Below are 144,179 nucleotides of genomic sequence, written 5' to 3' on the forward strand. Positions count from 1 at the left end.
ATTTGCTAAAAAGTTATTTAAAATGCTATTTATTCAATGATTTTATTTAATATGCCTATCTTTACATAACAATTTCAATATTGTTTATTATCTGGCTTACATACTATGTAAATATGTCCTGCTTTATGTATTTTTTAATGAAAATGCAAAGAGTAAGATGAAAAAAAAATAGTAGTTTTACAAAGGACATTTACCAACCCCTGTTTGTTAACTATTGAGCAGTTGGGGCTATATTCACACTCAACACCTTTGCCAAAAAAAATTACAAATGCTGTCATAATTTACAGGTGTATCCAACATTCCTGAATATAAGAAGCCACCTCAAGTTTTTACAGTGAAGACACATGTGTGCGTACACAAATCAAATAGGAACAAGCTTCTTCTCTGGACACACTTGTCTCTAAGCCTGTTTGGTCTCTATGCAAAACTAGACACAATTATTGGTAAATTCTGTTTATGCCATATTGATTGTATCATTTTTTTCAAAGAATATGAACAATATTATTCATAAGACATGCAAGAAAATACTTCTTGTAACTTGGACTGAGGACTTACTTTTTCATACCAATTTTTAACCTTTAGTATGTTCTTGCCCACTCATCACTGCCTTCAAAATGACTTGTAATAGAATGAAATAATGCTCTGAAAATTTCTTAAGTTATCTAAATTATTCCTTTGCTGGGGAAAATGTGTGGCACACCCCACATTCAAGTTTCTGGCTTGGAGTCATAGCTCTGTTTCTGGTTCCGAGGTTCTGTTAAGGCATACTCCGCATATGACAATAATGGCTTAAGCAACTCGGTCCCTGATACTTATGTGGCACATTTAGATGGTATAATGAATTCCCAGTTTTGGTGCAGCCTTTGCTGTTGTGGCATTTGAGAGATGAACTGGTGAGTAGAAGTTCACTTCGCCATCATAAAATTTCCTTTAGGAGTAGTGATGAGTTTTCTATATACTGAGTGAATAGACAGTTTTGGGGGTTCATGATGTATATAATGCTTTCATCCTCGATAGTATTTCTATTATGCATTTTGTCAATTTAGTAATTTCATCAATAAAATCTACCTCATACTACACAAGCTCTCTGGTGTAGAAGAGCATAGAGCTGACTAAAATATACTTTTAACAACCACGGTAACATGATAATCAAGTTGACAATTCCTGAAGTGCATATGACTGGATTAACAGGTCCTATGGCACAGTTTTCACACTGCAGTATATTGTACAAAATTTTAAAGTTAATTTAATATATTCATAATCATACATATGTGCATAGAAAGAGGAAGAGATAGATATAGATAAAAGATATCTCATTGGATATAGAGGTAATCTTAGGTATCACACATATATTGCCACTTGGGTAAACCATGCTCAGTATCAGAGTACCTGAGTTGAGATCTGGATATTCCATTTCCTGTCTAGATTCCTGATAATGTCCTCTCTGGGAGGCAGCACTTGATGGCTCAAACATTTGTGCCCTGGTCAACTATATAGGAGACCTGGACTGAGTTCTGTGCTTCTGATTTCGGACTGGCCCACCATTAGCTCTTATGGACATTTGAAAATAAATTTGTGAATAGAAGATCTCTGCCTACCTTTCAAAAAACTGTAGCCAAATAAATAAAAGTAAAAACCTACATAATCCTGTATCTGAAAGGCTAATAAAAATCACACATGTATTATTATTTCAGGTACCTTCATACATACAAATATAAAATGCTACTAAAAACTCACAAAATGTTTGCATTATTTGATTACAAATGGTTTTACATATTTTTCATCGTATTACTATTATTTTGCAAAAATTCCTTAATAACAAAATAACAGAATAAACAGAGAAATAAGAAACGATGCTACTAAGAGCCATATTCTAGGCAACTTGAATCTCCAATCTGATCCTTTGAATCTAGCAATTGCCAGCATCATTGCCTAGATTATCATTTAATTTGTAAATACAGGGCTGCCATTGTGGCATGGCAGGCTAAAGAATTAGTTATACCACAAACATCCCATGTGGGCACTGTTTGAGTCCCAGCAATTCCACTTCTGAACAAACTTCCTTCTAATCATCTGAAAAAAGCATCTTAAGATGGCCCAAATGTGACAGCAAGATGGGGTCAGGTCCCTGATGGGAAAAAGAGGAAAGAGGTCTCTAGAAAAACAAAATACCAATCCTGCTCCTGAGTTTCTAGCTCTATCCTGAGACCTTTGATTCCACCCTTAGGAGTTTTAAGCTTATCATGAGAATTGAAAGAAAAATGTGACACACCATTTTTATTGATTTTTCTTGTATAATAAGTAGACTAATAGAATTACAATTCTGGCCATCTTAGAGGTTTTGTTCTGTTCTGTTCTGTTCTGCTCACCCAAAATTCAGCTTCAAAACCACCACTTTGACTACATTGCCCATCTTCCTTCCCTGGAGCTCCTGCTGACTACTGCATCAGCAGGTTTCTCCCTTAAATAAATCTTGCTTTGTTCATTAATTTGTCCAAATGAAATTTTTTTTTTCATGTAAGATAAGAATTAAGCTCCCTTTCTCCCATTATGTCGTTTTCCGTAACACAACTACTTGGACCCCTGCACACACCTGAGAGACCTGAAAGAGAATTCTGGCTAATGGGTTCATTCTGTCCCCGCCATGGCTATTGCAGCCATTTCAACTGTGAACCAGCAAATGATAGAAATCTGTCTCTCCTTCTCTGTCACTGTGTCTTTCAAACTGTAGATCTTTTTTATTTTTTCAATTTAGACAAATAACTCTCAAAATTTCCTGTAAAATTTATTTTTGATTTTTTAGGTCTTCCTTGTTTTAATTTGTTTTCTAAAGGGATATGGGGATAAGAGGGAAAGATACAAACCAAGGGACCCACATGATGGCTCAATGGCTAAATCCTCATTTTGCACACATTGGCATTCCTTATTGACACTGGTTCATATCCTGGCTGCTCCACCTCTCTTTAAGCTCCCTACTTATGCTCTGTGAAAGCAGGAGAATATGACCCAAAGCTTTGGGACCCTGCACCCACATGGGAGACCTGGAAGAGGCTCCTGATTTCTGGCTGTGGATCAACTCAGCTCTCGTCGTTGTGGCCAGCTGGATTCAAAACCAGCAGGTAGAAGATCTTTCTGTCTTTCCAATAACAATAATGTAAATAAATAATATATAAATAAACAATAATATAAATAACAATAAATAAATCTTTTTTAAAAAAATACAAATTAAAATTAAGAGGCTAAATTCTCTTTGCTGAAAATCATGGAAACTTGTAATTTTGTATTACAAATCATGGAAACTTTGTAATTTTAAACTATGTTGTTTAAAATTCTTTCTCTCTGTAGAAAGAACATTGAAGATCTTTTAAAGGTTAAGTGCCATTTGCTAGGTTATGGCCTTGGGACACTTACTTTGAGGATCTGGGAATCACATCTTTAGAATGTTAAAATCCAAAGAAACTGTGACTTACAGATTCTTCATAAAGCCAGGATCCTATTTTCAGCTGGGTTGCTTCTCCAAGTTGCAGAACTATCCTTCTTCCAAAAAAAAAAAATGAGTTTCTTTTTCCCTTGTATAAATCCAATTAGGTAACACAGATGTTCACTTTAATTACAAGGTGAATTTAGGTTGAACTCTGCGTGACACATTATAGTGTCAAGTTCACTTATCTGAGAACTCCTTACTGTTTATCTTGAGAAAATATATTGAAGGCAATTTATCCATGAGGCCCCTTACACAGGTGAAGTTTCCTTGTGTGTTGGCAATTTTTAGTACATGGCTTGGAATGCATATGACAGACATTAAATTTGAATATTTTTTCAACAAGTTGTGTTCTCTTTTACTATTGATCTATTCTATGTTGGAAGAAAATTTTGTTGTAGTAATATTTCATCAATAAAGTATTTCTCCAATATATTTTTTTAAATTTTCTAAGAAATTACTTGTAAATAGCCATTATTTCTTCAGAAAATTCACCAGACTTATTTGCTTCCAAATATGTATTTTTCTCAGTTTTGAGTTTATTTTAATTTGCATTTATTCATAAACTTAAAATTCTGTTACTTTAAAAATGTATAACAGAAAGAAGGATATAGAAGGAGCTGACCTCTGTTGTCTCCTACCTTCACAGTCTGCACCTCCACTTCTTGAACCTGAGCAAGACAACCAATTTGCAATGCCTTTACTGCTTCTTCCCCATGCTCCTATTACTTCAAGTGAAATTCTACAAGCTTTATAGTGCAGTAAGAATATGTGGCCCAATTTTTAAGGCTTGCCCTATCATAGATAAGGGGATTTTGATAACTTTTTAAAAATGTACCACACTGGATTAAACCAGAAAGAAGAAGCATTCATAAAACTATCCCAATGGAGTTTAAAACTATTGCAATAGTAGAGTGATGGGAATCAATTGTGCTGAAAAAAGCATGGAAAAGTTTTATCACCAGGTTGTTAATGAAATAGTCTTGGAACTCATAAAAGCAGAGGTTGGTCAATGTGATCAGACTTTCTTTTCCTACTATTAGCATCTATCAAAACCCAGTTTTTATATTGTAACAGAGGCTGGTTTATGAATGCTATCTTTTCTGATGGATATATTTTAAGGAATTATTCCCAAATTCTTGGGAAATACATTTTTGGGCTGTCCAACAGGTAAGATATTGGGTGAAGATTTACATTTCAAAAGGGCAGATAAAAAATTTATAGTTCCAAGCTTTCTAAAATAAATGTGCTTTTAAAGATCTAGTTATGCTTATTGAAAAGACAGCCTTTCAGAGAGAAGGAGAGACAGAGAGGAAGATTTTTCCATCTGCTGCTTCACTCCCAAATTGCTACAATGGCTGGAACCGAGTCTATCTGAAGCCAGGACCTCCTCAGTATCTCCCATAAATGGCACAGGGTCCAGAGGTTTTGGGCTATCCTCTGTTGCTTTCCCAGAGCACAGACAGGAATCCTGATAGGAAATGGTGAAGTGGACATGACCCAAGGTTCATATGGCATCCCAACTCTTGTAAAGGGAGGATTAGCCAATTGAGCCATTGAGACAGGCCCCTAAAATAACTATTTTGAGAAAGGAAGTGAAGACAACAAACAGATGAAATCTACATACTGTTCAGTTGTTTTAAGAGGGTGACTCAGGCCATTTTGGTCAATAATTATTAATCTACTTGAATTGTAAAAGATTTGCAAGAAAAATGTAAAGTTCTAACAGGTATCAGGCACAAGTGGCTAATAGAGCTATATACTTATCCTAGCTTCTTTCAAACCATTTGTAATATTGTGCAAGTGATATTGGATAGGTAGTATAGATAGATGATGACTACTGAGTTACAGTTATAAGCCAACACCCTGCCTTCATACACCCTTTTACTTGTCAATCATATGCCCCATTTCCTCGGTGTTTCTCTTGCCATATTGGATGTGGCAGGGAGATCCCAGGTAAATAACCCACAAACTCTGACCTCATAAAAAGGCTGACAATTTGGAACAATCTCTTTTGCTGGACACCATAGCTGCAAGAGGTACCGAGGTATTCCCTCTCACCCTTTCCCACCCCTTTCTTCTTCTGGACTTACTGCCCATTCAGCATGAGTAACTCACCGTGTGGGCCAATCAATGCTCACCCATGAGTGTGTTTTCATTTTCTCACCTTCTGAACTTACTTAATGTACATGAGCACACAGTATTCCTTTTTTTATGTATGTCAAACATAATGACATTAAAATATTAAACCATACTCACCAAAAACGCAAGCAAATATAACTTTTTTTTTTTCTGAATGCTGGGCTCATCACAAACTAGTTGCACAGAAGAAGCCAAGGTGATTGTGTAGATAAACAAAATTTTGCCACAATAAATCACTAATTACTGTTGCAGAAAATGACCAACCAAGGCTGGGTATCATGGGTAGTGAACCAATTCACCAGAGAAGCCAGCTAGAGCCATCAGAGTTAGATTTAAACAATACATGGCAAGGGAGGAAAAGGTGAAACTCAACACCCTTATTGTAAAATCATGGTTCACCACATGTCTGTCTCTCTCAGCCCTGGCATCCTCCTTTGTGTTTTAAAGAAAGGAATTCAGTAAACTGAGGGAGAAGCATAACTGATCCTGCAAGGCACTAAAAGCAGGACTTAAGGAGTCACTAACTTTCCCAGTAGAGAAAAAAATGGTATTGTCTGCAAGGGTTCATCTGTGTGAACTTTGGGTATAATGTAATAGCCACATTCACGTAACCCTCAAACCAACAGGAGACGCCCTGTCCATCATGAACTCCATGAAGGGCACCATATCACTAACCAAAGAAAGGTCATGAGCACCACTGACCAACTTGGAACTTGGAACTTGTACATGAGTTCATCACACACATCTCAGATGCAATTTCAATCCATAAGCAACTTTACCCCTAATTTCTCCAGGAGTTTTGTATATAGCCCCACTTTCAACCTAGTTTTGGAATTATGCTTGAACTTCAATCTGTAAGAATATTTATCCCTAATTTTTTGGAGCATTTTGGAAATGATCAATATTAGCCAAGTTCCTTGCTCTGTGTTTTATAATACCTACTCTCTTCCTATCATTGTCAAAGATTGGCTTTTCTGCACATTGGTTTGAGCAGGCCTGGCTTAGGGGTCCTAGGGCAACACTTCCAATCAATTTAGGATGTTGTATAGCAATAAAGACAGGATGGGCAGTTGCTAAATGTTGCAACTCAGGCAAGGGCTTCAGTCAGAGGTATACTTCACACAGCAGCTTCTTTCCACTTGGCAGTGATTTTTCTTGTATTCTAATATATTTTTTTTTCCAGTGTGATAATCTGTCTTTCTGGGGACAGCTGGAGAGTTTGCAATGCCTTTAGCTCGGGACTTTCCCAGTCTAGCAAATGTCTCAGAAGCTACTATCAACAAATACCTAATAGCTTCTACTTCTTACTTCTTTTAGACAGTTTTTCACTGTATTTTATGTATTTCAGCATCTTTAAATTTTGTTAACTACTTCTCTTCTTAAATATTGAAAATAAAATACCTCAACCACGGAAAGTTTCATAAACCAACAGAATGCTTAGAAAAAATTAATTGCACATTATTTTTATTCAGTTTCCTCACTACCACCACCACCACCCCTGCCAATTTTAAAAGCAGAGAAAAATTTATTTTCTGGTTTGCTCCCCACAAGTTCCCCCTAGCCAGAGCTTACCAGACCAAACCTAGGAACCTAGAGTTCGGTATGTTTCTCCTGCAGATAATAGACACCCAATTACTCTATCCATCACCTCCTACTACTCAGGGTAACTGGATCAGATGCAGTTATGTGGCCATGAACCATATGCTCTGATATGGGGTGTGGATTTCCCAAGCAGATACATAGCTGCTGCACCAAATGTCTGCCTCTTAGCATTTTTACTTGAAAATAATAATATTAATAATCTATCTTATCCCATTAATATTGCCAATTTATGATCAACAAATTACATATTTTATAAGGTTTCATTATGTCATCATCTACTGTGTTGTGCTTTGTGGCAATGAGGACAATATCGTCTAACTTCTTTGTTTTGCTGTGTTTGTACAATATACAGCTCAGCTTGTGTTCTGTAGCCAACAATTAACACCACTTAGCAGCTGTTAAAATGGGCAATCACCTGTGGTTATCTTCATGTGGCTTAATTCAAATGCTAATTGCTCTCTGGGTTTTGATCATAAACCTACCACATCCAGTACAGTCCAGAAACACTGGAGGGAAATGAATAATATCTTGTGAGTTTTGTATTGGTTTTGTTTTGTTATTTTTTGCTGGTGGAGATGGTGTTTTGGGAGAGAGGAATAGTGCATAGACTTAAAGTCTCAGCCATGACGAAATACAACAGGGCAAATTTTAGTGATTTAGAATTGATAAGGTGCTATAGCTTTTAGAACTGTTTTGTCTACTATGATAGCCACTTCTCATGTAAGGATAGTGAGTTCTAAATAAAAATTGTCCAGATTTAGATGTTCTGCAATGTAAACACTAATCACTCATTACTAAGGAAGTAAAATAATCTCATCCACTTTTTTATGTTTAATACATGTGAAATTGATAACATTTAGATAACATTTTAGATATGCAAGGATAAATATAAAGTTAGTTAATTTCATGTGTTTTATATTTCTTAATGTGTTAGTTACTAGAACGTAAGGAATTATATATGACTCAGTTGTGTTTCTATTACATAAGACAGCATGAAAATATGTATTAATTCCTAACATTCCAAGAAAGAATAGAGGCAGCCATCTTGACGTTCCAGTTACAAGATTTCTTTCTATTGAAAAATATACAAGAATGAAGCTATGTATCCCAAATAACTGATTTTAGAAATTGATGCAGTCTCTTTTAGAAGGGAAATCACATTTTCTCAAGTCTTTTACAAATTCATGTAAAGTACAATTCACAATGCCAACCAAACTTCAAAAATATAAAAGAAAAATAAACTGCTAAATGTCAGTGAGAGAAGTAAAGCAGGCTGTAATTAATCAATTATTGAGTAAATGGGAGCAAACAACATGCATTTTTAAAGTTACTTTTAATAAAATACAGTTGAGTCATTGCACTTTGGAACCTCTCCAGGCAGTGGGAAGCAACCATCCCATCTGTGTGCAATTTTATATAAATGCAAATTCTCCCCCCACCTTCTTTGGCTCCATGGCTAATGAGAAAATGGAATGTGTTTTGGTCTAAATAGCTTTGTTTGAATATAACACTATTGATTTCCTTGTGACTCACTCTTCATTTTAGTGTCTTATGAGACAGGAAATCTTATTGGATGAGACTTATATTTGACATCCTGACCATTTACAGTCATTAGACATCCCAGGACACATTTTATTGGAGAGCAGGATGGGTACCTGATACCCTGGCCCAGTTCCAATCTAAGTAAGCATAATGTAGTCACCCAAAGTCCACATGCTGGCTCTTAAGACAGTTTCTTCTCCAACCATCATGGCACAAAGTGGAAGCTTTTTCATTTTAAACTACTGTTAAAATCAGCTTATTAAATTTCAATCTTGAGTAAATTAAAATTGTATTGGAAAAAACCTAAAATTTTAACTCATGAGCATCGATGCGATGTTGTGTACTGAAAAGATAAATTTATTACAATACAATCCTAACAGTATATGTATGTGTGTGCGCACATGTATATATGATAAAGACATTCTTTAGACATGTAGAAGTGTGTTTATGCAAATGGTGGCTTATATAACTTATTAAATCTTTTCAATAGCAGTTTTTTTTGCAATATATATGTGTACATGTGTGTATATATACATATATCTTAAGTGTCTACTATTTAAATGTGTTACACTAGACAGTAGAGATACAAAGCAATGTGTTTCCTATGTTTAAGAATTTCAATAGGAGATGGGACAAAACAACAGATATTTATAGTATCAAATTTTAAACTTACACATGAGAAAACCAAAGAGAATATTCCCCCTAAATCACAATTAATGGCTCTATAAGAGGCTGAAAATGTGTATTGTGCTGAGAGTTCACTATTAAATAAGCTCATAGAGCAAGATCAGAGTTTTTGTTTTGTTTTGTTTTTTATAGCCAAGGATTGGAGGTCAGCAGTGTGGAATAATGGGTAACACCACCACCAGCCATGCCAGCTTCTGATATGGGTGCTAGTTCTAGTCCAGCTACTCCATTTCTACACCAGCTCCACGCTACTGTACCTGAGAAAGCAGAAGATGACCTAAGGGCATGGAGACCTGCACCCACTTGGGAGACCAGGAAGAAGCTCCTGGCTCCTGACTGCATCAGCCCAGGTCCAGCTTTGGGCCATTTGGGTGAGTGAATCAGCAGATAGAAGATTTATTTCTCTAATTCTGCTTTTCAATTATATTTATATATTATTATTGTTATTATTATTATTAGGTGACCTTACTGATCTTGTTCTTTCTAAAAAAAAAAAAAAATTAGGATTTCTTTTGTTAAAAGCCGGAAGTATGTATGTTTTATCTCTGTATTAATCTGTATCTGCATATGTAACAATTGACAGTTAAAAACTATTATTTTTGGCTGAGCACATATTGTAACAGAAATGTGGTCTCTTAATGTTTCTTATTGAATGTTATGAGTAATTAAAAGGCAAGCTTATGAATACAGCGTGCATTACAGTTATGGCTACAAATACTGTTGAAGAGAGGAAAAGGATGGAGACATATTTGGGGAAACACTGGAAGTGTGGCTGCCTGCTTGGGACAGCACTTATATAACACATAAATCTGTTCTATTCATATTCATAAAAAATGCAAAACTAAAAACATGCTCCCCAAAGGCCCTATTTTTTCTATAAAAATTGTTACACAAATGTCAACCATATTAAATAATTTAAAATTTGGAAACTTGGAGCCTGGACTTTAATTTAATTTAACTTAATTTAACTTAATTTAAGTGGAAATGGCACGAACTGAGCAGATTCCTTATAAACACAGATGAAATCAGGACTAAAAGTCAACATTCTCTAATATGATGAACTGACTTTTTTTTAAAAAGCCAGTGAATGATGTAAAATGATCACATCATACTGCAAAAGCAACGCTTTCTCAATGGCTTGGAAATGAGCATTTCTTCTAAATCGTAACATGGTGCTCTCTTTCGTGTCCTGTCAGTGTTTATGTGACCATACGTTGTAATTCAGGCCTTTCTCCTCAGTGTTTAGATAACTGTTTGTATACTCACATAGCATTCTTTTTTCCTATTACCTATTTTTCAAATTCTTCCTTTTAAAATCTTTTATAAGGACATCCATCATATTTGATTAGAGTTCATTCTCATTGTATAATTTCATCTTGAATATTTTGGTACACACCTTATGAACAAATAAGGTCCATCTTGAAGGACAGGCAACTAGCATTTTTTCTTTAATAATTTTATTGGAAACTTCCTCATCTAAATTAAAAAGTTCACAACTTAAATATTCTGGTTTACAAATCTAGCCCCAAATTTCTACTAAGTTTCAGCCACTATATTATAAGGATCTTCAAGGTCTCACCAGAAGGACTTTTAACATTCATATTTCTGCCAATACTCAGGATTTATGTGTTCTCTAAGACAACACAGGATTTCTCTAACAGGTTCTTCATTTATTTATATTGTCCTTACTGGCACAAGAGCATACTTCTATCAACTGTCTGCTCAAGGCAATTTAGACATTTTCCATCAATCTTCTCATTCTTCCAGACTCTGTTCATGCTTTACATCTGCATTTTTGGTCATTTGTCAGCCCACACCGCTTCCTGGCACTAACATATTTATTGTAACTAATTGGCTTATATAATTTTGGGGAAATGACTAGGCAAATTCAGATTGTCTAGAATGAGCCACAAGAAAAGGCAGGCTGGAAGTTACATACATGAGCTGAAGCAGCAACTCATTAGCAGAATTTACTGTTTTCAGGGAAGACATTTATCTTTCCCCTTCTGCTTTATTTTTAATTTTATGGTGCAATTCCATAGACTCTGGAATTTCTCTTACCTCCTCCCATAATTCTCTCCCCCAACTCTCCCTCTGCCCCATAGTATTACAACAGTACAGTCCTTCATAACCAGGGATAAGTCCATCATACTGCTATTCAAGTGTGTCCTGATATCCCCAGTACAGACAATGACAGTCCAGTATCCTATTGCCAAATGCATCCAACAGTCTCTTTGGGAGACCATCTTTGATTTGGAAGCAGAGATGCATACGGTACCATATCTATACATCTGGATATGAAAGTCTCTATTATGCTGTTACTCTGCATTCCATTAAATGAAAAGCCATAAAACAAAATCAACGTGAATAGTTAAAAATAATTACAACATCATGGAGTTAAATAGCATGCTACTGAATAGCCAATGTGCCAATGAAGAAACAAAACAGAAAACAAAACAAAACAAACAAACCGAAAAAATTTTCTTGGAGAATATTGTGCTACTGTATATTCTATAAGTCAGTGAAGTTCTTTTACTTTTGGAGTAAGAACTTCAGAATTATGCAAAATCTGATACTTCTATTAAAAAAAAAAGACGGCACTAGAACAAATGTAACAGTCTCCAACCTTACTGGGTATTATAATGATAGGTTTCAGATGCTGCAATGAGTTTTAATGGCTTTCATGTTTGTAGATCTTCCCAACAAAAATTTTAGGAGCTCAAATATTTCATTCATAGGATCTTTAGAAATAAGTAAAAATAAAAGTGTCAAGATTTTTGTGGGCCCATTACTTCCTTGTTTTGGCAAGTCTTGGGACATAAGATACAGCCTTCATTTTAATTTTAAACACAGGGAGCATCAGTAGGAGTTGTTGGATAGCCTGATGGATGTGTCTCTACTGGTATGAGTAACTCTGGATTGTAGTAACACATTCAATTCCAAAATCTTGAGTGAGAGAGAGAGAGAGACTGACTAGTTGTTTTGCTGGTTGAGCAAAGTGGAAATTCTATTTTGTTGATGTTTTTAACAGGACACTTTTTTTTTCAAGTCAGAGGACATATGAACATATATTATAAATACAAAAGCCAATATTCATTCTTTTTCTTGTACAACATACCTTTCAAGAGGGTATAGGGACAGTTTTAGGAAGCTAGTTGTAAATAGCAAATTTCTAGAAAAAAAAATCTATTCAGAAAAGACATTGTCAAGAAAAGAGTCCTCTGCTAGGAAAACATTACATTATCATTGGACATGTCCAAAGAAGAACTGTCAGTTGCAGAATACAAACTGCTTATTACAAATTCAGTTTATTACATACACTCAACACATTTTAAAGAGATTATATATCAAAATCAGATTGTATTTTTATCACAAGTGTAGATTTTTCAACATGCCAAGTAATATTTTCAAACACCTACTAATCTAAAACAATATTAATTTGAAATTATTTTAAAATTCTCTCATCATTTTTTCAATTCTCAAATACCTTCTAGAGATTAATTCCCCAACAGAGTAGCTTAACAGAAGATTTTTTTTCAGTTAAATGAAACTGTCATTTTTTTTTTTTTGCTCAAGTTTTTATTTGAAGGACAAAATCTTCTGTAGATAAAAGAAGAACGAAAAGAGAGGGGATTTAGTCTTGGGATTGTGACCAAAAGCAACAACGAAAAGATAAATTGCATTGTTGTTTCAGTTGAGTATAGCTAAAGCCAGACTGAACATGGTAAGGAGAAAATTTCAGGAAGCAAGTGAAAAAACAGGTGCATGATGCCAGCTTGACGAAACAGGAATACACCTCAAAATGTTTATATGCTAAGTATCCCCCACCCAAGTTTCAACTGAAATATTCCAAAGTAGGCTTTTTCCAGCAATATTTCTCAAATAATGTATAAAGCTTATAGAGAATAGTTATAGCCTCTGCAAAATATCAAAATGTAATTCATCAATTTTTCATATTTCATGTATTCTATTATAATTCCTATCTCCTATCTTTTCTCATAAAAGGAATATGCTCTATTTGTCAGGTTCCTCATCTCTATAAAAATTCTAGCAAATTTTAATTTTTATACTTGCAAAAAATTATTTTGAAATACTATGACAATATTATTAGAGATTCTTATTAAAAATAAGTCTCATTTTATCACCTGACAATCTTTTCTACTCACATGATTTTTTTCACACAAATTAAATCTTAATGCTTCTATAGTTCACTTTTTGTCTTTTGTAATTGATTCTACATTTTAGGAATTTTAAAAAATTATAAGCTAAATCTTTGTGATTAAATATTCAATAAATCAATAACGTTCCATCTATGGGCACAACAGGTAGTTTTAGTGCTTGTGATGCCAACAACCACACCAGATCACCAAGCGCCAGTCTCAGCTCTTTCAATTCTCACCCAGTTTCCTGATAATGTATCTCGGAAGGCATAAGTACTTGGGCAACTGCCACCAGAATGAGAGATTAGGATGGAATTTCTGGTACCTCTTTTTGGACTGGTCCATACTTGGTTGTTGCTGCCTTTGCAGGAATGAACCAGCACATGCAGGGTATCTCTTTCTGTCTCTTGTTTTTCTTCAATTGCCCTGCTTTTCAAATATTTAATTTTTCCCTTTAGAAATGACCAGCTTAAAATTCAAATATTGCCATAAAGCAAACTGCTAACTTGAGAACTATTTATGTTAATAAGATTCTGAAACTAACCATGATAATTTGTAGTAAATACATTTCTTCCCTAAATATCTATTGACCTTACAAACAGGAAAAACCAGATATACCTGCAATTATCTTAATCATTTTTATCAAAAGGAATTTCTATACCATGGACTAACAAAACAAAGAATCTCAGGAAAGATGCTTGTTTAATAAAGAAATTTCATTGAAATGCAGCCATGCACATTCATTTAAACATTGTTCATGGACACTTTTGCACAAAAACACTAAGGTTGAATAATTACAACAGAGAAACCAGCTAAACCGTATCCTGGCCAAACCTCTCATACCAACAATCAGTATTGGAGCCATAAAGCCCTTCTATTCCATGCAATCATGTTATCTACACGGATTGTAACTTTTCTAGTGCACAACTATAATAATTAATTACTCATAGTTTCAAAATGTTAACCTTTTAGCAAGTTTTCAGACAAACTGTGACTGGATATTCTGATATTATGAAGTTTCTTCAACCACAGACAAAAAGAGTATATGACTATTGATACTCATGTATTATCATTTGATGTTATATTCATGGCTTTCTATGTATGTAGTTCTCAGTCTGAGAAATCCAGACTGAGATCAGAACATAAGCATGACTATATGCCTGTACTGTCATGCTGAACTTCCCATAAGGAAAAACAAAAATGGAGGCCAAATTTTCTCTCTAGAATTAAAAACCACAAAAACCACACAAAAATCCTTCTGCAACCTTTTTTTTTTTAAAGCTGTGGAATGGAAAATTGCAGACCTGTGTTTTGATATTTTTTTCTTGTTCAATCTGAGCATTTTTGCTTTCTCTAGTAAAGACTACACAGATAGTATGAGATACTATAAAATTTATCAAATATTGAGATATAAACCTTAGCAACAAAAGGGAAATAATAGTTTCCAAGCATTTTTTTACTAACTTTGAAATGACTGTACACTTATATGACAGTTGTGCGTGTGTATATGGGGTGTCTGTGTGTGTGTGATGAGGAATTTTTGACTTTTTGTGAAAATGGCAAATTTAAATATCTATGCACTCAATTGCTTGCTTTTAGGAAGCCTTTACTGCTAGTTCCTTAGCTACTTCAAAGAACTTCGATTCAGTTACTATGCAAGCAGATATAAAATCCCGAACCACTGTAAAGCTAAAGTACAGGAACATGAAAGTCAAGGAGATCAAGAATTCCACAAACTAGGTGAATTGTGCAACCATGTCCTAAGCTACTCCTTAGATAATCTATATCTTGCTTTAATTTTATAAGAAAGTTCCAAATGCATTAATATAGAAGCACTGCTGTTTCTGTTTTTTTTTTTGTTTGTTTGTTTGCTTCTTTGTTTTGTTTTGCTAGGATTGTGATAATAGGAAATGCTTTTTGACATAAGGATGACACAAGCATCATGATAAGAATAAAGCTAACCAAATACAGTTTATATCAGACTACTGTTTTCTTAGAAAAGTTTCCCTATCATAGTTACACAACATTTTTTAAAAGATTTATCTGTTTATTTGAAAGACAGAGTTATAGCGACAGAGAAGGAGAGGGGGAGAGAGAGATCTTCCATCTGCTGGTTCAATCCTAATTGTAATGACCAGAGTTAAGATAAGTCAAAGCTCAAAGCCCAGGGCTTTATTTCATTTGATTGCCACACAGGTGTAGGGACCCAAGAACACGGGCAATCTCACATTGCTTTCCATTGTGCATTAGCAAGAAGCTAGAACTTGAGCCAGCACCCCTATAAGATGTTAGCAGTCCAGGGAGCAGCTTAATTCACTGTGGTACAATGCCGGTCCCTGGCTTTCTAATAAATGCAGAGATTTCTTGTATTGATCCTATGGAGACTTTTTAAATTGAAAACACAGCATAAGATATCACTGTGAGTATAAAATCAAATCTATGCACAACAGGGCTGTTCCAGGCACAGATCACAGAGAGTTAATATAAATTACAAGCAACAAGAAGAATTACCAGGTAGGGGATTAGTATGTTGCAGGGGACAAAGGTAGACATTGAAGAGGGTTCAACCAATAGATAATGACACTATACAGTCAGCATCAATATAAAGAAACAAGCAAACATGAATCCTTGATATGAACTCCTTGCTAAGGAAATAGCCAAATTTCAGGAGCTGCCTTGTGATAGTAAATCATGTTGGAACAATTGTAACCAAGGTAGTTTCTGAAGACATTAGGGTGATGTCAAAGGTTAGGGAAGCTCCTAAATTTAAGTTACTCTGTTTCATACACAGCAAGTAGCATAATCCATGATGACTTGTAAAGTGCTACAGCTTTCCACCTGCTTTTTGTAGCTGGATGAAAATTATAGTGACCAATGTCTCAGAGACAATACTCCTATAAATTACGATGGCAAACTTTAAGTGGAAATCTTCATATAAAAATTCTGATGGCTTGTGCTCAAAATGAATGCACCTTGATCGGATTTCAATACACAGTGTCAAGTGCAAAATGCTGGATACTTGGGCAGAGATTTGGAAACATCTAAAATGTATAATAGGGATATAGCGCCCTTACAGTGAATCATATATATGTAGTTTTGTCGTATAATCAATGTGACCAATATGAAAGGGGCTTTCTTTAGTGAATATCAGGAAACTTTGAACACATAATCCTTTTAAGTGGCCTGTAAAGTTTTATACTATGTAACTATGATGTCCCTTTCTATTTTATTCTAAATGTTTAACTCCCTCTGAAAATACATATTTTGAAAATATACTTGTGATATTACATAGACTTTATTTTTCTTCCTAGGTCATTGATTAATACTCTAGAATCATAAAATTTCAATTAAACACCCTAAAATTGTGTGTAATATGTTTTATTTATATATTTTTTAATTGCACTCAAACATTTTTGGGAACTCCATATATTTTTCCATGTTTCCTTATTTAGGTTATTACACTGTTCTAGTTCTTAATTACCTAAAATTATATTATGGGATATTTACTGTGTTAAGATGCATTATTCATAAGGTACAGGATTACAAAACTTAGTTTAATTCAAATAGGAAAACTATTGCTTTATTTAACCAAAATTGCCAGTACTCAATAATGGCTAGCTTCATTGATTTAAAGGAAAAATACTGCCACTACTCTCGGTTCTGATTTTTGTCTCCCTACGTTTTACTCTCTATATGAGTAATGCAACATCCTACCTCTGCTCAATACCAGAAACAAGAAAGGTAATGTTTTGTCTTTTATACCTTTCTAAAAAGTTCAGTAAAATAATCCTGAAAGACGATATTGCTCCACATTCTTTCTACATCTACTTCTTTGGAAGCACAGGAATATCTGTGGGATTCACAGTCCCAGATACAGAGGAGACAAAAAATGAAACAAAAGATGCAGGGCTAGAAAAAAACACACACACACACATTTCAAGAAATAACATGGAGGACAAACTTACATTACATTCAAACTCTGACTGTGATCCAACTTCTCCAAATTCAAAACAATTGCTTGGCTCAGTAGCATCTAAACAGCTTTTCATTCCATTCAAATATATTGTAAGGTTATATTATTCTTTTACCTTTCCCTTAAATTTCATGAATAGAAATCCTTGCTATTTATCTAGTTATGTTTAGACTAACCATAATAGCTTTAGAAATATCATCATTGAAATAATCAATTAAGCTCATACAAATGCAAAGTAGTTCAGGAGGTCACCTGGATGGGTTACAGGCTTTTAAATGATGAAATAATCATAGAACTTATTTTTAAATAGATTTTGCTAGATGGGGAGATTCAAAACATGGTGTTGAGAAGGCAGGGAAAGCTCTTGTTTGAAAACTTTCACAAAGATGATGGAAGTTGGGTTGTTATAACATTTTGTCACAGTTTTTTATACTATGAATATCATGCTTTCAGAGACAGCAAGTACCAAGCATTTGATCCACTACTCCTATATTTCAAGTTAATGACAAACATGTCTGTAGCCTTGTGCAGGCTATCGCCCCAGGCCCTACCCTACTGCCTGAAGGGCGTGGCTTAAGTCTAACCTTCCCCATGGCCTGAGCATAGCCTTCAGGCCTACATGTGTGGAGTGTGACCTCCAACATGGCTACAAGGTCAAGAGGAGTATACCTGAACATGACCCCTGACATCACCAGAAGATCAAGGGAGATAGACTTGTCATACAGCCAATTACAGCACCTTTGGTGGGCGTGGGGTCTGCTAGAAGGCTCCCTCCTGCCCTCCCCTCCTTCCTTCTGCATAATAAAGTGGACATTCCTCACCAGCTTGTGCAAAGGCATCTGCCTCACCCTTGGTGACCTCAGAGCGTGCTGGCAGAGCTAAACCTTGACAGCCTTGGATGTGTTACTTTTACTGTTACAATCCAGATAGACAACAATGAGGTAGTGGAACTTACAGATAGAGGTATATACTCATTGCTGTCCTATTTACAGACAGAAGCACAAATGCCTGATTACAAAGCATTGCCTCTACTATCATCATTTCATAGATTAACCCTAAAAGTACACCTTAATGAAGCAGAACTATACTCCATCCAAAGCAAAATGCCCATTAGCAAAACTGACTTTTGGAGTTTTGATTATTATTTACAGCTTTGTCTGTACTCCAGAGGAACAGTGGTTCTTCTATGTATTACTTTATTCACTGGACATACTGAAGGAATGTCACTATAAAAGCTAAAAGAAAAATAAGGACAGCAGGAAGGAAGGAAGGAAGAGAATGATTGGAAGTGCAGGTGGGAAGGAGGATGGGGTGGGAAGTATTACGCTTTTAAATCTTCATATATCAAATACACAAAATTTGTTCAACTATATAAATAAAATTTTAAGGAAAAAGATAAATGCAAAAAAATTCCTACTGTTGCACAGAAAGTATAAGTCACGTGCAAAGAAAAAGCCACTTTGACTATAAACGCAACATGTATTCAAATGCTGACAAAGCCACTTAGCTTCCATTAGCCACCTCTCAGTAGTTATGGTGTCAACTGAAACCATTATCCTTTCCATGAAGTATTCTATGAGCATTTATGACAAAGAAACTTGCACCATGCAGAAGGCATGTCCTTCATGCTGCTCTCTACCACCATGATAATGTACACATGCTGCCCTCTACCACCATGATAATGAGGAGGAACTACCTCATTGCTTGGTTGATTGCTTAAAACTAACAAACCAAACCTAAATCTTTCAAAGTTGGCCTACACATCTTGTTTCCAAGCTTCGACAGAGACAGAGACTACAAGAGTTATTCAGCATCACTGTTAACTATTTGAGATGAAACAAACAAGAAAGAAAATGTTAACCTGGATTTCTTGGTGGAAGCTTAGCAGTACTGTGAATAGCACAGCAGAAGCAGAAACCAAAGTGGAAAGTGAGAGTTAGCCAAAGGGGTACAGGAAAAACATTTAGTCATAGAGGGGGAGGTCTGCCAGGTGTCAGATAATGACTAGTCACTGACTGCCTGTTACTAGTGGGTAGAAGAACATTGTTGAAAATGTGCATACAGCAAACATTGTAAACAAAAAGCAAAATAATTTTAAACAGCTTAAACTTTTTATACATCTAAATCCTCTATGATATATGCATGCACAAATACTGTCTTAGCTAATTATTAGGTAATACTTAGACAACAGAAATTGTTTTACTCACAACTCTGCAAACCTGATGTCCAAAATCAAAATGTTGCAGGTATTTTTTCCCACTAAATGTTGATGGTTGTTGGCAGTTCTTGACACCCTAGATGTGGATCCCTCATCCCAAACTTCATCCATCTTCATGTCACCTTCTACTCTTATTATCTGTCTTCTAAGAATACTATCATTTGATTTAGAGCCCGTCCCGAGTCAAGATGACCTCATCTAGATTTTTATATTAATTACACCTGCAAAAAACTCTTTCCAAGTAATTTCATGTTCTCATGTTCCAAGTCAGAATGCACTTGGAAAGAAAACTATTCAGCCATCACATACAACTTCTTTTGAAATCTAGAAACAGATTATATAGTATTTTTTCCTGAAATGTTCATATTTAATTATCTAGTAAATGAGAGTTACAAGGCCCAGTAGAGAGGGAAGGATGGCCTGCAGCAACCAGGTCTTAAATTAGACATCACAAGAGCCAAGTGAAAGATATGAAACATCATTCTTAATCAAGTCACATTATTTTCACATGTAGCACAGCTTTGAACAACGAATTAAATCTTTACACTCGATCTTAGCCAAAAGGCCGAGAAGCGATTAATTAGATCTTTAAGGTTTGTTTTCATTTTTAATAAACAAATGCTTACTGAGTTCTGTGTGGGTGTGGGGCTTTAAAAAGCACTTACCTTTCCTCTGGGCCAGAAGGTTGTCAGGTAGGTTGCAGACTCGGCATTTGCTGTGTGGACCAGCAGCCATGCAGAACGAGGCCCCCGGGTGATCGTGATGTTCAGTAAAGACTGAGTCGAAGAACCTGCAATAATAAGTGGCCTCGTTGGCTTGACCCTCTTATTTATGGAGACAAACCAATCATTTGTGTACTAATATCTGCTTCCTTACAGATCTGATATAGAAGGTCTCAGAGGCAAATCACTGAAATGATGGCAGATTTGGACTTACACTTTTTTTTCATGCCACTTCATGCAGTATTACTCAATTTCATGGACTGAAAGTGCACCTTCTGAGCAACAGAAAATAGTGAAACACATTCCATAACTTTCCATACCTCGGACTTTTTTCTGTTTCCTTTCTGAGATTGGATGTAGCAGCAAGGCGCAGTCTAAAACACCCACGGTCAGCTGCCGAGGCATTCGGCTGCCTCCATCTTGTACCCTGTTGCTGTGAACGCCAGTGAGTTCAGGCACCTGTGCTGACTGCCACAGGTGTTGCTCACTTTCTCACAAAGGAATTCTTAGTAGGAAATGGTGGAATAGTTTATATTTGGATGTTTAAATTTATAGATCCTCACTGGGTTTCTTTCTCTTTGTAAAAAGAAAAAGCGATTGCTTTGCATTCACTGGTTAGCTATACATGATATAAAGTTATTCTTATCCTAAGTGTAACAAACAAACATCAAAATAACTGTCAACCTTCCAGATATTGCTCATTGCTAATCAGCAGGAACTGTGAATTACAACTCACAGAATAAACAGAAACCTAATTACTTCATTTCATGTTGCCTGCCAAGTTTTGTCTCTCTCATCTGGAAAAAAGCGAAAGGGAATTACAAGTTGAAAATAAAATAACTAATATATGGGTCATATTATATTGCCTCGAAAAAATATGTAACTATTTAAAAAAATATTCAGAATGCTTACATGCTCATTCTTAACACAATGTATGACCTTTTAGCTAATTGGGTAGCTTTATATTTGTTAAAGATGGTGTTAAAATACTATGACTGTTGTCATATATGTAAATTAAATTTACATATATACATATTTTAATGCTGTTCTTCCAAAAATATGCAATCAATGTGTCTTCATTTTGAGAAAAATTCGAAGATTGTGTTATATAAACATGTGACTAAGAGATCAAGAACTGTTATCAACAAGAGCAGTTATCAACACATCCATTCGTGTGCTAAATACAGACTTGGAAGAGTTCATGGAAATGGCATTAAGTGGTAAGGGTATTTTGGTGAAAAAGAAAAGAAACTAATTCCATACATAAAACATTATGTTCAAAATCCTTTCTCATAGGAAGGATTCTGTCATTGTAGGTTTCTAAAGTTATTATTTAACTGCCGTTTTTAGATTTGTTTATTTTTAGATTTATTTATTTTGGAAAGGCAGATACGCAGAGAGAAGGAGATACAGAGAAAAAGATCTTCGGTCCCCTGGTTCACTCCCTGGACTGCTTTTCCAGGCCAAAAGAAGGGAGCTGTATGGGAAGCGCATCAGCTGGGATTACAACCAGTGCCCATATGGGATTCAGGTGTGTGCAAGGCAAAGCCTTTTAGCCACTATGCGTACTGGGCCTTTTAACAACCATTTTAGGAAAGGAAATAGGAAGGGAACTAAAAAGGCTTTAAATAGCTTGATCCCTAAGATTAATTTCTCAGGTCTAATAAGTTATGTAAAGCATTTAGAATATGGACAGTGAAATCCCTTAGAGATCTGCAACAATGGCTTTCCAATAACTGCATTTCACAGTGGGGGTTCTGCCTTGGCAGGTTAAGCAACTACTTATGAAGCCCACATTCCACAGCAGAATGTCTGATGTGTAGTCCTGCCTCACGAATGCTCTCTACTCTCCAACTCCTATGTCTGGAAGGTTCCAGAACATGATTCCAGTGCTGTGGGCACTGCTACACATGTGGGAACTTCAGATAAAGTTCTTGTCTTGTGATTTGGCCAACCCAGCCCTGAATGCTTAGCCATGTGGGGAACGAATCAGCAATGAAGGATCTTTCTACCACTTTAACTTTCAAACAAAGAAATAGAACCTTAAAAAAAAATAAATTAGCATTTCTTATCAGAAATATTACATAAAAATGTAAGCATAATCTGAATATTTTTCTTCCTGATTGGTCAACATTCTTGAGAATGGAAAGCGTTCTAATGTCACAATGAAAAAAATAATGCCAGAAAAGCAGATGTCTTGGTAAAACAGTTTCCTCAGGTTAATGCTGAATGTTACAGTTTTAAATACTTGCATTGTCCTTGATTAAATTAAGATTTTTCCCATTATGAAGTGAATTGTAACATATTAAGTTTTTGGCTCATTTTGTTTTGTTCTGTTCTGTTTTGTAACAAAAATATTTTTTACCTAAGTTTTTTCCCCTCAAAGAATATTATAAATGAAAATCTGAAATTGACATTTTGGGGGGATTTTTTCAGAATGTCTCAGCTATGAAAAAATCAGTCACATGAGACTAATAAATATTTTAATTAAATAAATAAAATTAAAATTAATTAAAAATTCCTCTTTTTGTCACAGTAACATTTTAAATCCTTAATAGCCACCTGTGACTGGAACACAATATTCTGCATAGCACATAGAATATTACCATTATTAAAGAAAGTCCTAAATGACAGTGATTGTATAGTTTCTTGAAATTTGGAAACAAGTTTTGCTTTTAGGCGTGTCAGATTTCTGTTCTAGATAATTTGCTAGGAAGTCAACATAAGTTATTGGAGAGTCAATGTGGAAAATCAGTTAACGGACAGAGGAAACTGAAGGAAATATCCCTGAGCAATTCCTCTAACGGAATTCCTGACTCATGTTCTAGAATAGTTCCTTGACTTCACACACACCACACAAACAGAATTATAAGTTTCAACAGGGTCTCACTGGTGACATGAATGTAAGGTTTGTTGCTACTACTGTAAGCTTTTTTTCTGTTTGTTTTGATTTGGTATTTGGGGTTTTTGTGGAGAACTCCTCTGGAGAGACATTATAGAGAAAGAGATTACCAAGCAGCCCCAGTTGCCTCAGTCCCCAGTTGTCTAAGGGGACCTAGCTCAGACACTGGGCATGTAACTGAGGGATCGTTTAGAAAGGCCTGTCAAAGTGGATCTGGGTGGAACCAATGATTGCTAGCAATAAATCCATATGAGAAGACATGAAAATGGAAATGGCAATGACATTACATTCTAGTTGTACTTTGGTAAAAGAATTTTTGGAATTCCAGATATATGAGGGTATCTTCAAAAATTTTGTAGGGGAGAAACATCAGGCACTGATCTTCCTATTTAGGATGCCCTGTATCCCACACTGAGTGCAGGTCCCACTTCCACTGCTGATGGAAGCTTTGTGCTAATGTACTGCACAGGTGGCAGCAGGTGGTGCTGAGTACCTGCATCAGTGCCATTGTCACATAAGAGTCCCAGGTTGAGTTCCAGGCTCCTAGTTTTGCCACAACGTGACCCCAGCTGCTGCAGGCTTTGAGGAGCAAACTAGCAGTTGGGGCATTTATTCTCTGTCTCTTAGTCTCTCTCTTTGTTTCTCTAAGTTTCAAATAAATTTTGAAAAGTGTAAACAGTGAAATTATAAATTTCATATAAAATTCATATCATGAAAAAAATTTCAAAATTTTTTGAGTGAAGTTTTAATTATTAAAATGTATTTATTTGAGAAAGAGTGAGAGGTGCATAAAGGGAGGGGTGAAATGAGGACGAGTTCTTACATGGTAGTTTGCTCTCCAAATTTTTTTTTTAAGATTTATTTCTTTTTATTGGAAAGGCGGACTTGCCGAGAGGAGAAGATACAGAGAGGAAGATCTTTCATCCAATGATTCACTCCCCAAGTGACCACAATGGCTGGAGCTGAGCCAATCCGAAGCCAGGAGCCAGGAGCTCTTCCGGGTCCCCCATGTGGGTGAAGGGTCCCAAGGTTTTGGGCCATCCTTGACTGCTTTCCCAGGGCACAAACAGGGAGCTGGATGGGAAGTGGAGCTGCTGGGATTAGAACCAGCACCCCATATGGGATCCCAGGCGTGCAAGGAGAGGATTTTTAACCACTATGCTATTGCACCAGGCCCTCCAAATGTTCTTGATGGGATCATTTTTATTTTATTTTATTTTTTTTACTTGAATTTGGAAGACAAAGTTTCAGAGACATGAGGAGAAAGAGAGAGAGAGAGAAAGAGAGAGAGAGAGAGAGCCTTACATCCCTGATTCTGTCCTCAAATGACTGCAATGGACAGGACTTAGCCAGTCTGAATCCAGAAGCCAAAATATTCTTCTGGGTCTCCCATATAGATTCAGGGGCCCAAGCACTCAATACTTGGGCCATGTTCTGCTGGTTTTCCAAGCAATTAGTAGAGCACTTGATCAGAATTGTGTAGCTGGGACTCCAGCAGGACCCCTTATGGGATGCCAGTGTTGACGGTGGAAGCTTAGCCTGTTGTGCTACAACACCAGCCCCTCAAATTTTTGTTTTAATCTGGTTTTCAATTAACTTTCTAAAATAATGACATAAAGTAATCTATGGTTTGAAGTGGTTTGATAATTTGCTCCAGTTTGAAATTAGGAGTTGGTTTCTGTCCCATTGCTACAACAAATGTCTCGTATTCAGCTACGTATAATATATAGACCTCACTTGAGTGTGTAATTGTGGAAATGCAGTGAATTTAGCTTTGGATGTCACCAGATCCTCTTGGTAACAAAGGTGGGGAACAGACCTTGAGATGATTCCTCTGAGTTGAGGTTCTTTGAGGATGTGCAGGGTCACCTTGTAGTAGTAAAATTTGTTATCTTTGTTCTTGTTAGTCTGCCATAAACAGTTTCTTCTCATTCTTACGTATCTATTTTTTAACATACAGAATAGTCTAACTTTTGTGATATGAGCATAGAAACAACATATATTTTATCATTAAGAAGTGTATTGTACAAGAAATGAATATAAAATGGATCTGGGAATTAAAAGCATTTTAACCACTAGGTTCAAGAAATCTCAACAATAAAAGTCAATTTGCTTTTGGAATTTATGAATGATTACTATAGTGTGTATAGATAGATAGATAGATAGATAGATAGATAGATAGATAGATAGATATTTAAATGACTGATAATTGCTAAGGCAATTTTTATAGGAAGAATAAAATCGCAGAATTTACCTGGCCCAAATATCTATTTCCAAATCACAGCAATCAGGAGTATGGTCATGACAAAAAGATAAATACATACTACTGCAGTAGAATAAAAATCCCTGGTGTAAATCAAGTCCTGTCGATTATTTTCCAGAAAATTTCCAAAGCAATTTGATGGGCAAATGGATGTTTTATGGATACAAACAGACATCCATCCAGAAGGCTGGATTTCAAGATGAGGAATGCTATGAAGATAAGATCATCTCTCACACCATAGACAAAATATATCTCAAGACACAATTAAAAACACAGGGACACAACAAATATGAAGGTATCTGTGCTATTGTATAGCCAGTAAAGACCCTGCCTGTGGTGTCACCATTCCATATGGGCATGGGTTAGAGCCCTGGTTGCTCAATTCCAAAAATCATCATCCCCTCCCCCCACAAAAGTAGGAAAATGGGCAGTAAAAAAAAATATCAACTATACCAGGCATTGAAATGTCTAAAGAATAGCTTATTTTGTATAATGCAGGTGGCACTATGAAACAGCACAATTGTTTTGAAAAACAAGCAAACGGTTTCTTCAGAAACTTAACATAAATCTAACATATAATAAAGATATTTTTATCCTGGGTATTTAGCAAAATAAATATGTGTGTTAAAAATGCAAGCCTTTGATGGTGGTTTTAATTCAAAACAACCAAAGTAGAAAATGAAATTACTCAATCGTCTAACAATGACACAAGTGAGCTGCAGTGTACTCAGACAACCAATTCCTATGCAGCAATAAACCTACACACTACTGATACCAAGATCATACAGGTACATCTCAAAATTGCTATGCTGAGTAAAAAGAACTAGCCATAAAACTGCATATCAGTGTTCACATTTACATAAGATTCTAGAAAAATGTAAATTAATGTACAAGCAAAAAGCAAATAGTTATCTTGGGGTTTCAGCAGAGAGGAAAGGAGTGCAAATGGGCAAAAGATGTGTTTTGCTTCTTAATTATAGGGTGTGTGATTACAGATTCATGGGTGAACACAACTCCAAAAATGTGTTAGATTTTGCTTCCTAACTAGATGATTTTTTTCTCCCATCATTATTTCTTAAATTAATGTACAGAGAAAGCAGCATTTTCTCTCTGCCTAAAATAGTGCTTTTATGTCTTGCAAATATGAATATGTCTGTGTTTCTTCACAGAAGAGGGGAGCTATAGTGCAGCACAAATCAGTTTGTCTCTGAGCAGTATTCATTTCTTCACTAGATTTGCACAAAATTCCACTTGTAGTCCTTAACTGCAATCAAAATTAGGGATTTCTTCAACACTAGAACATCCTACAGCAATTAGTATGGGAAGAAGGTGAAAAAAGAATTGAGCAGTATATTTAACTACAAATGATAAAGCAAGCAAGAAAATTGCATAACTGCTATAGTAATCATGTCTGTACCAACACGCAATTGTAGTTCATATATACATACATTTCCCAGCCCCCCTTTTTTTTCTCTATCACTATCCAATCCAGTGTTCTCTTCGCTGCCAGCTAAATATTTTGCTGGCTGCAGTGCTCTTCTTGGAAGAGTAATCCTCCCTTTTGCTCTGACAAGGACTGAGGCCCTGAGCCACTAGTAGTCTCAGTTTAGATCATTATAGTATTAAGAAAATTAAATGAGACATCGTCAGTTTGATACAGCTCCAATACTTTGATGTCTTCTGTAAGCAAATCAAAAACCAATTCAGTGAGAAGGAGCATAACCTAGGAAAATGAAACATAAGCTTTACTAATTAGAAACTATTAAGACTAATTAAATATTCTGCTTTTCTTCTGTGAACACCTTTTAAAATCTTCCTCATGATCAAGCCCTGGAGTATTTGCAACCCAGTACTTTCCAGTATGTAAACTGTTTAATGTTAAAATAAAATTGCTAAGGTGTTAATGTGTATAGATTTTCTTTTAACAATAGATGATTTTTACAAAATATCCTGACAAAACAGTTTTATTAAAGAATGGTTTGTTAGTTTGAAAGGCAATGTGACAGAAATCAAGAGAGAGAATGGCAGAAAGATCTTTCATTTGGTGGTTCACTGGCCAAATGAGCAGGAGTGAGCCAGAGTGAAGCCAGGAGCCAGGACTCCATTTGTGTCTTTCACATGGATGATAGGTACCAAGTGCTTAAACCATCTTCTGCTACCTTTGCAGGTGCATAAGCAGAGAGCAGTAGGGAGAGCAGAGCATCCAGGTACTCTGATATGGGATGCTGTCTTTGCAAATGACAGCTGGAGCTGCTGAAACGCAATAGCAGACTCAATATCAGATTTTTAAGGAGACACTAGGATTCTTTTCCTACACTGAATATTCTCTGTGCAAAAGTTAAGTGTTTCCCTTTATATTCAAAATCAATCATGAAGTAATCATTTCCTTAGCATGTTGATCAAAGTGTAAAATAAACTCAAGATGTTAGATCGCAGCTTTAGCTTACAGCCTAGGATATTATTTGACTACTAACGTCTATAGTCTAGACATTCCACATAGTGTTATAAATCAAAATATAAAGGTGATTAATGAAGGAAGTATAAGAATGATTTAAATGTGAGCCAAATAATATAAAGGTGATATAAATGAATAATTTAGCATAGAATGTAGAAAACAGGATATATTTCAAACAAGAAATAAGGGTCAAGTGCATTGGATGCACTTCAGAGATCTATTCAAGGAATGAGACTTGAAAATTGTATTAGACAATAAAAAAGACTCTGGTGACTTTGATGTGTGCGAAGTGGGGGAGTGGTGTGAATACAAGTCTGTCTGAAAGCAGACTGAAAGCACAAAGTGGGGATGTGCAGGAAGGAAGTGCTGGGTTATAAACAAAATCATGTTGTGGAACAGATCAAGGGATTAAGGGACGACTTGGAAAGAGTGTGTGAAAAGAAGGGATTTCATAGGAGCAGGTTTTATGCACTGAATTATGAAACACTAGAGAGTAACAGATAATAATCCCCCTAAAATAAAACTCTCATCCATGTGACTCTGACTTCACAAGCCTCTGCAACGTGCTCAGAACAGGCTTTAATTTCATTCAACATCTGAGATTACCCTGTCCTCCCTTCTACTCTGGCGACCAGTGAGGATCACACGGCACCTCCGAGAGGTTGTTGTTACCCCTCAACTTGTCCCAAGGACAGTGCTTTTATTGCTTCTCAATGTGGAAGAAATAAACACAACACATTTGGAGAAATGCAAAACAAGTCAAAGAACTCTCTCACATTTTATAATATGTTCTAGCGTGGATGTGGTTTGACTTTATAGAACATATATATGTTACACATATATACAGCATACATATAAAAAGTTTACATACATATATATATGTGTGTGTGTAATATATATTTCTTAGAAACTGGGTATTATGACAAATCTAAACATAAATTCCAGGGTGGTTTTGTTAAAAATAAATTTATCTTTTAACTTCAGTTTCTTCCACTGTTTCAAGACTTATGTGATTTAAGGAAGCCATCGATCAGCTGCCAAGACCATGACAGGTGGACTTGAGGCTGCACTTCCCCATCCTCCCTCTAATTGCCCTCTGCCTTCTGCAGATGCTGCCTGTCCTTCACTAGAGAACCTATGATTTCTTTGACTCCAAATCATCTTTACAGAAGTAATCACACTAACATGAAGAAGTGTGCAGACTAGAGAAAATACACTTTGAGCAGTTTGATGACTTTTATCAAGGTGTGTAAGATACAAATCTCTAAAAGTTAGATGGTATTCGCTCATAAATGGTAAAATAAAGTGAAGAGAAAAAAATCACAATTTGGATAAATTGAAGCCTAAATGAAAGTATTTCATCATTTACTGATTTAAGTAACCCACAGGAAGACCCTATGCCAAAAGATAGGTAAACGAATTATGGCAAATACTGCTGGTGCCCTCTCTACATCTTCAAGTTCTTCATCATCTCAGGGTCCTCCAACTAACATCTAACTTCCAGGTTTTGCATTGCTTTGCCTGCAGATTTCCTCTGAATGCTGGAACTCAGTCTAGGTGTCCAAAGGCAGTGACTGGGATTTGGTTAGTGAGTCATTATCTGCTGTTTTCCAGGTAAACCTGAGAAGGAAGAGGGAATCAGTAACAGATCCCTGACTCTAGTGGTTATAAGCTCTCGTATACAACACCCACATATGCAGTTGTCTACATCTGCCTGCTACCCAGCAAAGTCCTAAGATCAAAAAGTATAGATGCTGGCCCACTATTTTAATCCCAACCACCTTTTACCAATGACTAAAGTAATTTGTTACAAGCTTTTCTCCACTTCCTCATGCTACAGGTGAAATAAACATTTTTTTTAATTCATATTAAGAGGACAGATTTATATGTGTTCCATAGACAGTGTCAAGAAGACAATCATACTTTCCGCACTCCTCTGCATCCCCCCATCAATATGTTACTCCCTTCCCACTCATAAACAGAATTTGCACATATGTAATCTTTATACACTCCATATTCACAGGCTTAATTTAACACTAATTATAATATTCTCCAACACTCCTCCCATAGTGGCAGCCGACTTGGTTCCACACTCATAGGCCTGCCCTTGCTTCCTTGCTTTAATTCCTGTGACCCTAATGGAGACTCTTCTATCTATATTCAGAGTAAACCACTTCCACTTGCTATTTTACTTCTAAAGGTAGGCAAAGAAAAAAAATTAATTAATATAACTTAACATTTATTTTTAGTTCCTGCACTAATACTACAAAAGGGCAAGTTTAGATATCATCACTCCATTCTACCATGACAAAAGTAAGGATTAAAAATGCATATATGCTTTTATTCTCAGCTCAAATACATCATTATAATAATCAAGCTCAAAGCGGTGCTATGTTTTATTAAAATAGTGTGGTTTAATATATTTTAATTCCTCAACTGAGTAGTTTTTTATGCTATATGTACAAGCTGTAAGGGACTCAGACTTTGAACCTGGCTCTGTCCTTCATTTTATTTATCTATGAACTCCTATGACTGGTGTTGTGAAGGGGCCCAGTGTGTGATCGCTCTCTTAGTATGCCTTTTTTTAGCATTAGTATCATTTGACTTGAAGGAACTTGAGAAACAGCAGATGATTGTCCGGCATTCTGTCTCTTGCTTTGTTTCTTCATTAATTTAAAAAATTTATTTCATTCATTGAAAAAACAGTGACAAATAGCCTGCCATTTTCTGGTTGACTCTCCAAAAGCCAGCAATAACACTCCCTTCTTTTTCAGTCACTCACTTTTTCTTGATGGTAGTCCAAGCTCATTCTTAGCATATACCCACAATTTATCAATTTTTTTTTTTTTGTGAAAGTAGGCATTGGTTGGATTTCCTTTTTCTTCTCTAAGTCTCCCATATACATTTAAGAAAATATATACAACTCTGCAGGCTTTTCTTTTGTTAATCTAATTGAAGTTTAACTCAGGTCAGTTGCTGAATATAAAAAAGAAAGGAGTTTGTTTTTGTTTTAGTTTTTAATCTATTTCCTGCACTGGGCACTATGCTTCAAGTCTTCAATTATTTCTGTATGCAACCTTCTAAGGAAATTGAATCTCTACACTAATGTCATTATTTTATTCTAAATTGTGTAGTCTCTGCCTTGACAGTTTATGCAGGTTCATCTGAGTCTATTAATCACAATCCAGAAACTACAGAACTACTCCTCATTGATACATGCATACAAACACATATATTTTCCACAAAACAAATTATAATGTGAGTTTTTACAGAGACCAAACTAATGATTTTCCTTTCCATTCACAAAAATGATGGCAATGCATTTTTACTTGTGGAGATACCTTACAAGGTCATTCTGGACTGGATTTTATACCATGTACAATTGTAGAGATTAAGGAATGCTATTTAAGAACTCAAGCTAAAGATGGACAAAATCAGAGTTCTCATTTCTGCCTAGTATTAACTCTGTATTTAAGGTAAGCTATTTAACATAGTTTTTCACAGGTTCCTTCATCAGTAAAAGAAGAGGTATTAATTTGATTCTGCAAGAATTGAGCTGGAGGTGGGTATGGGCACAGCCATTACCTTAGCACATCAGATGCTTGCATTCCAATTTAGAGTGCCTGTTTGTTTGTTTGTTTGTTTTTGCTACTGATTCAACTTCCTGCTAATGCATCCCCCAGAAAGAAGCTGATTATATCTCAAATAATTAGACTTTTTTCCTCATGTGGAAAACTCAGATTGAGTTCTAGGCTTAATTTAAGTCCATCATGTAAACCAGGACTCACTTGGATGAAATTGAGGTTACACTTATTCATTGTCCTAACAAAAATAATAATGTATATCATTGTGGCTAGAGTTGTGGTCCAACAGATACAGTTGTTACTTACTACATAATGGCTTTCATTTAAGTGTCAGTACAAGTTATTACTGCTCCACTTCTGATACCTTTCCCTGCTAATGAATCTGTAAAAGCAGAGAAAGCTGGCCCAAGTGCCTCATACACCCACGTGGGAGTCCAGGAAGAGACTCCTGGCTCCTGGCTTGCACCTGGCCCAGTCCCAGCTTTTACAGCTATCTGGGGCATGAACACACAGGTTCCTTTACCTCTGTCTATCCCTCTCCACATCTGTAAATCTTACATTCAAAACATAAGATAAATCTTTAAAGTACATAATATTTAGCATAACAAAAAGTTCTTTGCTCATCCAGAAAGTAAAATGTCATGTAATTGCATTATTTTCTGCATGTTAACTTATTTAAATACTTTTTCATTTATATAAAATACTATATCTGAAGATATAATTGGCTGTTGTCCTACCTTCTTTATATTATTGTCCACAAGGTTTGTTGTTGTTTGCTTGTTTTTGTTGGTTTGTTTTTACCCTTGGTTCCTTTGAATCCTGGGCAACATTAAACATTGGCATTTTTTTTCTCGTAAATATCATACCCTAGGCTTTGTGATATGATTTTCTTAATAGTTTCATTAAGAAACTATTTTTTTTTATCTTCTATTATCCCATGAAATCAATGAACTGGAACCTTTATGACATATTGGTTTGCTGGTGATGCCCATTTAAAAAAAAATAAAACAAAAAAGCCCAGTGTATTCTCAAGCCCAGTAACAAATTCAAAGAATGGACCAGGAATTGGAATGTTTACATAGTAACTTGGATGATTACAGTGCTTATGGTCCTTGGTTAATATTGCTTAAATTCTCAGTGTTTTGAAGCACTCCAAATGGAGGCTGTTATTCTCTGCTGCCACACACTACTTCTAAATTTTAGACTGCAATTGCTCACTAATAATCCATATTGCTGCATAAATATCCTAAAGTAACCTAGTTACACTTGCCTCAAAGTGAACCCATCTTTCTTTTGTTTCCTTATCTACTTGCTGCCTTTTACTGAAAAAGGAGTTTGTGTATTTATTTGAAAGGCAGTTACAGAAAGAGGAGGAGGGAGACATTTTCCATGAGCTAATTCATTTCCCAAATGTAGTAATAGAAACCTCAGGGCTGCAACAAGCTGAAATCAGGAGCTGGGTACTCCGTCCACATGTACAAGGTAGGTGGCAGGGTTCCAAACATTCAGGCTATCTTCTGCTCCTTTCCTTGCTCCATTAGCAGAGTACTGGATCTACCATTCGACTGGCATACTGATGGGGTAAACAGTGGTCACCACCATTGGTCATTCTATTTATTTTCTGTCTGGACTTAACATTCATTGGCTGGAACAACATCCACATGATTATTTACAACAGATCTCTACAGGACAGTTATATCCTATTTGATGCAATACAAATTCCTATACTCCACTCACCATCAACTCTGAGAAAGAAGAAAAAAATCAATACAGAATTTGAGAATAGCATGAATTATTTCAAGCCTGGATCAAAATTTTACATTTCTTTTTATTTGCAAGATTAGTCTGTTGAGCAGTTTTGTTTCATTAATTAAAGCATCAATGTGTTGCACTCTCCACCTTTAAATTAAGTCAATATTTTTTGTAGAATAGGATACATTTTAAAATTTGCAGTATATTCTTCCAGTATTCGTTATTTTTATGAAATAATGTTTTTCAGATGTTTAAATGCATCTTTGGGAGAATACCAACACAAAAACATCTTTGGTATCAGATTATTTCATTTCATAAAGGTTTTAAAGTAACTGGTTTTTATTTGTTTTAAATATTTGTCAAAAATTTATATATATGTATGGAGCTACATTTTAGAAAAATATTCTTCAATTACATTTTGTGCTAATATCTTGAACTTGCTAGTAAAATTTCCACTAAGGAAATATAAAATATTTCTCTACCCCAAGATTATTTATTATCTTATTAGATGCATAAAAATTTGCAATAAATAATCACTGAACAAATAATCTTTTTCCATCATTAAACATCTGAATCAAGAAGGAACAGAAAAGTTCAGTATGAAAATGTTTTCCTACCTAGACCCAGCACAGTAACCTAGTGGCTAAAATCCTCACATTGCTTCTGCCAGAATCCCATGTGCATGCTGGTTCTAATCCCAGCAGCCCCACTTCCAATTCAGTTCTCAGCTTGTTGCCTAGAAAAGCAATCAAGAACAGGTCAAACCCTTGGAGTCCTGCACCTGTGTGAGTTCCAGAGGCGGCTCCTGGTTCCTGGCTTTGGATTGGCTCAGCTCTGGTTGTTGTGGCTGCTTAGGGAGTGAATCAATGGACAGAGGATCTTCCTCTCTGTCTCTGCTCTCTGTAATTCTGACTGTCTAATCATCATCATCATCATCTTTTAACAAGAGTGCACCTAATAGTAAATAAAATCTATTTAATATTCTTAGCAATTTCTCCATTATTAGTAACATAAAATGTGTTCTACTCCTTCTATTAAATATAAAGCATTAGTAAATGCCTGAGGCCATGCAATGGCTCAACTGGTTGATCCTAAACCTCCAAGTTCCAGCATTCCATATGGATACCAATTTGTGTCCTGACTGCTCCACTTCCCACTAAGCTCCTTGCTTGTAGCCCAGGAAGATCGTGGATGATAATCAAAGTCTTCAGGACCCTTCACCCACGTGGGAGACCTGGAAGAGTCTCAGGGCTCCTGGCTTCAGATCAGCTCAGCTCCAGCCATTGTAGCCACTCAAGGGAGTGAACCATTGAATGGAAAATCTTTCTCTGTCTCTCCTTTTCTCTGTAAATGTGCCTTTCCAAAGAAAATAAATAAATCTGAAAAAAATATATATAAAGTATTATTAAATGTATGAAATAGGTATTTGGAAACAATAATTAAGAAGCCATTTTTGTAGACTACATAATGCTACCCAGTCCTAGCTTCCTGCTAATAAACCCAGGAAGGCAGCAGATGATAGCTCAATCAGAGAAGGTATGTCCCCACTGTGCATATTGTGTTCCCTGTTTGGCCTGTCCCTACCCTAGCTGTTAAGGGCATTTTAAAAAACACCCAGCTGAGGCAAGATTTATGTCATGTTGTCTCATGTCTGCTTGTCCTCCTGTTTCTGTCACTTTGTCTCTCTACTTCTCAAAAAAATTGAAAATAAATTAAAAAGTAATTTCATGACACTAAACAAATGTTTATTTCGAAGGTTTTCAGAATTAGGCAATCTTTAAACATTTCCTCTATGCAGAACATTATTTTTAATTTAAAATGGTAAATTATGGTCAAATGCATGCATGCATTTTCTAGCCAACTGTATATTTCATGTTTCTATCAAGTGTGTGTAATTTATTGAACTGTTTTCCAGTGCTTATCAAAATTACCTTGAACATTATCCTAGTGCCAAGAAAAATAAGATGATAATGGGATCACTTCAGTGTAAATGGAGTGGCTGCCATACCATCTGCTGCACATGCCTGAAATTAATATAAGACTGGCTGGCTGCCACTCTCTTGGGTCCCAAGACTATGTCTGTTTACCTGCTAGAAGGAAAGAATTGATTTATGATAAATTCCTAAAATAATTTCAGCCAATATCAGTACATACCCTAATACCCATTACTAATTTATTATCTAAACTCTATCATCTTGATTTATTTTTGAGATTGAAAAAATGAAAAAAAAATCTATATTTTAAAGCCACATTTGAGGCATTAAATAAAACTTGCATTTTTCCTGGTTAAAAATATTACAGGCCAGTTACTGCTAAGCAAAAGCACTAACTTAATCACTCAATGAACATTTTCCTCTTTTTTTTTCCCCATTTTTGTCACCACCTTCACCTTTTAATGACAAATTTTCCCCTGATCTCTGGTATTGATATGCTGTAACCTAACATTATTCTAAAACAGTATCTTTGCCTAATGAATTGAGTCTGAATTTTTCTCCATAATTACTGGGATGTACAATGTGACTTTTTCACTTTTTTTTTTCTCTATATACCTCAAACTAAGATCTACATGTACACCCTTTTTTAAAGATTTATTTATTTTTATTTCAAAAACAGAGTTATAGATAGGCAAGTTGTCCATCACATGAAAGATAAGAAACATAGCATGGATATAAATAATGAGCTATGCATATAAAAATGAAATTTAGTCATTTGTAACAAAATGGAAGAAACCAGAGTACATAATCCTAAGTGAAATAATCCAGACACAGAAAGATAAAGGTTACATGTTCTCCATTGTAAATGTAAGGTAAATTTAATTAACTTGAACACAAGTAGAGATTATTAGGGGGTGAGAGATATGGGAGGATTAAATGGAGTTTGAGGGAATAATAGAGAGTATGGATACTCTGAGCTAAAGGAAAATAAGTTCTGATTGTTACACAACATAGTCTGGTGGCTATAGTTCACAATAACTTAGTTTGCACTTCATGAAAAAATAACGAATGAAGTCCCAATCTTCAAGTATCAAGTAATATCAATTACGGACAGATACTGATTACAGTAATTGACTGAATATATGTATACATTTATTGAAATTATACCCCCGGCCTATAAATATGTGAATTAGTGTTGCCAAACTATATACTGTATATACACACACACACATATATATATATATACACACACATATATATACACACACATACATGTATCTATAAAGGAAGACAGCGTGAGACCCTTAAAAACCACACAGTTAGGAACATTATACACTTATACACTCAGAAAAATGAGCTAGGCAGATTTGAAAGGAGCTGTCACATGAATACCTTGGAGACAGAATATTTTTTATCAAACACTAAAAATACTTTAAAAAGTTAAATTTAGCTTAAAACATTTCGATAGACATGAAACAAGATGCCACTGATCACTAGCAAACCTACATTATTAGATGTGCTAAGGAAAGCACTTTGAGATAAATGATTTGGGAATTGGCATCTATAAGAATAAAGAAAGAACAATGGAAATCACAAATAAAGGTGAAATTAAGGAAGAGTATTTTGCATCCTTCCTAAACATATTTAAAAACCAAATAAAAAATGAAATAAAAGTATGCTTTGGTTGTGTACTATATGTCGATTCAAAATACGTGGTCATACTTATAAAATGAATAGAGAAATAATTTATCCTATAAGGTTCCTACATGTCATGGTGTGATATTATTTAAGAGTAAACTGTGTTAAAGACATATGTGTAGATCCTGCAGATAACTAGCAAATTAAAGTGGCAAATAACTTGTCCATGATAGATATAAAATGGAAAACAAGCAAAAATATAAAAACACAAACAATCCAAATTAAGCTTTTTTAAATGGAGGAAAAGTAATAAAAATGTAAGAATGCATATAATAAATGGTCATTTCTTATTTTTAAACTTAGTCACATCAACAACTTCGTCCTTTTCTTCTTTATTTGCTTAATCATTCTGCCATTGCTAGTTTTCTCTTCAAATCCTCACAAGTATTTATATAAAATGTTTTATTATTTTATTTTTGTCCTTTTTTAATTGTTATTTTGTTAAAGTACACTTGAAAGCATTACTTAAGATATTCCCTGACTTAGCAATCTTTATCTGGAATTCTAGCCAACACATGTTCACTGATTCTTTGTACTTGATTGTCATGCTAATTGTTGTAAATAAGACAGTTAGTATGACAGGTTCTTCTGTCTTTTACATAGCAGGAGACAGAGAATAAGTTGTAATACAGTTTGCCAACTCCTCAAATTTTAGTAGACACAAATCAATATTGCTACAGAAGTCTACAAATTTTAACTGAGAGAATTTTCCTTTTCAGAGAGCCAGTTTTTTAAACAGCTGGCCAACACACCACTGAGTAGATTTCACTAAAACTGCACTGAGCACTTAAGTCAAAGATTCAGAAGAGCTTTTAGGCTGCAGGCTTCTTTGAAAAAATCAAATGGTCAAACATATAATGTTTGATTGCAGTCTCTGGGAATTCAAGCTATTCTATAAGTGGCCGATAGTTGTCTTTCAGCCTCACATATTTTGAAAAAGAAATTATATGGTGCAGGTGATAAGCCCAAGAAAATTCCAGCATAAAATACTTAGCAATAATCTATTGCTACCAATTTCCAAGCTCATGAAAATGAGTGGCAGTGTTTTATTATAACTATAATTAACAGTTGAGCTAAAATGTTTATGCAGTAGGGATCAGAATTTTTGGCTTACATTATTATAAGAATATGAACCAAATGTACAACTGTATTGCAAATATCAACTGTCTTTTCTCTTAAAATTGATATTTTTAAATATAAAAAATTGTATCATCAGCTGCAATATAATTTAGAAAGATGAATGATTTTGATTTATGTATCTCCTTCTATGGAGGATCTTGATTGCTCATGAATGAAGTAAACATTAATTTATGCTGGCATTTGATTTACAAAATAAATCACATTCACCATTTTACATCCAAGACTCGGTGATAATAGTACCTGGCTAAAAGTTATATTTTTTTATACACATCTTACTTCTTCCATTACTTACTTGAAAATAAATCAAAAGAACAATTTCAATAGAACAAATGTATATATTGTTCAATATGACTATTTTTCAATATATTGTTCAAATGTCTATATTGTTCAATAGAACAAATACGTAATATTCAGTCTAAGAAACGTATTAAACTTCAATTTTCACAATAGAATTTGACTAGATCCTGCTAAATTTCATAGAGAATTCATTTCCAAGCCTATAAAAAATAAAATGGCTTTTTACAAAGCATTTTGAAAATAACACACCAGGTTCATACCCTAGTTTAAAATTAATATTAAAAAGTATATTGATTGATTAAAATATAAATTTTATATTCATTGACTACATAATACATCTTTTTTTTTCCTTTTGCAAGACTCTGGGCAGAAATAGGAAAGTATTTTTCTAAAAGAGCAATACAGTATATATTTTAGGCACTATAGGCAAATAGAATCTCTGCCATAGCTATTCAACAGTTATGCAAAAATGAATAAAGCATTTCCCAACAAAACTATCAGGTGGCCCGCAGACCTTGACCCATGAAGTATTATTGAAGAGAAATTAGATGCACTAGATTATGCTTAAGTGATAAAATACATAAAGTTATATTGGCACAAACACAGAAATGGAAGTAATTCTTTTGAAAGAAGCACACAGCGATGAAAACATGAAGCCAAGGAGTCTATTTTTGACTTAACAAATTTGTAAGTGCTTATAAAGGGAATTTTACGACATAAGATAGATTGTAAAAGGTAGATACTTAAAATTGTAAAAATTATATTCTGTTTTATATTTTAAAGTACTTTTATCCATATTATGTAATTTGAATACAGATGTATTGGCAGAGCGTATACCTGAAGTTAAAACGTCAATTTAAACATACACTACCCTTAGAAGGAAAGGAAAATATAAGGAATCTTAATTTCTTCTCAATATCATTTTCAACTCACTTTACTAGTAATTTAGATAAGGAAAATATTGAAATATATACAGGTACACTAGGGACCTGTATATTCTACTAGGGACAAAACAAATGCACATTTATTGGCTACAAATGCAAATTATGTCATTTTGATTTTGCATATTAGATTAATATGCATATTTCATATAAAATGGGTTTGTATAACAGAGCACAATGATAAAAAGCATCTTAATGATTAAAATGTATTTTTTTTACTTGAAATATGTTAAATATACATTAAAAATGCCTTAGCAGGTAAAAGGAAAGCTGGAGAAAGACAAAATGGCCTGAAGCATTTGTACATTTAGTGCCATTTTTTCTGCCTTTAAAATAACGGAAACTGCTTTTAATGTTTGCAGTGATTCATGAAAGGTGTGAATATAATCTTGAAGTATAAATTAATCATAAAATAGATGTATACATTATTTTATCTGATGGGGTCAGTAAGCTCTCACGCCTAAACTGAGTTGGCATGGACAAGCCTGGAAAATGAAGTGGCATTAACAGTGTGATGACAGGTAATGAAAACAGCATGGATCCAAATACAAGTGACTAAAATACCATGGTAGATGAACAACTAAGGCTAACACATGGACTGTCACCCAGAAGATCACATGTTCCTCATTGTTTATGCCTGCATGAAACTATATATTCTAGAAATTGATTTATTTGTATTTCTATTGTTTTCTTGATATTTTTAAATTTTAATATTGTTCACGTAATTGAGAGGGATGCACACCCATGTGGATCTCCAATAAGGGCAGGGAGTATTAAGGTATGGAGAATAGTGGCTAGGACAAACATTTCAATTTTATTTTTCAGCGTTAGCCAAGGGAGAAAATCATGGCAGCCACTCTATGCTGTCAAATTGCATCATCAATGGCGGGTGGGGGGTGGTCATTTGATGATGCCTTAGTGACCCAGGTGTGGGGAAGAATGTTCTGAGCATATTACTTGAGTGGTTTTCAGAGTTTTGAGACATGGTCAGCTTCATTGCACCATGGCTGAAAAAATCTTTCCAAGGTCTATCAGCTGATAAAGTCTACTTTATTGCATTCACAGGCCCTGGAGCATGTTGCAAAGCTTTGCCAGGAGAGTAGTCCAATCTGTTGTGCTGTCCATCTTCTGATGAGGCACTCAAAACCTCTGTTGGCCTAGATGAGCTGTCATGTATCCTGTGTGCATACGGACATGCTGTCCACTTCTCAGGCATCAGCAACTGAGAACGCCCAGACCTGATATATATACTCCAAGGTCACGCTACATATATGATGATTTCCCCTGTGGCTGGAATTTGAGTCCAACCGTTTAGTTGGGTAGTAGCCCAAGAAACCTTGCATGAAGTGACCTCAAACTTGACTTTTGTGTGCCCCAGTCCATGTGGGGTCAGGTTCACTGTGTCACCTACAACAGCCAATAAACATAGTGGTAGAAATAGTTGCATAATCAGCTCTGTCTCCTGCCCCAACTCTCATGCATACTGATGGAGTTTGCCAACGGTCCAATCTTCATACACACCATTGGGTGCTATGGCCTATTTGGAGTGAGATTTATTTATTTTACAGAAAGAAAGGGAAATACATCTAAGATTATCTTCCCCCCACTAGTTCACTCCCCAAATGATCACAATAGCCAAGGCTGGGTCAAGTGAAAGGAGCTTTTTCTGGGTTTCCCACATGGGTTGCATGAACACAAATACCTAGGCCATCTTCTACTACCCTCCCAGGTACATTAGCAGGGAGCTGGACTGGAAGTGGAATAGCTGGGGCTTGGAATCAGTGCTCATGTGAAATGTTGGCATTGCAATCAGCAGCTTAATTCACTGCATTACAAAATTGGACCCTCATTAAAATGGTTCCAAGTCCATAAGGAATCAACTTTGATGTGACATCTTATCAAATGTAACATTTCTTCCACTATTATATGACAAGTTGTCAAGAAATTCACTGAAAACACATCTTTCTCCAAAACAAGCTTATCTTTTAATTCCATCTTCCACCAATTTTTGTGAAGTGTGCTTGTAACTCATCCATCTATGAAAGGAATGATTCATTGAATATTAAACACTTTCAACCATGGATCAACTTAACTCTGTTGAACAGAACACAGATGCTCAAAGTTGCTCTTATAATCCCTTTGCTCTTTCTTTTGGACCTTTCCTGATTGTAAGAAACATGTTTCTCTCTCCTGGGTAGGTAAGATTGTCAGAATAACTCTGTCCCTACCAGTAAGAGGTCACAAACCTGGGTCCCTATATTCACAATAGCAAGAATGTGAGGCTGGTTCAATACTGCTCCGTCTGCAGTCCAGCATTAATAATAAGCAGACTATATTTTCATCCCCACACAAGTGTTTTGTTTATTTTTGCTTGTCTTAAACTCAAGAGAAGAAAAATGATACTAATTATTCCATGTGGGAAAATGGTTTTCCATAAATCTTTAAACACAGATGTCAGAAGCTAAGGGTTATAAAAACGGGACACAGTTGCTAAGAAATTGTACACAAGTGTCACATGTGAACTTATTTTTTAAGATTGGTTCAATGACTTCTTTCCCATTTCTGAGTTTATTCACTATTGTTGAGAGTTGGTACAGAGGCATTTAACTTGTATATAATTCAGAATATATTTACAGAAAAACTTTTACAAGAAGCCATGTTTTGGGTCAATATAAATCTTTAGACCCTTACTTTCATCTATATTATCTGTAACAAATCATTCATTTCACAAACAATAAAACTACATTATTTCTATCTTTGAAGGTTTAAAGAAGAGTAAAAATTCAATATACAATCGGGAATATTGATACCATATTAGGTCACAGATATTTTAAGCTAAAGATAAATTTTCAAAAGGTACTCTGTAAAAGGCCTGACAAATAGATACTTTTTAAATCAAATCTAACTTTTACAAAAGCCAGTTTTATCCACATTTATGTCAGTTTTGGCAAGAACAAATTCTCTAAATACCGAAGCATAAATTTGATGAGAATTATAAGCCATTAATGTAATGAGTAGAAAGTAATACGAATTGTTGATTTGTTATATTTATATCATGATTTTGTGAATACCTTAAAAAGAGTCTTGAATTGGTATCTTACACTTAGCTGAAGAGCATGCCAAAGTTTTTTTTTTCTTTTAGTTGTAGAGGATAAGTAGATGTTTACATTAAAATTAATTAATTAAAAAAAACAAACAAAAAGCAACTTCGATTTGTTCTACTGAGTGTTTATTGCTTGACCATTTTATATGCCTTACATACCACGGTAGTTAAGCCTGTGTCTGTGTGAATGAAAATTTTTTTACTGTGTGCTTGTTCCAAGTATTTGTTATTAAAATTGCTTTGAGTAGCATAAGGATTCTTCCACATATATGAAAGATATTATGCATATAAATAGGGCTAATCTGGCTTTACAAGACAACCTAACATACAAGTACAAGTGTATTTTTTTTTTCTGTTGTTAACACTTATCATCACACAAATTAACCTGGTCAGTACAACCTTAGAGCCCTAGTACCCAGTACTGCAAAACCTTATACACCATTTCACAATTTGTGGAAATAGAAGCAAAAATCTAACCAAGTCTTTGCAGTCAAAATTCTATTCTCAAATATATAGTTGTCAGTTCTTCTTCATAGCCCAGTCACAAAATTCACACTTTGTTATACATATTACTATAAGTAGCCTCATGGATTAGCTTTCTTTACCACACTGTATATGCCATATACTAACCAAGAAAATATATAGGGAGAGAGAGAGAGAGAGAGAGAGAGAGAGAGAGAGAGAGAGAGAGTGAGTATTGGGGATGCTGTGATGGCACAGCAACCTAATCTTCCACTCTTTGCTACTGGCATCTTAATGGGGGGGGCAGTTCATGCTCTGGTTTATCCATTTCTGATTCATCTCTCTGTGGCCTGGGAAAGAAGAGGATGACCCAACTCCATGAGACCCTGCACACACATGGGAGATCCAGAAAAATTTGCTGCTTCCCAGCATTAGATCAGCTCAGCACTGGCTATTGTGAACATTTGAGGACTGAAGCACTGGATGGAAAATCTTCTTTGTCTATCCTCTCTTTGAAAAACCTGCTTTTCAAATAAAATAAACCAAGTAAATTGTTAAATAAAATATTTTTCCAATATTCATAGCAGAATCTATTAGTAGATCATGAAAAATGTTGATATATTTTTCACAGATTGTTACTTAATATATTTTTACAATTCATGCAAAATTTGCCTGAATGCACTTTAAAAAGTTCTTTCAGATACTAACTCACTTTTTTTTTTTAATTGGAAATGCCAATATATAGAAAGAAAGCAAAGGAGAGGAATATCCGTTGATTCACTCCCTGAATGGCCACAATGGCCTGAACTGAGCCGATCTGAAGCCAGGAGACAGGAGCTTCTTCTGGGTTTCCCACATGGGTGCAGGGTCACAAGGCTTTGGGGCATCCTTGACTGCTTTCCCAGGCCACAAGCAGGGAGTTGGATGGGAAGCAGGGCTACCAGGTGTCCATATGGAATCCTGGAGTGTGCAAAGTGAGGAAATTAGCCACTAGTATTGCACCAGGCCCTGTTTACATGCCCATTTATAAGATTGCTACATTATGTGGAGACATAGAAGCTGTTAGTGCTATTTTTTTCTTATATTGGCTTTATGATTCCAACATAAAACTATTATAAAATTAAGTTGATTCTATAACTATAAAGGAATGTCAAAATAATATCATAAGGCAAGCATTTTACCTATGCTTGAATATAGTATGAAAAATACTAGTGTAAACCAAGAAAATATGAACATTGGTAGAAAGTAAAATTTTACTTTGAAGTTAAAAATTATATCATATCATCAGATATATTTTTACATGGATAATTTATTTACTGATATATTAATTATACTGCCAAGTCTGTTGTCTTTTAATAGATAAATCAGCATTTGGTGAGATATTTGTTTCACATTTAACACACAGGACTAATTGGCAATATATTTTGGGGGCATGCAGAAATTATACAATATATGCTAATCAATAAATTTGACACATTCTATTAATAACCTGAATGAAAACTTTACTGTGTAAATAGATGCAGAGAAAGCATCTAATAAAATGCAGCATCCTGGGCTCAGTGTGATAGTGTAGTGGTTCAAGTCCTCGCCTTGCACATGCAGGGATCCCATGTGGTAGCCAGTTCTAATGCCGGCAGTCCCGCTTCCCATCCAGCTTCCTGCCTGTGGCCTGGGAAAGCAGTCTAGGTTGGGCCAAAGCCTTGGAACCTTGCACTCCTGTGGGAGATCTGGAAGAGCTCCTGTCTCCTGGCTTCGGACTGGAGCAGCACCAGCCATTGCGCTCACATGGGGAGTGAATCAATGGATAGAAGATCTTCCTCTCTGTCTCTCCTCCTCTCTATATATCTGTCTTTCCAATAAAAATAAATAAATCTTTTAAAAATGCAGCATACTCTCATGATAAAAATAAGCAAATTGAGCACAGAACTAACAACCTAACCACAATCAAGGCAATATATGAAAAACTCACAACCAGCATTACCTGGAGTGTGGGAATATCTGCAAGCACTTCTACTAAGCTTCAGACTCAGACAAGGATGTCCACTCTCACCATTCCTATTCAATGTATTTCTGTTTAGCCAGAGCCTCATGTTTATAGCAGCTGAAATCAATACTGCTGATAAGGAATCAACAGGATGTCCACCAACTGCAGATTGGATAAAGAGAGTTTGATGTGTATGCACAATGAAATACTACCCAGCTGCAGCAAAGGTTGAAATTCTATGTTTTGCAACAAAATGGGCGTACCTGGAAACCATTTTGTTTAGTGACATTCAATAGCAATACCGATATGTTATCTCTAAACTATGGCAGCGAATATTGAATACAAAAATATGCATCAGTGAGATTGACATTTTAAATTTTGATTATTGCTGACATTCCTTGTCTGTACACCTGAGGAACAGATTTTTTTTTTCTCTGCTTACTATTTATTGATTTTTTTTACTTAGCAGAAGATTAAGCTTGTGATTACAAAGTAAATTGAGAATATGTCACTGCAAACAGTGAAGCAAAAATAAGTCAGGAAGGAGATGAGAGGGTGATAACAATGGAGAGAAGGAGATAAGGAGAGATGAAGAGTGGCGTGTTCTAAACGCAAAAAAAATTGTTGGGGCAATATAACATACCCAGCAAAGCTTTCCTTTGTTTTTGCAAATGAAATAAAATTCTTCCACAATAAAGAAAAGTCAGAAGAATATGCCTCTTTCAAACCTTCCGTACAAAGGATACTTTAAACAATCAATATTTTTCAAAATAGTAAATATATAAAATATAGTAAATTACTTTCATTTACATAACAAGTTCAAAATAAAATTTATAAATGAGATGTTGTCATCAAATATTTGTAAGATATAATTTAGGCAAGGTATTTACAAAATTTACTCTAGAGCATACTAGAGTGCAATAAGGTCCACAGTGAAGTTGTGAGTTCTACCAGACTAATTTGTTCTGTCTGTAAGTTCAGGAAATGTTTTATAGAGAAGAAAATCCTTGATGGAGGTATAGGATTCACACAATGGAGTATTTTTTCAGATGTAGTTATACTTATTGGAAAGGCAGATTTAGTGAGAGGAGACATAGACAGAAGGATTTTCCACTACCTGATTCATTCTTCAAGTGGCCACAACAGCCAGAGCTGAGATGATCTGAAATCAGGAGCCTGGATGTTCCTCCAGATCTCTCGTGCAAGTACAGGGTTTTAAGGTTTTGGGTCATTTGCTACTGCTCTCCCAGTCCACAAGCTGGGAGCTGAATGCAAAGTGAAACAGCCGGGACATGAACCAGTGCCCATATGCAGGTCCCACAAATGTAAGGTGATTATTTAGCTAGTGAGCCATTGTGCTGGTTCCACACTGGACTACGTTAAAACAATACCAAAGAAGAAAAAAAAAATTAATCTATGACTTAGGACCTAATGGGAGGGTGATTCTTGGAATGATACAAAAAATGAATTTAGGAAGATTTTTTTTTTTATTTAAGTTCCACAATCTGGAGAAGAGTAATTATCATTTATTATGAGTTTTATATAAATAGCATATTATTTTAATGAGGATTAGGTGGGATAATTAGCAAGTCCCATTTAAGTTAGATTATACAGGTTTAATTAATGGTAGCATACAAATGTATGCACAAAAGCAGTAACACCCTCCCTCCTTAAAAGGAGAGAATCTGCTGTTTTTGCTTCTCCTTGCTTTTGAATAGCCTCTACCTTCTCCCCTTCCCATGAATCTCTATACAATATTCAATTTAGATCAACACAACTTGCATGCTATTCTGAAAGTTGTTGCTCTACATCACTCTCCAAGTTTTACTTTTCTTAAATATATCACACAGAAAACTATGTATTATATGGGGTTACTTTATGGATTAAATGAGAAAATGTATCTAAATTTTCTGACATAAGGTCTAGTAACACAAGATTCTTCGCTTAGTGTTACAAGCAGTTTGTGAAAAGAAACAAATAAATAAAACAGTGTAATTTGATAAAGATCAATGCAGTGTCAAACTTTGTGGGTAATGGTCAATGAGCAGGCAAAAGTCTAAGACCAAACTCAAGGACCAAGGCCTCTGGATGAGGGTACGCAGTTGGGCAATAGTCCAAGTCCACAAAACAGTGTACTTTAAGATATTGTTAGGACAGTCATGTTCTGATTTATGTACTTGGGTCACACTAATGCTTTTGATCATCAAGCATTGCTGGTTAACATCAATGGAGGGTATGGTTTACCAAAGTTTGTGCCACATTAACTCCTGTAATTTGACTTCCTGAGCAGTTCAATAAAACAGATTGAGGCAGTGAGTCTTCGAGGTTGACCTCATTCCTTAGAATAGAGGGCTTCTTTCAGATCAACCCACTTTTATAGTCTATCTTTCATCTGTCTCATTTCTTAACTTCTCAATTGCACACTGCCTCCCTATCCAAAGCTATTCATTCCAGGTTGTTTTCAACAGTATCTATATAATAAGAAAGCTGAACTAAAAAATCCATACATATGAATAGTTTTATAAATATACATGTAGCAATTTATAGTAGTGAATAATAAATGAAAAGAAAATTTGTCAGTCATATTATTGATGCACAGTTCTTTATTAGAGGTATAGTTTGAAATATGACACTGGTGTGGTATGGCTATAAAATTATTGCCAAATTGTCCTCCAGGAACTGTATATTTTATATTTTTAACTGAAATATGTAACTTTTCTGCACCATGTTAAATGGAAAATTGGGAATCTCACTGGGGTCCATACTGCCTGCACATTAGGTAAATATGTTCCCAGATCATACAGATTTGCATTAAACTGAAAGGTTGGTTAAATGTTTTCAGACTTTTCCTGCCCATCTTTGTAAAGAAAATTAAATGCATATCAAGAACTGAGTGTGTGTGTGTGATTGTTTAATGTAGAAAATGTTTTATAAGTGGCCTTATATTTTTTCTAATTAGTGAAAATTAAAAAGAAAACTGCATATTGTTGGCTTTAGATGAGCTCCATAATTCATGTTACATTCATTTTCTCAAGTCTTAATGCAGTTCTATTGCAAGACAGATGTTAGCTGATAGAACAGCATATGCTTGCTTGCCAAGGTAGTCTGTCCAGGCAGATATTTATGTAGATATGAATGCCAGCATAATTACATTATAGATCTTTCGGGATAATGTTGTCATTATTCTAGAGAGACATGTATGTGTAAATTAACTTGGAAACTACAGGTAAAAAGATAAAAATGTTTGGTGTTTAATAATAAGTTCAACCAATATCATCATCCTGAGTCAGATAATCCTGAGTTTTAGAATTTCAATCACACCTGCGAGTGTGGGTAAGTTATTTAGTTCTCACTATTAATTTTCGTCATCTAAAAAAGAAGGATAATAATTACACAAGCCTCACAGAGTTGTCTTATATTTTTAAAGGCTAATTATATGCAAACAGCAACTGACACACAATGTTATAGATGTTTCAGGCATATTTATGATTAATCCGGCTTCCAACATATTGAATTAGAATAAGACTCTGGCCATTTCCACGCATTGCTAGAAATCATTTCCCATCTATAATAAATACAAATTTCTAGCACAGTTTTTTAAAGTTAGATGTGTTTCAACATGTTATCAGGTTGATAAACAATAGATGATTAAAAGTACAACCTTTATGGAAATCAGTATGGAGAACACTTAAGCAACTCAAAATCTGCATACCATATGATCCAGCAATAGCACTCCTAGGAATATATCCAAAGCACTGGTTTCACGACAAACCAACATGCACCCCTATGCTCATAGCAGCACAATCAGTAATTGCAAAAACATGGAAGCAACCGAAATGCCCATCAGCAGAAGATTGGATAAGAAAGCTTTGGTTCATCTACTCCATGGACTACTACTCAGCTATTAAAAAAAAAAATGCAGTTCTTTGTGGCTAAATGGGCCCAACTGGAAACTATAACGCTAAGGGAAATGAGTGAATCCCAAAAGGTTAGTTACCACATGTTTGCTTTAATCTAACCTGTATAGTTTTTCTTTTATTTTTTTTGTTTGTTTGTCTGTTTTTGAACCTGTCATTGATGCTGTCTCAACCCATGTGTTTTGAAAAAATGAACTTGCATTATTTCTAACATATTGTCTACTCAATACTATGTCAATTAATCCCATGACACTGTATATTGTTGCTGATGTTTTGTTGGGGCTTTTAACTGACCGGGACTTTACTCTGTTAGCTCTGCCCTCAGACCAGGAGGGTCGCCCCAAGAGGCCACTGGGCTTGTCTGGACAATAGGATGCTGAACTCTATGCTGGGTATATGCTTGCAACGAAGGAATCTCAACTGAACTTGCACTGTGGTTATGCTGCAAGGTAGAGGAATCCACCATGGATAGAGGGTTGTGGGTGGGGTGGGGGGAATCGCAGCACCTATAAAACTGTTTCACATAATACAATGTTATTAACAATAAAAAAAAAAGAGTAATAAAATGGGTTCAGAGGCTACAACGTTCTTCCTATGATATTCTGCTGTGAATTCTTCTTGTAAAATTTAAAATATACCTCAGGCACTTCAAGAATATATTTGGTCTTACTTGATTTAAACAGATGCTAATAATTAAAAATCACCCTTATCTTTCATAATTATATTGTTCAGCTGGAAAGAATTAAGCCTTTTAAAAATCAATTCAATCTCATTTGCCAAATTCAAATTCAGTTTCTAAGTTGTCAAATACTGAAACCCATCCTTAGGGAATGTCACAAGCAATTTATATCTGCATCCTATTACAGGTTTTTTTTTTCTGTACATTGTGATCCTGAATGGTCTGTTCTGATATTTAGTTGACATGTCGCTTCACTAATCTGCACACGTTTTTCTATAGGTTGTTTACATCTGCAAATCTTCTACTACCTTGACAAATTTGTTTCTATCATTGTGATAATAAGGCTTCAAAAGCAATGAAACTACCCTTCCCCTTTTTTACACAAGCTTTAGTGATGAATAACCTAAAAAGAAACTCATAAACTATTCAGAGAATAGTGAGATACAAACTTAAAATATTTGATCACTTTCAATTAAAATTATACATTAAGATTTCAGTGTATAGCATTTAAGATAACAATGTATGTGGAAATTTCAATAAAACATTTTGCACAGAACTGTATATTTAGAGTACTAATGAAGAATAATTAAAAACTGAGATATCTTTGTTAGGTATACATAAAAGAAATACTTTAGTTATGTTCATAACAATTATATATAAATATAATGATAACTTACTAGACATAATGAGTGAAGCTTAACTGAAATTGGTTACTATCAGTTCTAGTTAAGTAATCATAGAAAGATATGTGTATTTTTAAAGTCCTTTTCCACTTGCGTGTTTTCAATTTGAAAAATTTTTGTTTTAGAAACTCCAAAAACTGTGGCAGAAAGTTGGAACAAAATAAGTTCAGCCTGGATTCTTTTCCATATATTTTCGGAGAATTGCATGATACATAACTCAGGCATCTTTCTTAATTCAAGCTCATGTCCAGTGTTTATGAAAGTATCTGGGCTAAGGGAAGAAATAAAATAGAAAAATAGCAAGGAACCTCAGTATATAAAGGAAACTGCGATCAAATAATGTATTTTGCTTTAGTTTGTTGAATAATCAGAATGGTGGCACATTCCATAAAGGTTCTATTTGTATCTTTGTCACTCCCAAGTATGAGGTTAAAAAAAGTGCTAGTAGAAGTCCTAAACAGGCTTAAGGTATTATACTAGTAAGTGGTAAGATCTAGCATGCCACTTCCCTGTACAGTTATTACTGCCTGAAGTACGGCCTTAATACTTTACAGATTTAAAAGCATTTCAAATATTACTACTTTTGCAGATTATAAGCATAAACCAAAGAAAGGGGGAGAAGTAGGAATGATAGAAATCAATTAGTAAGATGAGTGTACTTGGGCCCCAGGCAGGCAGGAACAGGTTGGACAACTCTTCTGACTGAGTTTTGCAGCTACTGTCTGGGTAAGCAGTTACACTATGGTAGACTGTCAGCTTATGGACCTTGGGAGGATTTTTTCAACCTTGAAGCGGTGAAAGCAACAGTCTCAGAACTATCAAAACCACTTATCCACATTGCGGTTTTTAAGATGATATCAAGTTGACAACCCAGTCGCCAGGTATTGCGGTGGTTTGGCAGCTGGGAACAAGCCCATCCATCTTCCTCACCCCTCTCATCCTGCCCACACAGGAGAAAAGGGAAGAAATGGAAATTTGGAAGCATTTGTCCCATCCACCTTTCCCCATACCTCTACTCTCCCCATCCTACCCAGTGGTCCTTATGGGCTTGCATTCTTATCAACTATGTAAGCAACATCAAGACTAAAATTTTAAAATTATAAATAACAAGTAAAAAATGAAGCATTTTATTGACTGAGAAAGCTATAAATTAAAGGAATTAACTAGAGATCATGAAGATTAAATTTCCCATGATCCCAGTGGGCATTCAAGATCAACCTAGATTCAGACAATAAGTCAAATTAAGCATTTTTTGGTACCTGATTTCATGCTTAGCAGAATTGGTTATTAAAAATAAAGCCATAGGGGAATGACTTGGTAATTCTGGCAATTTCAACAGTAGCATCCACTTTTGTTCTTTTAAAAAATCTTCCTTGTACTATTGTAGGGGTCATTTTCATAACATAAATCTCAACAGAAATGAAGATTGGAGAGAGACACAAGAAGCAGTTTTGAAGACAGAAAGCAAGTGAACAAAAGATAAAGATAAAATAGTCAAGAAAAACAATTCCCACAGGAGCAATAGGAATAGAGAATGCCAAGCTAACTTACTTTTGGTAGTTCTCTGAAACCACTAACATCCATGGCATTATGCATTGCTAAAGAATATGTGTATTGGCTAATGAGCTCGTTCATGTAAAGATAAATGGTTACGAATCTGTTTAAGCAGCAGCAAAACAGGTAGACACTGTGGCCCAACAGCTTAATGCTATTCATTGCAATGTGGACATCCAATAATGGAATTTGGTTTCAAGTTTTTTGGCTAGCTACAGATGCAACATTTGTCCTATCATGCTTTGGAAGGCATCAGAAAATGATCCTTGGATTTCTGTCCTTTTCCCCATTAGCCAATATTAACAGGTTATTTTAACCCAGGATATTTGTTGTATCACAATAAAGCATGAGGCAGATGAACAAACTGAGAGGGCAGTACTTAGCAAAGACTTGTCTAAAAGAGTAATAAAAGAGCAGAGAGCAAACTCCTGGGGAAAGCAGCCAGTAGAGGCTTCTTTAAAGAAATACAGTCATTGAAAGGAAGTGAATTGGTGGTTTTATGCCCCTTAAGAAGACATGGCATTTGTGTGCGTGCATACGTGTGTGTGTGTGTGTGTGTGTGTGTGTGTGCGGTGAGCTCCTCCTGTTCTTTCTTCCCCAATTCCTTAATTTAGTTGTGCATTTTTACAGGAAAAAAAAAAAAGTTTAGTCTTGAGGTATCTCATGGTGGTATGGGGTGGGAGTGGGTGGGGCATATGTCATTAACTTAGTCTTGGAACTGATCACAGGGAACTCCTGTCACCCTTTCATCTTGCCTTCTGAGTAAACTTGGCATCAATTTCTACTTTTATTATCACACTTGCTTTCTAGTTCAGACCAGTTGGCCAGCTAAGCTAAGTCACATCACAGGAGGGAACCCCTTGTTCTCCCTGTCATTTACTATTTCCGTTCTGACTGACACCCTTCATTATCTGGATGGAGTTCCCAGCTCTGGATTCAGCCTGGGCCAATCTTGGGTGTTGTGGCATTTTGGAGTGAACCAAGGAATAGGAACTCACTCACTGTCTCTATCTCCTCCACTCTGCTACGAAAGTTCATCTTCAAATAAATTTTTAAAAAGCAGCAAAACATTTCCATCATCTGTGTGGCCAGGTGAATTCTTCAGTACCCCACTAACCGATACTTTAAATTTGGGGAGAAAAGTGTAAATCTGAGATATGACACACCATGAAAAATGGAAAGTAGACCATAAGCACAATATACATTAAAACCTCCCTTTCCACTCTGATAACCTTTAGTTTCCTGAATACAAGCAGCTACAACTCATCCTTCAAACATGGAATTGGGCTTTTCAGAGTACTTGAGCAGGTCCGAAGAAAGCTTCGAAAGAATTACATGGAAATTTTATGAAATTAAGTGGAATGAAAAATCATCACACTGTCAGGAAGCCTATTAGCCCATTGTTCAAACTGAAGTATACATAACTCCCAATGTATACTTTAGTTGTTAATGCTTTGACACAAGGGATCAATCAAAGATGATCAGATACCTGGAAGAATCCCTTCATACCGAAAGAACCATCAAGCAAATTGGGGCAGGGGGTGATATGGAAGGCTAGCAAAATATTTTAACACTTTACATTAGTGCAATAATGCAACAATCAAGTAAGAATTTATAATCAGAAATGAGGGTCACACACTGAGGAATAATGGAATACACCATTGATTATGGCATCCTTATTCCAATTTGAAGTGCTGGGTAAAGTCCCTGTTACTACACTTCCAACCTAGCTTCCTAATGAGGCACCAGGGAGACAGTCAATGTTGGTTTAAGTAATGGAGTTCCTGCCTAGTGTGGGAAAAGCAAATGGAGATTCTGGCACCTGTTCTCAGTCTAGTCTTAGTAGACTAGACTGCTGGGAGCATTGCGAGAATGAAGCAGCTGGTACAACATCAATTTTTCCTCAGGCTATCCCTCTGCCTCTCCATTCTCTGTCATTCTGCCTTTCAATTAAATCAACAAATATTTATGCATTAGTGTAATATTTATCTGTCAAATATTTAATTATTTAAAAGGCACAGTAACAACTATGGCAGATGGTGGCATGATAGCAATCACACGTTTGTGGTTTGGAAGAACTGAATTCTGATTTTGGATCATCATCTGAAAAGCTTAGGTTTACCATAGAGATATGATCATGATAGCAGAACCATCCCTAATTGCACAATCCTAGACTGTGTCTTCTGCTACATTCTTATAAACCTTCTCAGATGTGTAACATCTGGAAAATGAGTAGGTATTCTTGGAAGAAAAATAAGGAAGTCTGTGGGTTAGAATAAAAACAGGGTTAAATGAGTTTCAGAAAGTGGGAAGATCTTTCAGTAGGACTGATTCTGGTAAATTCTCTTGATTCTTGCCATATCTTTTATATTTGCTTTATGCACTGAACACCAGTTTATCTAAGGTTTCTTTGTCTGCAGTGACTCAAAATTGTCCATAAACTCAACCAATTCTTACTTCCTCTCGATCCCTTCATACAGAATGCAGATCTTGTTTGTTTGTTTGTTTTGTTTTGTTTTTTTGTACTCATTACTAAAAGCAGCATGTTATGACTCTTCATTCATTTACAAATGTATATATTTTTTCTCTTTGCATTTATTATCATCTGATATACAACACACTTTTTTCTCCAGCCTCCTCTTAAAGGAATGAAAACACAGAGAATGGATGCTTTCCTATGAATAAATTTGTGTGTTTACAATGCTTAGAGCTGGATCCAAATTTTGAAGTTATAAGGATAAGGATATTCATTTTGGAAGACTTAATAATCTAAATGATAAAAATTTCACACTAATATCACATTGAGTGATAGTAACATAAAGTTCTTTCTCACATAATTATGGGATATTTATTTCTGATGAGATTTTTGGAAGCACATACTCTGCAGGAGGCATATAAGAAAATAAGTTGTGCCATACTTGCACATTTAACCTCCATATACCTGAGGCTCACCACAATTATTAGGTCAATACTATGCCTACCTAAAGGAAGCATCAACATGTCAATCAGACAAACTGACTGTGTTATCTGAAAAAAAGACTAAAAACATTAATGTCGGAATTCAAATAATGACACTTAAGATAAATAACATGCTTTGGGCACAATCTCTGTTTGGAACTGGATTATGAGAAAATGTATTTTTTCCCTCTGTGTCATTAGAAATGTTTCATACATACAAGGTATAGAAATTGTATATAACAGAAAGATTTTTTATTTTAAATTTATGAATAAATTTCAATTCAAAAATCATTATAATCAAAACACCAATTCTATTAAGTTAAATCTTAACTAAAGAATCCAGAGAATATAAATCAAAATGACCTCTGTAAAATCGCATTTTAATAGAGGCATCTCTATCATTATGCTCTAATGATGGATTAGGTATGCAACTATTGTTAAAGACATCTCAGTTTAATCAGTACACATTCAGTGAAAAAGCAATAGATATTAATATATTTTCCTTCTTTGAAAATAATTTTAAAATTTGAACAAATAAGAACTGTTATCTAGGGTACCCTCTTTAGTCACAATCCTCAACACAATAAAATAAAGTATAAAATATTATGTTTGTTGTAAAAGAGAAGGAAAAGGAAGGAGGGATGGAAAATGGGTGATATTTGCTGTGCTGAAGGCATGCCACATCTACTGTGACATCATTTTAAATGTAATTGTTTATCCGTAAGACACTGCAATAATAAAGTTAGATAATATTTTCCAGCATCTTCAAAGAAGAACAATTAACAGTATTAAATGCTCATGCCTAAATTTTACAATTCCTTCATAGATTATTTTTATATTCACTCAAAGAAATATTAGAAAAAGGAAAGTGTTAAACAATGAATTCTTAAAATTTATAGTATTGGCTTTCTATTGTTTCACAGAAATATGAATGAAATATGTACTTGACCAAGGTGAGGCTGGGTAATGCTATTCCATTTTAATGTCTTGTATCTATGCCTCAATTTTAAGTTGTTTAAAGATGTATTTACATTTATTGGAAAGGCAGATTTATATAGAAAAGGAAACAGAAAGAGCTTCCATCTGCTAGTTCACCCTCCAACTTGCTACGATGGCTGGAACTAAGCCGATCTGAAGCCAGAAGCAAGGAACCTTTTCCAAGACTGCTACGTGGTCAGGTTTACAAGGCTTTAGGCCATCCTCTACTGCTTTCCCAGGCAATAAGCAGGGAGCTGGATGGGAAGTGGAATAGCCTGGACAAAAACCAGCATCCGGGCCCAGCGCGGTGGCACAGTGGTTAAGGTCCTCACCTTGCATGCCCGGGATCCCATGTGGGCGCCGGTTCTATCCCAACTGCCCCGCTTCCCTTCCAGCTCCCTGCTTGTGACCCGGGAAAGCAGTCGAGGATGGCCCAAAGCTTTGGGACCCTGCACCCGAGTGGGAGACCCGGAAGAGGCTCCTGGCTTCAGATTGGCATAGCACTGGCCGTTGCGCTCACTTAGACAGTGAATCATGGACGGAAGATCTTCCTCTCTGTCTCTCCTCTCTGTATATCTGCCTTTCCAGTGAAAAAAATAATAATAATAAAAAATAAATCTTAAAAAAAAAAAGAAACAGCATCCATGTAAGATGCTGGCACTTGGAGGTGAAAGATCGCCCAGTCAAATGAAAGCACTGACCTTTGATTATAATTTGCCCTAGAGTTTTTGTGCATAAATCAAGCATTAATTGGTAGATAATCAGATTTCCTATTATAACCATAATTCTTTTCCAATTCATTAAAAGTTCCATTCTCCATATTTTGAACATGATTTCAGTCTCTCATTTGTTCTTCTCTTCCTTATTATCCTCAAATACATTGGTGAATGCCAAATAATTAAAACAATGTTGTGCCTAAATTTCTTTAAATGCCACTCTGTACTTTAGAGAAATAAGCATAATTTCAATTGCAGGCATTACTTTGTTACTTTTATCTACCCAAAAAAGGATGTTAGAAAAGAAGAAAAAAGTTAATGGAATCCGTGTGCCAATTAAATCCAACTAGTTAAAAGATGCCATCATTGAACTGTAAATATTGGCTGGTGTAAATACAGACTTTGTAATGTACAGAAACTGTGACTCTTCAAGCAGTACATTTGGTGAGCCATTTTTCCACTTGATTCTCAATGGTTTTGTGACCTTGGACACACACCAGACATTTTGCATTTCTGTATTTTAGCTTGGAAAATAACGTTAAAATATATCTCTAACCAATTCAAAGACCTGATGCAAAAATGTGACATGATAAAATGTTTGAGCAGGGGTAGTCTAGTGGCTACCAAACCAGGCCAAAAATATGTGTTATTTTTATACTAATTAGTTTCTGAGTGTCCAACAATGCTAATTACAATGTCATTTTAAGCTTTCTCCTTTGTATCTTGTATAGGAAAAAAAGAAACTTAACAATAGCTTTTGTAAATTTTGAAAAAATATTGGGATAGTTATGCCCTCAGGCAAGTCATCTGTACAAGTAAATTAGGAGGTTTGCTAGACCTTGTCTTGTTATAAGAAACACTAAAGAGGAACTCTAAGCCTCAATGGTTCCCCAAAGACAAGTCACATGGGTCAATTACTGTAGAGTGAAGAGGATACACCTGGGAAATGCAGTGTTCACAATTCTAACAGAAGTAAGAATAACAGCTACTTGGGTCTTCTTAAAGATTTCAGAAGAAAATGTAGCACAACCTCTCAAAGCACCCAACTGCTTGGAGACAGCAAAGGCAGTTAGGACTGTTCTGCTCTCCCATTATCGGAAGAAACGCTGGCCCTTTGTGGTTTTCCCGACTTTCTCCTAATTCTTAACCCTGACAACATCCCACTGTACAAGCATTTCCCTCTGCTACAGAAAATAGGAACTCATTGTTTTGTCCCACAAATTCCCATGTCACTTTTATTCACCAAACGACTTCCTAAAATGAAGTTTTACATTTGCTCATGATTTCAAAGGATAAACAACAACATTCCATATTTCTAACTTCACGCCTTTTACATGGACTGCAATATCAGTCTCCTCCTAGCTTCTGCTACTTCAGAAATTAGGAGCACTCCTTTCTCCTCTTGCCTTATAATTCTGGTAAGGTGAGCAAATCCAGTTAGAAAGCAAGTTCTAACCTAAACACAATTACTTGAGAATTTCCTAACTGATGTAAAACAGGTTTTTTTTTCCTAGCAAGATTTCCTTACTACTGATAAAACATTGCCATTGTACTACTTTATTTATGTTACTCCAAACAAGTACTGTTTAACTTCCAAACAATTCAGAGGGACTAATATTCCCTTACTGTAATCACGAGTAGGAATTCTAAAGGATTCATTTAATTCTAATAATTCTATAAATGCTATTTAATGAAAAATTAGATTTGGTTACTTAAAAAATAAACACTAATTATATTAGCAAGAGACTGGTCGGGATGATATCATCACAGACAGTGAAAGAAACCTGCAGCAGCAATGCACAACTGATGCTGTTATGGGAGAATCTTATAGACTTGTGCCTGGATATTCTTAGTTGGCAGTGGACAGAGTGCTCATTTAAAGCCATAAAAGGAGGCAACATTGCTTTCTGCCTCTCCACTCACCAAAAGACACCTTTCTGGTGGCGAAGAGTTGCCATATGGCCACAATAAAGTGATAATGGCTGCTAGAACCTATGCACCACTGGTGGGTTTTGTTTGAGGGATAACTCTGGTTACCAGTGACTTCTGGTCTGGCCTACAGAGCTGTCACAGAGCAGGTGGTTCATTATACACCATAAAGGGAGGGCATGTTCTATTTCCTTTCCTCTTCCATCAAAACACTAGACTCAGCATGCTGAGGTACAGCACTAATTAACCTCTATTGGACAGTTGGGTGGCTGTGAATACAAAGCAAATGAAAAGGATTTCAGGGTAGAGAGTGGTTATCCTATACCCTGTGCTGCAGGATCTTGCACTATGTGACTGTGGGATATGTGATTGTGTGATAGGCTAGGAAAACAGAGAAGGGCATGCACTGTGGCTAGATCTTTGGGCAACACTGGGTCTAATTCCTGAAGTACATATATACTGTATGCTAGGAGGATAATCAGGGAGGGTTTCTACTCATAACATGGAGTAAACGGATCTTTTGATTCCTATGCCTGAGTGGGTAGGGTGAACAGTCACTGTGAACTTTCCTTAAGAAGTTGGGTCGCCTTGGCAAAGAAGAAGATGGAGACTGAAAATCCCAGACCCTGCCACTATCCTATTGCCCTTACCAAAATAATAATAATAATAATAATAATAATAATAATAATAATAATAATAATAAAAAGGAACATACCACTTCCATTTCTTGTGCTGCACACAACAACCAGAACCCCCTGGCCCTATGCAGTACATACTTTTTAAAACCACTGAAGCCACAGGCATTCCAGTAAGCCATAAAGGCATAAAGCCTTTTGAGGATATACCAAGTGTTTACCCTGAAGTGTTAAAAAACAAATGTAGAAATACAAGAAACCTGAAGAACAGAGACAGTATAACTCCCTAGACTGAGCACAATGGAGCACAAAGAGATTTAAGTACTAGACAGAAAAATGATAAAATGCTTGAAAAGGAAGCAAAAGAATGAATGCAAAACTATTGAAAGCATAGGGAAGCCATAGTATGAGTTAAGGGAATTATTTGTTCCATAACATGCATAAAAAGTCCTGCAAGGAGGTAGAAATTTCAAAGAAATACAAAACAGAGTTATAACAAATACAGTGAAAATTTTAATAGAATCAATGAGTCAAGCTATAACCTAAGGTAATGTATCTGTAAGATAAAGAAGAAGAAAAAAAACGGGAAAGGAGATAGGAGGAAGCAACAGAGGAGAAAAAAGGAGAAAAATTTTTAAAATGAATAAATTTTTGAGAGTTAGGGAGTGGCGTCAAATGAACAAACATACACGTATTCGGACTTTCTCTTATGGAATGGAAAAACAAAACACATATTCAGTCAAATAGCAGAGAAAATCCTTCTAGTTTGAAGAAAGATATCAGCATCCTAATACATGAAGGTCATAGAACCAAAACATGTTTAATCAAGAATAATCTTCACTATGACACATTACAGTGGAGTTTTCAATAGTAAAATATAAATAAATAGAGAAAAGATATTACAATCTGCATGACAAAAATGTTAGATTACTTTTAAAGGAACTCTAATTAGACTGACTAAAGATGTCTTATCACAAACAGGCTACATGAGATATTAGCTGGGCAATTAAAAAAAAAAGACAACCAGGAAACCAAACCCATAAAGACCTGATTTGTAAATGAAGGTGAAATAAATACTTTCCAAAACAAACAAAAGCTGAAATAATTTATCTCCACACAACCGGACTTGAAAACAATACACAGATTAAAAATGAAAGGATGGAGAAATTTATTCCATGAAGACAGAAACAAGAAGAATCATGGCCAGCCATCCTAATGACAGACAAAATTAGGGTTAATGTAAAATGCTTTAAAAATGACAAATAAGGGCATTATATAGTGATAATGGAATCAATCCAACAGGAAGATGAGGCTATAGTGAATGTACATGCTACTGAGTCTAGATTGTCAAACTCTTTCAAATAAATGTTAATGAAACTAAAAGGTAACATATGACACAATACAATGAGTATTTTAACACAGAATTTTTATCAACAGACAGATAATCAATGCAAAAAATCAGCAAAGAAAAAATGGGACAAAGTTATAATATTGACCAAATGAACTCAAATGATAGCTACAGAACATTTCATCTCACAACTGCAAAATACACATTTTTTTCCCATCAGTGTTTGGAATCTTCTCCATGATAAATCATATACTAAGCTATAACATAACTCTCAATGATTTGAATAACTTAATCACACTGTATCTTTTCTGATTGGATAGAATGAAGCTAGAGATTGCTAAAATAAAGAACTAAAAAATCTGAAAACACAGAGCCTGAATAATATATTCTTCAACAAACAATGGGACAAAGAAATAAAAAGAAAACTCAAAATATCATGGTAGCAAATGAAGATGACACAACTTATCAAAATGGGGTGTAGAAAAAAAACAGGGTTAAAGAAAAGTTTATAGCAAATAGTTCCCATGTCAAGAAATTAGTAAAAACATCCAGTGATCAAGTAATAACTTTTAGGGACATAGAAAATGAACAAACAAAAAACAACAAAATTTAAAAAAAAATCTTCAAAATTACTAAGATATTTAGTAGCCAAAAGTGGGAGAAATGCTGTACAGGTAACGATGAGGCCACAGAAGGAATCACAGGAGGTAGAGAATGGTGAGCAAGGAGCTGAGACTATGGAGGGAGTCTGTGCTGGAAGCATAGCACAAAAGTCCAGGCCTGAAATTTATTAGAGTATGTGATAAAAATGACTGAAAATGAAGAACTGATTATCAAACTCAATCAATAAAACTGACTGGTAGACACATGGGTAACACAGCTTATAAAGCAACCCTAAGGAGAAGAATTTGATAACCAGAAGCACAATGACTAAGAGAAAATGAAGAGGCAGAGGCACAACAAATATTACTGAAGGCGCCACTCAAAATATCAAAAACCTTTGCTAATCTCAGTTAACTGAGGAAGACATCAAGGAAATGGGGGACACAGAATTAAAAACACTTGTTATAAATCTTGTCAACAACAAGAAGCACATGCAGGAATTTAAGGAATATGTCACGCAGTACATAGCAACAAATCAAGCTGAATTATTGGAAATTAAAGAGACAAAAGAGTAAATTAAAAATTTGCTTCAAAGTTTCAATAACAGAATAAATGAGACAGAAGAAAGGATCTCAGAATGGGAAGATATATCTTCAAAAATCAATGGAAAAACAATCAAAAACTTGGAAGCAGGGCTGGATTAAGCTTAAAAAAAAGTATTCAAGAATTAAGAGACACTATTAAAAGGCCAAGTACAAGAGTTATGGGAATTCCAAAAGTCAGAGAAAGAGAAGCCAGATTTAAAGCTGTATTCAATGAAATAATGAATGAAAATTTCTTTAACATGGAGAAAGAATTGGGAAAAAATATCCAGGAGAGGGACAGAACTCCCAACAAAGTTGACTAAAAGTGATCTTCACCATGACACATAATTAGGTTCTTTCAGTTGAACATAAGGAAAAAGATCATTAAATATGCACATTTAAAAAAAAAGATCCATAGAAGAACCCCCAGTCAGATAATAGCTAACTTCTCACAGGAAATTGTAAAGGCCAGAAAAGAATGGAGTGACATATTTCAGTGTCAAAAAGGGGGAAAAAAAAATGTGTCAGCCCACAATAACATATTTAGCAAAGTTTCCCTTTGTCTTTGAAAATGAAATACAATTCTTCCACAATAAAGAAAAGCTCAAAGAATTTATCTCTTTGGCCCAGGCACACTACCTTAGTGGGTAAATCCTTGCTTTACACATGCCAGATCCCATATGGCAGTGCTGGTTTGTACACTGGCTATTTCATTCTCCATCCAGCTTACTGCTTGTGACCTGGAAAAGCAGACAAGGAAAACCCAAAGCCTTGGGACCCAGCACCCACACAGGCGATCATGAGGAAGATCCTGGTTCCTGCCTTTGGACTGGCTCATCTCCAGGCCTTGTTGTTATTTGGGGGTTGAGACAGCAGATGGAAGATCTTTCTCTCTGCGTCTCTTCTCTGCAAACCTGCCTTTCCCATAAAAAATAAATGAATTTTAGAAAAAGAAAGGAATTTACTTCTTCCAGACCTGCCCTACAAATGATACTTATAGATGTTCTCTTGACAGAGAAAAGGAATGGCACCTACCAAAACCAAAGGCAAATGTGGAGAGATCCTGAAAAGCTAAAGAAATCTCACACAATAGAAAGAGTGCAAGAGGTATCATAACTCACTATTTTAGTATACATTATTGGACTGTCATAATCAAAATAACCTGGAGCTAGCACAGAAACAGATATGTGCAAAAATGGAACAGATTAGATACACAGAAATTAATAAATGCATCTAAAACCAACTAATGTGTGACGAACACACTTTAAACAAATCTCTGGAAAACCTAGTCTCTGGACAAATGACAGTTTGTTAAACAAAAGATGAGGGGAAAATCAGCTCTTTAACACAGAAGTATGAAAGTAGATTCCTACCATTTAATTCAAACAAAATCAATTCACAGGCCCTGCACGGTAGCCTAGTGGCTAAATTACTTGCCTTGCATGCACCAGAATCCCTATGGTTGCAGGTTCTAATCCTGGAGGCCTTGCCTCCCATCCAGCTCCCTGTCTGTGACCTGGGAAAGCAGTTGAGGATGGCCTAAAGCCTTGGGACGCTGTACCTGCATGGGAGACCTGGAAGAGGCTCTGGGCTCCTGGCTTCATATCAGTGCAGCTCTGGCTGTGGCAGACATTTGTAGACAGAATCATACGATGGGGGAATCTTCCTCTCTGTCTCTCCTCCTATCTATATATCTGATTTTCCACTAAAAATAACCTAAATCTTTTTAAAAATCAACTCATAATGGCTTAAACATCTAAATCTAAGACTAGAAAACTTCAGCTTAATGGAGCACACTTAGAGGAAATACTGCAAGATATTGGCATAGAAAAAGATTTCTTAACAAATAGACCTATCTTGAGTTCCGAAGCTTCTGCACAACATTCATCAATGTGTGTAGAAAAACATTCAGAATCTTTGCTATTGTGGGAGACTTAGCCAGTTGAATCTCCCCTGAAGATGCTAGGTGCAATTGATATGGAGATGAATGAGCAGGAAACATCCTGGTTCACAGGTTCAGATAAGGAACCTGCTAGAGGAACAAGCTGTTTTGGGGGAACTGTACCTTGCTGTTGCGAGGTAAATGGCTTAAGCCCTTCCTCCCTGGATGCCTATCCGACTACCTTCTTTTCTGCTGTTAATAAACTTTGGTTATTGACCACCAGTCAATAGTCCACGTGGGTTATTAACATCTCCATGCACCACCTCCATCGCTGCAGGACAGCGACAAAGGTAAAGAGGCAGCCAAATGAATGGTAGAAAATGGTTATGCACTATCCACTTGTAAAAGAATTAATATGCAAAATATACAAGCATTTCAAGAAACCCAAAGACAATAAAAGAAACAATTCAGATGAAAATTGGACACAAATGGGTATTTTTCAAAGGACAAAACCCAATGGCAAACCCAACACATGAATGAGAGATATCCCACTCCCAGGAATTTATCTCCCCCAAATTAAACCAGCACATATGTTTACTGCAGCTGAATTCACGACTGCCAACAAATGGAATCCACCCAGATGCTCATCTATGGGTGACTGGATAAAGTAAATGTGGTACACATAAACCATGAAATACTACTCAGATTAAATGAGAAAAAGAATGATATCCTGCCTTTTGCATCAAAATGAATGCTACTGGGAGGTATTTGCTTAATGAAATAAAAAAGACTTAAAATTGTAGTAAATACATAATATACAAAAATTTGCCAGGATCTGTTGTGGTATAATGCATTAAGCTACCACTTGTGATATTTTCAATGCATATGAAAGCGAGTTTGAGGCTCAGCTGCTCCACTTCTGGTACAGCTCCCTACAAATTTGCCCAGGAAGTCACTGGAAGATGGTTCAAATCCTTGGATCATTGCACTCAATTAGTGGTCCTAGCCTAACCTCCTAAACCATGATTGTAGTTTAGCCCACCCTCGTTGGTTTCAGCCATTGGGGGGATGAACCAGCAAATGCAAGGTGTCTAAATTTTTTTAATTTATTTTTTCTGTATTATTTCTTTTTTAAACCTTATTTACTTATTTCTTAAGATCGCTTTCAATCTGTCTCTATTTCTGTCTCTCCCTAACTCTGCCTTCGAAGTAATATAAATCTGTTTTATAAAAATGTAATACATATGTATAAAACTGACATCTTGGAAATATGGGTATTGTTGAGAGCCATTGTGCATATTGAAGAATAGTGGTCTTTTTGTTTACTTCTTGTTGAATTCTTTATAAAATGAAGGATTAGTTCTTGGAGTATGAAGTAAATTGAAAGCATGTCATTATAAGAATTCAAAGAAAAGCACAAAAGCAAAGTGAGGAGGAAGGAAGAGAGGAGAAGAAAGAGGTTGGAAGGTAGCATTTATTAATTATGCATGTATTTGGATATGCGAGCTACATGTACTCTATGTCATTCCACATTTTACTTTTTATTTAATGTTTAATTTTTATTTTTCATGTTACAGGTTCCAAAGGCTCAGGGGTTTTATATTTTTAAAACTCTCTATATATAAAATCTGTTCCTTTTACATTAAAAAATCTTAATTTAACAGCACACATTGGTGATATTTGCAAATTCAAAACTTCATAGCCTTTCAGGTCTTTGGAATTTTCACAGCCAATTATGTATTTTTTTAATTCCATTTTAGTCACCTTTCATATTGACTTTTCCAGTCTCAATTTGCACAGCAATTCTGCTATTCCTCATTAAGTTCTCTCAATAAATCTTTTTTTTTTATATTCTTTACAAGTATAGCCACTGTGCATATCCTTATTCCCCATCAGGAATTTCAATAGTTCTTTTGGTCTTTTGCTGGAAATTTTAATTAAAATAGGATACTTCCATATTTTTGTGGGACATTATGTAATATTTCAACCAATGAATACATCAGTTAAATTAAGTAGTTAGGATTTCTGTTTCATTGTTCTTTTTAATATTTGGAAGCTACCAACTCCTCTCTTCCCATTCTCTCTACAGTATAAAAAATACCTTTTATGAAATATAAATGTACCTCTCACCTGTGCAATACTAGAATCTATTTTTAAGAAATAAATTTATTATTTAATTGCTTGCAAATAAGAATTACAGAGACAGTGAGAGACAGCAACAGAGATCTTATATCCAGTGGTTCTCTGTCCAGATGATCACGATGTGGTCAAAACCAGGAGCCAGGATCTTCGTCTAGATCCTACAAATGGGAACGAGGGACCCAAGCACATGGAACATCTTATGTTTTCCCAGGGCATTAACATGAAATTGGATCGGAAGTGGAGCAGAGTAGTTGAACTGGTGCCCACAAGGATGCCAATGCTGCAGGTGGTGATGGTTATACTCTTTATGCCACAATGCTGGCACCAGAACCTATTACTTCTATCCAACTATATTTTAATAGCTTTATCTGACATCCTTTGATTTTCCTCCTTTCCAGTTTAGATTTTATATTTCTCCCAGCAGGACCATTTCTGTCCATAAATCACTAACTTTCTTGTTCTTTACTTCTGACAACATCAACTTGCCTGAAAAATGCCATTTATACCTTCTCTTCATCATTACACCAGTGGCTGAAATTGGCTGGTGAAAACCACAAATCCCTTCTGACTTCATTTCATTTGAAATGTTACCATTAACCTTAAATAAGAACTCTCATCCAACTAACAAAAATTCTACACTTACTTGAGGAATTCACTCTTGAATTTCCCAAAAGAACTAGCTCTCATTTATCTTCTATGGATAAGGTTATATTATGTCTTTATTTTGACTTGAGGATTCTCGTCTTCTATTTATTCACTGAGAAAATGAAGCAGCCATCTTATTTGTAACTATGCACTTATGCTTTTATCTGACTGCACATTGTTAGAAGTGATGCATTTGTATATTGTAAATATTCTGCAAGAAGATTTTTATTCCACATTGTGTTTTCAAAGTGTACTCATCTAGCCTTTTATAGATTTGGTTTATTGATTTTTAGAAAAAAAGACATTCTTCTGCTGAGTAAACATCTATATTTATTGTTCTTTATCCCTAATGATAGATGGTTGCATTGTTTGCACATTTTATCACAATTTAATGTATTGCCACGAGCATTCCAATTCTATTCTCCGTATCCACTAAATGGCAAATATTTTCTGAGAGTTCATTTCTAAACATGGAAGTGTTAGCTTCCAAAGCATGCACAGTCTCAAAATTTCAGTTTGCTCTAAAAATGATTTTATCAATTTACACCATTAAATCCAATGTAAAAAGTTATTTTTGACATGTCAGATACAACACTAGTAAAAGAAGTATGTTATCAGAGTTCCAATTTTGTAGACCTGACAGGAGTGAATTTCTGATTTTTTGGTCACATGGAGTATCCTTTCACTAAATATTCTGATTTCCTCTTTCATGTTCTTTTATGTGAAGTTAACATTCTATCTGTAGAGTTTTAAGAATGTCATTTATAAAATTTGCACTAGTAAGCTTTATTTTAGTAATATTTACATATTTATTTTTTTGTATATTTTCTGGGATGAACACTCAGGTATAACATTGAATGGAAGAGTTGGTTAGGTCATTTATTTTTTAATTTTTAATTTTCCTTTTACCAACAAAAGTGAATTATTCAGTAGTTATTCTGTCATGCAATTTATCAGATCAAAGAAGTCTTTTAATCCAAGTTTGCTAAGAATCCCTATAATGATTACATGTTGACTTCTATAAAAGACTGTTTCTATGTCTAAAAGATGAACATATTCCATTCTGAAATACGTTTAGATGCACTCCCATGGATGCTTATGGATTCTGTTCAAGATTTGAATAGATCAAATGATATTCATTTTTTTTCTAAAAAAGAAAGTATTTTTTAAAAATATGTCATTTCACTGTTTATAGCCTCCATTTTTCCTGATGATAAGCCATCTTCCAGAAAAATTGTTATTTTTTCTTTGAAGTTGATCATTGTTTATGCTCAGACACTCAATCTGCTTTTAGATTTTTCTGATTTTTATTGTTTCTCCTAACACTTCAATTCATTATATCTAGGAGTAACTTTCTTCATATCTACTTTGACTAGTGTTAATTGTTGTTTGATGTGAGAAAATCCTCATTTTAGAAATGCCTTATTATTATATCATTATATATGGCTTTTATCCATTTTATTTTTAACCTGGAAGTCATTTCTTCTATACCTTAAACTCTCTCCCACACCACTCTACATATTTTTGCTTTCAGTTTCATTATATGTTCTTGCTAATTTCCCCTTACCTAAAACTGTAACTTTAGGAGTGGAGAGTTCAACTTAACGCAATGTATTTTAGCGATGAGTATCATGCTTTGCTTGTCTGAATCTGCTAAAACGATAGGCCACAAAAAAGCATTTTCTCATGTGATAGCATCCTTAAATTTCTATGATAAGAACTTTCTCTCTCTCTATATATATATATATATCTGCTACTTATATGTCTGGCATATATAAGTAGATAGCAATATCTTGTTCATGTGATTGTCTGTGACGTCCTTGAGAGTGCAAGCAAGACAAATCTAAGGATTAATAGTACCTTCAGCATCCCATAGGGGCAAAGGTGAAAAAAGCTTGGCACAGGGACAATTCTAGATGAGGCATGAACTATTTCTAAGCATCATGAGTAGATGATACACTAAAAGCAAGATAGAATTACATATTTTCTTTTGCATATTTATAAGAATTGCTTTTCTTAAATGTTTAGTAAAATGCACTTGAAGCATCTCTGTGTTGAAGGAATTTTCCCCTGCTTTTACCAAAAAATTAATTTTTAAATACTAATCAGTTTTTAAAGTTTGGTCATATGCATACTTTTAATTTATTTTAATTATTATGCTGATAGGCTAATAAGCCAATCCGGATTATTTAGGTTCCACTTTTTATAAAATACACTATATATTCTTGCTTAGTTTTGAACATACATGTCTATACCATCATGGACACTCTAACTCAAGGCCCTATAGAATAAGGCACATATATAACAGTTGATATAAAATCAGCTTTTGGTTATTCCAATGTTTCTCATCTTTCCATTTGTTTCTGACATATTGAAATTATCGTCTTGTAAGCTCAGCTATATTGTAATTATATTGCAGCTGTTACATTGCTATTGTCCATGCTTCTATGTGAGAAAAGGGTAAAGATCCATATGTGACATTATCTGATGCTAGCACTCCCTTTAGCCTAATCCAAGTAGCTCTGTGTGCAAGTCAATCCACTAAATTTTTTTTACTAGTATGAAAAGCTAAATTTCATCATGTCAATTACATTTAATTGATAATAAATAACATGTTTCATGTTATTCAAAGACAAAATTCTAAGAACCCAAGGATATTTCCATCACTTACACTTCTTATTTTTGTTGCAGCTTTTGACACAGGAGCACTCCATTTTCATTACTTTAAAACCTTATCTCCAGGGAAAGGATTCACTTCCAGTGATTCTCCTACCTATTGACCACTTCTTCCTCAGCCCCCTTATTGACTAACTGGCTCATGCTTTTCCCTCACTAGATAACAAGCTGAATTATACAATTCAGTCTCATGCCACAGATAATTTTCCTTGATTCCAATTATCTCTTGGCCTACTCCAACTTCAGGCTTCAAACTTAGCGTCCACATTTTTACTTGCTGTTCAGCCTTTTTTGTTTGTTTGTTTTGCTTAAGAGCCATGTCACACCAGTTTGCCTTAAAGAAAATACATATTTTTGATTTGTTCCAGTGTAATATCATCCTATGGTCTCATCATTCATCTTGTTGCTCAGGACAAAAATCCTGGAGGCATAATTCAGCATGTTCCCTTTGTATCATATCCTGGAGAAACTAACCTTGGAAAATATTTTGCAGCTATTCCTACCTCTCCTTACCTCTCCTATCGCAACCCATTGACTCTTGGAGTGAACCCATTTCACTCTTTGAAGATGTGCAGCAAGACACTTGTGATCTTCTGATCAGCTCCTAGTATGTCCTAAAGCCTTCATAAATCTGGTATATTTGATTATTTCCTTCTGTGTTCCTTATCTGACTTGTATTTTTTATATATACCTGGGTGATCCTCCTTGTCCTTTATTCCTTCATAATAATTAGTAAAATCATCACTATGATGTTATGCTTTATTACCTTTACTCTTTACCTTATTAATTACCTTTTACCTTTAGCGTAGACAACAGTAAGGATCTGTCTACCACGCATTTCTTAATACCTATCACTATTCCTGGCATGTAAGAAAACTCTATATTTTTTAATCAATGAGTTGAAACTGTATAATAAGCAAACAAACTAATTTTTCACAGAGTGAGAAGAGACAGGAAATAGAAATATTGCATGCACTGGTTTACTCCCCAGATGACTGAGACTAGGCTAATTTACAAACAGGAGCACAGAAATCAATCCAGTTAAGAGGGGTGGTAGGGATTCAAGAGCTTGAGTCATTGTCTCTTTACAAAGAGTACTTTAGGAACCTCACTCAGAATTGCAGGAGCCAGAATTAGAACCAGACATACTTACAAGAAATACAGGTATCTCATTTAACAGTTGTACTGCTTCTCCAAATGCCCATTCAAGTATTAAATCAATCCAAAGTGGAATATGAACCAGGTGCCTGTCATGACACACCAGGTACCATTTCATGTCCTGGTTGCTCCAATACCCTTCCAGATTCCTGCTTATGGTCTGGGAAAGCAGTAGAAAATGTCAAAGCCTTGGGACCCTGAACTCTCAGGGAAACTCAGAAAAGCCCCTGGCTCCTGGCTTAGGACAGGCTCAGCTCCGGCCATTGCAGCCTCTTGGGGAGTGAACCAGTGGATGGAAGATCTTTTCTCTATCTCACCTTCTTTCTATAAATCTGCCTTTCCAATAAAATAAAAAGACATTTTTATTAAAAGAAATTAACATTAAATGTGTAAACGTATAACTCTGCAAAGTGTTTTCTTTCTAAAATTTTGCTCCACTATTATAAAAAAAATGTATATAGGAAGAATTCATAAAAGACGACTGTGTGAATTCCAGTTATTCATGCAGTCTTACAGTTATTAAAATTTATTAGTTGCATTCTTATTCTTCTTGACCTTATTTCTCTCAGTTTTATTGAAGTATGATTGACAAGTTTTTATAACTCCAAGATTAAAAGCTGATATTTATACATTATGAAATTGCTAAAACACCAAAACTAATCAACATATCTCTTACTTCACACAATTACTTTCATGTGTAAGTATTTAGTACAAACACAAAAAAATCTATCCTTTCTGTGAATTTTGAGAAGATCTATAGAAGATGTCATTTAAACAATGCCTTCTGAAATGTAATCTAAGAACAATCTTCAGAATTACTGAGGGGCATATGAACATGCTAGTTTCTTGGATCCCATCCATAAACTTCTCAAGTTATCATGATTTATGTATATCCAAATTACTGAAAAATAAATGCTCATATATACATGTATATATATGTATATAATTCTCAGTCTAAACAATAGCACTTTTGAACTCATAAGCCTGAAATATAGAATATAAATATAATTTATTAGGTAAATGCTTAAAAAACAATAAAATGCTAAATGCTTAATTCATTCCTGAAAGGAAATATTGCAATGCATTCACATTTCATTATACTTCTTAGGGAAGTATATTTTTCTTTTGGTGAATTTGGCTTGGATCTCTCATTTACACTCAGGAGTTCTGGCCTTTCAAACGTCTTTAAATTGATTTGCTCATAAAAATTAAAAGCTATTAAGTAATACTGGATTTCTAATAAAATTTCTCCAGGTTACTTTGCTCTCCTACTTGAATGGGATAAAAGAAAGGCACTTACACTTAAAGGGATTATTTCACATCTATTTTTAAAATGATGACAGGCTTAGATCCCAGCTAGAACTCAACAACCAAAGTGTATTCTGTGACTTCTTCCCTTTGCAACTTCTATATGGAAATACGTTAAAATGAAATCTTTCACAGCACCTCTCAGATTCCCTATTGAGGTGTCCCTTATTTGCCCCCATTTTTTCATGAATTTCTGAGCAAAATAAATTCAACTATCACATTTATATTATTTAGGCAGGTAACTGCCAACTGTGACTTTCCACCAATGTGGCTTTCTACAGAGGGTGTCTTTTACTTATATCAATAGAATAATGCAGTGACTGTATCTGTACAAACCTGTTTTATTATTCTGTGCTTGTATCTCCACAGGTTGGGTGGACAAAGAGAAGGTCGTAGACCTTTCTCGCTTTGTTCTCAGAGAAGATACAAGCACTCCTGGGCCCTATGGTTACACTTCATGTAGGTTTATATCTCAAAAAGTTCATATTGGGCATAAATTTATTCAGTGAGTTTCAATTGAGTTTTATCATTTTAAAAACAGCCTCCTCCCTTAGGACAGAAATTATTGAATCCCTTATACTTCACTGTCCCAGTACCTTATTAATGCTTCATAGAAGGAAATTTTCAGGAACTTAATGCTCTCATCTTAAACATCTATATGTCTAAATGTCCTATTTTTCACATTAAATTCACATCTATTATTTCAAAGACTCTTGACCATTTTGTAAAGCTGAGTAAACATCAATTTTTGTATGTATGTTAACAATTACATATCATTTAGCATTTTTCACCAGAAAATTTATTTTAATAGCTTAATATCCCAGAGAAAAGCTAGAGGTCTCTGCTGTTTAATTTGTATTATTAGATTTCAAACAAAATTAATAATTTTATTCCCTCTGAGATTGAATTTTCAGGTATTTCATAAAATTATAATTATATTTAATCAGCTGCCCATATTCCTGTTCTATGACATTCTACTCAAAAACAGTTTAGGACAAAAACAATTTTATGTAAAACTGAGCATACTTATTTATTTTATAGCTAAATATTATAAAATCCATAAAAGCTTTTACTCCCTTATTTTTTTAAGAGTTCATCTAAGATTCTTTTAATGTTTTCTTTAAAGTGAAAAGTCCAGAACACAATGTCACTGTCATCATCTAAAAATATTAAACCAAACATTTCATTTCTTCTTTCTGGAATAATGCATGCTTCTCTTCAAATTTAAAGACCAACAGGGTTTCAGCACCAGTAATCACAAATGAACACATTCATTTTCTTTTAATATAATAGTTTGTCCAGGTGTCAATTCAGTTGGCAATTTTACAATTAAAGCCAATTTAAGCTGTTTTCCCTGGTGAAAAATATAAATACAAGGGGAGGACTGTGAAAAATAAGATAAACTAAACTTTACATAGTCTCACACCCTTGTAGCTTCACTAAAGATGTTTAATTCCCACTGATCTGAAAAAGAGGCCAATTCATTGAAATGCACTGTGGCCAGGCAGTAGTTTTATGAGTACAGTCTGTGAAATATCCCAATATAAGAAAGTAGATGTGATATCTAGGGGAACCACACAAGCAGATTATTTTTGAACATTGGCTGTAGTAAAAAAAAAAAAAAAATTGAAGCAGAAGCCAACCAGCTATGAAAACTTCCAAAACAAAGACACACACAAAAGATGAGTATAAGTAAACGGTTATTTCTGATCCCCCCATTCATGTCCAAGCAGAGTTATTTTTTTGGACAAGAAAGCTTTCTAAAGAATGCTTTGCTTATAGTTTTATGTAAAATGGATATAAAAATGACACATGTCATTTGTAGTCAGTTGTAGAAAGAACCAGCCGATGGAGGATCTTTCTCTTTCTTTCCTCCTATATGTTAAAACACACATCTACATTATGGTTATTCCAACTTTTTTTCATCTATGCTATCTTACATCCACAGTAATAGGGATTGCGTATTTTATCTCCCATTTCCAAGGAGGATTAGAGATATCACTTTCTCAAACTTCAATTAGCTCTGATGTGCAGAATGAAATTAAAATAACTACTTCAATAGAATATAAAGAAGTACTATTTTAGGCTTTATTTATTTATTTATCTTCATCTAATTGTGTTGCAGAGTTAGAATAATGTGAGAGTAATCAAAAGAGATCTATCTACCAGTTAATACTGAGACACTCAAAATTGCCCTGGCTGGGCTGGCTGAAGACAGTAGCCCCAAACGCCACCCTGCTTTCCCATTAGAGTGACGGAGGCTCAAGCAATTAAACCAATCTGCCTTTCCAGATGAGTTAGCGAAAATGTTGGATCAGAAGTAAAGAGGCTGGATCCAGAAGGAGCACCTGTTATGGAATGTAGTCATCTCAACTGGCAATTTCACCAGCTTAGCCACAGCACCTGCCTCTTAACCCCTGACATTGTAGGAAAGCTCAATCTAGAAAGATGAATCTAAAAGGGGGAGCCAGGATACCTGAAATCTATCAGTGATCAGATAGCAAAATTAGAGCCAGACTCTACCTGTTGTAGCTATTTTATCTGTCAAACTAATGAACTGGTTGTCAAATCCAGATTTCTTTTACACTTGCTCCTCTGCTAAATAGTGATCTTTTTTGGTTAGCCTTTTACAGCCAGAGGAGAGGATGTCTTGAAGCAGAAATTGTGGTAACTTAGGGTAGACTTGTTATAGTAAACATGGAATCATACAAGAAAGATTTAAAAAAGGAAAACTTAAAATTCTCTTAAAAGGCCACTGACACCGGGGTGAGAATAAATAGCTACTAGTTTGATAAATGCCTTTGTTCTATAAATAATATTATTAATTATGTTTATTATTATTTTAAGGCATCCATAAACAACTCATTATATTAAGAACTTAAATATTATATACAGAGAGAAGCCATACATATAACATACTTCGTAATCTTTACTCAAGTCTATAGAACCAGGAGACTGGATTTCCAATATTAGCTTCATGGCTCATCAGAAAAGAGACCCTTCATGTTCCCAAAATTTAGTAGAAACAAGCATGCATATTGAAAAAAAAAAGGTAAATAATCTAGCCATAATAAAAGGCTACTATGAGATCAATGGCTTTATTATTTTCAAAAATGTTAACTATATCCCGAGCTCTATAAAAACGATATATTTAAAATGTTAAGTGTGGTCATAAAATTATTTAAATTCTATCATTTTAATTTTGACCTTTTGAGTTATCTACAATGGAAAAGAGTGAAATTGACACTATGCTAAACAAAGGGGGAATTTATATACTCACAAAATTGTATAATGGAAGATAATAAAATAATTATTCAAAAAGAAATTATGCTAAACAGTATATCAAGAAGGAAAATTCATGTCTTCTTAATAAATTATCAAGTTATTTTATAACTATCACATAATTTAATGATTATTATGTTGCTCCTTCAATATTTACTAACTCAACAGCTTTTTCTCAAGATGTATTTTACCTCACAATTATACTGAAAATAGCAAAAAGAAAAAGCAAGGGCCTGAATTACCAATAATTTTATCTATTAGTGAGTGTACCTCTGTATATATATGTGTATTTACAAATCAGTAAACTTGTTAATAGTCAAACTTAGCCTCATAGCTACAAAGTATCTTGTATGAGGAATGTAATTTAGAAGTACTTGGATGAAAATGCAGACTAGACCAGGAAAATCTTATAAAAGCCATATTGGAAAGAGGCAAACAGCTAGAAAGGAAAACAAATCAATACATGGCTTCCATGGTTCTATTTTTCCATTTGCTGTCTCAGGCCTTCACCACTGGTATCATTAATTAGCAACCAAAACTTAAAATAGCTACTAAAGGCACAATTTTGGTATTTTTGTCTTAGTAATACCATAGCTAAAATACAAATATCCATAATATTAGAAAATCTGATGTATTATTCTACAATAATTAGTAGATTTCTTCTTAGCAAACTTGGCGTATTCTCTCTCCATCCTGTATTATGAATGCCTCTCTCTTATAAGTTTTCCATCACCATCTGTGTTATATTTTCCCATTTTATGACCATAAAGGTATACTCCTCATCCATCTTTTCTCTCTAGTGACCACTGTAAATCTTTGCTGTCTTTAAATGATAGAGTAGAAAAAAAAAATCATCTATTTCCATTACTCTCCCCCAAACTCATCAAATTATCAATGCATTTAATGACTCTGTCTTAGGTGATCGATGGATTTTATATCTTTATAACAAAAGAGAATTTAATAGTCTATACAGTATTTAACCACTTATTTAACACCTTAATCCATTATAATTAAGTTATAATTATAATTTCCTTGTCTTTCCTAGCCAGGATTTTTCAAGGTACTTCAGGAAGCATTGCTAACTTCTGCTTTTTAAGTGTGTATTCCATTGGTGCTAGGTTTCTTTTGCCTTTTACTTGTCAGATTCATTTGGTGGATCAACAAGAATCAATTTATATGCTCAAAATTTAGCATAGTGGTTCCATCCAGAATTTATCTCTGGGCTACTAAACTTATATCCAACTTGTGATTTATCACCCAAATTCCATGTTATCTGAACCAAATCCAAGACATTTTTTTTCCCAAATAGTTCCCTCTTTCATAGCAACTCATAAAACACAGAGGAACATACGATACTGTTTCTTTTTCATGGCCTGCATCCAATCTAACTAAAAGTTCTTTTACTTTCCCCAAATATTTCATTCATACACTCATGTCTTTGCACCAACACTAACTCTGAAGAAAAATATATTACCAAATAGTGACTAAAGTTGATCAACTTGATGACCACTCTGCAGTTGATCCTAAAATCCCATTCCTTATTCTGCATTTCAAACCAAACCATAACTTGTTTCATTGTACAAAATGACTTAGTACAGGTTTTACAATGAGATTACATAGTAACTACAAAAAACTCAATAAAAGCACTAAAAAGCTTAGCAATAAATTTGATCCATTATTAGTTTCAAAATAAGGTCATCCTAATTTTATTATCCTAATTACAAAAAAAATGAAAATTACATTTATTTCTAGTTGTTGATCGTCATTGATCAGAAATCTCATTGCCTGGAAAGGAAAAGAGCACTCCTTAGTAGCTAAGCTATCTTCCATTGCAGTGTTTAATTTTAACATACAAAATCTAATGTGCTTTTCTTACTGAAGATTTAAAATACAGAAAAGAGTGCTATGGCATGGTACATTAAGCCACCTATTACAATGCTACTGACATCTGATATGGGTGCCAGTTTCAATCCTGGTAGTTCCACTTCTGATCCGGCCCCCTCTTCATGATCTGAAAAGGCAGTAGAAGATGGTCAAAGTGTGTAGGCCTCTTCAACCACTTGGGAAACAATGAAGAGGCTCCTCTTGCCTTGCATAGGACTGCATAGCTCCAACCATTTCATCCATGTTGAAAGTAAACCAGTGAATGTCTCTGTTTTTCTCTCTCTGCCTCTCCCTATCTCCATGTCTCTACCTTTTAAATAAATAAACATATCTTCTTAAAAATATTCAAATAACCCATAAGATTCAATAGATATCTATAACCTATATTTAGCAAATTCACGCAAAAAAAAACAACTCAGTTCTTAAAATCTTCCTCTAATGACAATTACTGTTATAACAACAACATTTAGTCTTCTAAAACAATGTAACAGAAATTTCAAGCTTTCCTCATGAAGAGTAATGGGAAGAAAAAATCAGACCAGCTTATTCCCATGAGTTGCGCTAATGATAGTTGCCTAGTTAACACAACTTGAGAACTTAAAATTGAAAGAACTGCCCTCCATAATAAGTTGCATGTCTTCATATTACCACTGCTTATTTTCTCACATTATTATATTTGATAATTCTTCTATATTGATTCATTTGAAAGGCAAAATGATAAAGAGATAGAGACACAGCAAAATAGAAATGTGCCAATTTACTCTTCAAATACCTGAATAGTTGGTAGTGAGGTAGGACATAGTTGGGAACTGGACACTCAATCTGTTTCATACATGGTGGCCATGATCCAACTGGTTCAGAAATTACCTGCTTCACCCTCACCCCAGGGTATGCATTAGCGGGAGCTGGATTTGAAGCACAGGCAGAAGCAAAGCCAACACACTGATGCCATAATGCCATACACACACACACACACACACACACACACACACACACACACACACACACCAGTGTCTGTGTGGCTTTTAAATGCCTGCTCTTAAATAAACAATTTAAAATTCTGTAGCACAACAGCTGCTACCCTAGAATTTTTTTTTCTCTCTTTGAAATTAGTTAAATCAGTGAGGCATGCTTATAGAGTAAAACTCACCTGCTTTCAAAGCACCATTTCATCTACAAAACTGAAGTAACACTTTGTGTTCTACAGTGTACATATCTTATTTCAATTTCAGATCGGTTGTTCCATAAATGTTCCTGAAGCCATATTCTTTTATCATGTTTTTAATTTCCAGATTAGTACTAAATTTCAATCATCCTTTCACATGAGGAGTGAAATAAAATCACAGCGTCAATTCGCTATTTTTTTTTAAGTTTCAAAATTTAAGGACAGACTGCCAGAGAAACAGAGGCAGTAAGAGAGAGACATGAGAGAGAGACAGAGAATCATCCATGTACCTATTCACTCCAAAATGCTTGCAACTGATGCAGTTGGGCCAGGCTGAAACCACAAGCCAGGAATCTATCAGGGTTTCCTGCAGAGTAGGACTCAGCAATGGTTTGTTATGGAAATATTTTTCCCTAGCATGAGAGCAGAATTCAAAGCAGAGACATGAATTAGGTGCAAACATGAAAGAATTCAAAATGAGTGAGAATAAATCACAAGTGGATATTGGCAAGCCCAGGAGGAATAATGCTTTCCCTGAGCGCAGCAGATGCTAAAGGAAAGAGCAAGTAGGAAGGCAACAGAGGAAAACCCTATAGAAATAAAAGGCCAGAATAAGCCATCTCTTGTGCAGCACTTCATTTTTAAGAGAGAGATGTTTTCATTAGCTATAACATGGAGTTTGTGTAAAGTTTAGGGTATATGAGATTTTCTGCCTATACATGCACCTTAGCTTTTTTTTTTAAAAAAAAGATTTTATTTATTTTTATTGAAAACTCAGATATACAGAGAGGAGGAATGACTCAGGAAGAACTTCCATCCATTGGTTATTCACTCCCCAAGTGGCGACAATGGCTGGAGTTGAGTTGATCTGAAGCCAGGACCTGGAGTTTCTTCCAGGTCTCCCATGCAGGTGCAGGGTCCCAAGGTTTTGGGCCGTGGAGTTGAGTTGATCCGAAGCCAGGACCTGGAGTTTCTTCCAGGTCTCCCATGCAGGTGCAGGGTCCTGAGGTTTTGGGCCGTGCTTGACTGCTTTCCCAGGCCGCAAGCAGGGAGCTGGATGGGAAGTGGCGCTGCCGTGATATGAACTGGCGCCCATATGGGATCCAGGCGTGTGGAAGACTTTAGCCAGGCGTGTGGAGGACTTTAACCAGTAGACTACCACGCCAGGCCTGCATTTAACTTCTATATCCTGATGGGATCTCTTCCTCCCTAGTCATGGATGAGGTATAAACACATTTTATAGGCAAGTGGGCATGCTGGACTGACATTTAAGAGTAAATAAGCAGAGCTGAGGAGACAGAAGTTTTGAGAATATCTCTCAACTCATTTATTCCAGTGAACTTCTGACTCCTCCATATTAGGTGCAACATACTAGACATTTTAAATTAAACTGCCATGCACAACATGCTCAGTTGTGGGTTAGAACTGAGTACTTTTTGGTACCCTTTTAATGTTTATTTTCTTTCTGCCTGAATAATTTACCTGCTCAACATAAGCGGTAGATTTTATCTTACTGGTTTTGTCCTACTGAGAACTAGTGTATGAATAGATTGTACATGAGTCTACAACACCCTCCCCCCACACACAAATTGCACTTTTATTTGGACAATTTAAACTGGATTACACTTTTTATTAAGTGAAGACTGAATCTCAGTATGTCCCCTACACAATTATCTTTTCAGGGTTTCTTTTCACTTTATTTCATCTTTGTCTCACCTTTAGTTAGAACCACAAACCCGTAACTTTTGCCATATATCTCCAAAAGCATATTCCTACAACATAATAGCTACTCCACCTTCAAATATACCCAGACATTTTCCAGAGGAATTTATATTAATCATCTTAGTGCTTGTTATCCTGAATCTATTCAGTGTCATTAACATCTTGGAATGGTTGTTTTAATCTTACTGGAGTATAGGAATGGACTCTGTCTACAGCTTTAAAAGGTCATATTACAAAAGTTTCCAGAACACTGATTTCCACCATGCTTCTTCGAGTCTTCTTTCTATGACTTTTGCCTGCTCTGTCATATTCTGTTAATTGTTCCTGTGACCTAGAAACTGAAGTGTCTCCCTTTTCCAAGGTCTATTTTTAAGAACAAGTAGACTTGGTATATTTCTTAAACTTTTTCACCTATGTTATGTGGATTTCAAAATTGTACTTTACACCCATATATATTTACTCTCTGCTATAAGACCTCAACTGTCTCCCTCAGGAAATCTCTTTCTTAGGTGAAGTTAACCATGCTATCACCATTTATTTTGTTTTCACTTGCCAATACTTTTCATTTGCTAGTAAGACTAAAGCATATTTTCAGACCATGTCACTTCTTTCTTTAAAAAAGCTTTAAAAAGCTTATTTCCCATAGCTAATGGTAATCCAATCTCAAGTATGCTAGTGCCCCCCTTCCTTGATATTTAATAATTAATTGAACTCTTTTTTGTTTATTTTTAAATGTGCTTCCATTTTAGCAATTATTTTTATAAAAGAGGTATAAATGTTCTCATTAAAATACTAACAGATATAAATCATTTACCAGTGTATATGTTGATCTTTGAAATCTTAGGTCATTCGTAAATGTTATGTATTATCAAGTCACTGTTGAAATCTTTTTTACAAACATGATTCAGGAACTTACAAGGTTTATCCGGCACAAATACTATGTGTAGAAATAAGGATGTGTATTTCCTATCGAGATTGTTTAGCAACAACTTGTTTTTCACGAGTTATAAGTAATTGGTGACAAGCAGCTGCAGTGGTTGGGAGAAACCCTTGAGGCAGTTACATGACCAGCAAAGTAAAAAAAGAAAAGGACTTTCAAACTAGTAATAGTCCTTGTGTACCTACCAGAATTCCCAAGTGAAAAAATGACTAAGGGCCTTTGCTGTGATCTCTGTGATATGTAGCCTATTCTGTCCTCTTTATGGTGATAAGCAGACTTGACAACGATGCAGCTTATTGCACTGTGTAAGTCTGACTATCAGAATATAAACACCACCCACAGCTGCTGGTTCAGCAGAGTGTAAATCACATTTCAAAGAAGGGTCTGTAGATGCTGCTCTTGTACTTGCATGCTTCATACTTAGCTTTTGCAATTTAAAACTAGGCATTTCCTAAGACCTCTGGAGTCCTGGTTTTAGTCTGCATGACTGACTGAAAGACAGAACAAAAAATAAAAAAAAATGAAAACATTATTACCGAACTACTTCCTACAAGGTGATCCTTTTTGTGGATACATCTATTCATTGTCAACTCTGCATATATTATAGCCTAAGGATCAAACATGCAATGAAGTTCTATGAAGGCTTCTGTGAAGGGCTGCAAACACCTCTACTGCTTTTGAGAACCAGTGACTGCTGTTACACAAACTTCACTTTCTTTTTATTGTTTCCACCAGCTTCACTTCTGCCACTAATAGTTGATGAAAAAAATTTGTGCATATTACCTATTGTGATCATTTACATTGTATTTCTCCTTCCTATTTAAAGCCAACTGTGAGTTAATTCTGAGAGGTAAGAGACAGAAAACACTAGTGGCTTATGTTCAGGAAGAAATAAATAGGAAGAAAATAAAAAATTTCTGCAGTTAAGGAAAAAGTAGATGATATGAGTTTAGAATTAATTTGTCAGCACATGAATAACAATCAAGAAATGCTGTATGAGTATTATTTGCTGAATAAAAGATTTATGTACTACTAAAATGATTTTATTAAAATTTTATATCAAATATAATAGAATTTTATTTATCTAAGATTTTTAGATAAATATATTTATGATCTCTAATGTTATCTTTGGCTGTTGCTGGGAAAAATATCCTTTTCACCTCTAAAAATTAGGATTTTATTTAGCTTGGCATCCCATTCATTCTGGCACTAAATTTCTGTGATGCTTTCTCCTGAATATCTTATTTCCTCTATGTTTTGTAACTTGAAATGCAACAGGTAACAAATGCGTGTTAGCTTTCAATGACAAGCTAAAAGGTACCACCATTCATACTGTTGTTTATTTATTTGAAAGTCAGAGTTTCATAGAGCAGGAACAGATAGAAAACAGAAAGAAGTCCCCTCCACTAGTTTGCTCAAAAAACAGCCAGAAACCACATATATGGGTGAAGATATCAAGCACTTAGGCCATCTTCAAATTGCTTTCTAAGTCACAGTATCAGGAGATGAAACAGAAGTGGAGCAGCTGGATCTTGAACCAAAGCCTACATGGGATGCAGGTGTTGCAAGCTATGGCTTAGCCTGATACACCACAATGCCAACTACACCATTGATTCTCATTTATGAGTATGGCACATAGATGGTTAAAAACAGTATTTGGGATAGTGACAGGTTAAATCTTAGTACTAATATAAGATTAGTAATTGGTCCAAATTTTCTGTTTCCTAGAAAGCTAAGAATGAAACCAAGCTTGTAAAGTGATTTTCTTAGCTGGAAAATAAAAGTATGCAACCATATCTAGGTGAAGCATGCAATCAAAAACTTAGTTCAAATTTACCATAAAGAAATGCATTTTAGAGTTAAAATTTTATCCAAAAACCTAGTTACAGGAAAAATAAATTGGGGATGAATATACATCCTGTTTAAAAAGGAAAAATTAATAACTATCTACTGAATTGCTGAAGGCTAAGTGTGGGCCTTTTTGAGGAGTATAATACCTCAGAGAACTGCTAACTAAAGATGGTTCTTGCTTAGAAACTTTCTCTGGAGGTGTTTTTGTGAGAGATTAAGGACAGGTTGAGAGACAGTAACACACTGAAATAGCTAAGGCATGGAAAAAAGGATACAAACACTGCTCCAGGCAAAATAGTGAATCCTACTGAAACACCTCACTGGCTAGTAAGAACAGGAGGTGGAGAGTGGTGAGCCAGCAGCTGGGGCTTCGGAGACCATGTTGGAAATCTAATATAAGAACCTAGACCTGAACCTTGCTGGAGGGTGTGGCACAAGTAACTGAAAACAAAAAGCCATGGACCAACTGCAATAGGTAAAATTGAACTGTAGACCTGTGGGTGACATAGCTTAGAAACCTGTCCCAAGGAGAAGAAGCTGATAACCAGAAGTACAATGACCAAGAACAAAAGAAGAGACAAAGGCAACAGGAGTATTACTCCATACTCCCATGCAATGCAGCAAAACCCTTTGACAACCTCAGAGTTAACTGAGAAAGACATCGAAAAATGGGAGCTACAGAATTCAAAACACTGTTATAAAGGTTCTTATCAACAACAAGAAGCATGTAAAAAGGTGTTCAAGGAAGTTAAGGAATATGCACACTGGAAATTAATCAAATAAAAGCTGATATGTCAGAAATAAAGAATACAGTGGAGCAAATTAAAAGTACAGTGGAGAGTCTCCAAAATAGAATGAAGGAGGCAAAAGAAAGAATCTCAGAATTGAAAGATATTTCCTCTCACCAAGGGGAAACAGAAAGCTGGAAGCAGAGCTGAGCCAAGGTTAAAAAAAAATTCAAGAATTGAAAGACACTATTAAAAATGCCAAATATATGAATTATGGGAGTCTCAGAAGGTGCAGAAAGAGAAACCAAGATTAAAGGTATATTCAATGAAATAATAAGGGAAAAATTCCCTAATCTAGAGAAAGAATTGGGAAACAACTTCCAGGAGGATCACAGAACTCCCAACAGTGTTGACCAAAAGCGATCTTCACCAAGACATATGAAAATCAAGCTCTCTTCCATCGAACATAAGCAAAAGATTCTTAAATGTGCAAGTGAAAAAAAAATCAACTGACTTAAAAAGGAATTCCAATTAAACTCACAGAAAACCTCTCACAGGAGACTCTACAGGCCAGAAGAGAATGGAGCAACATTTTCCAGATTCTAAAAGGAAAAAATTGTCGGCCCAGGATAACAAATCCAGCAAAGCTTTCTTTTGTCTTTTAAAATTAAATAAAATTCTTCCATAGTAAAGAAAAATTAAAATAATTTTCCTCTTTCAAACCTGCCCTACAAATGATACTTAAAGATATTCTCTTCACATAGAAGAGGAATAGCACTCACCAAAACCAAAGGCAAACATCACAGTAAAATGACAACAGAAGACTAAATCAATAAACAACCAATTGCTAAAATGACAGGACCAAATTATCACCCACACATATTAACCCTGAATGTAAATGGCTAAAGCTCAATCAAATGTCATAGATTAATAGGCTGGAATAAAAAACAAAACCCATCTGTTTCCTACAGGAGACACATTTCACCAACAAAAATCAGCGGAAACTATATCTCATGGATTTTGATTTTGTTGTTGTTAGTTTCATTTCTTCAAAACACTTCATTCTGATTAAATTCTTCAGTGACTCATACATCATACGGTAGCATCTTTTTCTTCAGAAAGTTTCTTGATTTTCTTTTTTATTTCTTCAGCAAAATGTTCTCTTGACGAAGAAAATGAATAGTACCCACCAAAACCAAAGACAAAGTGAAGAACATCCAGGTACAATAACAACAAAAGGCTAAATCAATGAACAATCCATAGCTAAAATGACAGGACCAAGTTATCACCTATTCATATTAACTCTGAATATAAAAGGATTAAACTCAAAATCAAATGTCATAGATTAGTAGACTGGATTTTTAAAAAATCTATTTGTTGTTTACAGCAGACACTTCTTAACAAAGATAAGTGGAAACTATATCTCATGGAGTTTGATATTTTTGTTTTTAGTTTCACTTCTTCAAAACAGGTTTTTTCTCATATTAAATGCTTCACTGATTCATAGGTCATACTGTAACATCATTTTCTTCAAGAAGGTTCTTGATTTTCATTTCTTCAGTGACACATTAGTCATTCAGTAGCATGTTAATTAACTTCATGGTGTTATAAATTTTTTTTGTTTCTTCCTGTTGTTGGTTTTGTTTTGAGGCTTTTCATTTTAGGGAATGTATAATAACTGTAATTGACACTACCATATCCTGATGTGAGGATACTACTTCCAGATCAAATCTGGACTCCCAACAACACCTTTGGAATTATCTTGACAATAAGATGCTGGACTGCTATTGTCCATACAATGATGGATTTACAACTGTTTATGAAGGAGTATACTATTATAACAATAATATAGGGAAAAACAGGGTGAAGAATGGATTTGAGAAGGTGTAAGGGAAATCCCAGAGCATATGTAACTGTATCTTAAAATAATAAAAATAAAGAAATGAAAAAATTCAGAAAGGGAATGCTCTGGGTATGACATCTTTCATTTACATTGATTTATTGTCATTCCATAGCTATTTCATTCTTCAGATTATTTAATTATAATTTAAAATTACATTAAAAAAACTAAAACACTTGAAGTTCAAAAAGCACATTCCCTTTTTTCATGCTAATTCTGCAATTCCATTTTAAATAGATATTAATTTTGTCAGACATTATTTGTTTATAATAAACTTCTCTTGTTCATTGAAAAAATGAAATATTACAAATAAGATCAATGTCATGGCATTTAGTACAATATGTATTTGGAAGAATTAGGTTTAGTTGAAAATGTGTAAAATCTCAATTGCATTCAAATGTAAAATATTTAGCTGCAAAAAATAACAGTGCAATAAATACTTGATTTTCAAGCAATATGTTGCCATGTCATTGTAAGTTGAAGGTATCTATTAATGAAATGAAAAACACACAAATTAATTCTCTGATGTTATTAATTTTCTATATAGGGTTAAGGTATCAAAATAATATATGTAGATGATTTATAGATTTTAACAAAATAAATGGCTTATTAACTTGCTCAAAGTTATTTGCTGAAAAACTAAAATGTTTAAGTTACTACTTCTTATTTTAAAGTATTCCAGTCCAGAAGGAATCAATTTTTTGCAGTTCTCTTATGATGTAGTTCGCAGTTTGAACTGAAAGGTGGGACATGGCACTTTAAACTGATGGGATTTATGAAAGTTTCATGCACAAAGTAGTTTTTTAGTTTTATTTTATAGGCTGAGTAACAGTTCAGCTAAAAGTGATACAAAAAAGGACTTAGATAACATATTAAAATAGGGAAGATCAGCTTATTTTGCCATACAAATTTTTAAAAATTCATCCTTTTAATCTTGAAAAGAATATTGCATTACCTGACTTGAGATTTGACTACATTGAAATTATGAGTAATATTGAATGGCATGTTAAGCTACAGCCTCAAATTTTGGATAATTTGAAAAATAGCTATTACTTAGGTGGACAATATCTTTACTATCAACTGCCTATTTTAGAGTGCATGAAAATATCATGTATTTTATTTTTAAATGCATATTTTTATGTTTCATAGTCAATGGACTGAATCTGCTTTGTGACATGAGATTCACGGGTTATAATGTAAACTAATAGTTTTCTCATATCCCATCTCATTATGTACATATGTTTATATCTAACTATCTAATGTATTCAAAACACATTTACCTCTATAGACACCCTTAAGGATTACTGGTGAGAATTGGGACTAGAAGTAGACAAGGCTAGGTTGAATTGCAGCACACAATAGCAAAGGCGAAGACATGGGGCGTAGGACATTTCAGGCTGGGTCAAAGCAACCAGCAGATCTTTGGCTTCCAGTGGGCCTGAAAGGGGAGGTAGTGGGATTCCAGTACTGGACTGTGGCTCCTAGTGGTGAGTATAGGAACCAGGACTGAGAACACAATGGGCTGAACAGGACTTTCGTATCCCTCAGCATTTTTGGGTTCTGGGTGTAGGGATATGTGAGACTGCGCTAGGCTCTGGTGCTTGTGAGTGCATTAACATATTTTCATTGTGAATTAAATCAAAATATATTTGAGAGTTAAACAATTTTGTTAATTTCATTGTGAGTAACCATGAAATCAACAACTCAAACCCAGTTGACAGTATATAAGCTGAAATGCAGAGCTCAGTAGCAAGGACAAAAATCTTTCATCCACTTGTTAACTCTTCAAAAAGCCACAATAACGCTCACATTGACTTCTTCCTTTCTCTACTACAAATGTGAACTACTTGACAACAGATTTATCACATTCAGTGTTGTTTATATAATTTTACTATGAAAACCAAACATAATTTTTAATGCCTTTTGAATTAACAGAAATTTGAAAGCATTATCTGTGTGAGCAATCCCAGTCTGTATGTCAGCGTGTTTGAATGGTGGTAGGGACAGGGAGGTGAGAATGAAGTGGCTGGTTGTGTGTTTGTGGACTTCAAAATATTTATGTAATTTCTGGAACTCCATCACTTCCTGCTCTTCCACTTGAAGTTGTTAATTTTTGTGTAGTAAGTTGTTTAGTAAAATAAAAATTTTGAGATAAAACAATGCAAGTGCTGAAATGAGGATTTAATATATCAAGAAAATTTTTGTAAAACTTAAAAGTATTCAAATACCAAAAATTACAAAATAAAGATTCAATTACATCTATTGGCATTTTTATTTTTCTTCAATATGACTTTATTTTCCCTCATGATATGTTCTTGTAGCATCTTTGTAAAAAGTAATTCTCTTTTTCTATTTCACTATTCTTTATATATTTTATTCCCCTTGTTTATCATATTCTTTCTTTTTAATATATATAAAGAATAATGAAATAGAAAAAGAGAATATGAGCTTTAATTATTTTGACTCATGAGTGCCTTGAGACATAAAGCATTATTAATGGTGGTAAATTTGTGTGTGTTCTGATCTTCTGTTAGAGAAAGAAGTTATTATTTTTGAAGTGAGAACATGTCTAATCCCTTCAAAATATCACTCCAGCATTATTAGTGTAGGTCCACACATGCACAAAACCCTACGCTTGAGCACATGGAGCCTGAAGCTCATTTTCAAATAAGCCAGCCACATTTGGGATACACAGATAAGAGTATGAAGTTATCCAGAATCATTTTGAACATTCTCATCATTTCAAAAAAAATTTATATATTTACTATGAAAGCCAAGTGTGCCAAAATATTGTAGCAGACACATTATCCAATGTTGGCCATTCTTGATTTTCCAAAAGCAAGTAAGTTGCTTTTGAAGAATAATGCCATCAGGGAGTTAAGTTAAAAAGTACTCTACTAGAAGTAAAAATGCCCAAGTTCCTGTATAGCATTTTTCTAATTTCCTAATTGTCTATTCTGTTCTATACTATGCTTTTTTTTTTCAAGCATACTGTCTACATTTGAAGGATTCTTACAATCTCTAATGCTCTTAATTATTTAGCAAAGTCCACATGGAGAAATTATGGATGAAATGATAGAAAGATTAACAGTGTCAGCGGTGCTTAAATACTTTGAATCTGCTTTGTAATATACTCTTCATCACAACCTAATAATGCAGGTTACATTAATTCTTACTTATTATATGAATGGTTGAGTAAATACAAGGGAAATAAAAATATCAAGGAAGCGAAGTTAAATAAAATCAAACTCTTCAGAGATAGAGGAGGGATGAAGAAATTCTGCCTCTAGGATTCCAGAGAGCTCCATGATTTTTGTCTGATTTTTAGACAAAATGAAGTAATGCTGGCAGCTGCAAAGGAAGGCATCCTGCACTGATAGACTGCCATTTATTACAATACCCAAAGTGGGAACTCACTGTTCTACTTGCTATGTTATCACTGTTGATTGTGCTGCCAGTACCTTTATGTTAGTATCGTTGATTCTTTTCTGTAAAGCCATCTACTGTTTACAATTGCTTCATTAATTTTCTTGCATTTTATTTCTCTTTAAATAAAACTACGGAAGTGAAATGCAAAGTTAGACATTAAAAAAGACTAACAGGATCATTTTGTAAAGTTTTACAACAATGCTTATGGCTAAGAGATATGTGTCTGAATTCTTCATGCCCCAAATGTATCACTTTTTCTGAAACCTTTATCAGTTGCTTTTTGGAAAATCACACCGTTGCAAAAGAATCTGAGTCCTAAAATTCTTAGTTTGGTTCATCATTAACAGCTACATACTCCCAAACTGCACACTGCTTGCTTTTATTAGGACTCAATGCAGAATAAAAACTGAAGTAGAAAACATGTCCTTGTCTCTCACACTATTTCAGTGCAGCAAATTTGGTTTCAAAGAACACACCACATTAACTACATACAGAGAATTCAAAATCCAGATTATTTGGGGTAATATGTTTAAATTCTGACATTGTTTCTGGAAATATTTGCATGATGATTTTTTTCTCTTTAGAGTGTGGATCAAATAGGTCCTCATGGTAGCAGAATAGATTAGTCTTCCACCTATGGTGCTCATATGCCATATGGGTACATGCTCATATCCTGGTTCTAGCTTGCTGCCCATGACCTAGGATAGTAGTGGGAGATGTCTCAGTTTCTTAGGCCCTGTACCAACATGGGAGACCTGAAAAGATGTTCCTTGTTTCTGGCTTTGGACAGGTTCAGCTCCAGTTATTGTGATCAATTGGGAAATTAACCAGTGGATAGAAACTCTCACCTTCTGTCTCAGCAAATCTGTCTGTAAATCTATATTTCAAATAAAAATAAATATTTTTACAGTGTGGAACAAAGATACTAAAATTGATTGTACTCATTGGCCCATGAATTTTATATCACTATTTCATGCTAATATGTAAAAAGAGTTTTCACAATTACATAAAATACATTATGATATTAAAAAATGAATAAATTTGTTCCAGGATATTGGAAAATCATTTCATGGAAAGGTTTTAAATGGTTATTGAAAAGGGTAAAACACTTGCTATATTTTGGAAAATCAGAGATGGTCGTCAATAAGCACCCTGACTTTGTGCATGAGAGCCAGATGTGATGTGGGCTTGGCTTGGCCGGGCTTGACTGGGCTAGTCTGTAGCAGAGGCTATCATGCACATAAACTGTGACTAGGGTCAGGCCCAGTAGGGGTTACTGGGGGTAACCCCGGCTAGTCCACAGTTCCAGCTGTTGGGTATGGAAACTGGGTCTATGGCAGTCTGGCTGGCCTGGGCTACTGCATCCTTTGGTTCACCTGATATTTGGAGCTGGGGTCGGAAATAAACAGGCAGCAGTATCCATCAGTATGTGGTTGGCTGGTGCAAGTGACAGACCACATCTGACTCTGCACTGCCTGACTTCAAGTCTGACGTCAGCCAAGGCAAGGTTTCTTGTGGGACTCCCAACTAGACTGCTGGACTCAGACCCTAGCCACAGGGAATATCACAGGATACATGTATCAAGACTGAGTCTGCTCAGTTATTGATGATTGTGCAATAGGCAGCAAGTCCAGATGTGATGAAAAAAATGACCAGCTCATTTAAACTGACAGGAGACATTAACTGCCTTATCAGAAGATGGAAGGCAGAACAGGTTGGACAGCTCTCCTGGCCAGGCTTTCCAGCATGATCCCAGGTTTGTGGATGCTCTAAGGTGGCCTTGGTCAACTAATAGACCTTGGAAAGATTTTTTTTTTAACCCTGGAGCACCAAAATTAGCAACATCTCAGAGTTATCAAAAGCATTCAAGTATCACCCTCAGAACACTCTTCCGCCGGTCAGGATCTCTAGGGCGATATCAAATGATCTTCCTCTATCCTTAGGTGTCAATATAGTTTGACAGCAAGGAGTGACTCTCCTCTCCTCTTCAGACAGAGGAAAAAGAAAAAAGACTGAAACATGTGTCTCATTCACCTTCCTCCATAGTTGGCCCTCCAACCCTATTCAGAGGCCCCCATGGGTGGGCAACTCTCTCAACTATTTAAACAATACTAAAAAAAAATTTAGGGGCCCGATGCGGTGGCGCAGTGGTTAAGGTCCTCGCCTTGCAGGCCCGGGATCCCATATGGGCGCCGGTTCTATCCTGGCAGCCCCACTTCCCTTCCAGCTCCCTGCCTGTGGCCCGGGAAAGCAAACGAGGACGGCCCAAAGCTTTGGGACCCTGCACCCGCGTGGGAGACCCGGAAGAGGCTCCTGGCTTCGGATTGGCCCAGCTCCAGCCGTTGCGCTCACATGGGGAGTGAATCATCGGATGGAAGATCTTCCTCTCTGTCTCTCCTCCTCTCTGTATATCCGCCTTTCCAATAAAAAAATAATAAAAATAAATCTTAAAAAATAATAATTTTAAAGGAGTTATTATTTTTATTAGAAAGACAGATGTATAGAAAGAAGGAGAAACAGAGAGAAATCTTTTGATCCCTGGTTCACTCTCCAAATAGATGCAATAGCAAGAGCTGAACCAATCCAAAGCTGACAGCCAGAAACCTCCTCTGGTTCTCCTACATGCATGCAGGGTACCAAGCCTTTGGGCTATCTTCTGCCTCCTTCCGAAGCCACAAGCAGGGATCTGGGTGGGCTGTGAGCAGTCTGGAGCAGAATCAGTGCCCATATGGGACTCTGGCAGATGCAAGGCGAGATTTTAGAGGACTGACCTACTAGGCTATTGTGCCAGGCCAAAACCAAATAATAATAATAATTAATAAATAAATAAAATAAATTTTTAAAGAGTATTGCCTTCTTGGCATGCCTGATTATGATAAATAACCTTGTTAAGGTTGGAACTCTTCAGGATTTCTTGAATTCTTGTTAATCTTACTCTGTTACCAAATGCCTAACACTATTCATATTCACATTTATACTATCAGATGTGAGAGATTTGCCATCATATTTCTTATCCTCATCTTGATTCATTTTTAGTAACTTTACATTCATACAGTGATATCTTTTGTTGATTTAATTTTTATTAAAATTTCAATACAATGTAGGAAATGAATCAAAATTATTTTTTCACTTCTCATAGAAAACTGTAATTTATGTGATATATGAGAGGAGGTTTTTTCTTACATGTATAGAAAAGCTTATGCGCATCTAAACACACAGATGTGTGTCCAAGTCTGAGAATTCCACTTACATTGTTCTTCTCATTTCACAAAATGCTCTGCCCAGTAGTAGGACGTTGTGCTCCCTGCACAGGTATCAGTGAAGAAGAAGGTACCAGGCTGTCTATACTTCTTTGTATTGTATATTCACTTACTTTACACATCCAGCACCAGAAGTACCAACAAATTTCACTGACTGAGGAAATTCCAAATAATGTCAATAACAGTTAAGTACTGGACTCTTTTGGTAGAGGTGGTATTCACTTTGAACAGGGAAGGTCTGACACAACCGTCTTTCTGCTGCTTTAGCCTTGCTACTGTCATAGTGCAGGGCTACGTCACTCATCCCCATCTCTCTGCTTATCTCCCCTTTTTTCTATTTCCCGGTATCTTTTTATGTCTCATTCAAAGTTCTCTACCAGTCACTGTCATTATTTCTTTGTCATCTCTATCTGATTTTTTCTTATTATTTTCGGTTCTATCATTATTTTCACTTGCTTTAGTTGGCATTCATAGCCCCATTCTTTTTTTCAACTCATGTCTACCTTACAAAAAGTAACCAATTATGGCATTTTCTCTTAATTTAGGCAAGTCCTGCTTATGAGAATGTATTGTAAAATAATAATTCCTTCAATACTATGCACAGGCTATCATTTTGTGTATAACAAAGAAAATCTACACCAGCATTTGTATTTTTATGGACATGAAAATCTTATTTAGTATTATTCATTTTTTAACACAGATAAATGTTATGATAAAATGCACAAGCTGAATTCCTTTATATTTTTTAAGATATTAAATAACTTTGAAAATGTATTATTGTTACAGGGAAGTAGTAGTGACAGTGATATTCCTAACCTGTCTTCTCCCTAAAGGAACTCACCATTCTTCATATTCACATCCATATTCATTCCACTATCTACTTTAATCAAGTCAACAATGTGACATTATACTTCCAAATCATACTTTATACAAATCCTTACAGAGAGTTTATATCAAACTATTCAACATGAAACCGTATATTTATAGAATTTTGGTGCTAATAATGCTTTCATTATCGACTTGAATCCAAATTCATCATAATATTTCAAAAGCATAGAAAACAACACACACATACACATAATTAATTTAATAAAACAGACATATAGAGTGCTTCAATTCAATTTACAATATTCTAGATTATTTCAACTGGTTGATAAAAGATATTAGCATACAAGGTTTATGTAATGTTTCCTTGTTTGTTTTTTATAATGGCTATTTTTTTCCCCACAAAATTAAGTTTCGCTGCACTAAATATTTTATGCTAGTTGTTTTCATAAATTTACAAGTAATTGCTTCTTAAATGGTTGTTTTAATTTTGATGTAAGACCATATTGTCTGATATTATGTAAATTCAGCCTTTTTTAATGTACCAATTCTAAATGTACAATTCAGAGAGTAAGTATGTAATTTTACAAATATGCAACTCTAGGATATTTTATTACCCACCTTTCCCACCAGAAACAGTTTTATATCAGTTAGCTCTTAGTAACAATATGCTACTTCTCCCATACCCCACCTCCTATCTTTGAATTATTTGACCAATAGATTTGCATCTTCTGGACATTTTATTTAATGTATTCATTTAGTCAGTGTCCTACTGTGTCTGGATGTTTTCAATGAACATGACAGCTTGAAGTGTATCTGTTTTGTAGCATAAAATAGTATCCTGTGAACAACAGTTAATTGTGTGGCTTTATCACACTCATCCATTCAGCAGCTGAAGCACATTTAGGTTAAGTTATTTCTACTGCTGTCTATCATGAGCAATGCTATTGAAAATATTTTATACAGTGGCCTCACCAATTCACAGTTTAATTAATAGTATATGAAGTTTCCAATTGCTTCATAATCTAACCAATACTTAATACATTACATTGTTAGTAGGTTGGAGAGCATCACATTTGGTTTTGATTTATATCTTCTTTATAACTAGTGTCATAGAGCACCTTTTAAGGTATTTACTGGCCATTTACATATGTGGAGAAATGTCTACTTTGGTACTTTGCATATTTTAAAGTTAGAATGTTTATCTTTCATTATTGCTTTATAAGAGTTTCTTACATATCACAAATGCTATGCCTGTATAAAATTCATAATTTGCAATTCTTTCCCTTTAGGAGAGTTATATTTTTACTTAATCCATAGAGACTTCCATCTCACAAAGGACTTAATCTTCATGGTCACACTTATAATCTTTCTTTTACTGGCTCAGTTCTGCTATCAAAATTTGCATTGCCTAATCCAAAATCTCTTAGATTTTAACCTTTTTTTTTAATAATAACTCTTCCTATTAGAAAAAGTACTTGATCTGTCCATGTATATATAGTATTATACAAGTCTTTGATTCATCTTCAATTAATTTTTATATGCGGTATGAGGTAGGACTTCAAAAACACTTTTACATGTGAATATCCAGTTACACCAATACCAATTGTTGAAGACTTGTTCTAGTTATAATATGATTTGGCCTCAATCCACACTGATGTTGAAAACTGAAAATCTTAAGAGTTCTAAAAGAGTTGAAATTCACTTGGTTATGTTTTTCAAGAGATGTTCCTGGTCTTCCAATCATTAGGGGTATATTCTAGGAAGGTGGTTTTGACCAGAGTCTGCCTAATAAAATTCACAGCTGGGACCACTTAACTCTTTCTGCCTCCTGGATCACAACATGATGTGCACATGGACTGCCAAAGCTGTCCGCTCTGTTCAAGACAGGCTAACCCAATGGCACCCATCAATGTTAAACCTGAACCTCTGAAATTTTCAGCCATGTAACCTTAATCATTGGCTAATTCGTTTATAGCATTTGAGTTATTTCTCTATGATGATGAAATCCTGATACAATGAAGCCTCCATTGGATGACTTACACTTTCTTCTTTTAAAAATCTGCAACACTGCATATTGCAGATATGTGAGGTATTTCTAACATAGATCTATGTATCATTCCTTTGTGACTCATTGCATTAATACGAAAGTAAGATGTAAAATAAGGAAATATGAGTAATTTAATTTCATTTCCAGATATTTGGCCTCTGGACCAAATACAAGATCAACTATAGATTCAGTTGTCCATTTTTATTTACAAAAAGAAAAGCAGGTGGAATTGCAATAATGGTTATATTGAATCTGTAGATAAACTTGGGAAGTATTATCTTCCCAATATTAAGTCTGCCACACAAGAGATCTTACTCCATTTATTTAGGTTTTCTATTTTTCTGAATTCTTTATAGTTTTCAATGTTCAAGTCTTACATATATAGATAAATTTCTTTTTATGCTTATGTCAGTGTAAATGGCATTTTTAAAATTTCATTTTCCAAAACTCTTATTGCTACATAAGGAAATTCAACTCTCTTTTACATATTGACCTAATATCTTCTTCTAACATCTGCTGCCAATTTTTCAGTGCTTTCTATGTATAAAACCATATCAACCTCAAATAGATATATTTTGACTTTTTATAACCCAGTCTTTACGAGTTTTAAACCTCCCCCCCCCTTTCTTTCATTCTCTCATTCTTTGTTAATTGCCCTAGAACCTTACAGGACAAGCTGTAATAATAATAAAAAAAGTTTAATGGTATAATTGCTTATCATGTTTCTAATCTGTGGAAAGCTTTCATTTTTTTACAATTAAATATAATGTGAATTGTGATTTTTATATATTCCTTTATTAGTGTATCAGTATTTTTGTTTCTAGTTTGCTGTGGTTTGATTCCCTGCATCTTAGATCCTATCTAGTCATTTAATTAATTGAGTGAATGCCATATGAATTATTTTATATGAAACCATATAAGAATGTTTTGAATCACAATTTTTCATTCTTACTATGTTCTGCTAAATTAACCACTTACAGAAAAATTTTAAAAAATACAATTTTCCTTAGTGTGGTTGAATTTCAGATATTGCTAGTTACGTACATTTGTGCTGATATATCTAACATGTTATATTAACTCCTTGCAAATTTAGAAATTCCATTATGTTCTGGTAAATTTAACAGTTATTTAATAATTTGCCTATCTAATCTTTTGGGATTCACTCATTTCCCTTAGCATTATAGTTTCCAGTTGTGCCCATTTAGCCACAAAGAACTGCATTTTGTTTTTTTTAACAGCTGAGTAGTATTCCATGGAGTAGATGAACCAAAGCTTTCTTATCCAATCTTCTATTGATGGGCATTTCGGTTGCTTCCATGTTTTTGCAATTACTGATTGTGCTGCAATGAACATGGGGATGCATGTTGGTTTGTCGTAAAACAGGTGTTTTGGATATATTCCTAGGAGTGCTATTGCTGAGTCATATGGCATGCAGATTCCGAGTTGTTTGAGTGTTCTCCAGACTGATTTCCATAAAGGCTGTACCAATTTGCAGCTCCACCAGCAGTGGAGTAGGGTTCCCTTTTCCCCGCATCCTCGCCAGCAAGCGTCGTTGGTGTTCTTGTTTATGTGGGCCAATCTTACTGGTGTTAGGTGGTACCTCATCGATGTTTTAATTTGGATTTCCCTTATTGCTAGGGAGCTGGAACATTTTTTCATATGTTTGTTTGCCATTTGGACTTGCTCCTTTGTGAAGTGTTTGCCCATTTCCCTTGCCCATTTCTTGAGTGGCTTGTTTGTTTTGGTTTTTTGGTTGTTTTGAAGTTCTTTGTATATCCTGGAAATTAGCCCCCTATCGCCTATATTGTGTGCAAAGATCTTCTCCCACTCTGTGGGTTGCTTTTTTACTTTGTTGATTGTTTCCCTTGCTGTACAGAAGCTTCTTAGTTTGATGAGGTCCCATTTGTTTATTCTGTTCTCAACTGCTATTGCTTTTGGTGTCCTTCTTAGAAAGTCGGAACCTACTCCTAGGTCTTGCAGTGTAATTCCTACATTTTCTTGCAAGAGTTTGAAGGTTTCTGGATGTAGGTTTAGGTCTTTTATCCATGTAGATTGGATCTTAGTGTATGGTGATAGATGTGGGTCTATCCTTTTGTTTCTACAGGCTATCAGCCAGTTGTCCCAACAACATTTACTAAAGAGGCCTTCCCACTTGCTTGAGCTATCATTGGTCTTTTTGTCAAAGATTAATTGGCTGTATTTGTGTGGGTTCCCTTTTGGTGCTTCTATTCTATTCCATTGATCTTCTTTTCTGTCTTTGTGCCAGTACCAGGCTGTTTTGATAACCACTGCTCTATAGTATGTCCAGAGGTCCGGGATTGTGATTCCCCCTGCTAATCTCTTATTTTTCAGGATGGCTCTAGCTATTCGTGGTTTTTTGTGTTTCCAGATGAACTTTTGAATCATTGTATCCAGTTCCGTGAAGAATGTTTTGGGCAATTTGACTGGAATTGCGTTGAAAATGTATATTGCTTGTGGTAGTATAGACATTTTAATGATATTGATTTTGCCTATCCAGGAGCACGGGATGTTATTCCATCTTTTGAGGTCTTGTTCAATTTCCTTTTTAAATAGTTTGTAGTTTTCTTCGAATAGGTCTCCTACGCTTTTGGTTAGATTTATTCCCAAATACTTCATACTTCTCTCTGCTATTTTGAATGGTATCCTGTTGGTTAGATCTTCTTCCATCTTGGTGTTATTTGCGTACACTATGGCTGTTGATTTTCGTTCGTTAATTTTGTACCCTGCCACTCTGCCAAACTCTCGTATAAGTTCTAGCAGTTTCTGTATTGAGTCTCTTGGTTTTTCTATGTATAGGATTATGTCATCTGCATATAGTGAAAGCTTGACTTCTTCGTTTCCTATATGTATGCCTTTGATTTCTTTTTCTTGTCTTATGGCCTCTGCAAGTACCTCTAGGACTATGTTGAATAGCAGTGGTGATAGCGGGCACCCTTGTCTTGTTCCAGATCTCAGTGGGAAGGGTTCTAGCTTTTCTCCATTCAGTATGATACTGGCGTTGGGTTTTTCATAAATTGCTTTAATTATGTTGTGGATTTTCCCATCTATGCCTACTTTGGCCAGAGTTTTTAGCATGAAGAGGTGTTGGATTTTGTCGAAAGCTTTTTCTGCATCTATTGAAACTATTATGTGGTTCTTGTTTTGCAGTTTTTGGATATGGTTTATAACATTTATGGATTTCCGAATGTTGAACCATCCCTGCATTCCAGGGATGAATCCTACTTGATCCGGATGAATGATCTGTCTGATGATTTTTTGAATTCTATTGGCTAGGATTTTGTTGAGAATTTTAGCATCAATGTTCATCAGAGAGATAGGTCTGTAGTTTTCCTTCTCTGATGGTTCTCTGTCCGGTTTTGGGATTAAGGTGATGTTGGCTTCATAGAATGAGTTTGGGAGGGTTGCTTCCTCCTCTATTGTTTTGAAGAGCTTGTAGAGGATTGGGGTTAGTTCTGTTCGGAATGTTTTGTAGAATTCTGTAGTGAAGCCGTCTGGGCCTGGGCTTTTTTTCGTTGGGAGATCCTTGATGACTGTTTCAATCTCTACCTCGGTTATGGGTTTATTTAATTCTGCAGTTGCCTCCGGACTGAGTTTTGGTAAGTGGTGGGAGTCCAAGAACTTTTCTATTTCTTGGTGGTCCTCAAATTTGTGGGAGTACAGTTCTTTGTAGTAATTTCTAATTATTTTCTTAATGATTGCAGTGTCTGTTGTTATGTTGCCTTTTTCATCTTTAATGCTATTGATTCTCACTTTCTCTTGTTTTTTTTTGGTCAATCGGGCCAGTGGAGTGTCTATTTTGTTTATTTTCTCAAAAAACCAACTTTTTGATTTGTTGATTTTATGTATAGTTTTTTTGATTTCTATTTGGTTTATCTCCTCCCTTGTTTTGATGATTTCTTGTTTCCTATTGTGCGTGGGACTCTTCTGCTGCTGTTTTTCCAGATCCTGGAGGTGTGTGGTTAGTTCCTGTATTTGGCGTCTTTCTTGGGCCTTGACATGCGCTCCGATTGCAATGAATCTACCTCTTAGCACTGCTTTGGCGGTGTCCCACAAGTTTTGGAATGTTGTATCAGAGTTTTCGTTGGTTTCCATGAATTTTTTGATCTCATCTTTAATTTCTTCTCTGACCCATTGTTCGTTTAATAGCATATTGTTCAATTTCCAAGAGTGCCTATACTTCCTGGGGAGTTTTGAGTTGTTGATTTCCAGTTTCATCCCATGGTGGTCTGAGAGGGTACATGGTATGATACTAATGTTTTGGAAGTTGTTTAGATTCGCTTTATGTCCTATCATGTGGTCGATTCTGGAGAAGGTGCCATGCACCGCTGAGAAGAATGTATAGTCTGTGGCCTTAGGATAAAAAGTTCTATATATGTCTACTAAGTCTAGTTGTTCTATTGTTTGTGTGAGCTCTGTTGTTTCTTTGTTGAGTTTTTGTTTCGTGGACCGGTCCATTGTTGTTAGAGGTGTGTTGAGATCGCCTACAAGAATTGTGCGGGTGTCTATGTCTTCCTTTAAGTCTGTAAGTAATTGCTTTACGTAACTAGGTGCATTAAGATTCGGTGCATAAACATTAATGATGGTGATTGCTTCTTGATGGATCATTCCTTTCACCAGTATAAAATGGCCTTCCCTGTCTCTTTTGATATTAGTTAGAATGAAATCTATTTCATCTGAAATTAGGATAGCTACCCCAGCTTTTTTTTCTCGTCTATTGGCGTGAAATATCTTTTTCCATCCCTTCACTTTCAGTTTCTTTGCATCCTTTCTGGTTAGATGCGTTTCTTGTAGGCAACAGATGGTTGGGTCTTGTTTGATGATCCATTCTATTAATCTCTGTCTTTTGATTGGTGAATTTAGACCATTTGTGTTGAGAGTTAAAATTGAGAGTTTGCAATTTTGCCCTGCCATGTGATTGTGTTGTGTGTGTGTTGTTGCCAATGTAGTTGTCTTGTTTGTGCAGCTTTTAGTTTGGAGACCTTCTTATTTGCCAGCTTTGTTTGTGATTTGCCTCCTTTTTGTCCGGGACTAGCGCATTTCTAAGGAGACTTTGCAGAGCTGGTTTTGTGTAGACATATTCTTCTAGTTTTTCTTTGCTATTGAAGTATCTGATTTCGTTCTCATATACAAATGAGATCTTTGCTGGGTAGATTATTTTTGGTTGACAGTTGTTTTGTTTCAGGACTTGGAAGATCTTTGTCCATTCTCTCCTTGCTTGTAGGGTCTCTTCGGAGAAGTCAGCAGTGATTCTGATGGGTTTTCCCCTGTATGTGATCTTTTCTCTACTTCGTGCTTGTCTCAGGATTCCTTCTTTGTCTTCATTGGAGTAGAACCTGAGCACCGTGTGTCTGGGTGAGGATCTCTTTGGATCATGTCTGTTGGGAGTTCTCTGTCCATCCTGTATGCGGGGTGGATTCGTGTTCCAAGTGTTTTGGAAGTTTTCCTGTATAATTTCATCAAGCACTGCTTGCATCCCAGATTCTCTTTCTACTCCCTCAGGGAGGCCGATGATCCGAATATTCAGTTTTCTAAGGTAATCCTTCATCTCTTGCATCATTTTATTAGTTTTGCTGAGGTTTGTCTCCAGCTGTTTAATTCGCTGGGCACTTTCATTTTGTGTGTCTTCTGTTTCAGAGATCCTTTCCTCTGCCGCATTTATTCTGTTGATGAGGCTTTCAATCTTATTCTCTTGGGCATCCAGTTTGGTTTTGATTTGTTGTATTTCGGTGATTATGCGGTTCTGGTAGTCTTCCAGCTTTGTGTCCACGTCTCTGAGAAATTTTAGCATTATTTTCATCAATTCCTTTGCTGGTAACATGTCCATGTCTTCATCTCGCATCGCCGATATTGATAATGGCTTTTGGCCCATGTTTGGTGGGGTGCTGGCTCTTTCATCTGGAGCACAGCTCTTTCTGGTGGTTTTTCCCATTGCGTTGGTGTATTCTGGTGGGGCAAATGAACCCGTGTGTTGAGGGGCTGTCAGGTGCTTTCCTGTAGAGATTGGAGCCTGCAGGCGTGGTGTTGCCGGGCGTGGTAATTTTCAAGGCACCGTTGGTGTGTTCTCAGGGCCCGGGGCTGAAGAGCACCACCTTGGGGGCCCAGTGGATTCCAGGCACACTCTGGGCACCTCTTCAACAGGTGTGACACCCCAGGGCGTGGAGGGATGGAGGCGCTCTCTGGGTGTGCCCCCTGCACGGGAATCCACAGGACTTAGAAGGTTTTATGTGCTTTCTCCCTGCGTTCTCCGTGTCAGGGACTGCAAGGTTTTTCAGAGCCCACCTGGTGCGTCTCCCACACACGGGACTGTGGGTGAGGCACTTTCCAGGCGTGGCTCTTGTGCAGTGAATCCACCACTCGTGGTGTGTGGGTGTTCAGAGCCCCTGCTCCTGTGTGGCTCTCTCACACCGGCCCTTAGCGGGGGAGTGGCCCAGGCGCCCTGTTATTATTTCACGGCAGGTTCGCACCGTGTCAGTGTGATGCAGGAGTTTTCAGAGCTCTCCTGGTGGGTTGCCCACGCTCAGAACTGCGGGGTGGGAGGCGAGGGGTGAGCAGTTCACCCTATGGGAGTGGTACCTGCGTGTCGGGGACACACAGCGCTACACTTCCCAAGTCTCAAAGCTCTCCCGACATCTGACACCTGCGCTGTGAAGGCGGCTGCTGCAGGCGGGGCCGCCTAGTCCGCTCGGCTGCTGCAGGCGGGGCCGCCTAATCCGCTCTGCTGCTGCAGGCGGGGCCGCCTAGTCCGCTTGGCGCAGCGACCAGGGTCTTCCCGATGTTATCGCGCTTACACCAGGCAGGATGTGGAGGACTCCAGATCCTCACCAGCAGCCTCTGCGCACTGAGACGCACTGGCCCCCTCAGTGTAGGAACATCCGAGGCACCTTCCTGGTGCCCCCTCAGCCACCAACACCACTGTGCGTAGTTCCCAAGGCATAAACCCGACAGCTTCAGTCTCTCTGCCCCGCGTTCTCAGAGGCTGGACCCTCAGTAGGGGGTCAAGGAATGCGGAGGCTACCACGTCAACCCCCGGCTCACCAAACGTCCGGCCGCTGCAGTCTGCCTCCGCCTCCCGCCGGCGACGGTCCGCCCGATCTCCCCGCCTCCGGGCTGTCCGCGTCTCCCGTCAGGCCGCTTTCAAAAGTGACTCAGCAGGTCTGGTAATTGTGATCTTTTGACATATTTTTCTATATCATTTAACCTTGACTGGACCTATACATGTTTTCCTGTACATGTGGAGGCTTATATTCTTGTAATTTTCTTTATAGTTTGCTTTCTCCATTTGTCTTTATATACATATTATTTTTTAAATCTCTGTATCTTGTGGCAGGTGCTGGGGCTGCTTAGGACACTCATTATCCATATTATAGGACTTGGCTGGACTTCTGGTTACCGCATGAACCCAACTATTGCAGTCATCATTAATTGCCGTTCAGCATATACACGGACAGGAATTTGGAGCTGGAGAAGATCAAGAACTCGATCTACGCACTCTGTCACTGCTATGTAACTACAAAGCACCAGAACTAGTACTTTAAAAACAACAGCAGCAACAACGAAATGTCCCTGGAGTGTATGTCATTTATTTTATATTGCCCTTGATTTATGTACTTGTTCATTTTTCATTTGAGAAATTATTTATTTATTTAAAATTTGTGTGTGTGCGTGTGAATGAGAGAGAGAGAAAGAGAGAGAATTATTTTCTATTTGGTAGTTCACTACCTAGGTGCCTACAATGGTCAGGGCTGAGCCCCACCAGATGAAGAATCCAGAAACTACAGCCTGGACTCTCACATAGGCACAGGGACCCCAGTACAAGCAGGATTGTATGTGCAGCACGAGGGACATGAACCAGTGCTGACATAGGATGCTACAGTGGCAAACAGTGGCTTTATTTTACCTTCTATGCCAAAACATCAGTACCATTTCTTTTTAAAAACTGAATCAGAATATATAGATTATTATCACATTGACTTTTACTAGTTCACAAAGCAAATTTATCAATATTGGATTTAAAAAATATATTTATGTGGTAGATCTGACCAATAGAAGTGTTTGTGTTTTATTGCTCTACTATTCTGCATCTCCATAACAAAATTTGTCATTTTTACACATTTATTATTTCTGAGGGATGACAACTTCAACCGCAATATAAACATACTGGTAACTGTAAATGTTAACTTAAAAAGACAAAAACTTTGTCTAGCTTTTTTATAAGTTTTAAAATGCACTGAGAACTTTGCAGCTTTATGATCCCCAAAGAAAAGCCACTTTCTATGTGAAAATAGGAAACAAATGAAAATTCCTAAATAAATGAAAGTATAAATTTAACTTGTCAAAGAATAAAAGTTACTTATCTATCAAACATTTATATTGCAATTGTGGTTTTGATCAGATGTAACTTGAGAAGAAAATGCCAATTTATATTTTTATTAAAAAATTATTACTTTAAAATAATCAATAACAATTTAATAACTCGCTCATCTGTGCCCAAGCCAATAGAATTTGGATATTGGATATTTGAAGACAAGATAAGACTCAAGAAGACACCCATTAAATTATCTGTATTGTTATCGAGTCTTGGGACCCTGCACCAGTATGCGAGACCCAGAAAAAGCTCCTGACTTCTGGCTTCAGATTGGCTTAACTCTGGCCGTTGCGGCCATTTGGAGAGTGCACCAGCAGATGGAAGATTTTTCTATCTCTCCTTTTCCTGTAAATTTGACTTTCCAATAAAAATAAATAAGTCTTAAAAAAATTTTTTTTCATCAACTGTTTGACTTTTTCTTTTGTTTAACCACAAGAAAAAAGACTTTTGTCATGACTGTGCCTAATGAGTAGGGCTGCTGCATGTAATGCTGACATCTGACATGAGCGATATTTTGTACCTCATTTTCTTTGCTTTCTATCCAGTTGCTGAGTAACCGTTTGGGAAATGCAGTGAAGGATTGTCCAAATGCCTGGGACCCTGATCCCCACATGGCAGGTTAGTTTGAGGTCGGTGGCTCCTGATTCAGGACTTTGGCTTATTGCAGCTTTCACTGGAGTGGCATCTGTGGAGTCAACAAGCTAAAGATCTCTGTATCTTCTTTTTCTCTGTGAATCTGGCTTACAAAGATTAGAAATCTTAAAAAGATCTCAAAGGTTTTCATATTTCTTTCTAAGTCATGTAGTCAATGGATATTGTTCTATGCAGCTTTTATAAATTTTAGTTACGGTGCATCTTCACATTCTACAAAGTACATTTATGTAGTTAAAAAGGAAATAGATAAGCTTCCAGCAGAAGGATAAGTATTTTATGTCTGGACAGTAAATGATATTTAAGACAATGACTGGCAGCAAATGTAGCTCATGCCATTCTACTTTTAATGAAATTATAGGTTTACAAAAATAGAATCTTTGTAGAGATACAAAAATGATGAAGAAAACTGCCTCCAATGTAAATCTTCAACTTTTTCCAGATACAGACACTTCATAACAGGAGAAAATACTACTTTTTTGGAAAGCATAACATAGTACTCCAGATTTATTATGTGCTAAGTAATATGCAAAGTCTAGACAATATGAAACCATGGTTTTTTTGTCCTATAAGCTGAATGTGGATTAAAAAATTACTTATTTTATGTGAAAGTCATAATTACAGAGAGATAGAAATGGAGAAAATGTGGTCCACTCCTGAACTGGCTAGAATGGCGATTGCTGGGCCAATATGTAACTGGGAGCCAGGAACTTCTTCAAGTCTCTCATGAGTGCAGGGGTTCAAGCCTTTGGACCATGCACTAATGTTTCCCCAGGCCATTAGCACGCAGCTGGCAGAATTGGAGAAACTAAGGAATGAACCTGTACATATATGGGATGCTGGTGCCACAGGTGGAGAATCAGGCTTGTATAACATTGAGCTACCCCTCAAACTGGATTTTAAACTAGAAATTGTAATAAGAAAATATTGATTATTTCAACAAATATTTATTTTATACAAACTGCAGTAACATATGTCCTTGAGATTAGCAAATTAAAAAGTAAATATTAAATTTTGATTAAAAAGTAAATATTGAATTAGGATTAAAAAGTAAAGATTGAATTCAAATACAAAAAACATTTGTGTATATATATATATATACAAATGTGTGTGTGTGTCTTTTGGGGACAACTTCCTAGAGAAAGTCATCATTTTATAATTCATTAGAAGTTAGCAGCCAGTTGTGATTTTAAGAAGAGGAAGAACACCAAGAGTTGTGATGTGTTTCATGAACACACTGTTCCTATCCAGAGGTAGAAACAACAGGATCCAAACCCTGCTTGTTTGTTTATCTAAAGACAAGAAACTTGAAATCATCATACACTTCATAAATATTTTGTGGATTTCCCAAGAATCCATAATCTAAAAGAACAGACAGACATCAACTACAGGGAAATGTGTTAGCTGGGCCATAGTAGATGAGACCAACTTCACCTCCAGATGAAAGAGTAAGGTCAAAAAGGGAAAAGAAATTGTGCAAAACAAAGAAGCAACAGGTGCACTTCTATTTTTCTGCATTTCTTTGAAATGTAGCATGTGTACCATTCACAGAAGCCTATGTTTGAGGTAGTTAGAACCTCTTGCAGGTCTTTCTCTTCGGCTTCATCTCTGAACAAGGATTTTTAAGCTCGAGGTGATGTTAGTGTGAGGACCACACTCATTCCACATAATAACTTTAGCCTATTCTAGAAGTAAGCAATGTAGACCTGACCAAACATTACACCATTCCTCTTTATCAGATGTTTGGGAAAGAGGAATGGAAATTTAGGGAACCGTAAGTGGAGGTTCTATCTATGATAAATAGCATTCTGCTTTTAAAAAGAAGAGAACAATATGTAACTTGATAGTATCAACTTCCCAGGCTACTTGCGTCATAGGTGTCTTTAGATTTTTGAAAACTCCTAATTGAAGTTTTTTCTTTAATATTTGTGGTGCTCTGTTTTGTGATTAACCACTGAAGCATACAGAAGTGCAACTCTTTTCCCTGATAATACATACACTCCTTAAAAATTCAAAAGACCTATTCTGGCATCATTTACTACAGCCAGCACATCTTTGGACTGACATTTGCTCTGGAATATAAGCTAGTCACACATCTACTCAGTTTCACGCAGCACCTCACAAGCCTTGTCTGTCCTACATAGAGTTAGTCACCACTTCAATGCTGATGACAGGAGGGCTTTGGCCTCTTTGCCTTCAACCTTCTTGTTTTGGCAGAAGTAACCTACCGACACTTTTTCTTACTGTGATAAGTTCATTTAGCTTGTGTTTAACTATACTTGTATCATAAATCCTATAAAGATCACACCAAACCTCTCTTACAGAATGCCAATTAAAAACTGCATTTTCAGGGCATTTTCACATTTTCTTCTTATGCTATTAGAAATAATTTTCTTTCAACACTGTCAGTTTGCAAAATTAAGTTTAGGAGACAAGGGGAATACATTCCAGTTACTTCTAATGTGCTTAATTTTCACCACCTTGTATTATGTCTGAAATAGCTCTGAAAAACTCCCCATACATCAAAATATGTCAACACAGGGTCAGTGTCACTGTGCAATGATTAAGCTGTCACGTGCCACACCCACATCCCTTATCAGAGCCCATATGAGTTTCAGATGCTCTGTTTTAGTCCAGCTTCCTGCTCATGTGCCCAGAAACCATATGAACAGTGGTACAAATATTTGGGATCCTGCCACCCTCATAGAATCTCAGAGTTGAGTTCCTGGATTCAACCCACCTATCATTTTCTATATTCAGCGTTTCAATAGTGGAATCAGAAGTGTAGATTGAAGATTGTAAATCCCTCTGTTTCTTTCTTCTCTGTCTGTGCATAGATCTGAAGCAACTGTCTAACTTCAAAGGCATTGTTATCTCCAATATAGTATACATTATGGACAAGGAATACATAATCATAGATCATCTTGGAAAGCTAAGCACTAATGTGAGCAAATAAATATTTATCAGAAAATGGTAAAAATACATTTGTCCCAGAAATCAGTGAAATTAAATAAATAATGGCATTGTCATGTTGCAAGTGCCAAGATAAGATTAAAGTTGAAAAATAATGCTAATGTTTGATCATAAAACAGTGTATAAAAGAATATATCTCCAAAGGAAATTTCAAAATGCATTCATTTTAAATAGATAAAAGCAGTATTCTTATCATATTGAAACTTTAAAATAACTGAAGCACAGCTTTGTAACTGCCAAGGAACACCCATACAGTGGGAAAAACTTAAACACTACAAGGCTCATTATATGTACACAATTAAATTAAATTTACATATTGTGAAGTGGACATTCTGATTATTATAGTACAAAATGAAATGGATGAAAAATATGGCATGATTGAGTCTACACTTTTTGAGTGATAAAATTCATCATATATTTTTAAATGCTTTGTTTCATTTTTATTTACCACATGGTAAAGAAACAGAGAAAAGGCTTTTTTCCGTTAGTTTGCCAACTAAATTACTACAATAGCTGGTGCTGAGCCGATCCAAAGCCAGGAGCCAGGACCTTCTCCCAGGTCTTGCATTTGACTGCAAAGGCCAAGGACTTGAAAATCCTTCACTGCTCTCCCAGGCCAGAAGCAAGGAGCCAGATGTGAAGTGGAATAGTCAAGACAGAAACTGGCGCTTACAAGCATTAAGGGTGCCACAGATAGAGTTTTTGCCTATTACTATGTAGTAGCTCTACACTCAAAATACATTTTTTAAAAAAAGAAACATGGAATAGGCACTTGGATTCATGGCTATGAAAGATCAGATTTGGATGCCCAGCTCTGACTCATGCCCAAAGTTCCCTGTTGGTGCAGACCCAGGCAGGCAGTGCTCAAGGCTCAGGTGATGGGCTCCTGACAATCACATGAGGACATGTGGACATGGGGACATGGAATTGTAGCTCCAGCGCCTGATAACAGCCTGAGCCCAAATCTAGGCCTTGGAGACATTCGAGTAATAAAACATTAGATGAGCCATCTCTCAACCTGTCAGTGTAGTCTGTCTACTGGCATCTCAAATTAATATTTGTAATAATTTTGAAAACTTTAGAGATAAATACATTAACATGTAGACTATAGTTTTGGGAAACAGCTTTGTGGTGCAGATTAACTCACATTCTGTGACATAAGCACCCTATATGAGCGCCAGTTCAAATTCTGACTGCTCCACTTCTGAAACAGTTCTCTACTAACACTTAGGGACACAGAAGATGCTGTAAGTGTGTGGACCTCTGACTCCCATCTGTGAGATCAGAGTGCGATTTTAGACTCCTGCCTGGCTACAAGAGCCTAGCCTCGCCATGGCACACTGCAGTCATTTTGGAATTGAATCAGCAGATGGAAGATCTAGCTTCCTCTCATTCTCTCAGAATCTCTTTGAGTTTGTATGTCTCTGTGTGTATTATTACATCTATCAGATATTTTTATTGGAAATTCAGACATACAGAAAGGAGAAGAAACAGAGAGAAAGGAAGATCTTCTGTCTGATGATTCACTCCCCAAGTGGCCGCAGTGGCTGGAGCTGAGCCAATCTGAAGCCAGGAGTCCAGAGTCTCTTTGAAGTCTTCCACACCAGTGCAGGGTCGCAAAGTTTTGGGCCATCCTTGACTGGTCTCCCAGTTCACAAGCCAGAAGCTGGATGAGAAGCAGGGCCACCAGGATTAGAACTGGCACCTATATGGAATCCTGGTGTGTGCAAGGCAAGGGCTTTAACCACTAAGCTACTGCCTACAGTGCAATAACAAAATTAAATTAAATTAAATTAAAATTAAATGCTGTATTAAAATTTTGAAAATCTTAAACGCTACCCATTCCAGATTATAAATATCTTCTAAAAGTGAGATAGGGGAAATGTTCCAGTAGAACTTCTGCTTTGAGCTTATTTTACGCTTCCAACACGGCATTTTAATGCTTCCCAAAGCATTTAACTCAACAACAATAAATAAGCTAGTTCTGAGAGCTCTCAAAGAAGTTTCCACTCAGCACAATGATTTCCTTCAGAAGGAAAAAAGTGTGGTATTTTTTTTTAGGAGTCAGTATGAGTTAAAGAAAAAAAATAGATAAAATTCCAAGAGCTTCACAGTGCTCTGGATCCTCCAAATGTCACAGTGGGTGAGAGCTCTCTCCCATGAGCTGCTTTCCATCTACATGACTGAAACATGTCAAAAGAAACAACAAAGTGTATCTCTTAATCCCCTGCACAATTTTAGTGGATGAAGCTATCCATCCTGATGGGAGTCGAATAAAGCTTGAACCTCAAACATAACTAGTAGGTTATCCCTCATGGGGTGTTCTGAAAGAAAAACTGAAAAAGCTCCACATTTTCAGAATGGTTTTTTATATTTTAGAGCTAGATATTTGAACACTTCGTAGCCAAGTAAGATAATATATTAGGATTTAATATAACTACAGTCAAAAATAAGTTGGCATTTTTTTCACAGAGTTGTCTATTTGGAAAAGTTTTTGTTTTTTGAAAGGTTTTACTCAGAAATGAAAATTGTCTTTAACAATATGCTTTGCTAAAGAAGGAAATGTAATATTTCCCACTGAAGAAGGCTGTTGTTTATGGGGTGATAATTAATAAAGTGAAAAAAGATAATGGCATCTTTTAATTGCATCCCTATTAATTGAATACAAATTGAAATAATAATGAAATTAAACTTGGCCTGAGATAATTCAGAGAAAAACTCTCATTCAACCTATCTTTTTTTTTTTTCTTTTGCAAAAAGCACATAGAGAAAAGCACTTCCTCTAAACAACCATCTTCTGTACTAAGTGAAAAAAGTACAAAAAAACACATGGTGCTACATTTGAATCAACCAGCTTGAATTAACCATATTTAATTACTGTGTGATGCTAAACACTTTGAAGGAACTCAAAACCATTTATGAATTTTTTAGAACAATGCACAAAAATAAATTTATGTTTTAATCACTTTTTACATTTATATTATTTGTAAGCGGAACAAATTTCATATATTTCACCATACATATCTAGGAATACAGGAATACTTCCCACCCTGTCTCCCTCCTACCTGTATTCTCTACCAAATCACCTCCTAACTTATTTTGTTAACATTTTTTTCATGGCATAATTTCAGAATATTTCACAATCAAAGCCTTAACAATCTTTTAGGTAAATAATTCAACAAATATGCCCCACATTGTGGATCCTAGGATGACATCAAGTGGCCATACCCCACTGCCAGGTAATGACGTGGTTAAGGCACTGGACCAACCCTTTACACTTCTTTTTCCCCTACCAACAGATAAAGGAAAGAAAAGTGGAGACGATTATCTTAACCACTTTCTCGTATTCCTTCACCCTCCCCACTCTAATTAGTGGTCCATGAATAAACATGCTTCCTGACTACATAAACATCATCAGAAAATATATTTTAAAAAAGCAGTTCAACAAATGGAAAGTACAATTTTAAACAGCTCCTCATGAGTATCCAAAAAGGCAATAAATAATAACCAAAGGAAAAGCATGTCAATTTCTCTAATTTACATTACATTTTCATACATTATGTTAGTTATTTTAGATCAGGTAAAATATATATTTGTCTTTTGGGGACTGACTTATTTTACTAAGAATAATGGGTTCTGGTTGCATACATTTTATTGAAAAATATGGGATTTCATTCTTTTTATGGCTGAATAGTATCCCAATGTGTGTGTGTGGGGGGGGAGGTATATAACAGATGGTAGATACAAGATTATTCAAGTTTCACTATGAATCCACTTTTGACTCACATCTTTCATCTGTTGAATAGTTAATATGTCACAGTTTTGTAGGTAATTTCTGCTCTCATGAAGCATATATTTAATATAATTCAACACATTAATTGATATACAGTAATTCAGTAGAAAATAGGATTGATCAGAAAGGGAGCACTACAGAAAAGAGTTATTCTCCAAAAAAAACAGTATGTTTCAACTAATTCACATGTAACTCATTTATTAGTATTATTTTGATAGTGTTCCTTTGTTAATATATATAAATATTTTATAAGTAGCAAGATGCAACCTGCAAAACTAACAATGTTTATATGACTGATGTGTTAATAGAAGTAAAGTGCATCACTACAAATATTAATGGAAGATTTTAATTTCAGTTCACTATCAGAGTGTGGTTTTCTATTTTCCATATCAGTATTTTCTACTTTTTAAATTAAGTAATGAAATTTTTAATATTGTTTACACTTGGGAGGGATACACACCCATGTAGGTCTGCAAAAGGATAGGGAGGGTCAAACTATGAATGAAGGTAATCAGGACACATGTTTCAAATCTTTTCCTCAGTGTCCACAGCAAGGGAATGGGAAGAGGCCACTCCTTACTGTCAAAGTATATGAGCACTCAGGGCTAGGAGACGGTTCTTTCATGTCATTTTACACACCCTGAGGGTGTTATTGAAGGCATTTTGATAGTCCTGAGACATCATCAGCTTCATCACACCAGGGTTGAGAAAATCTTTCCAAGATTTATTGGATGACCATACACAGGTCCAGGGACATGTTGTAAAGCTTGGCCAGGAGAGTGGTCCCATTTACTCTACTTTCCACCCTCTACAGGGCATTTAATACCCTCTGTTGCCCTATATAAGATGGCTGTCATGTCCGCCGTGTTCATTTAGGCATGCTATGTAGAACAGGCATCAGCAACTAAGGAGGCCCAGCTCTAACACATGTACTGCAAAGTCAAACCACGCTTCGATTTTCCCTTTCATTTATCCCTGTGGCCAGGTTTGAGTCTAGCTGTCTAGTTGAATTGGGTTTGGTCTATCAGTTGCAGTAGTCAATGCACATAGCAATGGAAGCAACTGCCTAGTCAGTTCCACTCAGTTTAACTCTCATGCAAACTGATGGGTATTGCAGCTTAGCCCAACCAAGTCTGCCACAAAGCCAGTCTTTACTCACACCAGTGGGTGTCCCAGCCTAGATAGGATTATTCAAATAAAAAAATCCCTACCAGGGTTGCCCCAGCCCTAGTTTTTGCATGTGACAACATGAGCTGAGGGTTTGCGTTGTCTGTCCCATATCCCATCTGTCTCTCATGCACACCCATGTTTACTTCAGTTTATCTCGTCCCAACCTACCCCAGGCTCACATATATGCCAAAGAGTGCTGCTGCTTTGACCAGCTTGGCCCACCTCCAGCCCTGCCCATAATGATCCCCAGCAGGAGCTACAGCTCAGCAGAGAAGTGCCCATGGTTGGTTCTCTTATCAGACCAGTTCCCAGTCCCAGATCTTGTTCCTGCCAGGGATACTGTGGCCCAGCCTGACATTACTTGCATCCAGTGCCAATGCTTACCATTGGGTTCCTGTGTGCAAGTAGTATGGGCTCCTAGCCCAGCCTGTCCCACCCCAGCCCAGCCTGCCCACCCCCAACCCAGCCTGCCCCCAGTCTCAGCTCTTATATTCACTAATAAAAACAGCAGCTCAGCAAGGGAGTTCTCAAAGTGCCGCTACCATGTCTACTACTAGCCTCAGGTCTCATACATGCCAGCAGGTGCTAAGGCCCAGTCCGAGATGGTCCACTCCTAGTCTTGGCAGTAACTATCAGGTGCTGCTGCCTGATTCAGCCTTGCCTGCTTATAGTCCCACATCTCAATGGCAGGCACAGCAGCCTAGCTCAGCCCGGCCCCCTACAAGCCTTCATGTGAACTGCTGGGTGTTACAGTCCAAAATGATCTAGCTTGTACCCTGCTCTGGTTCTTACTCATATCAGTGTTTGCTATGGACTGGCCCAGTGTAGCCCACCAACAGATACGGCTCACATATATGCCAAAAGGTCCTACAGTCCAGACTGACCTAGCCTGACCCCAGCCCTGGCTCTTGCACTCACAGGCAGAAGCTGCAGTCTAGCAGAGAAGTTCTCCAAATCCCCCCCAGATCCACTCCCAGCACCATATGTTGCATATGCTGGCAGGTATATCAACACAACACATCTTACATGGCTTGCTACCAGTCCTTGCACTTACTAGCAGGTATCACAGACTAGCTTGATTGACCTGCAACTAATCCTGCTCTCACCAGTAGGTACTACAGCCTAGCTTAGCATGGCCCAACACCAGACCCAGCTTTCATGTGAACTGATAGATGCTGTAGCCTAGCCCAGCTGGTCCCATACCTATCTGGTTCTCATGCACACCAATGGGTGATTGGGCCTAGTCCCCAAGTCAGTTCTCATACACGCAAATGAATGCTGCACCCTTATCCATCCTAGGCCCAGCCTCCCATCCCCCATTCCCAGCTCTGGCTCTTGTATTCAGTAGTGGGAGATGCAGAATAGCAGAACAGGGAAATTCCCAAAGATTCCCTACCACGTTCTTGTATATGCTGATGGATACTCCAGCCTAGCATAGCCACCCAATCTCAGCTTTTGCTGAGGTGTTGCAGCCTAGCCTAATCCTGTCCTGCTTTCATGTATGCCAGTAGGTACTCTGGCCTGGTTCACACAAATAGTGATGAGTGCTGCAGGCCTATCTGACCTGGCCAGTACCTAACCCTGACCATTGTACTCCAAAGAGAGAGCTGCAGCCTAGCAGGGGAATTTCCTAAGTTCTCCTACCAGGTTCAATCCCAACTCTGAATCTAACATATGTCAGCATTGCTCTGGCACTACTTAACGTGATCTGCCTTCAGTCCTGATGTTTGAATGTGCTGTTAGTTAATGCAGTCTTGCTCAGCACAGCTCCTTCACAGCTCCAGCTCATGTGTCAGGTGAACTCTGTGGTCCAGCCTGGCTAGGACCATCACCATCTCCAACTCTCTGTGCAAACTGTTTGGTGCTACATCACCACAGAGGCAGCCCCACAAGTCCCCTACAGAATCTACCCTAAGATTTGGTTCTCTTGAATTGAGGTTAGTACTATAACAGCCCAATACAGCCCACCCCTGCTCTGCCAGGCACACCTTCATCCCCAGCTTTGCATGTACCAGTAGGCCATCAGCAAAGCTATTTAGCATAAGTACCTTGACCTAACCCACATGGGCAGTTGCCTTGACCTAACCCAGACATGCTCTCAGATTTTCTCCTTCTAAACAGCTCCATCTTAGCTCCTTTGCCTACCTACTAGTGCAGCAGTCCATTCAGTGAAAGACCCCAGAAGTTATGGCTCCTCGTTAAACATGTTCTCAATCATTCCTGCTGCAATATGTCTCCAGATCTCTTTCTTCAGGCAAATCTGGATCACCCCTGCCTGGGAACTGGGGTGGTATTTCCTGGCCCAGTCACCCCACCTTTCCCAAATTAAAAACGAGAAAGTAGAAGAAGAAGAAAGAAGCAGCAGCAGCAGCTATACTGGCAGACAGTAGTTTGGTACTAACCAGTTTCTGAGTTATGCCAGCAATTGGCTGTTTTTCTACCAACAGTGCACTGTAACACTTACCTAATTACAAGGCAACCTAGGCAGTTGCCTGCAGTTGGGATATACTTTCTACCTTGAGACTAAATATTGTATCCACTCTATCCCTAATAAATTCAGTTGATACTGTAATCATAAAGTTTATTATATGTTATCCATTGAAAATAATTCTAAATTAATTCTACATACAAACTGTAGCCATTCTCTTTTTCATTTTGACAATAACTAGTGAGCATATTCAGCTCACAAAAATTAACTATTAATGGAGAGAAAACACAATGCATAACAATAAAGCATCCAGAGCTGCAACCTCAGGCTTGAATCCAAACTTTGCTATTTCCTATGTGTGTGTTGGTAAGAAAAGTACCCAATATTTTTGTTCTTTAGTTTCATCACATTTTATACATTCTTTCCACAGTTATTAAAATCAATTAAATTTTAGAATGTCTGTATAATACATAAAATAATGTATGATACAGAATATGTGTCATATTTATCAAATATACTGGAAACAACAGTGTAGTTGAGTGTCTCTTGAATTTTCAAAAGCAATAGAATAATACATTTATTTCGGGTATTTAGGGTACTAAAGGACAATAGAATTTCTATGCATGATATGTTCATTCTTAATTTTATAAAAGTATTTAGCAATAATATTCCTTGCCTTACTCCAAACTTCCCATCTCCTTTTTCTCAAATGAAAATCAGTTATTCCAATTGGGGAGAAGAAAGTATTTAGAACACATTCTCCTTCTGAAGTAAACTTGGGACAATGAAAGCTTCTTATCCCTCTACACACATCCAAATCAGTTTCCAGGAACAAGTCCCACTTTAGACAACTTGTAGGATATAATAGACACAGGTGGGTTATAGGAAAACAAGTCAGTATGAGACGGTGACTGGTTCACAAATGCAAAACACCTTTCAGTTTATTTCATCTTCCATTTACCTGACATACCTGCCGCATTAAAGTTCATTTTCTGCTCAAGTGGAAGAAACGCATGCTCCAAACAGTTAAATGAAATATAAAATTGAATGTTGTCAAGTGAATGTGCTCAGGTTTGTGTTTTATCCAAAGAAAGACCCAGATAAATAGATACGTTTCATATGTACTTTTGAGCAGGTGAACACATGAAGATAGGATGACCTTTAGCTTAATAAATACAATGTTCACAAAGGTGAATTTCTGTCAGGAAGCTCACAGAGCTTAACAAAAACCCTTATTTTAGAGCCAAGACTAAATTGCTTGTTCCCATTAAGAAAGACCTTTATGGCCTTTCCACATTTCCTTCCACAAACTAAAAGCAAACTAAACATGGGTGACAGCACTTGGTAAAAGTGATTGTAGTGACATTTTAGATCTGTCAAGTCTTTCTGTAACTACTGCACTGTAGGTAGCCTAATGAGACATAGTGCATAGTAACACAGTGAGCAAAAACCCTTTAGAACTCTTGTTACAGTCATTTGAAGGGGTTATGACTCTGAAGGCCATTATTTCCTGCTGTGCAGTAGAATCTTTTGGTAGCTACAGAATTGCGGCAAAATATCTTGAAAGCAATTCTCTTTCAGTCATAACAACATAGGATTTATGTATCCTGGGACTCTGTTGGCAAAAGATACAGACTAGGCAGTAAAGGAAACGGAAATCATATACAGATGCCACTTCTTAAAATTCAAAGATTTACTTATATAACTCATGACTCATGCACAGAAAGCATAAGCTGCAATGAATGAACTGAAACTTTTTCTTGAATTGTTTAGCTTTTTAAGAACATAATGCATTTCTCATTCAAGGTAATGATGTTGAAACTGCTGAGAGTGCTGTTTATGTTTGGATGCTTAGACATTTCTTTAGAGAGGTGATTGCAAAGATTTTTGCTAAGAACCATTGAATACACAAAACGGATTTGGGATACTCTAGAGAAACAAAAATTAAGTATGCTAGATCAATAAATATTTATTTAGACCCAATTTTACATAACATAGGGTTCAAGTCATCCTGATAGGAACAATGACTAAGCAATATTTTTATCTTAACATAGATCAGATTACAAAGATCAAATAAATCATAACAAAAATCAGTATAACATGAGAGTAAAGTAAAAGGAGAAGTTCCGTCTACACAATTGTCAACCATTTCTTAGCAATTTTTTTTCTCCCAATTCATTATAATAATGTCTCTGATTTCAAGAACACACTAAAGGAAATTTATTGTATTTGAGTGTGTACATGATATTTTACTCATGGCTTATCAGTAAGATTCTTATAAGTCTGAAGCATAAGGAAAATGTAAAGATAAAAATAATGAATTTTATTTGATAAAATTTATTGTATATGTTTCAAAAGGAAACTTATATAATATACTAAACTAAATATTAACTAATGAAATAAAAACATCTTCTATACTTTGTAGCCAAGTGAGATCAATTATGTCTTTTTTTTTTTACTTCTTTTTATTATTATTTTATGATACAGTTGCATAGGCCCTAGGATTTCCCTAATCTCCCCAATTCCCTCCCCTCTCACTGAGTTCCCCTATATCATTACTGTAGTATAGTTCTTCATATACAATCATATGTCCATCATTGTGGGCATGGACAATGACAGAGAGTCCAGAATCCTATTGTCAAGATATAGTAAAGAGATTCATTGGGAGTCCATCTTTGTCTAGAAGTAGAGGTGCATACTGCATTGTATCCTTACATGTGGATATGATAGTCTCTATTACACAGTTACTATACATCCCCTAAAATGGAAAGCCACAACACAAAATCAACAACTGGAAGAAAAACAGAAGATGCAGAAAGAGAAGCTGGTTTTAAAATGTATTAAATGAGATAATAAGGGAAAATTTCCCTAATCTAGATAAAGAATTAGGAGGGTCACAGAACTCCCAACAGGTTTGACCAATGGCGATCTTCACCAAGACACTTGATAATCAAGCTCTCTTCAATCAAACATAAGGAAAAGCTCCTCAAATGTGCATGTGAAAAAAAAAAATCAACTGATATATAAAGGAATGCCAATTAAACTCACAGAAAACCTCTCACAGAAAACTCTACAGGCCAGAAGAGAATGGAGCAACATATTCCAGATTCTAAAAGCAAAAAATTGCCAGCCCAGGATAACATATCCAGCAAAAAATTCCTTTGTGTTTGAAATGAAATAAAATTTTTCCACAGTAAAGAAAAGTTAAAATAATATGCCTCTTCTAAAGCTGCCCCAAATATGATATTTCAAGATGTTCTCTTGACGGGAGAGAAATAGTGCCCACCAAAACCAAAGGCAAATGCCAAGAACATCCCAGTAAAATAACAACAGAAGACTAAATCAATGAGATCAAATATGTCTTTTAAGTGATATTCGAGTTAATCTGTCACTAGAGTACGAAAAGTCCGCATAAAGTAAAACAAGTAGGTTTATCATATCTCCCTTAACCCCTGAGTAATATAGTCTAAGTCTGTGGAAAGTAACTACCTGAAACTACAGATAGTAATAAAACTTACATGTATGTGTGTGTACACGTATGTATGAGTGTATGTATATATTTATATACATATACACATGTAAGAATATGTCTATATGCACATAGGCATATATGTATATATATACACATTTAAGAAAACAGTACATTTTTATATAGAAATAATTTATATAATATTAATAATTATGTATATATTATTTTCCAGATTTGTTCTGCAACAGAATATTAGAATCCGTCTTCCAATGACTCAGGCACATGCCTTTTGGTAGCAGTCTTATGGAACCACAGGCAGAGTGAGCCTGGGGATTTCCCCACATGCTTCGTGTAGGGTGGAGGGGGAGGGGAAAGCCCAAGGTTAGCATTCTGACTTGGCGTGTTGTGTGTTGGTGAATCAGTTGGGGGAACTGTAAATGTGCTTGCATCTTTGTGGGCAAAGGTGTACAGCCCCAGGCCAGCACACTTGCAGGAGCTTGGGTCTCTAGTGGACAGGCAGAGCTCCAAGACAGCACACCACTCCACTGGAACTCTGGACTTTGGAAAACTTGGCAAGAGAACCCATGTACACCCAGGCACATGGACCATGGATTGGTCAGGGAAGCGGGTATGGGGCTGTGAGAGGGTGGACCATTAAGGGAATTTGTTGCAGATGAGGAATGATTTCTGAGGGACTTCCATGGACAAGCTCACAGTTCTTGCAAAACGAGGGGATGCGAGTGAGTTGTTTAGACGAGGGAACCTGAAGAGCTTTCTGGGTAAGACCAATGCGCCTGTAAACGTGGGAGATTTGAGCTGAGCTAGTTAGCATCAACTACCACAACTACCAACCTCAGACAATGCTAAAGTTAGGGCTTTGGGCCTGTCTGGAAGGGCTAGATCACAGTACCCAACAGTGAATGTCAAAATAGGGGATAGATAATGTTAGGTTGGACCATGGCACTAACCAGCATGCAAGAGAACCAGGTCCAGGGAGAGAGTCTATACAGGATAAGTGGGCTCATCCCTGTGGAACTTTAATTTTTACTAGTTTGCTCAAGATTTGAGGGTAACGATGGGCAGAACTAGGCATAACAATGGAACCTCCCAACACTCAGGGTCACTGGGGTTTGGAAGAGGTCAGGCTGCTCAAAGTTTCAGAACCTACAAGTGCACCCAAAAATTGGGGTGGGGGTGTGGATCACAACATCCACCAGCTCATACAAAGTCTGAGACAGAGGATGCAGACAATCCTACGTAAAAGCCTAGCACCTGCTGGTACATGTGAGATCTCGGTCTGGGAGTGGGTCCGGTAGAGTAACTTGGAAAACTCCCTTGGTGGGTCATGGCTCAACCAATGAGCATGTAATTCAGGCCTGGGTGTCGATCAGGTCAGGCAAGGCAGCTTCACGTATAGGCAAGTATGTGGTTTGGTTCTGGGGGTAGAAGGGGAGGCAGGCAGGGCTAGGCCAAAGCTTAGAACACTGACATGTGCAGAAGCCAGTCATGCTGAGCTAGACTACAATATCTACCAGCTTGCATGAGCCAGGGTTGGTGACAAATTGGGCAAGGCTATGCTGTAGCACCCTCCAGCAAGAGTTGGGAATCTGGGTAGGTCAGGTCAGGCCAGACTGCATCATCTGATGGCAAGGGCCAATACAGGGATGAGCTATAGCAAGCAGGGTCAGTGCAACCATTGGCACATTGAAGATCTGTGGCTGATAGTGGGCATGGTTAGGGAGCCAAGGGGATGCTTTGACTGGCTTGTAGTTTCCACAGGTGAGCATGAAAACTGGAATGGGATGGTGATCTGGGATGCACATGATTACAGTGCCCCTCAACGGTAGTGCAAACTGGTTTTGTGGTGTGGCAGACTGGGCTAGACTCCAACACCCACTGGTGCTTGATGGGTTGGACTTGGTCTCACCACCCATTGAATCATGAGAAAGATAGGTACGGGGGTGGACCAGGCATGGCTGAGCTTAGTACTCAGTTGTAAGAACTGGAAGGTGTATGGGCCAGTTAGGCAAGAGTACTGTTCCTGCCACAACAGGAGGCGAACCAAATCAAGCTGGGTCAAGGACCCACTTGTGTGTGTGAGCTCTAAAAGAAGGAGACATGATAGAGAAGCTTGGGGAAATTTTCTGTCAGGATTCAGTCTCTAAAGGCAAGCATAAGTACCTAGGCTGAGAGAACCAAGACCAGGTCAGGTTACAGTACCTTCCAACATATGTATGGCAAAGATTTGGGGGCAGGTAAGGCTGGGTAAATTCATAACACCAATTGTGAGAACTGAGAACCAGGATTGGGTGCAGGACAGGCCAGCTGGTGCAACACCAGCTGGTTCACAATAGGTCCAGGACTTGGAGGTGGCTGAGCTGGAGTAGGCTCAACCACTAAGCAGCATGAGCTGAAACTGGGGCCAGGCCAGGATGGGCCAGGCTGGGCCAGGCAATAGCACTTGCAAGCAAATGGAAAGGAGAGGCAGGCCATGGCAGACTAGGTTGCAGCTCCCATTAACACATGCAAGACCCTGGGATTGGAGGAAGGAAAGGCATAGGTGGCAGTTAGTTAGGCATTCCTTGCTGGGCTGCTGCTCTCACTGGTAAGCATGTGAACTCAGAGCCAGGGCAAACCAGGCTATGCAGGACTACAACACTACATTTGCCTGCATGTGAGCAGGTTTAGGAGGAGAGCTAGGCTAAGCTAAGTGACTATACCCACTGGTGTATCGATGAGCAAGAATAAGTGCAGTTGGTCAGCTTTGCTGCAGCATCAGTTGGCAAGTGCTGGGAATGGGGACAAGTCCTGTCAAGTCAGACCACAGAATCACCCAGAAAGTGTAAGATCTAGGACTGGGAGTGGACTTTGTAGGAAAACTGTGAGTACCTTTCTGGTGGGCTGTGTCTCCCACCAGTGAGCATGAGAAATAGGGCTAGGGGTCTAGGTGAACCTGTATGGAAATGCAATAGCAAATACTTGTAAGTGTTGCCTTGATAGTGGTGTCAGTTGGACTGACCTAAGCTGCATATACTCATGGTGTGTATAATAGCTGAATGGGGTATGGGACAGACTGAACCAGTCTGTTGCACTTACTATAGTCATGTACAGGAACCAGGCTGGGGGAAGGCCTGGTAGAAGTTATTGTGTGTCATACCAACTGGGCTGCTGTTCCCATTGGTATATGTGAGGGCCAAGTATGTGGTATGTGGTGGGCAGAGTTCAACTGAGCCGTTACATCATTGGTTTCTGTAAGAGATGGAACTGGAGACAGAATCTGATCCATTAACTGCAAGCACCCCTGAGTGTATAGGCTGACAGGGCTGACAGATGAGCTGGATCACAAACTGGAATACACAAACTATCATACACAAGAGTCAGATCTGGGATCATTTCAGATGAGGTTTCTTTGGAGACTCCCCTCAGCTGAACAACTGAATTCAGAACTCCAACCATGGGGAGAATCATAGGATCTGACTTCAGATTATGAATTGCATGTGTCAGAACTGGGCCTCCTCAGTTGCTAAGGTAGAGTATTAGACTGCATGCCCAAATGCACATGGAGGTTATGATGGCATTCCATGGGGCCTAAAGAGGACGCCTAGTACCATAGCAGAGGATGGATGGCAGAACACATTGGACAACTACCCCAAGCAAACACTGACTGTAGATATTTGGGTGAATGGAGATTCTAAGGTGGACTATGTCATCCAATTGACCTTGGAAGTATTTCCTCATCCATGGAGCAACAGCATTGCAGCACTATTGAAATCACTTGAGCAAAACCTTCAGTGCATGCTCTACACTGGGGATCCTGGGATGACATCAGTGAACATTCCCCATCCCTGGGTATTGATGGGGTTAGGATGTTTGGTGTGGTTACTCTCCTTTCCCCTTCCCCAGATATAAGAAGAAAAAGAATCTTAGAAATGATGGTCTCATCCATTCTCCTTTAATCTTTGACCCTTCCTACAGTAAACATCATCAATAATAAAAGAAAAAAGTTTTGTTTCAATGTCTCCTGTGTATCAGTAACCTTGCAAATTAGATCTATTAATTTAAGAAGTATAATGAGAGTTATTTGTACAAAAGCTATGTGACTTCAGGACAATTAGTCTGATGACTAAGACAGCTAGGCAAAAACTTGTGGGCAGTCATTATATACACTGAAACAGTTCATATCCTAGGCAAGAAGGAGCAGAAAAATATTATATTTCATCATGCTTTTCAGGACAATGCTGCTACCATTGAAAGGAGTACTCAAAGATGCATTGGGAGGAGATGGGGGTGGGGACTAGGAGGAATGTCTTTATATTTAGAAGGTAGCTCTCATCTGATCTCTTGAATCTTCATTAGAGAGTTCATTCCAAAGCTGTAATTTGGGTACAGATATTCTTTGCTTCCTGTCTCAATCAGTAAATTTCCCCTATAAACACTCTGCAGAGGCCAACTCAATACAGCTTCCAAATCTGGCCATGAACCTTCAAAAACTTTGAATAAATAATTGGTGAGATATAAATTAAGCACTGGATTAGTTAACATTATGTTGTTCCAGAGGGATATCTGAGATAATTCACTTTATAAAGAATGGTTTTATTTAACTTTTCCCTTATCTTATCATCAGTTTCTTTTCCCTATACCCAGCATTATAAAAAAAACAAAAAACAAACAAACAAACAAAAAAACCGACTATATGCAGTACTTCCACCTCCTTATTAAATATTTTAACTTTAGAAGCACTGTCCACTATAGTGGAAAAGTTAACTAAAATAGTGGAAAAATTAAGGGTAAAATGAAAAATTAAAACATTTCTACATACTTTATTTCAATATGGAGAATATTTTAAATGAATTTTTACTTTTCAATGATGAGGTCCAGAATTAGAAAATGGATTGTATTTGATTATAAGTCAGTACTATTTGAGCTTTAAAAATAAGTTACATGTGATATTTTAAATAAACACACTTATCTTTAAATGCACAATTTGATTTGTTTTCTAGACTGGATTTAATGATAGAATCACTTCTCATGAGTATGCTAATGCTGTTTGATTATTTAAAAAAAAGTCTCTTGCTAATTAGCAAAAGTTATCCTTGTGGCTTGTGGAAATTGAAGAGGAAAAAGGAATGGTAAATATCTAGAGGAAAAGATGCAGATAAGAGGTTCTTTAAAATGTCTAAAATTGTTGTCTTCAGCTGGATTAACATAAGTGATTTTGGCTAACGAAAAAACTAGCTAAAATAGTTAATAAGGAATAGTACATAAGAATTAGCTTAGAAGTTCACTTCAGCAAAACTTTCATAAGCATTTAAACAATAGCTATTGCAAAATGTTTGTGGTTATTATCTATTCCTTAATGTTAGAAAATCATAAGAGAAATTTCATTTTACTTACTTTTCTTTAAGATTGCCTCCTCTTATTTTGATGTAAACTCATGATAAATGGAAACTCTTGATTATTCATATATTGCATCTGAAAATTAGATCAAAGGATAATATGTCTGAGTGGAAAAATACAAACTTACAAAGTTTAATTATGCTGGGATTTGTTTTGAGTGTTAACTTAGCAAAGCAATTTTCGAGATGTCAGGTCAAAATGAATTCCTATCTTATTCAATTTGTAACTTCTTTCTTATATCCTCAGAGTATAGAACTGATTCTATAACCTATATTTTCTAAATCCTGACCCTACAGGATTTTGTGTGGGTAATCATTTATCCACTTTTATCAGTTGTAATATAGAGATATTGTCACAAATATATCATACCACCACATTATTTAACATGCAGCAATTTGGAAAAAGTTTTATGTCTCATATATACATAATTAGAGTAGTGAATGGTCTATGGAAAAATGAATATAGGGCAACTAAAATGATATTTTATAATATTAAAAAAATATTTAATAACCAGCATTTGAGTTTCTTATAAACTTTTATTCAGTCTTATTTCAGTTTCGTTTTTACAGACTTCAATATTCCTTCTTTTTTTTTAAACTATCAATATAATTTTATGATAGAGGCCCTGGAATTTCCTTTTGCCCCTCCCAAATACCCTAACACCTACTGAGTTACCCTGTATTATTACAATAATATAGTCCTTCATAAACAGTCATAAGTCCATCATTGCATGCATGGACAATGGCAGAGAATCCAACATCCCTTTGTCAAGATACAGTAAACAGTTTCACTGGGAGGCCACCTGTCTTTGAAAGTGCAAATGCATACTGCATTGTATCCTCACATCTGCATAGGATAGTCTCCATTACACAGCTACTGTACATCCCCTTAAATGAAAACTACAATATAAAATCAACAACTAGAAGAAAAAACAGAAATTTACAATTCCATGAAGTAACATGCTACTGAATGACTAACGCATCACTGAATAAATTAAAAAAGAAAAAAAGAACCTTCTTGGAGAAAATGATGCTACTGCATGACGTATGAGTCAGTAAAGAATCCAATGAGAAAAATTTCTTGAACAAATAAAACTAAAAAATAAAAGCATAAATTCCATGGATATAATTTCTGCTGCTCTTTGTTGGTAAAATGTATCTCCTGTAGGCAACAAACAAATGGATTTTATTTTTTAAGCCAGTCTACTAATCTATGATGTTTGATTGATGAGTTTATTATACTTACATTCAGGGTTAATATATAGGTGGTAATTTGGTTCTGTCATTTTAGCAACGGGTTGTTCATCTAGTCTTCTGCTGTTGTTATTTTACTGGAATGTTCTTCATATTTGCCTTTTTTATTAATTAATTACTTTTTTTAAATGATCTTACTTAGTTGATTAGGGTACAAAGGGTCAAGGGCTACAGGAAAGCGGCTAATACCATTGTTTCCACACTAATATAATTTGTTCCCTGTATCTGGGGTCAGCAGAGAAACAAAGAGAAAAGCCCCACCCAGCCTCCCACCCATCCCAGGTCCCTGATGTGATGCTCCAATGGTCCTGCTCAAGCAGTTTTGATACTTCAACAGTTCTGATTTTCTGCCAATCTCGCCTTCCCAATCATGATGAAACCTGTTCAGAATCCGCTGGCTGACATAGTCTCCTCATGGTTGGCACTCTGAGATCAGCAGTTCAGTTGGAGGAATCTCCAAAGAAACTTCATCTGAGATAATCCCAAACCTGATTCTTTCGTGAATTTGCCAGTACAGGGTCTGGCACAGTCCGTAGCCCCAATCAGCTTATGTGCATGCTGGTCGTTACAATTGCTGGGTCAGTTCTGTTTCCAGCCCTGTCATCCACTTGAACCAATGAGTGTTGTAGTCCAGTTCAATCCTACCCACTTCATACTCAGTCCTCATGCAAACCAGTGGGAGCTGCAGCCTAGTTGAGGTGACTTACCATAACCCACATCAGGCCTGCTCCATAACCTGTTTCCATGCATACCATTATGTACCGCAGGCTTGTTCAGTGTGTCCCACTTCCCATTTAGCTCTGGTACTTGTCAATGGACATTAAAGCCTAGTTCAACCCAACCAACCTACTATCCAGCCCACACACATGATGGCAGGTGCCTTCTGTCTAGCCACCCTTGCCCTTGTCCTTGTTTTCGTGTTCTCAAATGGGAGTGGTTACCCACAAGGGAGGTGCCCACTATCTCCCTAATAGGCCACTCCAACTTCTAGATTATGGTTCTGGCATTTAACTTAACAGAATTGGCCCCCAGTGCCAGCCTCTGCCATCTGATGATGTGGCAAAGCCCCACCAACCCTCACCCACTCTAATTTTTGCTTGCACCAGTCGAAACAGTCAGCTCAATCTGGCCCTTTCCTACTCTAGCTCACATAAGGCCCACAGGTGTTTGGTCTTATCTGCCCCCATCCCAACTCATGTTCACCAGTAGGAGTGGTTGTCCAGCAGGGGAGCCCACATTCCCCCTGCTGGCTTTGCCTCCTCCCCCGCCGGGCTCTCATGTGTGCTGTTTGAGCACTGCAACCACATCTGGTACAGTTCACCTCACCTTGGCATTCCTTAATGTGCACTTGTATGTGCTGTGACCAAAACTGGCCTGACCCACACTCTATGCTGGTGCTCAGATTCACCAGCAGTTGATGTGAACGGGTTCAGCCTGGTCTGCCCCCACCTATGTATGATGGGGGTATCTTCCACTGGCCTGGTCTGGGTTGCTCCATATCATGATTCTTGCACTCACCTGAACCTCTCCCTATGCCAGGTCTTGCACATACTGGTGGTTCCATGGGCCACTCCTCACTGCTGTCCTTCAATCCATTCCAGTTCTTGGTGTTGGCTGTTTCACCCCAGCCAAGGCTTGTCCACACCTAGACACTGCTCACACATGGCTCAGTAGGGGCAGAGACCTAGCCTAGTGAGTCCTACATTACTCAGGTTCTCCAGAGCTCCAGATGGTGCTGACATCTAGCCCAGTTTGGAACGCCCAGCCACCACAATTGTGCCTAGGGAGATTGCAGCCATATCCAGACAAGAACGCAATCCCCACTGCAGTCCCCGCACCCTCCCATGGGAATCCCAACCCAGCAAGTGTGTACCCTTGCAGCTCGCCAACTGGGTCTATTCCATCCCTAGATTGTGTGTGTGCCAGTGGGTGCTCTGACCCAGTTGGCTTAACCCCTTACCTGTCTCAGCCTTTGCCTTTGATGTTATACCATACTATCCCTGCCTCATGCAGACCAGTTGGTGAAAGGGCCTAGGTCAGAATGGTATGTGCTCCATCCTGATTTCTTTCCTTTTTTCTGAGTTGAAGTTTGCTTGGCCCTGCCCCATCTGCCCCCTTCCAGTTGCAGCTCAGCCCACCACACTCCCTATTTTAGGTTGCATCTTCAGTTGATGCTGCCTTAACCTGCCCAGATTGCCATCGTTTCCTTTACCCATAAGTGATGATAGGTGCTATGGTCGCTCCTGGCTTAGCCCATCACCACCCCAGCTTGCGAGCTTATCTGCAGGACTTGCATTTCCACAGGGTTTGGCCCACACTTCCCCCACAAAGTTTACCCGCCCAGACCAAGTTCTCTCACATGCTGGTTAGTGTCTTGGCCCTGCCAAATGCGACCTGTCCACTATTCCACCACCCAGTCAAGTAATGGTACCTAGCCCTGCCAGACAGGCCCCCATCCATAGCTTTGGTGTAGACTGGTGTGTGGCAGTCAGTGATGCTCTATGCTAACAGCCCATCTCAGGATTCTTAATCTGGGTGGTGAATCAGTCTGGCACAAATAGATCTTATGGATATTCCCCTCTAAACTATCAGGTCTCAGTCCCCTCACTTGCCTGAAAGTTTCAGGACCCTGTTACTGGGAATCATCCAGAATTCAGCACAACTACACTAAAGCTGGCCTTATTCATGGGTGTCCCTAGCAGCAATTTCATATCCTAAAAACCCCAGAGCTCGCAGCTGGGCAATCAGCCAGCAGATTCTAGCACCCAATGGGTGAACTGGCTTCCCCAAGCCTAGGACTTGGTCACTCCCTTTCCGCATTGGCTTTGGCCTGAGTCTCCAGCCTTGGATCCGGCCTGGCAGGGGCACCCCCCCACAGACGCCACACTGCGGTGAGCCACAAGCTGCCCCCAACCCCAAGGCTCGGGCCCCTCCCAAACTTGCCCTGCTGCAAGGTGTTGGTGGTAGGGCAGAGCTAGGACTTTAATCCAGTTCCCAAGGTTCCCTCATGGTGTACTCACCCTGAGGTAAAATTTCTCTTGGGCCTGGAGAAGGCCAAGGACTCAGTCAGTGCCTTTTGGCAGTGACTTTGGCCTGAGTCCCCAGCCTTGGATCTGGCCCAGCAGGGGCACCCCCCACAGCCACCACACTGCAGGGAGCTGCAAGCCACCCTGATACTCATGATTTAAACACAGGATCTTAACTTTCACTGGGCAGCGAGGTTGCTCTGAGAATGCCTCCGATCTCTTGTGTAAAAGAACTGAGAGTGGATCCTCTGGTATCTGTGACAGTGGGAACCCATGTAGTGTGAGTCAAAATTTTGTTACTGGGCCCAGTGTGGTAGCCTAGTGGCTAATGTCCTCACATTGCATGCAGCGGAATCCCATATGGACACTGTTCTATCCTCATGTCCCCACTTTCCATTTAGCTCCATCTGCTTGTTGCCTGGAAAAGCAGTCGAGGACAGCCCACAACCTAGGGACCCTGCACATGTGTGGAAGATTTTGAAGAGGAGCCTGGCTCCTGGACTCAGATTGGCTCAGCTCCGGCCATTGCGGTCAGTTAAGGGGAGAATTAGCAGATGGAAGATCTTTCTTTCTGTCTTTCCTCCTCTCTATATATCTGACTTTGCAATAAAAAATAGATACATCTTTTTTTTTAATTTTATAAGTTTTTTTTTTATCTGACTCCTTCTCTCATTAACCCCTGTGTATGTTCCCAGAGGTTCAGAGTTTCCTAAGTGCCTCAGTTTGATTTATTGAAAAGCATTTCCTCCTCAAACTCAGGAGAGTACAGATCTTTCTGTGATTTGTACACAAATGTGATTCATGTGTTCTTGTGCATGCACTATGTAGCCACAGGGATTCATCTAGGACAGCTGACTTGCCTTGGCAGAAATTGTTGAGGCTGTGATCACACCAGATTAAAGGAACACATCCTGCCCTCTTTTGTAGATAGAGATCAACCATGCCCAACTAAAATATACCTCTCGAATCTTGCCTCACCGAAAAACATTGGCCAGAGCTCCCTGGCCACAGCCAAGACAAACCTCTGCTGTCTGCTGAAGGAGCAGACATTTCACTAAGTCAAGGATACATAAATTTCAAAGATAAACTTCCTTGAATTAGACAATCAAAAAAATATTTCCACAAATACCTAAAACTAAATGTAGAAATAGAAGAAACATGAACAAGGAAGACTATATGATTTTCTAAAAGGAGCACAATATTTCAGTATTAGAATTTGAAGAAAAAGATATGGTGACTGCTTTAAAATGAAATCAGATTACTAAAAAAAAGAGCAGTAAAAATGAGTTAAAATACATATGTGCATACATGACTTGGATGTGAAATTCTGTTGGGGGATTTTTATATTCAAGAGAAATCAACAAACACTAGAAATGAATTATTCAATGTATAAAAATAATACAGTGGATAATTTAACAGACTTGATGAATTACATGAAATATTACCCAAGCTAGAAGACAAATTATTATAAATAATTCAGTACAATATGCACACATATACGCACACACATAGAAAAATTTTAAAAATATAGCCCAAGATTTATGGACTATATTAAACAACCATAGATATGTATCTTAGGAGTTTCTTAACTTGTAGAAAGGGGGAACAGATTGAAGGATCTGTAAAGTAACAAACATTTTTAATTTGAAGAAAGAAAAGAACATTCAATTATAAGAAACAAACTCCTAACAGATTTGACCAAAAAAGATCTTCAGCATATAGTCATGATTTAAAAAGTGACACAAAAAGAGAAGTCCCTAAAGTATTAATGATAAGAATGTTAGATCATCTTCATAGGATCTCCAATTGGATTAACAGCATCATCTTAATTCTACAACCAGAAAAAAAATACAACAAAGAAAGAATGATAGACCAATATGCTTCATGAACACAGATGAAAAATTTCTCAACAAATTGATAGCAAATTGAATTGAATCCAATAATACATAAGAAATATCACTGGCCAGGAGCAATTGGGAGTTATCAATTACACATAAGGATGATTGAATATCCAGAAATCAATAAACATGATACATTACATTAAAAAACTGAAGCATAAAAACCATATGCTTAACTCAACAGACAGAAAAGAGAAAGACTTTATAAAATACAGTATCTGTTCATAACAAAACCTGTAATCAAATTGGGTATATAAGGAACATAATGTTCAAACAATTAACACATTATATGACACAACCACTGCCAGAATCATATGACAGTAGAAAATCTGGAAGCATGTCCACTAAGATCCAGAAATAGGTAAGACTGCTCAATTGCACGACCAGCATGAAGTACTGTTTTAAAAATACTGTCTGGATTCTGGGTCCGGAGCAGTGGTCTTGCAGCTAAATTCCTCATGTTGGACATGTCAGGATCCCATATGGGTGCTGACTCTAATCCTGGTAGGCCCGCTTCCAATCCAGCTCCCTGCTTGTGGCCTGCGAAAGCAGTCAAGCATGGCCCAAAGTTTTGGGACCCTACACCTAGGTGGGAGACTCAAAAGAAGTTACTGGCTCCTGGATCCAGTTTGGCTCAGCTTCGGCCATGGTGGCCCCCTAGGGGCATGAATCATCAGATGGAAGGTCTCCCTTTCTGTATCTCCTCCTCTGTATATCTGCCTTTCCAATAAAATTGTTTAAAAATATTTTTAAAAATTCATACAGAACCACAACAGAATCTTAAGCAATAAAAATGCAGTTAAAGCATTACAATGTCTGGAAATTAATCCTCACATTTACAATATACAAGTCATTGCCAAGGAAGCTAAAATAAGTTCCTGGAGATGACAGTCTTTTCAACATATGGTGTTAGAAAGATTGGATCTCTGTATGCAGAAGTACAAAACAAGACCCTTACTTTGAGCCTTGTATAAAAATCAACCCACAATTTATCAAGAATCTAAATCTGAAACTCAGAACCATGAAATTACTAGAGAAAATCATTGGGGAAATACGACAAAATATTGGTACATGCCAAGATTTCTTGGACAAAAGGCCCAGATGCATGGGGAAAATATAACAATAGACAATTGTGACTACACCAAGCTAAGAAGTCCCTGTACTACAAAGCAGACACTAAACAAAGTAATGAGACAACTAATAGAATGAGAGAAAACATTTGCAAAGATCACATCTCATAAAGAATTAATATCCAGAATACAGAAGTAGCACAAGAAACAACAACAAAACAAACAATCTGGTTAAGAAAGGGGCTAAGAATATAAACAGGCATTTGTGAATGAAAATCAAATGTTCAACAGAAGCAGAAAATGCTCAGAGTCACTAACCACTAGCAAAAATGCATAAAATCCCAGGAATTTGGACCCAGTGCCATTGGGCTCCCAGCTAAATCCTCACCTGGGAAGAGCCAGGATCCTATATAGGTGCTGTTTCATGTTCCAGCTGCTCCGTTTCCAACCAGCTCCCTGCTTGTGACCTAGTAAAAGTAGCTGAAGATGACCCAAAGCCTTGGTACCCTGCACCAATGTCTGAGTCCCAGAAGAAGCTCCTGGTTCCTGGCTTCTGAATGACACAGCTCTGACCATTGTGGCTGCTTGGGGAGTGAATCATTGGACAGAGTATCTTCCTCTCTGTTTCTCCTCCTCTCTGTATATCTGACTTTGCACTAAAAATAAATAAATCTTAAAAAAAATAAATCTTTTTAAAACCACAGTGGTTTATCTTAATATAATTATTAGGAAAGACACAATAGATACTTCTCAAAAATCTGAAATTTGATTTTACATGTGACTCATCCATTCCACTTCTGGGATTTTAGTCACAAGCATTGAAAACTGGATATGAAAGAGTTATTTATTGTGCAGCTATGCACAATAGCTAAAATATCAAACCAGGTGTCCATAAAATAATAACTACATAATGAAAGTGTGGTATGTATACATAGTACTACTCAGCCACTAGAATGAATGGCTGTCTTGAACAACAATATGGATGTGATTTGATTTGATTGGTGTTAGTTGAATAAGCTAGTGGATTTTCACTGTATAACCTTTAAAACTATTCAGTTGAGGGTTAAGCTTGGGATTATATAAAGTAAATGTAGGTAGTTGTAAAAGTTAAGACAGTAGGAATGAGGGAGAGAGGGTCAAGTTGAAAATATTATTATGCTCATAAAACTGTATATACAAAATATATGTTTTTTTTCCAAAACAACAGCAAACAGAATATATCAATATATTAGATCATTCACCTGGACCACGTGGGGCTTATTCCTGGTATGCGGGGGTAATTTAACATAGGCAATCTCTAATATGTTACACCACATCAAGAAACTGCAAAGCAAAAATCATATAATAGCCTCAATAGATGCAGAAAAAGCATCTGAAAAAAATCTAACAGCCATCATGCTAAAAACTCTAAGCAACATAGGCATGGAAAGGACATTCCACACATATTCAAAGCAATTTATGAAAAACCAAATTCCAACATCATACTGAATGGGCAAAGATTGGAAGCTTTACCACTAAGATAAGGAACTAGATAAGAAGATGCACTATTGTCACCTTAGTAGAAGTACTTGCAAGTACAATTAGACAAGAACAAGAAATCAAAGGAATTCAAGTTGTAAAATAGGAATTCAAACTATCTGTTTGCAGATGACATAATTGTATACATAGGAGGACCAAATGGCTCAAAAAAGCGACTGCTAGAACTAGTAGGAATGTTTGGTGAGGTGTCTGGGTACAAAAGAAATTAATGCAAATCTACAGCCCTAGTATATACAAACAACTAATAAGTATGGTACTTTTCTAAATAATGGAGAAAATACTGAAATGCCTTGGGATAAACCTTACTTATTATGTAGAATATCTCTCTGAGGAAAAAATGAAGAAGTGAAGAAAGAAGTAGAAGACTTAAAAGTGGAGAAATAAACCATGTTCCCGAATGGGCAGTCAATATCAACAAAATGTACATACTATCAAAGGCAATATACATATTTAATCTAACGCCAATAAAAATACCAAGAACGTTCTTCACAGAACTGGAAAAAAAAAAAAAGATTACAAAAGCTCATCGGGAAACTGGAGGGATCACAATCCCAGAATTTAGAACCTATTATTGGGTGGTAGTAATAAAAAAAAAGCCTGGAATATACAAATGTTGTAACTAAAGAACAAAGCAAACAAACCAGTCAAGCAATGGGTGAAGGAAATGAGCAGACGCTTTACAAAGGAACAAATCTAAATGGCTAACAGGCATACGAAAAAAAAAAAATGCTCAAGCTCAAGCTGAGGTTCCACTTAACTCCAGTTAGAATGGCCCACATACAGAAAACTATCAACAGCATCTGCTGCTGAGGATGTAGGGGAAAATGAACCCTACTCAACTGTAGGTAGGATTCCAGATGGAATCCTACAGAAATCAGTATGGAGAATATTTAGGCAACTAAAAATTCATCATCATTTGACCCAGCAATCCCACTCATTGGAATATATCCAAAAGATCTGATACATACTCATGAGAAAACAACTTGAACCCTGTATTCATTGCTGCACAATCAACAAATGCAAAAGCATGAAAACAACCTGGATGCCCATTGAAAAATGACGGTAGAGGGCCTGGCATGGTGGCCTAGCGGCGTAAGTCCTTGCCTTCAAAGTGCCGGGATCCCATATGGGTGGCAGTTCTAATCCCGGCAGCTCCACTTCCCATCCAGATCCCTGTTTGTGGCCTGAGAAAGCAGCCAAGGATGGCCCAAAGCCTTGGGACCCTGTACCCATGTGCGGGACCTGGAAGTAGCTCCTGGCTCCTGGCTCCTGGCTACTGGCTTTGGATTGGCACAGCACCGGCCGTTGCTCTCACTTGGGGAGTGAATCATCAGATGGAAGATCTTCCTTTCTGTCTCTCCTCCTCTCTGTATATCTGCCTTTGTAATAAAAATAAATAAATTTTAAAAAAAGAAAGAAAAAGGACTGTAAAAAGAAATTGCAGTACATCTACTCTATGGAATATTACTCAGATGTTAAAAAGAATGAGATACTGTTGTTTACATCCAAACGGGCCCAACTGGAGATCATTATGCTAAGTGAATTGAGCCAATCCAGAAAGGACATATATCTTATGTTTTCTCCTAAAATAATAAAACTTCCAGCAAAAACATATATGCATACATAAAGAAGAGTAAATATACAGAAACAAAGACAGCAATCGAGACCTGAGTTCCAGCAATCAAAGAAAATCAACAGAATGCATCTCTATTAAGTAAGCAAAGTAGTCTCCCAATGACACTTCTAAATATACCTAGAAAACAAAAATTTATAATCTCGACTATTGATTAAGCCAACGATGTCTTGACCCATGTAAATAGCAGAAAGTTGGAGCCATTTCTGTTTCACCTCTAATTTTATGTGGTTGTTCTCTTGCCATCCTTTGTTAATGTGCCTGAAGTACTGTTTTTGCTTGTCTTCTTATGAGTTGACTCTTTCTTGTTCCAGTTTGTAGTTTATTGGCTTCAAATTAATTATTTTTGCTGGGAATATTACCTTTTTGCACTTCTAATTTATTTGCATCTTTTTCAATCAGTCCTTTAGATTCATTAATAGATCACTTATATGAGATGTTATGATTATAAGCACCTGATGTTGTAAATGTCTGATGTTATAAATGTTGTAAAAGGTTAGACAATTTTTATTGGAATGCCCAAACCCACATCTTCCAGGGTGTTTCAGACTCAGGTCTGCTGTATTATGCATTACCAATTTAAATATGTGCACATATTCTTATTTTAGAGAGAGAGAATGAAAGTGCTCCCAAATGCTGGTTTTTTCTGCAAAGGCTTGCCATGGAAGGGGCCAAAGCTGGGAGCCAGAATTTCTTGCCAGGTTTCTGAAAAGGGTGGCCAGCATTCAGCTGTTTGAACCATTACCAAAAAAAAAGCTAATGCATATAAAGCTATGCATTAGTAAGAAGCAAGAGTCAGAAATTGAACCCAAATCTGCTTATATATTACATTCTAGTCTAAATGGCTGCCCCATTTATATGTCTTATCCCATCTGTAGGAATTGTGTTGAATTTATGTGTTCAGTATTCACAAAACCTCTCTGTGTTCAAGGTAAGGTCTGAGGAGCAGAGTGGGTGATCAGTTAATGTATATAGCATAAGTCATACTCATTTGAGAACAAACCTTCTGCTTTGCTGACAATGTCTGGACATATACCAAGTGGGATAAGGCCCTTTTATATACTTAACATCTCAAGGTATGGGGTGAGAGACTATTTAAAACCAAGTTCTGAGGTTTGCCCTGCACCCTTTAGAACTGGCACCAGCTATACAGCCACCTCAGACAAGCCAGAGAGCTGTGTTAACATTTTGAGAAGAAATCTGTGCCCTTCACTAGATGTATAACAAGCCCTACACAGATCAACTAGAAAGACATCATATTCTGGCCAGGATGGGCCCACAAAAAGCTAGGGAAATTTTCTGCCTTAGCTTGTCATTAAAACAAGCCTGCTAGTACATTCTGTCAAATCCACTGTGCAAGTGAAACCTGATCCAGAATGACGTTTATTCAGAAACCTAGGCGCCTGAGCGTTAGCCATGTAGTTATTGCTTACCTCAACTGGGATGGTCTCTTTATTACAGAAACTCATGACCACTGCATCGGGAAATGAGAAAGCCCTTGAATTCCCCATCTGTAATTCCATCTAAAATTGTAAGGACACTCTAAGATAGTTCTGTGCACAACCTATTCATCTTCACATGGCAGTTTGGGTTTCGTTTTAGGAATTCATGCCATATTTTGGATGTATACATATTAGATTATATTTGGAAAGAAATCTATACAATAACTATCAAAATGTACTCTGCTTTTATTTATTTGAGTGGCAAGTAGACAAAGATGAAACACACATAAAGAAACATTTCACAGCCATTGATTCACTCCCTAAATACCTTCAGTGTCTGGTGCTATATTGGGAATAAAGACAGGAGCCAAAATTCAAACCTGCCAGAAGCACATAGGTGGTAGGAATCCAATTCCTTGAGGCATCACCACCATCTCATAGATTTGCAGGAAACTGGATTAAGGAACCAAAGTCAGCAATCAAACCTGAGAAGTCTGATATAGAACACAGGCTTCCTAAATTTAGGATAAATGCAAACTCACTGTTTTTCTGTTTCATTCTTTATCATCGGCCCTATCTTCTGAGATGTCTAAATATTTTGTGTAAATAACAAGTAGTACAAATGAAAATTATGGAAAATATAGACACTATTTTCCTCCTCCATAAATTTTTAGCTACTTTTCTTAGAATACACACACACACACGATCCCTATACCTATAAAACTATTTCATGGAAAATTGTAGTAACAATTAAAAATATAAAAGAAAGTAATTCTAATTTTTACCTCCTAACATTTTCCCAAATCAATCACAGATAGATTTTAAGTCTAAATGTTATAATTGAACTTCAAAACCTCCACAGAGAAATAGAATAAAAGGATAAGTTTATTTTGTTGCAAAGACTTTCTAACTTTATAATTTTTTTAATATGCAGTTCCCCAGAATATTTTGCAAATTCCTCAGAATAAATGAAAAACAGATGAGAACAGAAAATATGCTAATGACTTTATCACAGGCAAAAAAAAATCTTGAAAAGGACCCAGAATATATAATGTGTAATAAAAGTTTATATATATAAACTTTTTATAATATATATATTTCTCCTGGCTATTTCTCTGATACAATCCTGACAATACAATTAAAGAATCCCTATCTAGGATATATATATAGGACTACATATAGGTTGAAGAGATTGCAGACAATCCAATTACAATTTGGACATTTCTACCATCTAGATAGAAACTTAAAATAGGAATAGATTCTCAACTTTATTGGCTGTAAAGAAATGATAAATTAAAACTGAAAAGTGTTACTCTGCACAGCCATCACAGAGACTTAAATGAAAAACGCAGATAGCAACATATGTTGAGGGTCTGAAGCAATAGCAATTCTCATATACTTCTTCTAGGTGTGGTAGATAATACAATCACATTAGAAAATAAATTCCCAGTAGTTATTAAAGCTGAAGGTGCAAATATTAACCCTCCAACTTCATTCTCAGTATCTTTGGAAGCAAACTATATATATATATACAATATATATAAATTGAACAATAGCATGATGTACAATAAGTGAAACTGGAACAAAAATAATCAACATAGAAAAATAAGCTATGACATATTCCTGCAGTAGAATAAGTGAAAATAGATTATAGCAACAGAAATACATAGAGCAGTAAAAAACACATAAAACTATGAGGCAAACATCTGGTTATAAAATAATGTAATTTTCGGGCCCGGCGCAGCGGCGCAAGTGGTTAAGATCCTCACCTTGCACGATCCAGGATCCCATATGGGCGCCAGTTCTAGCCTGGCAGCCCCGCTTCCCTTCCAGCTCCCTGCCTGTGGCCCAGGAAAGCAGTCAAGGACAGCCCAAAGCTTTGGGACCCTGCAACCGCGTGGGAGACCCGGAAGAGGCTCCTGGCTTTGGATCGGCATAGCATCGACCGTTGCACTCACTTAGGGAGTGAATCATTGGACGGAAGATCTTCCTCTCTGTCTCTCCTCTCTGTCTATCTGCCTTTCCAATAAAATAATAATAATTAAAAAATGTAATTTTCACTATCTTATTTAATTAAGCCATAAATAAGAAAACTGATTCATGATATTAAAAATAAGGCTAATGTCTTTGCTATACAGATTGTGCTGTTGTAACTATAGCAATACAGATCTCTTTGTCTCATGCACACTTCATTTTTTGGATATATTCCCAAATGCTAGCTCATATAGCAGATCAATTTTCAGTTATCTTAGCACTTTCCATACTGACTTCCAAAGTAGTTTTATTAGCCTACACTCCCAGCAAGAGTGAAGGAGGATACCTTTCTTCCCACATCCACACCAACAGGCGTTGTTAGTAGCCCTCTGAATGTAGACCAGTCTTAGTGGAGTTAGATGTACACTTAACGTGGTTTTCATTTGTATAACCTTGATGGCTAGGGAGCCTGAGCAATTTTACATACATGCATCTACTCCATAGAATACTACTCAGTCATTAAAAAGGATAAAATTCTACCATTTGTAAGCAAATGGTCCCAAATAGAGACCAGCATTCTCAGTGAAATAAGCTAATCCTAAAAGGACAAATATCATATGTTCTCTTTGATATGAGACAACCTTATTTCAAAATAACAAGATCAGTAGCCCTTTCAGTGCTGTCTTTGCTATATCTCAGGGGGTTGATATTTTTGCTTTTATTTTCATTCACTGAAAATTCACATTTTTTTCCCTTATTAATTGCCTTGCTGACTCATAGGTCAGGCAGTAGCATCATTTGCAACAGGAATATCTGATTTTTGTATTTTATTACTCATTTCTTAATTGACACATTGGTCATTTGGCAGCATTTTATTTAACTTCATGTTGTAAATTTTCTATTTTTCTTTTGTTGATTTTGTTTTATGGCTTTTCATTTAAGGGGATGTATAGTCACTGTGTAATAGAGACTATCATATCCAGTGTGAAGATACAATGCAGTGTGCAACTATACTTTCAAATGAAAGATAGACTCCCAATGACACTGTTAAATATATCTTGAGAATAGGATGATGAATTGTCTGCCATTGTCCATGTCCAAAATATCAGGTTATATAGATAACAGAATGATGGACTTACAACTCTTTATGAAGGACCATATTATTGTGGTGATATAGAAGAAATCAGTGTGTGTGTGTGAGTGTAGGCAGGAGGGGGGACTTAGGAACAGGTAAAAGGAAATTCTAAAGCTTATGGAATAGCATCATAAAATATGAAACTAAACAAATTTAATTAAGTCTATGATTACATTTTGCTGGACATGAGTATAAGGTCAGATTAACAAATGTAGGATATTGGTTGTTTATCAAAGCATACTTTTGTGTTCTCTACATATGTTGTAATTTAGTTAAAATAAGAAGTAAGGAACTATTTCAGCTTTTTAAAGGATCAATTTCTAATAGAGTTAATAGTTTAATGATTTACTGAATTCAGATTTAAGACTATAGTCAATGATGTATATGCACATGTGGGGCCAGCTTGAAGACTCAATGACTAAATCCTCATTTTACAAGCACTGTGATTCCATATTGACACTGGTTTGTGTACCAGCTGCTCCATTTATTATCCTTCTCCCTGCTTGCAGCCTGTGAAAACAATAAAAGATGGCCCAAAGCCTTCGGATCCTATACCCACATGGGAGTCCCAAAAACTCAATCCTGGTTCCTAACTTTGGATGGGCTCAGTTCCAGCTGTTTCAGCCATTGGGGAGTGAACCAGTGGATGGGGGATCTTTTGGTCTTTCCTTCTCTCTGCAAAATCTGCTTTTCCAATAAAAACAAACAAACATTAAAAAGTCTGCCTTTCTGATAAATATAAATCTTTATAAAATATGTAAAAATAAATATGTATAGCTGTGTTTGTTAGTGTGTGTATCTAGCTAGTTGTAGCTACAGAAGTTGTATTCATGAGAAACTAGTGGGAAATTATATTAGACTTTGTGTCTATTGACTTTGGAATAGCATTTATTTCATAATAAACATCAACAGAATTTTGGCTCAGGTTTGCCACACAATCAGCCAAAGGGTTTATGACTACATTCTTTCCTTGAAACCATCACTGTTATCACAACGGCTAACAATGATCAGAATCTGTATGGGCTTCCATGGATTAAAAATTATGATGGTAGAAAGTCCCCAACCAAGCTGATACATTAGCATATATATATATATATATTAGTAGACACATAGCAATGCTGTATTTCCGGACAAGTTTTAGAAATTAGCACAATATCAAGAGCTGAAAGTTGCATGGATGGTGACCCTTTCCTTATTATCTTTATTCAATTTTTGTATCTGTTCAATGTGGCATTAAAGCAGATTATTATAAATTTAATTAGGTGAAGCTTTTAATAGCAGCCAATTTATTGGCAGAGGAAATGAATATGTTCTATGGTATGTCTGATTCTCATGACATCTTTTTATGTAGAATTTTTTCTCTCTTTGAATGTTTGTGAAAGATCATCAGAAAAAATGCCTTTAATTGACAGGGCCAACGGTGTAAGTTAAAAAGCTGTTACTTCTGGGTATATGATTCCCTACTTAAATAATAGCTAAGCAATACACAATGTGATCATCAGACTAACAATCCATAAAACGTTGTGTGAGTTTATTGCAATGATAACATTATGGTGATTAATTCAAGTAGACAGGAACTAGCAGCTACTTAAAAAATGATCATGGTAAATAAATCCTTAAAATGGAAGTTCTTACTTTAGTGTAATTCTCAGTGTTAAATTGCTGAGGCGTACTCTTACATATCTCTTATAACATCAAGAACAACTTCTTCATGTGATGCCTCCCATGGGCATCTTTTGATTTTGGAAACCACACATATCTGATATGGTCATATTGTAATTTCTTAGACAGTGGTCCAAAAATTTACCAGTTGTGGGCAGGATAAGAATAAGCATCCATGATGGACACATACTATAGTTTTTTGTTTGTTTTTGTTTTTCTTTTCCCTCTGAAGTAATCTGACGTAGCTGATCCACTGGTGCTTCAAATGCTAGTAACAGGCAGGTATGATGTATGAAAACTGACAGGGTCATTTACACTAGTCAAAAACTAACACTGAGGATTTTGGAGGTAGTCATGCCATCTTCTGCATTTGATGATTCCTATTTTGAAAATCTTTATTTTGCTACTGGATCTTAGTAAAGGAAAACTGCTTGTAAAACAGACCAACTCAGTTTCTATACATGTTAGCTCTGGCAGAGCAGAAGTGACTTCACCACCATGCTGAAATCAAGCAGACACTCCCATCCAGGAAAGTTTGGAATGCCAAATCACCTTCATCTTGTTACAGTTTTCAAAGCCAAAATGCACCATGATGAGCATCCTCACTACATATCACCCACAGGTACAAATCAAGGAGCTGCTCTCTTTTCCCATCCCCGTACCAACAGACAAGTACTATACACCCTTGGTGGTCTTTTTCCTCATTCATTCACATTGTTTTGTGGAAGTAGTCCCCCAGGTCATTGCAGTCTGCCAGACTCTCTCCCCTAATAAAATTCTTTCCCTGAACTAAAAGCTGCATTTTCTCTCCCCCACTTGCTTCTGAACATAGTAATGTACACATGAATATACCAACATTGTGAACTGGGAGTTATCTGACTGAATTCTAAAGTTGGGCATTCATTGATTAAAAATGATGGGCATAAGTTTGGAAATTATTAGGCCCTTACAACCTAGGATATGAACACTCAAGAGGGCTTTGGATGCTGTGGAACTTTCTCCAATACATAAATTCTGATTATTGCTAGAGATAATCATTAGGTATTATAAATTTCTGTATGTGTTAAGGAGCCCAAGAACATATGAATAAATAAAAAATGTATGTATTGTCTTTTGGGGGTTGATTTGTTTCACTGACCATAATGGCCTCTAGTTAAGACCATCTCGTTGCAAGGTGTATAATTTAATTCTTTTTAATGGCTGAATAATATTGCAGTGAGTATATGTACCATAGTTTCTATAACCACTCCTCTATGGATGAGAATCTGGATTATTTCCATGTCTTTGCTATTGTAATTATTGCTGTTACAAATATAGGATTACAGATCCTCTTCTCATATTTTTTAATTTTTCATATTTTTCAATTTTTCAATTTTCAATTCATCCTCTTCTCACAGTTTTCAATTTTGTGGAGTATATTCCTAGGAGCTGAATACCTGGTTCATATGCCAAGTTTATTCGCAATTCTCTAGGCACTCTACATACTGATTTACATAATGGTTATACTACCCAGCATTCCTACCATCAGTGAAGCAGGGTACCTTTCTCCCCACATCCGTGCCAGCAGGTGTTGTTAGTTAAGTTCTGAATGTAGGCAAACCTCATTGGAGTTAGATGGTACCTCAACGTGGTTTTGGTTTTCATTTGTATCTCCCTGATGGTGAGGGAGCCTGAACATCTTTTCATATCTGTTAGCCATTTGAATAGGTTCTTCTGAAAAATGTCTGTCCATTTCTTTCACCCATTTCTTCACAGCGTTGCTTTATTTACTGTCCCTGGGTTTTTGAAGATCTCTGTAAATCCTAGATGCTATGTTCTTTTTATTATAAGGAAGCCATTATGCAAACTGTAAGCTCAATAACCCTTCCCATACTGTTTTTGCTACATCCCATGTAATTTGATGTTTTCGATTTCATTTTCCTTTCTTCCAAATGGTTTTCTTGCTCTTCTCAAATTCATCAGTGGCTCATGGACCACACAGTGGCATCCTTTTACCCAAGAGCCTTTTGTGTTTTCTTTTTGTCATCCACAGGTTGGTTATTCGGTGCTTTTTCAACTCCATGGTGCTGTAATGTTTGCTGTTGTTGTTCTGATGTTGTTTTAACTTCATACATGTTGCTGACTTTGTTTCATGGCTTCTCATTTAAGGGAATGTATAGTGAAGACATAATATCCAGATGGAAAGATACAATGCAATATGCATCCATACATCCAAATCAAATATGGACTTCCAAAGAAACTGTTGCACATATCTAGATGATGGGGCGCTGGACTGTCTGATATTGTCTGTATCAGCAATATTGGGGCACATTTTAATAACAGAATGACTGAATTATGACTTCTTATGAAGGACTATTCTACTGTAATAATATGGGGAAAATCAGTCAAGGGGTAGAAATTTGTGCAAGGGGTGGAAATCCAGGACCCTATGTATAGTATTAAATATACTAAATATATATATTAAAATATATATCTGAGGGAATAATGTATACTTTTGAACCAACATTGTGGCATAACAGATTCAGCTGCCATCTTCAATGCTGGCAATCCCACATGAGCACCAGTTTAAGTTTCAGCTGCTCCACTTGCAATCCAGCTCCCTGTTCAAGAGCCTGGGAAAGAGGCAAAAGTTCACATTTATTCTTGAATCCCTGCACTTACAAGAGAAACTCGGATGATGCCCCTGGCTTCTGGCTTTGCTTTGGGTCTGACCCAGATGTTGTGGTAATTTGCGAAATAAATGGGTTGCAAAATCTATTTCTCCTTCTCTCTCTCACTGTCTCTATATATTTATGCTTTTGCATACAGAAAATAAATCATTTTAAAAAGTGTGCATTGATGCATTGAAACAATTAATTTTAAATTATATTAAACAGAGGAGGATCTTACTTATCTTTGAATGTGACAAGTATAATAGACAAAAAGGAAAATGAAATGTTTATCAGTCTTCCATGCTTCAGAAACCAGAAATATTCACCTTGTTATTTCCCCAAAAGTGTTGTGAAGGATATGACTAACAAACAGATGTATTAAGTTCATGTTTTCTTCTGTAGGACATCTGAATTTTTCCCCACAATTCAAGTTATTTGAAGATTGTGATATAATGAAACTGAAATTCATAATTTTACCAGTTCCTTTAACCACAGTTTCTGCAATCTAGTCACCAATTTTATTGATTGAAAGAATTTACATGAAAATGTTCAGTTATAGGATATGTCACTCCCAGTATGATTAGCACTTTAAATTAGCCCTAGATAAGTACACTCTCTTATCAAGTACAAATGCTGTCTTTATAGTCACATAATTATTATTTTGCACTGAGGGATGGCCTATGTCAGCCCTTCTTTATTTTAATGCTTGCCTTGTACTCATCAAGCTAAAAATGTACTGCTGACTGATTAGTATCCATGGATAACTTCCTCAATGCACATTGATATGTATGAATCTTGAGCATATTTTTGATCCAGGTAGATTGATCACTGAATCATTAAATTTTTTTCAAATTTACTTAGTCGCCTGATGTGTGAATCTCCTCCTGTGGTATATGAAAGTATGTGCAGCATGTGCAGTCTGAGCAAGTCTTCCAATATATTGTGTTTGTTTCTTATCGTTCCCAATAGGCATGTTATCACTGATGTAATGGGTCAATTTAGTGTACTGAGGTAATGACAGACTGTCCAATTTTCTTCACGACAGTTTTAATGGTAGGAAATTTAACATAATTATGGAACAAAGTTACATACTAACATTTGGTTATTATTATTATTATTAGAGCATTTAGAAAGTTAAATGTTTAAAAGATTTATTTATTTTTAATGGGAAGGTAGATTGTACACAGAGCTACAGAGTAATATCTTGCATGCTCTGATTCAATCCCCAGTGGCCACAATAGCCAGATGTGAGCATACGTATGTACTATATACCTCAAGATCTATGGTCTGTCATGTACAGTAAAATGACCATATCAATACAATTCTTGAGACATAAGTACTTCCTCTCTGTGCAGAAAAAATACAAGGGGTTCTGTGAGCCAGGTCTAGGAAATTCTTCTGGTTCTCCCACTCAGGTGCAGGTCTCTTACTTAGGTGCATCCCAAGGGCTTAGACCATCTTCTACTGCTCTCCCAGGCAACAAGCAGCTATCTAGATGGGAGATAGAGTAGCTGAGACACAAACTAGGACCCAAATGGGATCCTTGCACTTGCAACTGGAGGATTTAACCACTTAGCCATTGTACTAGATCCAACAGATTTACATTCTTAGGAATTTTTTAAAAGTGCATTACTCTTGATTATATCAAGAATGTCACAAAACAGCTCTCCACTTCCTATCTCAACAGCTGAAATTTTATGTCCATTTCCTTATCCTTATTCCTCTTTTTTTATCCTATTATGACTCTAAGTCATGATCAACTAGGTAAGTCTACAAATATCAACTTTGTAATGTAATACTTGTATTTATATGATGCTTGCATTTCATTTAGAAAAATATCCTCAAGTTTCATTCATATTATTAAATATTGCTTGATCTTTTAGGATTCATCAGTATTCTATTGTTCATATACTGTATTTTCTTTGTTCCTTCATTTTTTGATGAACATTTAGGTTGTATTCACATCTTATCTATTGTTAATAGTTTTGAAATAAACACAGGAGTCTTCTATCTAAGTTTCTGATTTCAGTTCTTTCATGTTAAAAATCTGAAGATGGGTTATATTCATTTTATATAATGAGAACGGCGTCTGATGCCATTTGTGAATTGGAATACAAATTAAAGCACTTGTCAAATTGGTAGCCACATATTCTGTA

Source organism: Ochotona curzoniae, unplaced genomic scaffold (genome assembly GCF_017591425.1).
Source record: "Ochotona curzoniae isolate NIBS_2020 unplaced genomic scaffold, NIBS_Ocur_1.0 contig_2723, whole genome shotgun sequence".
In the NCBI taxonomy this organism is placed as follows: domain Eukaryota; kingdom Metazoa; phylum Chordata; class Mammalia; order Lagomorpha; family Ochotonidae; genus Ochotona; species Ochotona curzoniae.